This window comes from Pagrus pagrus (assembly GCF_965226575.1).
Source record: "Pagrus pagrus genome assembly, chromosome: 18".
NCBI classification, from domain to species: Eukaryota; Metazoa; Chordata; class Actinopteri; order Spariformes; family Sparidae; genus Pagrus; species Pagrus pagrus.
In genome coordinates, this window is record NC_140202.1 from 2,005,990 (window position 1) to 2,128,336 (window position 122,347).

The following is a 122,347-nucleotide window of genomic DNA, read 5'->3' on the forward strand; positions in this document are numbered from 1 at the left end:
TGATCAGGCAGAAGCTTTCATCCCTTGGTGTGGTTAACGCCATTACACTTAAGAAAACTGTCACAATATTCTCTTTGACTCCTCCAACCATGCTAACCATCTTTTTAACTTCCCCTTTTCTTTTATTAGACCTTAAAACAGCACCAACCCAGGCTATTTGTGCCCTTAACACTTAAATGAATGTATGGGTATATACAATAGTATGCACCATAGCTGGTTGTGGTACTGATTGCTTCCTCATGGGAGTGTTGTTTTAATTCTTTATTATTATTATTATTATTATTATTATTATTACTATTATTATTATTTATTTATTTATTTTTATTATTATTATTACTTATTTACTTACTTACTTACTTATTATTACTACTAGGGGTTTTGATTTGGGTGGGGTCCTTGTTGTAAACTGTTAAAAAATCTCTGAAGGAGTTATATAACATTGCTTTTAAATCAGCTGACTCAGATGTGTACTGGTGTCGGAGGCAGATGTGGAGATGTCTTTGGAGTAAGGTCAGAGATCAGAGATAAACCGTAAGACAAATCAGCATCATAAACAACAGCACAGATTCCTACATAACAGTCATTTCTCGGAGGCAACCAAATGGAAAACTTGACCTTCCTGAATATAGGGCAAATTCAAAACATGTCAGTCTCAACAAAAAGAAAACAAATGACATCCTCATCTATTCTGTAACTTTAAAACGTCATTATTTGGGTTCATAATGTATTATTCTACTTTTTAAACAGTACATCAGAAACAACAGGTACAATCCATTAGCATCAATTATATCAGAAATGGGAAGTATATTTCCCTGAAAGAGGAGCAAAAATGACATTGAAGCCTTTTCCCAATGGAAAAGATGTTTTTGACTGACTTTCGTAAGACTTTGAATTACCAACTGTCTCCGCTGGTGGTATGGCTCTCCTCCTGTTGATCTGATTTGTTGAAGTCAGCCGGGACAGATGATGATCACGGATGGGTCATCCAATCACCTTCCGAGTTTCTGTGCCTTCCCAAAAGGCTTTGTGTGACAAACCATCTTGCACATCAGGTTATAGAAAAGATGGAAATAACCAAAATTCCAGGTAAAATCTGAACATCTGAGAGGGCATATAGTATGGCAGTTATTCAATAGTCCTTAAAGTTTAACTCCACGAAAACAAGAATCTTTCACAATGCAGGGAACAGGTCACAGGCAGTAAAATCAGTGACTCCAGTAGGGACATTTGATGTATGAGCCATGTATTATTTTCACCTTGAAAACTGATCAATTCTTTCACCTATCATATGGTGAAGATGGTTTGCTGAGTGGAATAACTGTTGCAATTGTATGCATAACTGCAGCATTTCTGGGGCAGCAAGATGTCAAGTTTGTTTAACAGACTCAATCATGTTACTCACGTTAAAATGACAGTAGCTGGGGCTGCTGTCTGACCCTACAGGTTGCAAAATATCTCATTATTATTATGACAATGAATAATTGATCCTATAGCTTCTTTTTTTTTACTTAAAAAGAAGCCCCTGATTACATTGATAAGACCCAGCCACTGAGTTGTCTCAATCACTGAAATGTATAAGTGTTTATCGTATGCGCTTCCTGTTTGTTAAATAATATTGTATGCCATCTCTTTGTAAAGGACTATTTTTAGCGCGCGTAGGTGTGTACAGTGATTTGACCATGTGAAATGAGCGAAGAGCCGCTTCCTTGTCCCATTGTTTTATGTTTGTGTTATGTTTTTTTTTCAGAGCTTTAGCGGGAAGGAAACGTGCACAGAGGGCTTTGTTTTTGTAAACCTGTTTTCTGGTATGACACCTAAAACAAAAACATAATCAGCATGAAAATGCTAGGTGGTGGCACAAGAGAAGAGGCAGGAACTTAAGGCCCATAGATATTCATGAACTCCTTGTTCTCCATGGATAAATGTGGTTTAACAGATCTTAAAGGAGCAATCCACCTTTTTACACATCACAATACATTAAAAATGGGGAGCACTAATAAGTTTCTGAAAACGCTGACGATGTCATCAGGGTCATCCTAGTTTGGGCTTGTAGATAGCAAATCTTTAGCTATCCTTAGCCCTGGACTAAGAGTTGATCCTAGGATAACCTAGCCCCTTTTCACACACACATTGTTAACCAAGGATTAACCTAAACCCAGGGACATTGATTCACACCCCACTTTAACTGGCTCTGTGTTAAATGTTTGTTGGAACTCTTTAAAGCCCCGTGTTTAGTCGACTTTCAGAGGATAACTCTCAAAATTTGGGGCTAATCCTGCTCTGGATCTGGGCCAGCAGGCCCTAGGCTAAAATCTGGATAAGCCCGCTTTGGAATGTGCCGGAATTGTGCCAGTGTGAACTCCCTCTTAGCCTGGGGTTAACAACTCCCTTAACCTGAAGAAGGTTCTAAGAATGATTTGAGGCTTGGGCTAAGTGCAGTGTGAAAAGCCCTTTTATGTAGCAAACACTGCTGTGTCCATTGTAAGATATGATGCTGGTTTTTAGGAGGTACTTGGTTTTTAAGCTATAGTGAGGAGTAATTTGGGAATTTTGACACTTATGAATAATCAGAATTTTACTTAATCACTGATAAGTGAAGTGTTGCACTTTAATTTTTGCGTCCATCTAATATTGCACACTGCATTGTAGAATTGTAAGCTTATTGATATGGACACTAGACACTTGTGTTACATTTTGGGAATCTTTGACAGTATCTTACAGTGAATAAGAATTTTGATACTGGTAAATGTACTACGTAGCAAACAGGAACTGGTTTCAGACATGGTGATTTTGAGTTGAACCACGAATACAAATCCTTGGATTAATGGCTTATGAAGTCAAATACAGAAGATGTCTGAGTGTTGAAGTTGATGTTAAATGGCAAGGATTAGGTCTAACTAAGACTGAATTTTGGTAGTAAATCACATGTAATTGTCCCATGGCTCCAAATTCACACTTATACATATGATATAACTCTGGTCAGTTGAAGGAAGGACAAGTGGTGTGATTACATAAATGAAACACAAAAGGTCAGCTGTCATTAGTGTATGAAGTACCAATAGATTTGCCAGAATACGAGGCTGTGCCACTTCCATTAACAAAATGCAATGGAAAAATCATGCCATTTCCCAATTGTGCTGTCTTGGAAAATTGGATAAGGATAAGGTGCTGAGTATGCTTTTCAAACACTGACCCATTTAAAAATGTTCTTGATTGACACACGGTCTCCGTCTTGTCAAGTTTTGCTACTCTTAAACTGTGTTAATGGATTCATTGCCATTTACTCCAAAAGGCTGCTAGGGAGAATGAAACAGAGTTAACGCCACAGGTGCTTTACATTGCTGCTGTCTTCTCATGTACAGGCCTGTCTGAGCTGCAGAGAGGGTAAAAGTCAGAGAAATGCTGTGAGATGAACAAGGACATGAGATTGGTTGGTGGTACAATCTCTAACTTAGTGGTACATTGACTTTTACAGAACAACTGTTCCCGAAACAAAGATAAGTGTTTTCAGTGTATGAGAAGCACAGAAGTCAAGAAACAAGTTCACAAAATCACAACACGTCACATCATATCAGAGCTCAAAGTTTACCTCCATTATCGGGAACTTTATCACTGGGTTACATCACGTATATTGTTTAGGAAGATTACATAACTAATTTCTCAGATATAAACATAACCTTGTCAACAGAACCCAGACTCTACTTTTAATTGAATTTCTTTGAATTAAAGGATAATATTCCTCTGTGTTGCTCAAGTTACAATTCTGACATCTTGAAATTATGAATGCTCTCATAACCTCATTGGCTAAAAATATATTTTCCATGTATTAAAGGATAACTACCGTTTTTTACAACCTGGACCTTATTTCTAGCAAAATCTATGATCATTTACTCACCCAGATAACTTTGGTGTCATTTGGCGTCGTTCGGACGAAATTAGATTCAGTGGAGCGCCGTGTATATCCATATAATGCGAGTGACGGGGCACCGAAGCGCAGCCTCTATGAGCATTATCTGCCACGAAACTAGTTCATTTCACCAATATTTTGTTATGATATGCTAGTGCTATTCCCCTCTGAGTCCGGGCTCGTCTATTGTCAACATCCGGGGTCTGTAGGTTGACCTACTATCTCTGACCTAGAAGATGTCATCTCTGAGCTGCGCGCGCACCCGCGACAGCCCGGCTTGTTTACCTGTAGCTGCTACTGCTAGTTTGACCCCGGATGTTGATAACGGACGAGCCCGGACTCAGAGGGGAATAGCACTAGCGTATCATGACAAAATATTGGTGAAATGAACTAGTTTCGTGGCAGATAATGCGTTATATAGAGGCTGTGTTTCAGTGCCCCGTCACTCGCATTATATGGATATACCGGCGCTACACTGGATCTAATTTCGTCTGAACGACTTCAAATGACACCAAAGTTATCTGGGTGAGTACATGATAATATATTTTGCTAGAAATAAGGTCCAGGTTGTAAAAAACGGTAGTTATCCTTTAAGAAGTGTCTTTTCTTTTTCAAGAAAAGCTGAAACAAAGCTTCCAGTTATAACCCCAACAAGCGTTTTACTTCAGACTCATGAAACCAGTCACAAGTTAACAAGCTCAGGAACAGTTACTGTAATTCATCATATAGAAATCTTTAAAAATCTTTGCCCTTTACTCTGTCGTAGGCAAAGTACTGTAAGCCAGCACCATGAGGAAAATGCCCTTTTAGCATATAATGTATCTTTTACTTATATCTGGTAAGCACATTTGTTACATAAGCCTTCATCCTTTGATGGGCAGACTTGTTTTTTTGATGTTATATAAGGACATACGTATCTAGGGCATGGAAGGGTTGTGTGAGATTATTTCAGAGAGGCTAGGAGAAAGAAATGATGGAAATTTGAGCGTTTTTCAATCTTAGAGTAAGTATTGTACAAAATGTTTTATGTATCTTCTGTAAACTATTAGCTGCTCTCTTGTTGATCCAGTTGCTTTAACATTTACCAGGAGCTCCAATAAAACAGTTTGCAAGTGTTACAACAATAAACTCTCACTAATAAAACCTTTTAATTATCAATCATATGGGGGTTTGATTGTTTCTGGTAACCAGGGTGGGGGTGGAACTTCAATTTTCCTTGTGTTTACGACATCGTTTGACAATTACATAAAGATTTGTCAGCTGGTGTGAAGTGACTTTATGGTGCATACTACAACACGCCTGTATGTGGAGTTCATACTTTGACAAGGTCAAGCTGTCCTGATCTTGTTTTGCCCTTCAAATGTATTCTCTTGCAGGAATGCCAGTGGACCAGTCAGCCTGTACAACACCATGTGTTTTGCACACTGGTGACTAAGTTGTAATTATAGCAGTTTTGAAGTTAGCTCAGTATGACACAGGGTTGATGTACAAAGCTTGAGACCTTTTGCTGCTTTTAGAATTACCAACAGCTTTCTCTTGAAATATCGAATGTATCTTTCAGTTTCAGTTTTGTTTTGTTTTTTTAATCAAAATCCGAATCTTGATGTTTAACAGTAAAGAGAAGGTAAACAGAACAGCTTAGGTAGCTAGAACAACATGTTTAGACTTTGCAGCTGTGTGGACTGTCAACAAGAATACACCCACTTGTGTGCACTCAGGGCTGGTTATTAACAGGTCATGGCAGTGTATTTAAAGGTTACATTACAGTAAATGTATCCAATCCAATGTAGTATGTTTATTTAAAGGGGCTCTATGTAACAATGTTGCACATTGCATGTATTAATGACTTTTTTTTGCCATATGTGAAGAGATTGTAAAATTACATCAAAAATTAGACCTTCCCCAGGACTGTGCATTTCTTTGTAAAGGTCTCGTCTTGGATTTCCCTCGACAGTCCAAAGATCTAGACTTTATGCATGTTTCACGTCTCATTGCCTCTCTCCGCTCTGCTAACAGAGAGCATCAGTAGCCAGTGTTGGGGAGACTTAAACTACATGTAGTTGAACTACATAGCTTAACTACAATTTGCTGTAACTTGCTGGTAGTTAAACTACATTCATATTGTGTGCTGCGTCAAGTATTTCAACTGCTTTTTGGGTAATTTTTTGTAGTTTAAAGCTGGAGTTTGTAGAATATGTGAAAAACGCATGAGACTGGGATGGAAACAACTGCGCTCCCCCCTCCCCTCCCTGTTTCGACTCCGTAGCTCCACACTTTCACTTTCCACTCTCGTGGACGTGCGCGACTGTAGCGCTAGGAATATTCACGTTGGAACTTTTCTGTCATACACTAGCCATGGCTGAATTACAGGTAAGAAAGTACTTTACCTTTCTCTCCTGATAGAGGCCGACAACAATTATTTCTTGCTAACGTCTCAGCATGACATAGCCTACATGTCTGGCACTAATAACGCTACGATATTTGTCATACTGACGTGATACTTATAAAGCATAATCTAATGACAAGAGCAACACTGCTAAGAATAATAAAACAACATATAACGCTAAAGTAAACAATTACCCCCACATGCACAGACTATCGGAGACAACCACTTTATTCAGACACTTCTTTCTTTTTCGTCGCAACCTGACAATAAATAATAACTGTCACATCTATATTTACACGGCACACGTCCTCTGTATGTTGTGTATATATAATGCTACTGACAATACATTTGACGTTGACTTTGGCTCTGACTTGCTTGTAGCTGTCGTGAGCCTTTGGCTACGGTTAGCATAAAGCTAATCAACTCACAACATTACTCATCAATTGTGACCACAAACCGCCTGCTTTATTAGATTCACGGTCATTTCAACTACACAGCCAATTACTACCACACATTTAGATTATCAGCTATGTAAAACTTACATTGGAGGCTCACCTGTCCAGGAGAAGAACAGCAAGCTCAGTATCCAACTTCAGCCCGATGCTATCGCTAAGCTCTCTCCACCTCGGATATGCTTGTCTGTGTGCTTGTCTGTGTTTACACGCGATTTATTCCGTCTATTGTCACTCTCCCTCTTAGACTGTTGTTTCTCTACATCGGTCTTCCTTTTTTTGGCTTGCTTAGCCGTGTACGCTTTTGTTGGTAATGCCGGGATAGCGGCTTTTCCTGCCTGGACGTCCGCCGTTGCATCTTCACCACCGATGGAAGGTGAACGCGCATCAACTTTGGTCGAGCAACCAATAGGAACGCCCAAAACAGCTTGCTCTGTAAAATGAACTGGGATTGGCTGAACACTGCCGTCACGGCACTGATTTTTTAAAGCCTGAATACAGAGCCAAGAGGAGACACAGAAGTGCAGTGTTCTGTCATAACACTATGAATTACAATATGCTGAAAGGTTATTATTGATTTTTGACCAAATGAAGCCAGAAATAACTTACACCCTCCAGCTTTAACTACTCAATTTACAAACTACAATTTTGGCCAATAACATGAAATATTTTTTTTATAAAAAAAAGACCTATATAATATAAATCTTATTTTATTTTCTTTGAAAAAAGGCATGAAACATGTCATGACATGCTAAGCCAACGCTGCCTCTGATTGGCTTGCCCTGGCAGCACTCAAATGCTTCACAGAGTGGGTGGGTCTTTATGCCAAGGAAGGCAGTGCTCATATGGCACAAGCACGTCATGGACAACCCTCCCGCTACCCCCGATGCGCCCCCGAACGCGCCAGCCCAACCATGGCCATATTTGAGCTTGTACATGTTGGATATAGATGGCTTTTTAGTGTTGGTAAAGATGTTTTTAGTGCCAAACGGAACTGGCTGTCTGATAAAAACTTTGACAGACTGCTCATGTGTTGTGTCAACAAGCGATTCTGCCCTGGTATATAGTTGTAGTGCCTCTGAAGTTCCTGTGATGTTGACCAAATGTCAGCTTTTGTTCATTAAAAAATAAAACTTGAGTTGAGCAGTTTCTGCTGGCATGTGAATTTTTTTTAGGCTATTATATTTTGTTTCATATACACCATATGTTGATTTATTTAACGCTGAGTTAAATGAGTATAATGAGTATAAGTAGTTGCTAAAGCTACTTTTTTTAGCAGTAGTTTTACAACTACATTTCTCCAGGGGTAGAAATGTAGTTTGCTCAAACTACTGCCAGGCTGAACTACATGTAGTTTTACAAGCTACGCTTGCAAAGTAGCTTCCCCAACACTGTCAGTAGCTAACATTAGCTTAGAAATAGAGTCTGCTAACAATAACTAATCAGACTGAAAATTGAATTAACTATTTATCAAATGCATAACCAGTAGAAAAAAAAAATTATTCTAGCTGAAGATCTATCAGATAATATATGTTTCTGTGTACTTGTATCTAATTGTGATTATACTATGGATCACACTTACAGGTTATCACTAACCTGTAATCTATTTTGCAGTCTACAGTGAGTCAAACACAGACACACAAACATGCACACAGTTTCAGACAAATTCAGACAGACACACTAAACATACAGGCTTAGACAAAATAATTTTATGCATCCCTGTGGCAAGGCCCCTTATGTGACACTAAATATTTGTAGTTGTCTGGGTTATCAGGAAGTGGGTAAACAGACCACTGTTTCAGCTCAGTTAACCCATACAACATTTTAAGATTTTTAAATGTTGTATGGTTGTTGCCCAACAGGTCAAGTCATGGTCAACTTTTATCTTGTATCTCTTTTATCTGTAATCAACAAATCACATTCTGTTTGGTGTCACAAACATGTTTCTGTTCTGTTAAACATGGCCCTTGAAAGTAGCCCTGGAACAACTTCCTCTGAAGTGATTGATCCTTAGTAAAAATAAATAAATAAATAAAAAAATAAAAAAATAACAATAAACATAAAAATAAAAATAAAATACAAATGAAATACAATGTAAGAATAAGACTTGCTCAGAAGCCCTGAACAACATAAACTGTGTTTTCATTGCAGGAACTATTCCTAGGGACTATGAACCTTTGGAGGAGCCCCAGGGCCTAAATAAGACATTATTTTACTCCCCAAAAGTCCCTGCTCAGGGGGGCAGTACTTTCTAGAATTACAGGAACCATGGGGGCGGGGCTTGCAGCACTAAACAATTTTGATTTGTGAGCGTTTTATTTCACCCACCATTTCTAAAAATCTGCAAATGCAAACCAGTTTGGTTTTTGTTTATTGTACTTTGACATATCAACATGGAGTTGAGCAGACAGACTGACACTAAAGTCCAGGCAAGACTTGCACGCAAAAATTATGTGTACTACAGCCGTTGTGGGTCTTAAGACTTCAGTAGTTCCAGGAAAAGTAGTTGCTGTGACTAAAACTTCTGGGTACTTTGCACCTACATTTTTTTTTTTTCTTGTTGTGCACATATTGTAGCTAGCTGCCATTAGCATAGTTAGCTCAGTTAGCCATGCAGCTAGTGGCACTATAAGCTGATGGGACTCTGGTTGGACTGCAACCTCAGGTCAACGGGGAGTCCCCGCTGACAACAGGGCTCAGCTCAACTGGGCTCATCTGCCTCCAGGTGAACACACCTTAATGACCGGGATACAGGAGGTGATTGTAATGATGATCTGACGGGGACAGAAGAGGCGTGCATTGGCAAAGGAGCGATAGAGTATCTGGCATCAGCAGCAGCAGCTGAAAAAGGTGTGTGGAGAAGGAATATTTTCACATGTTAATTGAATTTAGGATTTATTTCAACCCACCAGTGATTGTGGAAAGACCAACAAAGTCTGTTGTGATGAGTTTTATATTTATGAAAGGTCTGAACGAAGTAATGTGTTTAAACAAAGCAATAAAGTTTGGCTTAGTTTGAAACTTGAATTCAGAAAGTGTAGGATTGTGTTTCCTGTTAGATAAGAAAAACAAGTGTATGAATATTTCCTTTCCTGACATTTTGTGAGTTTATTTTGTCTACTTATCAGACTAAAAGTGATGAGAGTTTAGGAAATGTGGCAAACTCGCAACCTGCACACATCTCTCAGCTGAAACTAAGTAGCGGCTAGCTGTTTAGCATGCTTACTTTAGTAGATATCTCTGCAACACAATACATAGACGTCTTTGACATAATTTCAACGCTATTCTTCACATTTTGTTGATAACTTTAGTTCATTCTTTGAATGTTTTAAACTTAAATTAATGCACCTTTAAGGTTTCAGCTATAGTCTAATACTTTGGTATATACTAACATTCCCATCAGGCTCAGCCGTACTTTAGCGCTATTTACATAATTTTTAGCATACTAACATGCAGCACTGAACCAAAATGCTAACCGTGGTAAACATTGAACCTGCTAAATGTTACATTAGCATGTTGCTCAAAGCACTGCTATGCATAATACGGCCACACTGAGCTGCTAGCATGGATGCAGACTCTTCTTGTTGAGATTTATACATGCTCACACATTAAAGGCCTTAGAAGGTATGCTCTTCTGACCCAAAAGCCATAAAATATGTTGGCAATGTATGTTTCTGCAAACCAGGGATATGTTGACACTTTAATTTTCTTTATGTTGCAGATTTATTTATCCTATGTTCTATTTTCAGTTTTAATGTTGTGACTGATTTGGTTTAGGCTCAAAAAACATTTTATTGTTTACAGTTGTGACACATATTGTAGAAATGTTGATATGGTACATATGACAAATTTGAATATATCCATGGTTTGCAGAAACATTAAAAGTAAACATTTAGTTCAAGGCTGACTTTTCTCTACAGGTAGGTAGATGATTCATACATAATAAAGAAAATGGATATGGATCACAAATTATTTATTATGGTGAACATGGTTTGGTCAAATCAAATGAAGCCAGATTGCTGAGCGGTCAAATCATGATACACTGGGATGCCAAAAGGTTTCCTGTGGTGACGCTTGCATGTCAGCGACCCTCACCAGGCAAACACGTGCAGGTAGACACATGTGCATCTTTTTTAGTGACTCAGCAAACAAACTCACATTTTTTTCTGTATTTAGTCTGCCTCCTCACAAACTCTAGACATTCAATTATGTGTCACAATGTATCATAGCTGCAGGTGGTTTGACAGAGGATGGTGGAGAAGGCTGGAAATCATGTGGTGAAACAGTTTTGGATGATGCAAGTAAAACTTTAGACTTCAGATTTTATTTCTCCCTGTGTTCAGCCATCTGTTCTATTTTGCCACCAGCTTATCTGCCCTCATGCTATCCTCTCTGGCTGCACCTTTCCGTTCCAGTCTGTAGCAGCATTTGCTCACTGTTGTCAACTCAGCACTAGCACTATCTGTCCACTCACTTGATTACAGTAATTGTTGGGATTTGTGTGAAGCGAGCTGATGCCTCGTAATGGAAAACAAATCAAGTAAGTAATCAGTCAAGTTCAAAAATGCACACAAACACTGAGGTTAGGCAGTGAGTAAGAGATGGGGGAGGTTACGTAGGGCTAACTCAGAGCGTTAACTGTGTCACAGGAGAAATTAATGCACACAAGACTTTTAGAGGCAGGATGTGTATGTTGTCCTCCCATTGGCTCAGAACAGTTCGTTCAGGTCCAATGAGTGGGATGGAGAGGGACACGCATAAGGCAAACATATCAGTTGACTAGTACTGAAGCCAAATGCCAAAGACAAAAAATTACGAAAACCTGGAATAAAAAGAGAGCAGAGTGCAGTAAAGAACACAACACAACTATTTATTACATACAGTATAAGGCTGTTAAGAAGGTTATGATTAATGACTTTTGCCCTCAAGATATTTGGACCGCACTGTATCTGGACATGCCTTTAGTAATTACCCCACTAACATTTATCTGGGCCATGTCAATATTATTTTTATCCCTCACAACTTCAGTTATCAAAATTCCTTCACAGCAGTAATATCTTAAATTGCAGTGTCAGTTTAGCTCTATCTTCACAGTTATCTCAGTCTAACTGTTTCACTTTCACCAGTATGATCAGAGCAGATGTTTTGCTTGTCAATGATTAATGACCACAGAAATGTGATGTGATGAAAGTGAGTGCTGCTGACAAGGCGTTAATGTGGCTCAACTGAATATTTCAAATTCAACTGTCAACCAAAAGGCTGATAAAATTTCTCTCTGTTGTCATTCCTTCACAACCTCAAAGTCAGCAGTTACAGACTTTTTGAAACTTGACCGGCTAAAATGTGATGACCTTAAAGCAACATTATGAAACTTTTTTAGCTTAAAATAACAGCTTCAAAATCATTTTGATGGTGCAGCATCTTTTAATAGGGTGAATAGTGTCTCTGTCACAGCCACTCTGCCCCCACATCCATATTATGAAAAGGTCAGTTGAGATGCATTTCATGTGACTTGTCTGCCGCTCTGACGTGTGCAGATGCAGAACACACACAGACCTTTGTGTATGTTTTGTGTTGTTTGCTGTGTGCATGCATGCTGAACATGTTTGATGTTTAGATTAACAAAAGTCACTTGTTTGTGGGATGTATTCGATTGTGCGTCATCTTTATATCCATCTAAAACCTGACCATGAATTTTGTTCATATTATGGGTGAATTAGTGTGCCTGTATGTGTCAACATTAAACACATTTCGTACATTGAAAGGAAACAATATAACACACTCAGTTGCAGCCATACATTATGTAGCTGCACAGTCAGGCATGCACAAAGTCACGTGAAACCCACACAAGCAGACACACTTACAATACATGGTGTACACGGCCTGGGAAATATTCTTTGTAAAGAATCCTTGTTCTTAGGCTTACTTATGAAATAATAATAATTAAAAAAATCATAAATCACATTTAAACGTATTATTAGTTCAAATAGTTAAAAAGTTCTGCATGTATTGTAAATTGCTCTTTTGCAATGTTTTACCAGCTCCCACTGGTATTGATATTAGTCTCAAATGCTATTATGACTTTATTCAGACAAACCATATTCTGATTCTGACTCCTGGACAATTTCACCTAACTCTTTGTCTTTGTATCTCAACATCATTGCAAATCAGGGAAATTAAGGTATGAATTGAGGGGAAAAAATCCCAGCCATGTAACTGAATTCACACTGAGGATGTAGAACATCATCTATCATTCTGAAATGTCTTGCTCATTTGTACCCTATGAAAGGGCATGTTTTAGAAAGAAACTGATATAAAGCCTCAAGACCTGGATAAGATTGTGAGATTTCATCCTTGCCCTGGCAGCAAAGCAATTTGGATGTTTCACCATGAAACAGGAAGCTGTTGTTTAGGGGCTAGGGATGCCAAAAAATGGCAGAATAAGAGGTTTTCTTATCATCAACTAATACTATGGATAGACCAAAACCAACATTCCATTAATATGTCTCTATCTGCCTTATCTAGACTGTCTGTGGCATAGTACCACTATGTAACTATTGAACATTTTAATCAGCAAAAACTAAAACTAAAACATATACGTAGTTTTAATAGGCTTATTGTTGGTAGAATCAGATCACTATTGGTTATGATCATTTCAAGGAATTTGTTTCACTGAATCAAGTTGTCTCATCCTTTCAGCTCAGGCAGTTTTAACCATGTGGTCAGGGATGATGATCATGGATAAATAAGGAAAATGTCAATGCTTTCCATATGAGACAACATCTAAACCCAGGCTGCTGCTTATGCCCATTCACAACTTCATTTTCATTTCCAAAGCACAGAAGGTTCGCATCTCAATTTCAGTGCCCTATGTTACTGTGGGCAGTATGCAGGCTAAAAAAGTAGTCGATTGGACATAACAAGTGAGAGGCACCAGTCCTCTCACACATACTGAGTTCTCATTGAACCGTGGCCAAACAGGTATGTGGCGTTGTTTTGTCCAACAGTCACAGTCCTGCCACTCTCACTCCATTTCCTCTTCATATTCCTCACTACCCATACAGAGAAAAAAAGCAGAAATCTCCTCTGCCTGCCTTCTTCTTTTTCCTCTTCCCTTTGCTGTCTGGAATTTTGCACTTTCCCTCAAATATCTCCTTTTTTTCACCAACCTCATTTTTCTCGTCTTACTCTCCATCTCTCCAGAACTTTCTCTTTTTCCTTTCTCTCGCCCCTGCTGCTCGACGTCTGTCTTTGTCGTTCACTCCTCCACAGTGTTGCTTGACAAAGTCTGTGATATATGAGCCTCAAGAGGCATTTGTGCCTTTGAAGGCTGTTATGTCCTATGTTGCTCTATCCAGAGTTGGAAGAAGTACCCAGATTTTTTACTTAAGCTAGTTAAGCGACTGAAGCTCAAGCTAATGTTATTTGGTGTGATCTTAATGTTTTCGTTTTGTTGGGTTTTTTTGTGAAGTGTCTGAGTATTATGAAAAGCACTATATAAGTTAAATGTATTATTATTTTTATTATCAATGCATTGTATCATAATTGACTCATTATTGTATAAATATTGTATTATTGTATCATATATTTATTATACATTTTGTGCAATAAAATATTTTATTTTTTATTATTAATTTGAATCTACAAAGTAACTATTAACCAAAGTTACACGAATAACCAAAGTTAGTCATCTAGATAAATTAGTGGAGTAAAAAGTACAGTATTTGCCTCTGAAATGTACAGTAGTGGAGTAGAAGTCTAGAAGTAGCATAAAAAGGTAAAGTACAAGCACCTTAAAAATATACTTAAGCACAGTACATGAGTAAATGTACTTACTTTCCACCACTGGTTCTATCTTAGCATGCGCTATGCAGCAAAAACACAAACTTGTAATGAAATCATGGACTGTACACATTTATTTTATGATGCAAAAAGGTGAAGAAATGACATTTGATGGAAAATGCTTTAGAGTGTGTTTGGGTTTTATTCTTTTTGACTGACACGTGAGATTCTACCCTGAAGTGTAGGAATACATTGACTGTGAGGATGTGATCAATATGGTTAGTTTATACGATTACAACACTAACAGAACAATATACTGTACAGTATGTACTGCCTGCTTGCCTCTGGTCAGTGTTGGTATAGGGGCACCACCTAGTGGACACAAAGCTATTTTCAACAGACACAAGTGCCTACTACGCTCTACTAAAAAAAAAGAGACAATTCATAATTAAACAAAAAAGTAGTATAAATTAACAATATTACTATAAATATACTGGAGACATTCAAGACTGTAGTGTTTTAATATTCAATATAACAATGTTAATTACATAAAAATAAAAGCAAACAGGGAAATATGTTCTGTGATCTAATCACATGGATTGCTTTGTTTTCTTTTACTCCACTTTTGTTTAAATGTTTTTTTCCCCCATTTCAGTCACAAGTAAAAGCTTCCACTATACGGTGGATTTAGATATTGTTAACATTTTTAATAGTATGTTAAAAGTGCGGTCAGCAACTGGTGCTAGAACATACTTCAGACAATTACATAGTACTTTAAAATGGAATGAAATAAAATCAAATGTGCAATATTCATTATTTTAGCTCATTTGGCTTGTATTACAGTCCTTAAAAAACTTGAAAGACAGGGGTGGGCATCACAAATTAGCTAAGGCTATAAATGCCTCTGTGTGGTATCAGTTTATGCTACATACTTGTCCTTATACAAATAATTATCAAATAAATAAATAAACCCCCCTCATATACGTTGATAAGTAAACACGCCTGCTTACATTGATAAGTAAATCTGATTCTTTTGTTTCTGAACGTACATTTTCAGTAAGTCATGGTAAACCAAAGGAGATGTTTTTATGCCTTAGATGATGGCAGTAAAACATGTAATTTAAACACACAGTATGTCATTTTTGCGCTTTGTTGTCTTCATGTTAAACAACCACCATTGCTGATGGAAATCTATCTACTTGACTCAGGTTGTTATACATTATATAAAAAATACCATTATTTACATGTACGTATTTTTAATTGATTTACTGTATATGTCATTCACCTTGTGCCTGGGGCCATTCTGTCGCTCAGTCAGTTGCATAATGCCACTGAGTTGGCAAATTACTTAGTTTGTGGTCAGTGGGGTGAGCAACACATTGAGAGGCCAAAGAGCAACCAACAGACTGACAGTAGTTTTCCACTGACCACTAACCATCAGACAGGTATGTGGGGCAAAGTAAGTGTCGACCCAGTATACTAGACTTTAATCTCTGAGGACTTTATTTACCCAGGTAGTTGAATAGGCATGTCTGTGAGGAGTCACTTGTTTACAGTTTGGGACTCAATGTGCTAACATCCCAAACAGTATGAGGGTGTTGTCTGCTGTCAAACAAACAAACCTGACTCAGCAAAAGTCAGAGTCAATATAGAGTGTAGCAGGAATGAATCATAAAACCAGAAATAAGATAGTATTTTTGCATTTCCGTCTCTCTCGTCTCAAAGTCAGTGGATTTTAAATGAAATAAGGTCTGTGGCTTACATGAGCATATATTACATACTATCACCTTTTGTTTCACGACATAAAAAACCTCAATAAATACCCCGCGTTTGAATTAAAAAAAGTGTTTAAAAGATCAGAAAGGTGGTTGCTAACAAGCGGCTAAATGAGACTACAGTGGTCGTCAAGGACATTAAACGTCATTACACAGAACACTGAGCCTCATCTGCTCACTACTCTGTCTTTACATGCAGACCTAAGTTGTAAACTATTCTAACTCTAACTTAACAAGTATGTATAGTATAGTGTAGTTTGAAGTCTGGTGGTGGTGAAGTCAGTCATGCGACAACGGTGAAGTTCATTTATAGCCTAACGTCAGCTTTTTACTTCTGGCACTTCAAAAATCCTAAAAGTGGTGTTTATCTGTAGATTATAATGAAGATTATCTTGCTGAACAAAATATGTTTCATAAACTTGTGTTTGCCACAGAGCTTATTTTCTGGAATAATCTCAGAAAATCACATAGACTAAAAGAATGTGAAAAGAAAATAATGTCCCATGTGAACAGGACATTTTGTTGAGGGAATCAGGGCAATTCTAACTTCCAGGTTAGCTTATAAAAACGTGTCTTCCCTGCTGCACTCTATTTTAGCGGCAGTTGGGGAAAAAGGAATCAAAATCAACAAATGATTGCTCGATCACATATTCAATCATCACACACTCAACATCGACACACATCCTGCCATGGCTCAGCCAAATACATGATTTATACCTGTGGTCCACATTCTGATCTACAGACAGATGATTGTACAGCTAGGTCAACTCACTGAAACCTTCACCTTATTTTGTACATTACTGAGTTACTGGAGGCTTCTTGAGCTCATCTTCCTCCTCCACCTGTGTGTCTGGGTTGTCACCCTCTGCACTGTCAGGTTTGTCCTGCGCCTGTCCGCCCCACCGATGTTTGAAGTGGGTGTTGAGCCGCTCCAGGATGTCAATGGAGTGATTGATAAGTAGGGCCAGCCAGGCCAGGCCAAAGAAGATCCATGAGGCCATGAGGACGCTGTACCACTCTGGGTATACTTTGTCTGGATTACTATCTGTGAAGGCAATTAATTAACAAAGCAAAGTACAGTGTGTTAGTAACATAACAAAAAAATGCAGCAGAGAAAATGTTGATGAAGGTTCTCAGTCATCCAGGTCATCATATTTCTAAGTGCTGTATCGTAGTCAACTGGATGTGTTTCAGTTTCTTAAAGATGTTTCACCTCTCATCTAAGAGGCTTCTTCAGTTCTAACTAACTGGAGGACAGTTGCAGGCTTTTAAACTCTGTGTGGGAGTGTCCTTACAGAGTCATTAAGGGCATGTGTGAGCTCTGAGTTGCAGAGTCGTTAGGGCCACTTGTGGGTCGTTGACCCAACTGGCCTTCATGCGGGTTGCTAGGGCTAGGTGAGCCCAGGTGTGAATGGGTTTTAAGCTGTCTGGGGAGGGAAGTCAGTACTGCATTGTAGGTGGGTGATAAGTAATGTTGTCCTCTGTTCAAAGACGGTCGTTCCAGTTTGACATAGATGGATTCTTTTACTCCTCTTTCAAACCATCTGTCTTCTCTGAAGATGTTTACATTGTTGTCCTCAAATGAATGATTTTTCTCCTTCAGATGTAAGTGGACAGCAGAGTCTTGACCTGAGGAGCTTGCTCTCCTGTGTTGTGCCATTTGTTTATAGAGAGGTTGTTTTGTCTCCCCAATGTACAAATCTGTGCAGTCCTGGCTGCACTGAACAGCATAAACTACATTACTCTAAGACCCTGCCCAGGAAAGCAGCTTAGAACAAGTTCATAGTGACTCAGGATCACAGCATGGTAACTTTCTGTAAACAATCTGCCCTGCAGTGTGATTTATGTTGGAGGTGATCACTGCCCTGTACCTGCCACAAAGTCTCCAAAGCCAATGGTGCTGAGGGTGATGAAGCAGTAGTAGATGGCCTGGGAGTAGGTCCAGCCCTCATGCATTTGGAACACAAGCATGGGCACAACAAAGAAGAGAACTGCTCCTGACAGGTAAGACACCAGGTGGACAAAAAAGCGGGTACACGTCTGCAGTGAGGGAGAAGTGAGTCACGTTGACATTCCCACTTTGTTTTATTCTGGAGTGATGATAAATATACTCACCTTTCGCCTGGTCTTCTCCTCCAGAAAGTCAGAGATATTCCTCTCGATAACGAGCATGTATTTGCCCACCCTGTTGAGTACCACCATGTTGAGCGGGATACCAAATAGTGCGAAGAACACACAGAAGATCTGGCCAGCGGTAGAGCTGGGACTCATGTTCCCATAACCTGCAAAACTGTAAACTGTTAGTATCTCACATTTCTGTGGTGGGAGGAAAGGAATAACTTATATTGATTCAATTGTACACTAAGTGGTTGAATTAATACTTCTAATATTTGAATGCTTAATATTATGGCAACCACAAAATACATGAAGTGAACTGCCTCATTTTAAAGAGTTGTAAATCTACCTTAAATAACTGACTCAATGAGAGAGTAGATTAAATGCCATAAAACAAAAATGTATATGTATTCATTTGCATTGCAAATATCTCTTACGCAAATGTCACATGTGAAATCAGCCTTTTCACAGGTGAAAATCACAGTTTCACCTGTGAATAGATTAATTGTGCATGTTATAGTCTAATTTCACATGTGAACTAAAAATGTGAAAAGAAGATAATGTCTCATGTGAACTAGACATTTTTACAAGGGGCTGGCTTTTTTTTTTTTTTTTTTTTACATATGAATGAAAATGTCCACATTGTGAAATTTACATTTACGCATGAATATTTGCATACTTTCATATGGAATTTTTTTTTCCTTTTTTTTTTTTTTTTTACATGTGGATTAGAATTACCACATGTGGAAACATATGAGTGCCTATGTGTCATCAATGAATTAATTCAACATTGAATCAATCAGCTATTTTTACCTACAGGCCTCTCAGATAACTTCTGCTCCCACAAGAAATGTTTTCAATTCCGCAGAGCTTCACTAACCAAATTGTTTTAGATTATTTGGGTAGATATTCAAAATGAGCGTCAAGGTTTGTGCAAATATACTGAAGGCTCTAGTACTTATTGATAATTGGTCAATGAATCCTCATTTAGGCTTAATAATTGTCCTAATAAATCCTGTCGCCTAAAGTTGATTACATTTGGTGTGCATTTTGAAATAAATACACGCTGAAATAAATTGAAGAGGAGAATTTAATGGTTAATGTGTATGATATATCAATTTTCTCATATAAAAAATAAGGGAAAATGGTAATTTCCCATATTGGTAAAATATTAGAGGCTTATTCATACTGACAGGAATATAATTTTTGATGTAATTTGTGAGCCATAGGATTGGTGGCTCTGTTGACTGTTTAAACAAAATGTAAAATTCTTTCTGAGGTAATCCAACACACAATTAAAGTTCCTTCCATACGGGTCGCTGACCAGCCTGATATCATTATTGTGTTGGCTAGAATTCTTATGGCACATGTTTAAAAATCTCTTGGGTTTTATCCCATAATGTCTAACCTATAGTTGTGACCACAGTGGCAGCAAACACAGCCGAGCTGGTGAATTTCCAGAAGCCGTCTGTGGTGAAGTTGCCTTTCAAACTCAGGCCCACCTTGGATGCATCTTGAACAACCTGAAACAGTGACAAAAATGCTCAAACTCAATGCTGTATTCTATGGACTTGGGTCAGACTCTATGACTCACAGTTATGTAAGATGAGATGGTGAGATCGTCACCAGTGTGGGAAATTGCTCCAAAAGAAATCCATAACAGTCTGAGACCTGTGGCCTTGTCATCTAAGTGTAGCAGTTATGATGCAATACTTCCTAATCCCAAATAGACTGATTACTGTAAGCGTTGCCTTATTTTAAAAATGGGAAGGAAGTGACCCCTAAACTGACACTAATTAGACCACTGACCTCCATTTGATAAGATTTTGTCCCATTCTGATAAGAATTTTGTTTTTAGATGTTATATTAGAGAAAGTGTAAGAAACCCATGACCAAAAGGGCCGTATATTATGTCATTGTGATACTTCTTCATGGAATTACAGTGAAAAATAAATTATTCCTCTTTGCGCTGGGGACCCCCTGGAATTCCCCCAAACACCCCTTGGGGTCGCTGGACCCCAATTTGAGGACCACTGCCTTAATGTATTTCAGTGTTAATATAATGCAAATCTAAAGGGCTTCTCTCAAACAATTTTTTACTGCCTGGCAGAATTATCAACAATCTGTTGTTTTCCTGGAAATAGCATGGAACATAGCACACCCTTCTCTAGAATTTCAAGGTATAAAAAAAAAGGAAGAGATAGCACAAGTCTGCTGCTGTGTAAATCAAGTCAGGGCAAGACGCATAAGCAATGTAGAGGGTGCAGTCCTGGGAGGCTGGAAAAGCTGGTATTTGCATGAACAAAGTTGGCTCTTTGCCACACAAACACCATCATAAAGATTTGAAATAGCACTCTGTTTTCAGACCATCATCATACTGAATTTTTTGTTTGTCATCATTTACCTAGAAGTGATTGCAAATGGCCTTCTGTTGCTTGAAACTGTTATTGGTGGAAGAATCAGTTGGTCTTTTTTAAAGACCTAAATCTGTATTGTATAATGATTAAATTTTACTGTTGTTGATTACAGTACTTGAATGATTTATTGGAACTAGATTAAAACATAGCAAGCATGTAACTGCTTAAAATGAGTCTTACATGTATTTCAACTCAGTAAAAGTGGTCAACATGTAAATTCAGTGGTCACTAAAATCCACAGGTTCACTGATTCACACAATTATGCAGATAAGGGCTCTAGCAGTTATTACCTCTGATTTGCCTTTCAGAAAATGTCTCGACCTCGCCTAGGAAGAAGGGTTAAGGATTCTATTTAATGCTGCTTCTAATGTTTCAATGCCTTACCTGAGCCACTGCCTCCAGGCCCTCTTGGTTCAGACAGGTATACGTCGTGAGCAGCCTCTTTTTGTTCAACAGTAAAAGACTGATGTCCTTCTTTCCGAGATCTCCCTCCAGCTTCCAGAAAACCACCCCGCCGATCAGCACATAGGCCACATAAACCACTCCGAGCATAAGGATGGAGGGCACCCGTGCCAAGTTGAAAATTTCCTTTATCTCCATCTCAACTCCCCGGGAGAACTTTGGGATCCAGGTATGATCTGTGTCTTCAACCACTGCAGGAGTGAAGGTTTACCTTTGTGGCTTCTCGTGTTTCCAAGCATTGCAGGCAAATGAGCCTCCACCTGCACTACTGTTTCGTTTACTCCAATGGCCATGCAAATCTAAAAGAGGGAGAGACACCAGCAGAAGTTGGGCTGTGATAATGACTCTGGGTAAGGTCAGATATTGGGAGTTTGTGGGGACTGTCTATGTGGTCATGGAGCTTTCCTTGTAATGGCAAGCTCAATTCAAGATCACCTATACAGTAGTTTAGATGTGGTTTCTAGAGGCACTGCTCTCCACTAGTGCACAAAACAAAGATATTAGGCATACATCAGTTTCAATCATGTTTGCATAGTATAAGACAGAAAGTGACAGCTGTTGCTCTGCTAACAGTTCTGGCCTTTGTGAATTTGATAAAATAAAAAAAAACATGACAAGCAGAAGCTGTTGTCCATCTGTCTGTCTGAGATCAGCCCTGGGTGCTCTCAGGTCACTTCACATCCCGTCTTGATTAATGGGTTTGTTTAAGATAGCCATCCATGCTCAGTGCACCAGAGTTTACCATCAGTACACAAACACAGGTGTGGAAGCACATTATCACACACACACACACACAAAACATACATGCACACTGGCACAGTTTTAGTGATTTTTAATGAAAATTGGGTATGGCGCACAAACAAGGGTACAAAAAACACCAGTTCATAATTAAGCGGTTGGAAAACATAAGGTTTCTACTTGAGGCGATACATGATAAAACATATTTTCACACTGAGACTGTTACCCTGGGCCTATATTTATCCAAGTGCTATGAGTAAAATTCAGGATTTACATGAAAGATAAAAGTAAATATCCCTCATGTTTACACCTACTTGCGGAAATAAAAGCCAGAGAAGAATAATACCAATTTATCAAATCTTTAATGAGTGAAAGAAGTTCTTAATTTAAGAGGGCTCCAGAGGTCTCTTAAAGGAACAGTTCCCCCTAAAATGAAAATTCTGTCGTTATGATGATTGAAAGTCTGGAATCCCTAATCCATATTGATTTGAACAGATGTTATTTACACCCATTTTTATGCCAAAATCTTCACTGTAGCTGCTTAGCTAAAAGCTTTAGCACATGCCCTGTCTGCAGCGAGGGCCTTAAGCTTGACTGTGAGTTGAGGGTGTAAATAACGTTTTTTCAAATCAGTTATAGATTTTGAGGCTTCCAGTGACTTGGACTAGGCTGAAATGCTGCGTTGCTTTAAACCTCCAGAAATGTTTAGTGGACTATGAATCTTCCCCCAACTTTACACTGGCATAGATGTAAGTAGATAATGAGTTATTTTTGGGTGAACTGTTCCTTTAAGTGGATTCAGAGAAAATCCTTAAAGGCCATGGTACAGAGAAAGAGATGAGAACACATTGTGTTTATGTTAACCGGTTAGGGTAGCCACACTGCCACATTTTTACCACGACACATGCTCTGTTCTCTCCAAAAATAGACCTGGAAACGACCCGTAGACTGTCATATTGATATCATACCAGTGTTTACTCCAGTTTTATATGTCTGTATCTGTAGAATATGTCAAAGACATGAAGAGAATACACACAACAGATGAAGGGCAGTTTATTTTCCTGTGCACTCTCTTTTTCTTTCTCTCATTCCCTTTCTTTCTCTCTCCGGCTTTCTCGCTCTTTCAACGGTGGTAAAGATCATGTCATTATATTTATTGATAATTATCAAAGGCAAACTCCATGCAAAAAATAGGGGAGGCAGGGGCCACACTGCAGCAGTAAGGCTGCCCATGTGGACACACAGGCGAGTGAGCTGCAGCAGCTCCGCAATGCAACCTTCACACACTACACTGCAGCAGGCAGTGTGGACCACGGGTAATAATTAATGTAATGGAAACGTGTGTTACAAACACAATTTGTTTTATTGATTTGTGGTGAGTGCAAACAGGAATAAATCTGGCAATGAATTTGTTTACAATCATGATCCATGCATCTTCACTTGTCATTGTGGTACCATTCTCCTTATTATGAATGTTTTTGCAGAATAACATTGCTCACTAAAATCCAAAGTATGTTTAAAAAATGAATAATCAGGCAGATGTATGTTACATCCTTGTCTCTAATTTGCTAATCCAATTCAAAACTGTGATTTATCACATCATCACTCATTCCAAGGGTTACTCCTATACTACATGGTCTGTAGGTAAGTCACTATTTAAATGAGTCTCATTGCCCTCGCTCAGAGGGGAAAATAGCTCTTTAAAGAATAAGATTATAACATGGGCCCTGGTCTACTGTACTAACTCTTTGACTTGAATTGAGGTAGAATCATCAAATGAAACCGTAAAAGTTTCTCCAGCCTATTGTATGATATATTAAACCACTTCTCGATAAGATGAAACATAATCATAAATTTAAGCTTCTAACAAAGGAACAAATACACTTGGGCAAATATCTTACAAAATCGTTTTTTAGCTAACAGATTAATAACTGCTACATTTATTTTCTTTCTGTCACATGTATCATACACTGCCTGACCAAAAAAAAAGTCACCACCTATATTTAACTAAGCAAATAGGTAATAGGGGTCCATTGGACAATTACGGCAGTGATTAATATGGTTCAGCTGGCAACAACTTATTTAGCCCTAACTGATTCAGTGAGTAGCTTCTAATTTATTTAAACAACCATGTTGTGGAAAAGATGTTACTCTGTTTCAGAAGGGTCAAATTATTGGCCTGCATCAAGCAAAGAAAACAACTAAGGAAATTGCTGAAACCACTTAAATTGGGTTAAGAACTGTCCAACGCATTATTAAAACCTGAACCATCATCTGGTCGAAAAAAAATCTTGAATGATTGTTATCGGAGCTCAGTTAAACGTTTGGAGAAATCAAATCATAAAAAATCAACAGTAGAACTCACCCCTATGTTTAATAGTGAAAGTAAGAGCATTTCCACACACACAATGTAAAGAGAACTCAAGGGATTAGGACTAAACAGCTGTGTAGCCTTAAGAAAAACACTTATTAGTGAGGCTAGGCTTCAAATTGCTAGAGAGCATAAAGATCTGACTCTGGAGCAATGGAAAAAGGTCTTGTGGTCTGATGAGTCCAGATTTCCTCTGTTCCAGACTGATGGGTGCATCAGGGTAAGAAGAGAGGCGGATGACACTAGGCCTAGTGCCTACTGTACAGTGTTATGATCTGGGGTTGCTTCAGTTGGTCAGGTCTAGGTTCAGCAATGTTATGTGCCCAAAGCTTACTATCTGAATAACTGAATGACCAGGTTTTTCCATCAATGGATTTATTCTTCCCTGATGGCACGGGCATATACCAAGATGACAATGCCACGATTCATCAGGCTCAAATTGTGAAAGAGTGGTTTAGGGAGCATGACACAGGCCACAACAGACCTTAACCCCTTTGAGAATCTTTGGGATGTGCTTGAGAGGACTTTACGCAGTGGCCCGACTCTCCAGTTATCAATACAAGATCTTGGCAAAAAATGTATGCAACTCTGGATGGAAATAAATGTTGTGACATTGCATAAGCTTATCAAAACGATGCCATGGCAAATGTAATCAAATTAAAGGCGGTCCAACGAAATATTGGAGTGTATGACTTTTCTTTTTTTTGGCCGGGTAGTGTATTATGTACAGAAATCAATAACACTTCTACATGAACATTACATGTTGATAGTCCCAACTACAGTCCATTGTCAGATCTTTGAGGTGTCCTCGAGTTTACTGGATGACACGTCCTCTTCCACCTCTTGTTTCTTGAAACCTGGATGAGTCAGGCCAATCAAATGCTCCATTATTCTGCCTGCCATGTTGAGGATGAGAGCGAGCCACGCCAAGGCGAAGATGATCCATATACCTGCAAGACTGCGATACAGAGAGATGTACTCCTTGCCTGGGTCGGTCCCTAGAATAATCGATGTTACCTTGTTAGTACATCTGAGACAGAAACATTGAGTCAATATGTAAAAGTGAAACACAAATGCTGACTCTTATTTCGTTGCTTTATATATTAGATATTTAAAATTATAACATAATAATTGTATTAAATGATTAAAAGGTCTTTCCACCATATTAGTGCCTGTTTGCTCACTCTACTCACCCACCACGTAATCTCCAAAACCAATGGTGCTGAGGGTAATGAAGGCGAAATAGAAGCCCTCACCAAACGTCCAGCCTTCAACGTAGCTGAAGAGCAGAGGAGGGATGACCAGAAACAACAAGCTGCCTGTGATGAAGAACAAGCTCACTGCCAGAGCCTCAATGATTTGCTAGGAAACAAGAGAAAAACTAGATTGAGGTAACATCCATAGGCTTGGCAAAGTTGTTTTTTTGTTGTGTATCTTGTATGTTTGATCACTACAGTAAAGTAACCATAAACATATCTAGAAACAATATAGCAGATGTTTTTGTCGCAAACAGTAACCACAAACCATCAATTCTGTGGCTAAATTCATCAGTACCTTTTTGGGAAAAACTGAGACCATTCCCTTCTCCAGTCGACCAAGGTGGATGGTGAGACACTTCCCCAGCTGTTTGAGGAAGGCCAGGTTCAGTGGTATCCCACACAGTGCATAAAACACACAAAACACCTGACCGGACACAGTGCTGGGGGAGAGGTTTCCATAGCCTGCGAACAAGAGTTAAAAATATGTAAAGATTCTCACCTATAGCTCCAACTGTGGAACACCCAAAGGTATAAAGTTAGCACACACACAAATCTTCAAGACAAAGTTGTCAAATCTCAATTTCTCCAATTTATTCTGGTCATGTAAACCAACATGCTAATGTTTCGGCCTAGTGGCCTTCATCAGAGAATGGAGGAAATTGGAGGTGATGGCTTAAAGGTGACCCTTTAAGCCATCACCTCCAATTTCCTCCATTACTTCCTAAAGTCCAATACAATGCACATCTTTTCTTGACAATATGACAATGGCTGAAAATAGGTGAAATATTCAAGTTCAAACAGAGGTTACTGGTTCTGTGATATACATTCTAGAGCTTACTGATAAGAAAAAATTCTGATAGCGATATAGATCAGCAGACATACACACATTTTTTGCAGTGACCCCTGAAATGTGATTATCAAACAATTGTGACAAAGATACAGTATTAATGGAGGCAAGCTATTTTGCAGTTTTTTGACAGTGCATTGTAACACTAAACGTCACTAGGAATTAAATAACTATTTATTATCCTGAGCATCTTTCACTGCATTATAATCTCTAAAAAATAAGTTTTCATAAATGCCAAAACTGACATATTTGTTAGAGGTCAAGATTGGCCAGCCAATAGATCAGTCAAGTTCTAATATTCTGTATTTCGATATTTTGAAGTTTCAAAATATCAAAATATGGAAACATAGAATGTATATTACAGAACATTTAAGCTCAGTTTGATCTGTGATATTGTATGGCATTTCAGTCACCTGCCAATGTAGTTGCAACATTTATTATTTGCATTTAACCACACATATTGTAGTAACCTTTCATTGCCTTGCACTGTATTTCACATATTTACCTATAATCTCAAGTTTTATTGCACCTCTTAGCACCTTTTAGCACTGTGAACTATGACCTGGCCTGAGTGTGAACTGGTTTCAACTTGAGCAGACCTTGCTGTTTGTCAGTAGCTGTTTGTGCTCAATAGCACTCTGTGCTCCCTGGATGCCTATTGGGGCTTGTGGGTACATCCAAGGCCGTCTGGCCATCCAGATATTGCTTTATCTTTATACCTTTCTCAAGGTATCTCTGAGTGTGCTATAAACTGTGACTTTGTGGGTCAGTCTCACCCAGAACACCCTGGTGTGGGGCTGGCCTTCCAGCTGAAATTGATTGACTCTGTTTACGCTTCACTTTTATTATACCACTTCATTAAAATTGCACGAAAGTCAACCTTCTGTTCACTTCTAAATAAGAATTTCCACCACAGCCAACACTTATATGTAAATGACATGATCAGTTTTCCTCCATGCTCGGATGAAGGCCACTTGGCCATAACTTTAGCATGTTGGTTAACGTGGTCAGAAAAAATTGGGGAAATTTAAATTAAGAGTCAATTATGACCTTAAGATTTGTGTGTGAAACCTTAACCGTATTCAGCAGTTGGAATACATGACTTTGGATTGGCACCACAAAACAAACACTAGGAAGGCGCATCCTTCAAAGATTAACTACTGCTCACCTATAGTTGTGACCACTGTGCCAGCAAAAAAGAAGGAGCTACAGAAATCCCAGTTACTGGGGTTTGTTGAGTTGCCGGAGGGATTCACTCCATTTTCCCAGGCATCCAAAATCACCTACAAACACACACACACACACATTGTTGAATACAATCTTTATATATCCACTCAACTGCTTTTAAAAATTACAAATTTAAAAAAGGAAATTGACCTATTCATCTCAATAATGCTCCACCAATCACTTCAGTTAATATTTAGTATTGAGACAGACTAATTACTAAGTACTTATTAGGTCAGGTTACTGTAACATCATTTATTACCTAACCTCATCATAAAATTGATCTTCCAATTTCTCTGTCACTCAGTATTTGAACTCAGCATTAACCCTTTTTAATCTGTTTTGTAAACACATATTTGTATATGTACACACTTGTATATAACAAAGGGCCATTGTCATTGACCACTACTTCGAAAAAAAAAAGACCATGAATGTTAACAATTCTACCTTTTTGCGTATGAAAATAAGATTTTGGCCTGATATGATAACATACAGATGAGTCTTACTACTGTTACCCTTCACTTTTGAAACATGGATTCCTCAAAGAACTGTGAAGAAAGTTAACATTAAACCTGAACAAACTTCTCCAAGGCTGCTCCATCCAGGCAGGTATAATTAGCCAAGAAATGCAGTTTCTCCAGTTGGAAGTGGTTTCGGTTATTGCTCTCAGCCTCTCGCTCCAGCATCTGGAAGATGGTGGCCCCGAACAGCAGGTATGTGAAGTGGGCCAGAGTCAAAAGTACTGTCCAGCTCACTTTGACCGGGACCAACTCGAACCTCGCCATCAACACCCTCCAGAAAAGACACAATTAACTAAAAACAGGTTGACTGCTTCAGAATGGACTAACAATCAATGTCTTGATGATGTACGCAGATCTCAAGGGTAGTTCCCCGAAGACAGTTTCCATTAGTGTAGACTGTGGCATTCTTCTCCAAAAGAGGGAACTGGAAATTATCAAAAGTGTGACAAAAATACATTTAACATCAAGAAAGACTGATGTTTAATAACGCTGTAACTAACGGTGAATGCTCTACCTGGATAACCATCCAAAAGGCAAAACATCTCAACCCAATGCTGTTATCCTGATTGGTCAGAGTACCACAGATGATGGGTGTTGACTTATGGGACGCTTTGGTAAGGATCAAACTCCTCCTGTCCATTAGCGTGACATCTGGACACACACACACACACACACACACTTTAAACTGTTTCCACTAATAAGGAAGTGCTGGCAGCATCTTGTCAGCAGGACAAAAGTTAATATTTTACCTGCTGTTGTACGTTTGAGTGCTGATGCCAGAACCTTTCAATAGGAGTCTGAATTGTGGGGACTAATTTAACAAGAAACAAACCACTAATTTTTGGATTCCTGAATTGACGTATTTGGTGGAAATTACTCATTTATAATAAATTAATTAAATAATAATATTGACTGGTGCCACAACTTGAGTCATGTCAAGAGATATAAATTGACTATAAGTATGGACACTGTCTGGTAAAAAAAAAAAAATCAGGAATTTTCCCTACATTCAAGAGCTAGGCCTGTTTATGGTCACATGGAAGGGAAGGAGATTGTGGGGGCCGTAAACCAAAGAAAAACCTAATGGAGCTCTATGACTTTGGTGTTTATAAAGCTGACATGTTACAAATGCCTGAAAGGATGTAAGGAAAGCATGGACTTTATAGAAGATGTCAACAATTACAGCTATAAATATCTGAGAAATATTCAGTCCTGCTCTTGTGTCCCAATGTCACTGCCTGAAAACTTTCCAATCTCACATTTGGGGTGAAGCAAGAGTGCAGCAAGAACAGCAAACAGTGGTATTTCTGTGATGCGTCATATCAAACAACATAATGTTATATGTTATATATGTTGCCAATATTGCAGTAATTATTAATAATATAATATAAGTAGCAGCCGCATTGTTTTCTCAGCCTAAACCTAACCCTACCATTGGGTCACCTGAGCCCCTCTGAGAGTTTGGTTTGGGAATCAAAGTGTGAGCAAGCCTTTTGAATGAACTTTGCAGTATCAAAGCACTGGAGCTGGTGCTGTACTGCTACAGGAAGATTCCTCATTGGTCGATCAGTATGTTACTTTTCCATGTTCTCTGCAACCCAAAGTTAATGGAGAAAAAAAAGCCATAGCCCTGCTCTAGGCCCTTAACATTTCTAGGCTTACCTTGGCACGCCTCCGCAGGCGGCGACAGTTTGTACTGTCACAACCCTTGTCTACCAAAATTGTATATGTAACGGTAATCAATGGTTTGTGTGTTGGGAGTTTATGGCCCAGAACTTCAATGTAAAAATCCATCACAAAAAGGGGCATGACAATGTTGTGGCCAATGCCCTCTCACATGTACCTTAGGATGCCACCAGCATGGCTGTCATCTTACGGAAGAGGGTGTTACGTGTCATTCTGTGTGCTGTTATTGTTTGCTTGTGTGTGTACTCCGCCCAAACTCTCTCAACTCCCTGACACAAGACCCTGCTTTTGTTTAATCTGTTTTGGTCTTTTTGTAAATAAATGCTATATTCCTTGACATCTAAACTGGCATCGTGTCCCAACTTATGTCTCCGCTCTTGAGCCAGTTGTAACAGGTGCCTAGGTCAAAACTAAATGAGAAGGCAGACAGACTTAAAAGAACCATAATCAACATGGACTCCAGAGGGTTAAATGCATTTGAATTTAACAACAGTCTGATATACTGTACTGTATATGCCGGATTGTGGAATTGCTGTAAAACATCTACAGCTAATCTTCAGTGTCAGGTAAGCTACTTTGAAAGCAAAGCCTTGCAAGCTACCCATTACTTAATTCTGGAACAAGTTGAAATACACAAAATTTACCCAAGGAGAAATCTGGTTTGGTGAACAAAAGCTACTTAGAAAATGTAGTTCAAACTTCTTTAAAAACTGCTTAAACTGACAATGTGCATGGAGATAAATTATAACAAGAGTATAGAGTTCATTTCAAAAAGTACCCACTTAATAAAGGGTCACTTATAAACGAAAAAATAAAATACCCCACTGTTCATGAGAAAGTGCAAGGAATGTCGGTTGGGGGACTACATCAAGCAGGAGTTACCTGAGTCACCCAGGTAACTCCTAAAATAGTATGTTACAACTTTTCTGAACATTTGTTAATATGTCAATAGTGATGACAAGTGACACCTAATATATTTAAGTTTTCCTTTAATGGCCCCAAATTGTTTGTAGTATCAGTAGTTAAATACACAGTGGTCATTTAATTACTTAAATCAGTAACCACATATGAATGTAGTTGAACTACCAGTAAGCTATAGCAAAATGAAGTTAAACTACTGGTTTAATGACATGTAGTTCACCATTCCCCAACATTGCTAAGCTTTTTGATATTTATTGGTCAAAAATGTAGTTGTAGTAGTAGTAATTTAGCAGTTAACTGCTGTTGAGTTAAAAATGCGATCTCTATATAATTTGTGCCAATTTCTTTATCAGTACTGTCAATTAAAATAAGTTTTAAATAGAGTCACAGCATTAAGAAAGCCACTGATAACAGATAACATGACTTGACCAAAGAAGACTCTTTCTACAAGGCAACTCTAGCCTGAATGCAAATTGTGCAGCTGGTTGTCATATGCCAAACAAATCAACGCAAAGCCATGCAAACAGGTCGTTCCAGTCTTTACAGGTTGTTTTCTGTCTGTTTAGGTGTGTAGTGAAGGCTCCAGCCGTCATAATGTCAGTTAATGTCAGGAACACTGGGGCAGTCAGATAAAACAGATCGACTGTCTGAACATTACACGTACATTTCCACATTTCAGAGTTGTTGTTGCCCATTCAAAAACTGCATTGTGAGTTGGCCAATTAAATGCTTATATTCAATTTAATTTTACTGAGCTGGAGTGTTATTATCTTCACTGAACTATCACATTAAAATGTGACCATAATTGACTGTAAGCACCCATAAATTCAGACTTCAAATTCAGCTTAATGACCAATAATCAATACTGCATCTTGAAGAAGCCCTGCACAGACTGGAGGCTTATCTAGACTCTAGGGTGTTTCCATGAATTCTGTGCAGTGCATGCTGGAACAAGGTCCACCTCCCTGTGTCCTGGAAAAGCAGTGTGCATGGATAGACAGTTTAAGGACCAGATAATCCATTAGTAAATTAGTTGCACAATAATTGATTTTGCTTATAATATCTCATATACTGTACAATGCTTGCAAATACGGTTTCATATTTCAAGGAGAGCTTAGAGCCCCAGTCAACTTCTCAATACAGGCTTGACACAGCCAAAAGTCTAGGTCATACTTTCAACCTTCATGGCTGAAGTTTGTACAGAATCAGATAGGCAAGTCCATTTTAGTGTTAGAAGTATTGAAATCCTTTACTTCAGTAAAATTACAAATATCATACTGCAAATACTCGACTACAAGTAAAAGTCCTGCATTCAAAACCTTGCTTAAGTAAAAGTATTATCACCAAAATGTACTTTTCTACTAAAGTTTCAAAAGTAAAAGTGCTCATAGTACGGTAAAATGTAAATTAGTGTTTTACTATCGTATCCAATGTTTTTGGATTAATACTAATGCTGCATTAATGTATATGTTGCATTTCACTGATAGTACTGATAGAAGTTGTATAAAATGTAGTTAATGTTAAATACTTCATATAGTTTTGGGTAATTTAACCTACAGCAACACATCATATTCAAGATCGTCATATGGTTGTTGCTGTCCTGTGAGAACCACAAAATCAACTTTTCATGGTGTCAGAAAAACAGCCTGTTTTCAGCATTGTTGTGATGCATTTTCTAGCTAATCCAAGAGGGTTTTTAAATACTTTGGTGAGCTGAAGAGGTAGGAGAATTTTGAGTAGCTGTGGCTCAGGAGGTCGAGTGGTCGTCCACTAACCAGAAGTATTCTTAAGCAAGAAACTGCACCCCAAATTGCTCCAGGTAGCTATTACATTGGCATGTGAGTGTGTAAGAATAGTTATTGCTTCTAATGAGCAGGTGACGCCTTGCATGGTAGTCTCTGCCACCAGTGTATGAATGTGTGTTAATGTGTGTTAAATGCTGACTTGTGTTGAAAAGTGCTTTGAGTGATCAGAGTACAAAACAGCTATGCAGTCCATTTAAAGGGAGACTTCATCCTTAAGTTCATCCGAAACATTCAAAAGTCACACGAACCATGGTTTTCACTGGACATGTGGGGAATGAAAATTGTAACCTGAAAAGTAACTAGTACCTCAAGCTGTCAGAAAAGTGTAGTGGAGTAAAACGTGCAATATTTGAATCTGAGATGAAGTGGAGTAGCAGTAAAAAGAAAAATGAAAAAAATGGGAATACTCAAATAAAATACAAATAACTCAAATTTGTACTTTACTCAGGTACTTGAGTACCTGAGTAAATGTACTAAGATAATTCCGTCACTGATAATTACCATTAGCAAGGGACTAACTGTAAAGGATGAAAACAACAACAGCATTTCTTTTACATGTCAGAAATAATTAGGTAAACTAGTGTACATATTTTTATTTACAACATTTTACACAAAATGTGTTACACATAAAATAAAACCAGACAGAAATATGACATGCATCATTGTGCATATCGACACTTCCTGTAACCATTTAAAAAGTCATGACACAGTCAAGTCAAACACACTGGAGCCGACTTGTTTCCTATTGTCTGCTCCTTCCTCTGATATCTTGAGACAACATTTGTTCAGATCAAATAGCCGGAGGGGGAGGTGATTTTACAGCTGCCCAATATATATCACTGGCATCATCCCCAAAAGGTCAACAGATATGTATGCATTTAAATTCAGACAGATGTGTGGCTTGTGTTTGACAAAGGTGTCTTTTCATGACAAATCTAGTATATTTTGGATCCAGTTGAGATAATTGTCTTCACACATCTTTATTGTCCATCTATATTCAATAATGCCTCATAGATGTTTGAGGATCATTCAATCACCTGACAGGTGTGGGACTGTATAAGCAGTGAGATGACAATATCTTCAGAGCCTGGATGCTTCATCGGAACTTTGTGCTGTCACTGAGGTTGGTGTGACATACCTAAAAAAACACAAGGCAGATTAGATATCCAGTTTAAAGTATTTGATAAATAAGCAAGAAAATGCCCAAAAGCCATGAAGAAATATGACAAGACAATGCACTTTTCTTGGTCTTACAAACTCAGAGTAACAATTCTTGAAATTAAATTGCAGTGAAACACCCCCTAAACTATGACTTTAACTACAACAATAGCCTCCACTCAACTGTGCTGTCTGTTGCTTTTTGCCAGGTTCCCTACACTTCCTAGCATGCACTAGTGGCTTAAAAGCTGTTTTGATAGGAGGAATAGCACCATGCAGGGGTTACCAAACAACCAAGGAGAGGGGCTTTCCTGTCAAAACACAGTTGCTATCCAGCTTAGTAGTGCCTAAGGACGGATGGAAGGAAGGAAAGAAGGAAATAAGGAAGGAAGGAAAGAAGGAAGGGAGAAAGAAAGAAAGAAAGAAAGAAAGAAAGAAAGAAAGAAATTTGGATTTTGGGGGGCAAACAATTCTGCCATCGTTCTCTCTGTTCACATGACCTCAGCTGTTCTGGATATCTTGTGGCACACCGCAAGACAGCTAAGTCCACTTGTTTGCCAAAGTAAGCAGCTACACAAGGGTAAAAGGAGAGGAGAGTGTGTGCATGTGTGTGAGTAAGAGAGAGAATAACCATGTCAAAGCAAAACATGATTAGTTGTAGAGCTATAAAGAAAAAGTGTCTATCTATGGGGTCTTGCCCAAAAAAAGAAATCCTCTACTAAAAGAATGGGGAAAGGTGAATCTGAATTTTTTTTTTACCTTATCATTGTTATTTACCTCCATTATGTTTTCACCCATGTCTGTCTATTTGTTTTCTTGATAGTTTGTCAGCAGGATTACACAAAAACCACTGAACAAACTTCTCCAAAACTTGGATAGAGGATGAGTCTTGGACTAGACTAGACTACATAAAACTTCTGGTGTAAATCCAGATTAAGGCATGGATTTTTTTTTTTCACTTTCTTAAACATTGCACATTTTTCAACATTTTCATTAATTTCTCTGGGAATAATGTATCTTGAAGACAAAACTCAGGTATATTTTGGAGGCTGGTATCTATGAGTGTGCACCAAAAGGACTGTTGGGCCTTAGTGGAGGTATGCACTGTATTGAGTGCCATTCTAGTTATCAAGTGTTATATCTTACATAACATACAACATACTCTACAAAGGTCTAAACAAAACATTTATGACCATATATTGTAAGCTTTGCTGTAAGGTAAAGTGTAGTAAGGCATCACACCACCAGAGAGCAGTGTTGGATGCATATTGTGTGAAATCTTAGTGCACACGTGAGTGTGTGTGTGTGTGTGTGCATGTGTTTGTTCTACCTATCCTGCTGAGGAGGCTTTGCCTGGCTCTGACAAAGGCCAGAATGTCGGCGTCAGCCTGTTGGTCTCCAGTTAAGGGGATAGAGGAGGATGAGAGCTTGGTAGTTGACAGGGCCCTGAAATGTACACCAAAAGCTTGAAGGTAGCAAGCTAAAAACCTTAACAGTTAACAGTTCCTCGCATCATGAAGCCTCTGTATGAAACAATCTCTGTACTACAAGTGGTTGCTGGAGACGGCCAAAACCATATGTATATTATGCATTCAGTTTTTTATTGTGGTTGTAAAACGGTAGTTTCAGCAGCAGCATTCATGCGAGACTCCAGCTCTTTGATTTGTTAATAGAGTTTGGAGACATTACTTCACAAAAGAAATAAAAATGTATGTCCATGTTCTTAGGAGGAGAGAAAACACCTCACAGCTGTAAAATCTACAAGTCCACAATGTATGTACTGTATAGACTTAAAGAGCTTCTGCAAACATGTGGAATATTATGCTACTGTATTGTTTGCATTTGTTAATTCACTAGAACATGTACTGTATATCATGGCAGTCTTGAGTTCCAATGATTTCTACAACTCTCATTATTCTGTGATGGAATGCGTGTAACACATACTCCTTTGTCCCAAAAAACATTCATGAAGTTTGGTTCAATAATGAATTTATCATAGGGCTTCTGAAAAAGTGAACAAATCTGCTGGGTCAAAAATATACATACAGTAACCTGAACGATCAATTAAGGTGATTATAAAAAGTCTTAGGAGCTCAGCATTGATCTGAAAGAGCACATTATTGATTTGAAAAGGTTGATTTGGAAAGTCACTTGAATCTATTTCAAAGCAGTTAGAGGTTCCAAGATCAACAGTGCAAATAATTGTTTGTAAGTAGAAAGTGCATGGTACAGTTGTGTCATGGCAACGATCAGGAAGACAATGCAAACTATCACCTGCTGCAAAGAAAATTAGTCAGGATGGTCAAGAGTCCACCAAAAACCACAAAAAGGCAAGCCTGCGATGAATTAGAAGCTGACAGGTGTCAGTGTCCACAGTCAAGCATGTTTTGCATCCCCATGGGCTGAGAGGCTGACGTACAAGAAAGAAGCCATTGCACCTTAAATCTCAACCCAAGTTTTTTGCTGATCACATGGACAAAGAAAAAACTTTCTGGAGGAAAAAACTCTGTGATCTGATGAAACAAAAATGTAGTTGTTTGGCCACAATGACCAGCAATATGTTTGGAGGCGGATCCCCAAGACAACCATACCTACTGTCAAGCATTGTGGGGGGTGTATTATGGTATGGGGCTGTTTTGCTGTATCTGGTTCTCTTGAGAAAGTAAGTGGAATACTGAAGAATGAGGATTATCTCCAAATCCTTCAGGAAAACCTTAAATCATCAGCCAGACGATTGGGTCTTGGTTGCATTTGGGTGTTCCAACAGGACAATGAACCCTAACCCACATCAAAAATTGTAAAGGAATGGCTAAATCAGGATGGAATTGAGGTTTTGAAATTTTGACGCAGCAGATTTGGTCACATTTTCAGAAGACATATAATAAATTGATTGAACTAAATTGAAGCAAACTTCATGAATGTTTTTTGGGACAAAGGAGTATGTGTCTCATTCCATCACAGAAAAATGAGAGTTGTAGAAATCATTGGATCTCAAGACTGCCATGATATACAGTACATTTTCTTTACAAGTGTATGTTAAACTTTTGACCACAACTGTATGTATACATGATTCTGAAACTAAATTGGATACCAAAATTCATAGTATCAATCAAATTCAGCTGTTTTCAAAGCCATCCATTTATTGCCAAAATTCCCAGTGTCAGTGTACCTCCACTCAGAGGAAGGAGTGAAGTCAGTCGCTCTTCCACCCAGGGACTCATCATGCCATGCTGGGACAGCTGTCAAGGGAGGTACGCTTTTGGTGATCAAACTTCTGAAATTCACAGATAAGTATTAATTACAATTTTATGATGATGATGTTGAGGACAAAGTGTGACGTGCAGTATAATCCAGTAGTACCACAAAGGAAACAAATTAAGAGATGAAGTAAGGCTAAGCTGACCTGAGATCGTGAACACAAGCAGTGGAACAATTTGGATTTGGATCTGGGCTGACTGGAGAGTTTCTCACAGAACGGTTCACTCCAGGTGCACTGTAGAACAAGTCAGGAGAGCATTTCATAACAACTGTTACACCATAATCAAACAGATTATCTGCAGTTTCACCATACTGTAGCCACTCACTGTCTCTCATTCGGTAGGTGTCTTTTCAGTATCACCACCATTATTGTCTTAACCACAAGAGGGAGCAACAATGCAGGGTGTCAATGTCTGCAGGGTTCATCAGGTCACATTTAAGACATTTTTAATACAATTTAATACTTGCTTAATGATCATACCTGCCAAAGGATTATTTTTTAAGCACTTCCCAGCAGTGTAACCAATAGATCCTGATGATATAATTTAAAGAATTAAGAAAACCAGGACCCAGAGTGTGGATAGATGATTTTAAAATGAGACAGTGAGCTTCCTAACTACTGTAGCTAGTAGCAGTGACAGTTTTTGCTACATTGCTGCTACTTTTAAAAATTAGATTATCAAAATAATTCCTTCGATCGAACAATCGATAAATTGACTATTTGTTGCAGCTTAATTTACAACTTTTTAATACCTTCTGAGTTCATTTTCTGTGCAGACTGATTTCTTTTCTTTTTAAGACTTTTCAAGACTTGCAGCTGACCCAATGCAGTCTGAGTAGTGAAGCACCAATTTGTAAACCCAGCCAACAATATTTGTCATGGCAGACTAGTGGCAGACATGAGATGTCAGATACCACCTGTATAATTTCTAAATGGCCAGTTATAGTGTGATAAACTTCCCCGACTAATCTCACCATGAATGAACAAACACAGTGACGTTATCTTTAAACATTTGTTCAGTATTTGTTTCATGGAAACGAGCAATGAGGAGCTGCAGGTTGTTGGCCATTAATCAAGTGCTATTCAAGCACAAATGGAGAGAGGGTAAAAACAACATTAATGAATTGAATGGAAATGAGTCCATGAGGGGAAGTTGTTCCTCCTTGCTGCTATGTTACCAATTGGTTCAGTAGATATTCAAAATGCTTTACTATGTGTATATTTACATCTGCTGGAGGGATTGGTGGATGGATACAAAAGCAGTAAGTCATCACTCAAAGGAAATGTGTCTCACCAAAATCCTGGATTGTCAGGTGGAGATGGCTGCATGGTTCCTCTTGGCAACCCTGTGTGACATCTGGCTGCGACCTTTAACTTAGATTCCTACAGTCACATTTAATGAGAAGTTATTAAAACATTTCTGGAACACTGAGCAAAAACACCATGCTAATGATGCTGATGATAGTGAAACACAATGTGGCCATATGTAACTAGAGAGAACAGTGGACCTCAGGTACTGTGTGTCCTCTAGGTCCATCAAACCTCTCACTCAGAGTTTTATCAGCTACATGTGTACTGTTTTCCAAAACAGAGCAATAGATGGTCGAACAAAGCTGTTGGGTATGAGTATATTGGCAAGAAAAATGACCGCTTCCTGCTTGGAAAGCCAAAGCTCCACATGTAAGGCCTGTCTGTCAGACTTCCTCTTCTTTCCATTTGTCATTAAGTGATAAATTTTCAAACCTCGCTCAGATGTGAGTGAGATATCGTTCTCCATTCATAAGATCAAACCCAGAGAGTAGGAGCCAGTGGTGTCTGCTGGTCAGATGTTCTGCTTAACCCTTTTCTCTGTGGTTGGGTTATGAAATGTGTACAACAGCCATCGAGTCTGAGACTTAGTTCTCTGTAAGTTCTTTGTAATTTGGGAATTTTCAGCTCACCGTTCTCTCAAAGCTTTCACAAACAATGTCTTGCTCTATACTGTACAAGGTGTAACATGGAAGAAATGGCCAGAATGGTAGCTCCAAAACTGTGAGGGGCAACATAACTGTTAACTGCTGCTCACTATACTCTTTGCTGTAGCTATCTTTGGCTATAGAGACTAGCTGCCATCAGCATGTTAACGCAGTTAGCAATGGAGCTAGTGCCCCTGTTAGCTGACTGGAGTTTGCCTTGGACAACCTTAGATCACATGGGGAGTCACAGTGGACAACAAGGCTCAGCTCGATTGGGTTCAGCAGACTCCCAGTGAACATGGCTGGATACTTGACTGAGATTGAACACACCGACAGAGGTCAGTTTGAATACAGGGCACATAGTATAAAGGTAATTTACAGTGGCTCTGACCAGGACTGGGGGACAAGAAGACATGGCAGATTGAAACAGGAGAGGCACTAAGTGGCAGAGGAGAGAGAGAGAGTCAGGCATCAGTAGAAGGAGAAAATGGGACAGGCAGGTTAGCACACTGACTTCAGTAGACATCTCTGTAACACACAGTACATAGATGTCTTTGACATAACAACAACACTGTTTGTTCTTCACATTGTGTTGATAATGGTTAATTTTTTTAATGTTTTAAACTAAAATTCAGTCTATATCTTACATATTGCCCCTTAAAGCATTCACGCTCACACGCAATATTATTATTTAGGACTGAAATAAACACTGACTCATTTCTTCTCCCCCACTGTGTTGCTGAAAAACTTAATGAACATGCTGTCCTTGTTACGACTCTGAGACTGTCTTTGATGCTGTTGCTGTCTTGCCTCTAAGCTGCTCTCCAGGCCCTTGTTTGGGTCACATGGAATACTTTACAAATGTGTTTCCATGTATTTGCCTCCCACCAGGGCCCATTCAGCATGATGCAGAACAGAGGCTCTAAGGGTCACACTGGTGCCGTAAAAGCCTCCGAAGTCAGAGACACATGTGAATCAGCTTGCACACACACTTACGTGTCCATAGAGGCCAATATTAGGAAAACACAAAAAAGCAAACATCCATATATATGGAGACAAAACTGAAGCCTTCCTGCCTAATGTCACTAACATATCTTTGACGCACTAGCACTGTCATTATTTCATACTTCCTGAAACTTTATGTGGTGTTGTCACATACAGTAAATAGGTGGATAAACTATGGTCAGTCACCTGCATACTGGAAGCCTCCTGGCTCCACCACTTCTGGAAGTCCTTTTGGAGCTTGACTTTTGCCCTCTCCAGCAACAGCTGCAGGTGCTCAATCTCTGTCCTCAGCGCTTTCAGACGGCCAATGGTGGTCTTGTAACTGACATGACATATTATCAGCACCAAATTCATTTTTTGTCCACATTACACAGCGTCTGCTGTGTCTAATCAATCTGAGCAGGGTCTTTGGAGAAACTATGAAAATATTGAGTATAATAATTCATTAAAAAGCACTTTTACTACACTCACGCCTTTTTTTCTTGCTCTATGTGTTTGCACAGGTTTTCTTCCACTGGGTCGACCTCCTCCTGAGCTTCCTTGTGATTCTCCAACACACCTGTATAGTTGGTACAATGTTTAAAATCAAGCAAGCAAACAAAACTTAATTTATAAAGCACATGTCATTCCATGGAAGTTGCAGCCATAACAACTGTATGTATAGTTTAAAGTAAAACATTAGACACAAGTGGACACAATTAAAATAAACACATAAATAATACATGTTTACAAGTTAAAAACCATTAAAAATACATAAAAACTGATGACAACTGACCAGTAACATTAATAAGACATGGGGATTAAAACCATTAAAAGGTAAGAATAAATATGATAAATAGAATCAATAAAATATTAAGATATGTGTGTTAAAAGCAAATCAAGAAATAATTATAGAAAATAATTAAATCATAAAATAATAGTTAGGACTGGCAGTCAGACTAGGCACAGCTAAAAAGGAATGTTTTCAGTTTAGTCTTAGATGAAAGTTGTACTGTAGATAAAATCACAAATACATTTTTTTTTTCAGGCTAGCAAGCGTGTGTTGTGTACATGAGAATGCGTATCTTTCAAAGACAATGTTTTAAATACCGACTCTGGCTAACAGAAGCCAGGCTGCTGTGAAGTGTTCTCTGATGTTGCATTCAAAATAATGAGAAAAGCCTTGAGCGCCTCAACCAGAGGGAGATGTTTGTGTGCATTACAACCAGATTTCCTCATCAAAGCATTTGTGTCGCTGATCAAAACATTCAGTAAATGAAGGAGTCTCAGAGCTATGACGCCCAGTCTTTGGTCACTAAGCTTTCAGTCAGCGAGGCCTACTGCAGAGGCTTTGAAGTGGGCACTGCTGCACATACGGTGCAAGAGCACCCACAATGTGTCCACAATGTTTATCACCTCATTCTGAATGGAGTTCAATATCAAAAAGATGGTAAACAGAGTTTGCATTTGTGATAGCTTTGTTCATCCTTTCAGTTGACACTTTGAGTTTGAATAAGAACCTGGATTCTCAGTCATTCTAATCTCACAAAAAGGCAAGCATGCAATATACAGAGATGCTGCATATGATGCATGTAATTGTTTGTGTACATGCATTGTTTAGCTGTTGTGTGGGTAGGTGGAGATGGATGTTATGCTTCTCTTCAACAAACGCAAGGTTAAAGTTCTGCTGTGGGAGTATCCATTGTCAGTTTGATCTTACCATGAGCTGCCCTCTGCTTCCTCTGCATCGCTAACTGCTTCTTCAACTCATCTGAGAAAGAAAAAGGGAGAAACTGAGGGTTACATAAGTAAAATCAAATCTTTTTAAGTTTATTATCCTGTTATTCATTATATTATCACTTGTCTGTCCTAGGATGACATTTAAAGACATTTTTTAAAACACAATTTACAACTACTCCTAAGCACCTCTTTGCAAAAATTCTTCTAAACACCTTAAGTTTTCTAGCATCGTATTACTCTGAAGAGAGACATATATCAAGGCATAAAGGATGATTTACTGCAAGAATAGACTGTTCTTGAGGGTACTGTACAATGAAACCAACCACAGTTCAAGATTCAAGTGCTGTGTAGGAATACAATGAAACCCTGGAAGGGCAGCCTGACCCCATACAGTTTCATATCACTAGATAGTTAATATGCAAAATGCACAGTGTAATAGATGGCATTGCCAAGTGTGATAGTAAGAGACAATGATAGAAGGGGTTGGGGTGCTGGAGGGAAAACATAAAGTGCAAAAGTGTAACCACAAATCATTAGAGACAGCACAGAAGTGTGAAGCAGGTAGGATGAATACCTAACCAGCAACATTGGCATTTTGAGTAAGAATCACAGTGAAAATATGTAATGACAATGCGGTAAATGTGATTGGCAAATTTCACACACAGTGGGAAAAGTGTATGTCTTCAGTGCTAATAAAAGCATTTTTCTTTGTTAGAGGGGGTTTACAAAAAAGCCCTCCACACTGGTTTAATGTCATGACTTTAGCCATGGCAAAGAGAGTTGAACCAAAGATCAAGCATTCAAATTTGTTCCTTTTCATCAACATTTTATGAGGTAACACTTTGTAATAACGATCATTAGTAAGTCCTTTATAATACATTAGTTAATAATGAACAAATCATGAACAAAACATTAATAAACCTTTGTAAATGATTAGTTAATACTAAATTAACATATCACAACTATGTTGTAAGTCATCTACAACTGATTAGTTAATTATGAAACATTTGTGAAATAATCATTAGTAAATGTGTACCTAATGATATGTTATGTAATGAAAGAGGTCTGTTCTTCATCTTTTATAACTCATGTGTAAACTGAATCATCTATAAGTCATTTACAAGTGCTTTTGCATCCCCCTAATCTAAAGTGTAAACACCCCTCGCCACATCTGAAACTTTCTCACACAGAGGCAGATGCATTGGTGCAGGATCCCCGCATGCAAACTGCTGTGTGAAGGGGGCTAGTCCGGCGGCCGGGATGCGAACCAGCGTCCCGTGGTTTGAAATGCAATGGATGGCAGCGTACTTAACCACTCGACTATCGTATCATACTTATGTTGGCATGAGTATACTATATAACATATATCCGCTAATGTTAAATTTAAAAGAATCTAACAAGTCATTTGCAGATGACTTAAAACATAGTTGTGATATGTTAATTTAGTATTAACTAATCATTTACAAAGGTTTATTAATGTTTTGTTCATGATTTGTTCATCATTAACTAATGTATTATAAAGGACTTACTAATGATCGTTATTATAAAGTGTTACCGTCTTAGTCTTTCTTCTTATTTTCCTGAATGTATTTACTTTAAAATTACAACGCAGCAGGACTGTCCAACTTCGTCAAATATCTATTTGTCCAATTCATCCAATCCAGTTGTTCATAAAAGATTTTACATAGTATGTCTCACCCAATAGAGTGCATCCCCAAAAGAGTTTACCAATAGTATTTATTTTAAACAACAACACATAAAATTAACAATTTTGATATGACTCCCTCAGAGATGCACTTTTGGCCAAAGCACAGTTGTTTGCACCAATCAGCCTACCCTGAGGAACTACTTGCAGCTAGGGGCGTGGTTTAGATGTGATGACCAGCAAGAGAAGTGACTGTTCATTTCAAAACAGCAATGGCGGCTCCTCAGGAGGTTATTGTTGCTGATAAAGCATCAGTTATATTAGAAGTGGAGCGTATTCTTCAATGAAGGAAAAGAGAGGAATGGCACTGAAGACTTTTCTTCATGGAAAAGATGTTTTCACTCTTCTCTTGAATGGTTTCAACAAGAGTTTGATTTTCCAACTGGCCTCACTGGTGGTAGTGCTCTCCAGTTGATTTGATCTAAATGTAGCCCTTGATGGATGGTGATAGACAGTTGGTTCATCCAAATCTCCAACCAAATATTTTTTTGAAAGTGCCTGCCCTTTTCCAAACAGTTTCCAAGGACTACTTCCCAGTTTGTTCTGTGTAACAAACCATCTGGCAAGTCTTGTTAACCATCTCCACTTGTATATAAGAACTATTGTGAGAAGCAACAACAGTCTTAATCATCTTGGTATGAGTTAGCAGCACATGTTTTGACATGACATGTTTTTCAGTGTTGTTGAGTCAAGATATGTGTCTACTCTAAACTAAAGTAGTACTTTAAGGCTGATAAAAGACAAATAAAAAAAGGAATAGTCTAAATCTACACAAGAGGAGTCAAGGTATTCTTACTTTTAGTCTCTAGTATAGTTCAAGCTTCCAACACTCTGGATCCTAAAATTATTATAACAATGCAACTCAATGGTGTCTTTCATTAGACCAAGAAGAAGATTGACTTAAGACAGGACACACTGCTGAGTTACACACTTTCATAGTTCTCAGAATTAACTCTTGGAACTACAGTGACCCTGGAAGCAACATGAGGGAGGGTTTGTGAGTCACTGCCTCTCTTGTGGCAGTAATCCTGTTGACATATGGATAAGTAATTTGTGTCTTTTCTCCTGTTTCCACTGTCTTTCTTCCTCTAATTGAAGTAATTCATTGCCCTATTGAAGATACATAATTTGTGATGCAATGCTTTAGGGGTGAAGTGCAACTGTAAAATAAATGGACTAAAATATTGTATAGGCTATGGTTAAGGCAATTTCTATCTGAACTAAATGGCCACACTAGTGTGTATAGGACAATTCAGGGGTACATTTACTACAAAACAACAAAAGGTGATAATTTCACGGCAAGATCAAAGATGGTAGCAGTGAGTTGAGTGAATGACCAGAATAGTTACAAGGCAGACTAAAAAATAAAAGAGATTGTGGTGAGTTTCCATTACAGTCCCTCAGGTCTTATATACATGTAGATGGTGCTGTGCTGCAGCCCTTTCTGTAATATGATCCTGTCGCCAATCTAAAGGCCGTCCAAGCTCCAAAAACGAGAAATCCAGATGAAGTATCATTTTGAAAGGAAATAGGGTGTGGGAAGCTACCTTTACACAACACCACTTATGGTGCCATAAAACAGTTGGATTAGAGCTGTCGTCTATGAGAAGATGAAGACACTGAAAGCATTTAAGACAAACATCTGTCCTGCTAACAGTAAAGCTGAGTCTCTTATCAAGTTCATAGAATATTAAAGTATAACATTCTTATGGAAGACTTCAGGTTGAGTTTTACATCAGCTCTCCGTGTTCCACTGAAAAAAAGCTTTCAAACTGTTTGCTCATGCTTTACACAGACCAGCTCATCTTTCAAAACTCTTCACAAACACTTTTTTTTAAATGTAGACCACTATTGGGGGTTTCAGTAGACAGTGGAGACATGAATGGATGATGTGAAATGTTACAAATGGCACACAGGGACATATTGTGGCCATGATGACACAGTTTTTCCTAATGCCTGAAGAGTAAGAACTATGATTTGGGAACCCCTCATAAAGCCATGTGTTCGCATACAATGTCTGTAGCTAGGCTAGCTGAGAATGTAAATGCATGGAGGCACTCTGTGGCTTTAAACTGTGGGCAGGCCAAGTTTTCTAACAGACGCAACTTTCTCGAACGTGACCCTCAACTAATAGATCTATAGTCTCCTTCTTGTACGTATAAATGCATTAGGAAATATTTATGCCATCAGTTTGCCATGTTGATAGGGTAGAAAAACTGCAGGGACCACAAAACAGCATCATAAAGTGCACATGGGGCCAACACTACGCGTGTGGTTTACATCAATCACAGCACGTACTGAAGCTTTGTCAAAAACTCAAGGCCAAGAGCTTACACATGATGACTATCTGTATTTGTCAGGGCCATGGTACAACAGGATATGCTTTATGACTAAATTACTCCAAATACTAGATTACAGTGCTGATACACATTTGCAATACGTGCAATACTGTGCAATATTATGCGCAATATTCTGCTTAAGCAATCCTAAAATCAACCTGGATTCCAAAAAAATTGGGATGCTTTGTAAAACGTAAATAGAACCATAATCATTTAAAAATTAATTGTGTTTACAGTAGACATGGGGCGCTATGAAAATGTCATGTCATGACATGTAATCACAGATTGGACTCACATCTGCTTTTAGTGAATATCAATTTTCATGAAAAACAAACAAACAGTTCAACAAACAGAGCTGAATCGTGGTTACAGAGATGGGAGTGCAAATTAGAGGTGTTTACTCACAAGGAACATACCTTCCTCTGGTAGGTTCTGCTGGTGGGCATCTCATCTCCCTGTTGTTCTATAGTTTGGAATCCATATTATTTCCACACATCAAATTTAACCCTTTCTGAGGGGGACGCAATTGGCAAGCTGAGCCTTCAGCCATGGTGATGGGCTTAGGATTTTGTTGTGGCAATTAAAAATAACTCAAAAAATTAATGCAGGCCTTAAAATTACCAAGCTAGACAGCCTTTTAAAGCGTCATTTGTGAGGATATTCAAGATTATCCTGATACTGGAAATTCCCCACCATCAACTTTACTCTATTGCAAACAACTTTTTGATAAAGTGTTTCTCAGCACATGTAGAACTGTCCTTTATACAGTCATGTGTTTCATAAGTGGTGAACCTTGACCCATCCTTTCTTGTGAATGGCTTAGCCCTTCGAGGATACCCCTTCATGATATTATATTGTTTACCTATGGAAGGTGTTTTTGGAGCATTCCACAACTTTCCCGGTCTTTTGTTGCCCTTGTCACAGATTTGTTTGAATCAAGTTGCCGGCATCAAACTCAGAATAAGCATTTATTCACAAAAATCAAAGACGTTGATGAGGTAAAACATTATATATATTGTCCTTGTACTGTTTGAAACTAAATATATGTCAAAAAATGATTAGCTAATTCTCACATTCGGTTTTATTTGTGTTTTACACAGTATCCCAACTTTTTTGGAATTGGGTTGTATGGCGTGAGTCATGTGACTCAGTAGTATACTGCTGGCCATACTTCTAAAAATATACATGTCTCAGTGATGACTGAAGAGTCGGACTTTACAGACAACTTGGTCAGGACATCCTGTTGAAAAGCTTGCAATTTCAACATTATTTCTGACCTTCAATAACAAGAAAAATTCCATAAAAGATGAATTTGCATACGTGCCAAGCAACAGCAGTGAACACTGCTATATTACACTTGAGTGCTCCTATACCCCTTCCAGGACAATGCTGTGGGCTCAACACCACAACCTCTTCCAAACCATGCAGGGTTTCCCCCCCACATCGTAAGGAGACATGCCGTGGTCTTAGAAGACTGGTTTCAAGCTACAAGCCTCAATAAATATTTGGTGATTTTTGTGGCCTGGATGTTAAATGTGATATTCTGCACAAATGCCATAGTGAACTCAAAATTCATGGATCATACACAATATCCAGGCTCTCAATATCAGCCTGGATGTCCATTCAAGTGTATGTGAAGAATAAATGCATCATTCAGTCACTGCATCGAGCAATATGACAATTTTGAAAAAAGTGCACAATTAGAATGGCACTCAGTAGAGTGCATACCTCCGCTTAGGCCTAACAGTCCCCTTTTGAACTCACTCATAGATACCAGCTACCTAAGGACTGTCAACAAAAAAACGCCCTGTCTCATGATGTTAAAGAAAGTGAGAACAAATTCTTGGATCCGTTCCTTTCTGTAATCCTGCTGACCAACCAATAAACAAACTGACGTGGGTGGAAACATAACCTCCTTGTTATGTTACATATAAAAAAGGACACATATGAAAAATTGTTACCTGAGAGTTGGATGTAGAAGTCTGTGTTTTTATTGGACAACTGTCCATGACATTGTTGTCTGAGCTAAAGCTAGACCAGAAGCTTTACATAAATCAGTCTAATGGGCAGTTGATAACATTCACACTGCAAGTAAATCAAAGCAACAGCCATGTGGTCCTTACATTTTTCTTTTGATATTACCTTGCAAGTGCTTCGGAACTATCTTCTTGACAATTATACACATTTTAGAATCCAACAGACTTTCCTTTAATTCTATCCCAAAATCCTCTAGTCTGTGGGTCATTTCAGCAAAAGTGAGCAGAGGATTAAAGTGGGCTACCAAAGTGGTTACCAGATGATCCATCACATGTGGCAAAGAAATCAAGAGATGCTGCTCATTTCCAGCTCTCCTACATCTCTCATGCTGTTGAGGATGTGTGTCGCTGAATAAATATACATACTGTAGATCCTTGCACTTTTTCGACCTAAGGGCTTGGAACGTATGCTCCTCTGGTGGGATTGGATTCCAGAGCCATATGCTGTGGCCAAGAACAATACTGTAAACCAGGGAAATGTTTAGACACCAATGTCTCCACGGGCTACTGCCTCTGCTTTCCTCCCCTACTACTGACCCTCACGCTGGGTACATCCATCAGGAGAAGCAGCACAAAGCTTTTGTCTATATTATGCTAAATGTTTCCATGTTCTACATTAACCATGAGACACAGGTACTGTAAAATTTCCAAGCAGGGCTTCCAAGATGGCAAGGAAACACACAGCTAAATATTATGGTACTACTTTCCATCCAGGAGAGGTGACCACGAGCCACTAAAAACACTGTCTCTCATCTAGGAAAAATGCAGCTCCATGTGTCTTACAATGTAAGAATATCTGACAGCATCAAGATGGGTTTTGGGAGTAATTCCAAATTTGAATCAGTTTAAGAATCCAAATGTTAAAAAACTACAATAATTTATTAAATCCAGTTTCTCCATATGACACCCACAATGATGATGTCTGCAGAACACATTCGCAAAGATAATATTCTACATGATGTCAGAGCTGATTTCTGTGTAATGTATTACATATTTGACAAAAAATCAAATCCCAAGATTGATAAGTGTGCGTTGGCATGTATGTGGGTACCACCAAGCATGATCTAAGGCAGCATTGATGCCAGGCACTGGTGTGAGGCAAGCATATCCATTTCAATGGTATGTGAAATGAGCCACAAACACACACAGTCCAGGGAAATTCATAAATCTAGTTTACAAAAGTAAATGCAAACCAGATAATAACACATTTTGACTGCTTTAACTTTAATGGAAAAAATCAACCAAAGTGCAGTGAGATTATTAATGCAAACAGTGACAGGATTTGTCTTTAAAGTGTTTTTTATCATATACTGTATGTGTTGCTCCATATCTTACTTTTTCACCAGTATCAGGCCCAACAATAGCAATAAAGACGTTTTGAGGGAATTTTAAGAGTTTGTAACTTCCTGGAAAATCATTACAAATGTTGATGGCTCATCCTGCACTCAAGGGCGTATATTTGTAGGATTATTGATGACATGCAAATTTGGATTTGACTGGGAACCTCCCTGCCAACTCAGTGTCTTCAGGACACCCCCCAGAGAGTCATGAGGGGGTGGTGTGGTTTCTGAATGTGGTTTCTGTACATTTTACAGTTCAGTTTCTGTACATTTTACAGTTCGGTCACTAAATAGATTTCGACTTTGCTAATGATTTACTTAAATTACAATTAATATTTCCCCTGAATGAATATATGTGTTAATAGACTCACTTTTGCCTGAGGTTCCACTGTGTTACTGTAGTGACTGTGAGGTCATATTGCTGGTCGAGAGTTAACAGTAGTCTGTATAATAACTTTTATTAACACCATATTAATGCTGATATTTGGAGCTATAATTATAATCTTACACATTCATTTTTCATCAAGTAAATGCTTTCTTTATTTCATGACGCTGCTATGGATGTATAAAAAGTGCGTCACCAGGGGATTGTGTTGCTAGGGACTGGACCTCCAGATTACCTTATAAAAACACAACTTTATAACTTTATTCAGTGATTTGGGTGTAACTGGGTCATGTTTTAAGGAGAAAATATTTTCTTGTTTTCCCTCTGCTGCCATTGGGCTGCTCTGCTTTGAGAAACTCTGGAAAGATAGCTTTATTTGTTACTAAAGCAACTGCTAACAAACTGATAACCAGCAGCTTCTCAATGAACAGATCCGGACTGGGGCTGTAGTTAGAGTACTGAAGTGATTAATACAGTTTCAGGTAGACAGACTCTGAAAGGACAGAGTTTAAAAGCCTGCAACTCCCCTCCAGTTTGTTAGAACTGAAGAAGCCTCTTGGATGAGATGTGACACGTCTTCAAGAAACTGAAACATGTCCAGTTGCCTATGATACAGCACTTATTACCATTACCTTCATTGACTTGGTAGCTTTGTTGATAAATAATACTGCTGCTAAATGTACTTAGTTGCCGTTAGCTCGGTTAAGCGGTCCTTGCTGACTCAGCCCCAGGTGGCCAGGCAAGAAAACCACCTCAGTACTGTATTTATTACAGTCAAATGAAAAAGTGTCTGTGAGAGATACACTATATTGCCAAAAGTATTCACTCACCCATCCAAACAATTGAAATCAGGTGTTCCAAGCACTTCCATGGCCACAGGTGTATAAAATCAAGCACCAAGGCTTGCAGACTGTTTCTACAAACATTTGTGAAAGAATGGGTCGCTCTCAGGAGCTCAGTGAATTCCAACGTGATACTATGATAGGATGCCACCTGTGCAACAAGTCCAGTCGTGAAATTTCCTCGCTCCTAAATATTCCACAGTCAACTGTCAGTAGTATTATAACAAAGTGGAAGCGATTGGGACCGACAGCAACTCAGCCACGAAGTGGAAGGCCACATAAAATGAGCGGGGTCAGCGGATGCTGAGGTGCATAGTGCGCAGAGGTTGTCAACTTTCTGCAGAGTCAATCGCTACAGACCTCCAAACTTCATGTGGCCTTCAAATTAGCTCAAGAACAGTGCGTAGAGAGCTTCATGGAATGGGTTTTCATGGCAGAGCAGCTGCATCCAAGCCATACATCACCAAGTGCAATGCAAAGCGTTGGACGCAGTGGTGTAAAGCATGCCACCACTGAACTCTAGAGCAGTGGAGATGCGTTCTCTGGAGTGACGAATCGCATTTCACCATCTGGCGGTCTGATGGACTGGGTTTGGCGGTTGCCAGGAGAACGGTACTTGTCTGACTGCATTGTGCCAAGTGTAAAGTTTGGTGGAGGGGGGGATTATGGTGTGGGGTTGTTTTTCAGGAGCTGGGCTTGGCCCCTTAGTTCCAGTGAAAGGAACTCTGAATGCTTCAGCATACCAAGAGATTTTGGACAATTCCATGCTCCCAACTTTGTGGGAACAGTTTGGGGGTGGCCCCTTCCTGTTCCAACATGACTGTGCACCAGTGCACAAAGCAAAGTCCATAAAGACATGGATGAGAGAGTTTGGTGTGGATGAACTTGACTGGCCTGCACAGAGTCCTGACCTTAAACCCAATAGAACACCCTTGGGATTAATTAGAGCGGAGACTGAGAGCCAGGCCTTCTCGTCCAACATCAGTGTGTGACCTCACAAATGCCCCTTGGAAGAATGGTCAAAAATTCCCATGAACACACTCCTAAACCTTGTGGAAGCCTTCCCAGAAGAGTTGAAGCTGTTATAGCTGCAAAGGGTGGACCGACATCATATTAAACCCTATGGATTAAGAATGGGATGTCACTTAAGTTCATATGCGAGTCAAGGCAGGTGAGCCAATACTTTTGTCAATGTAGTGTATGTAGTGGACCAAAAACAGGAATATACAAAGAAACTACATTTTTCATAAACATTTTTGATAACTTAATCAAAAGGCTCTTTGTGCCTGTGTTGGAGTGCACAGAGACACCCACAGATCCAATGACATCTGACCTTGAGGGGAAGGGTGTCGGGAAAGACAAGGAACTGAGAAAACATGCCTTATTCCACCAAGCACAGACTTTGCATCCTAATCCTTATGTACTAAACCTATCAAGAGTCATTAACATACCGCATTCATCAAGAAGTTGGTTCTTCTCTCTTTCATCTCCCCCTTTTACCCTAAGCGACTGGTCAGATCTATCTACTTGAATGTGTAAATATATATATCTTGTGTTTCAGAACTTGTAATCATTTTGATGATGTCAAAATCTGCTAATTTACAGGATTCCACTCTGCTATCTGATGAGTTTTGATAACTTTTAACACAATGATATAAGGAAATGCCAGTATGCAGCCAACAAATATTATGGGTGGCCTGTGTTTTTTAGCTTTTTAGTGAGAGCTGAAGAAAGCTCCAGAATGAACTCTGAACCGCGAGTAAAGACTGCAAAGATTACGAAAAGCCACAAGCAAAGAACTTCCCCTTGTGGGATTAAAATGAATCATTCATTTTGAAATCCTCCTTTTTTATGTATGTAACTTTTTTACTTTTGAAGAGTTTTCAGCTTCATGCATTTCAACTCTGCAGCCTGCCTCTGAACACAAGATCAGAGAACACATGGTGTGTCTCTTTTGTGGCCTCCGATAGGCCTTGTCTGAGCCTGGACTCATCATCCTGAAGAAGTGAGACTAGCGGGTTCACTGAACCTTCTTTACAGAGGTAATCATCGGGCTGCACCATGGCTCCTGATGATCATCGTGTGTGCTCGCCATGCTTGACGCTTTCGGGGAAATTTGCCTCATCATCAGCCCATCCATCACTGCAGAAAAGTAAGAAATAACCATCTTCATGCGTTCTGTCTGAACGCACAAAGCCTGATAAACAAAGGACAGTGCAGTGTCCAGTAGGTGGCGCCTTGTTGCCACAGTCCCCCCAGGTTTGAAAACATCCTTCTTCCATTGTCTGAGAGCGCACCTGAACTAGCGCTGCACGATTCTGTAAAAAATGTGAATCGCGATTTTTTTTGCTTAGAATTGATATCACGATTCTCTGGCACGATTTTTTTCACAAAATGTTTCTTGCACTGATGAACTTTAACAAAACAAAAAAAACATTGCTTTGGCAGAGGCATAGTAGTAGTTCTATCATTGGAAGAGAAATTATCATCATATGCACATCAAACAGTCTGATTTCCTTAGAACTTAGAGCATATGGCCCTGAACATAGCACTTCAGAACTGAACGCTCAACTCTTGAATCTTTAATTGTATTCTCTACAAGGAAATTAAAAAAAAAATGGACTTAATACCTCATCAACTTATTAGCCTTTTTAAAATTATTATTAATATTATTATTATTACCATAATTTTTGTTGTGGTGATACAAATACAATACAGTTCATTATTGTTCTTGTTGTTGTGACTTTATAAAGGAGTGAAATCAGGCGCTATAAAATGAACCGTCAGGCTCAAATACGGCTCCTTGATCCGACTGGACCATAAATCAGACTTTTATTTATTTTTAAATTATCGATTTCCCGCAATTCTGCCTCGACCACTGCCCACTGCTTACTGTACATGTCAGGGAGCGCAACGTTTGAAAAGTAGTTGTGGGAGGGCATCGAGTACCGTTGGTCGAGAGTGTTTATCATCTTCCGAAATCCCTCACGTTGTACAGTGTTTATTGGGGCCATATCTTTGGCTAGGTGATATGCGATAGCTGCTGTGATCTCCTTATGTCTACTGGAGTTTGGTGGGTATGGCGTTGCATTGTACAAGGTTCCGGTTATTGACATCTGTGTTTGTTTCTTGCCTTGTACGGCTTCATCATGCTGTACTTTGTGGTGACGTTTAAGGTGATTGTAGAGAATTGTGGTGTTGCCGTGCGGTGCTGCAACGATGGCAAAACACTTTACAATGCACCTCACACTGTTTGTCATCGTCTGGCTTAAATCCAAAATACTTCCACACCACCGAATGCGAACCTTTTTTGGGAACGAGGTCGGTTCGGGTGGGTGGGTGACTCTCGCCACTACCACTTGGGTTTTCGTCGCCATCCATTCAACCCTCCTTACCGCAGACTTTCCTCCGCTTTAACTCTCACTCACTCTTTCCAAACACTCAACTGCAGCCGGGCTTCCTCCACTGAATCACGTGTTTTAAAGACGCTTTACCATAGGCTGAGGGAGGAGGCAGCGGCAGTGCTGCGTTTGGGGGCACTTGAAAAAATCCGGGAGGAAAATAGGAGCATTTGTTTATGATGCAGCTCGACATATAAAATGCTTCAGAATCGCCGTGTGTAGAAATGACATCGCGTGTATGTGTGAATCGAGATCGCGATTTTTTAACGATTAATCGTGCAGCCCTAACCTGAACCCATCGTCAGTTCCGCGCAACAGCCGGAATCACTGAGGACCATAAAAAGAGCTGCATTCCCCAACTCAAGCAGTCCCATTGTAAGGCTTCCAGCAACATCAGCTTTCGTCTGTGCAGCTGTTACACAAAGGGAACAACCAAACGTTTGGGTCTTACCTTTGCCTATGCCACAGTCTTTTATCTCGCTGGATGAGCCAAAACTGCCCTGTGTTTACCAAACCTGTTCCAGATCCAGAGAAGACACTGCACAACCCAGCCTCTCTTACCCCTGCAGAAATGAGGATTTCCCTCAGCTAGAAAGCTTTGACCTGTTTTCTTCGCCCCGTTGACTCCATTAGAGCCCGCTAGGAGGACGCTGTAGCCAGCCAACACTGTTTATCAACAAGGGAGCTGGATTAAGGAGACGGACACAGGCTAACCACACGCTAAGCGGTCACAAGTGAGGCTTATTTAGTGTCTGGGCAGATACTAGAAATTAGCCTGTATTGGATGCTTGTGAGCTACATTGTTTGTCAGTGTTTGTGGACCGCCAAGTCCTTTTTGCTGCTAGTTTTACCCTGTAAAACACTGTGCTTGTTGCTTGCTTTTCTTTGTGCTCATCACGAGCTGATTTGAGCCTTTTGAGTGTTAGCTTTGCTGCCTTGTGAGTGTACAATAGGCCATATTCCAATCGAGGATCAGCCGACGGTGATTCGAGCCTGAGTTCGTTCACTGGCTGCTGAGTGATAGAAAGGTGTGTACTGTGTCTCCAAGGCTGTTTCTCCCTCCTTGCTGCACTCCCAGCATTAGCCCTCTTTCTTTCTCTCTCCACTAACCCACACATACACACACACACGCATGAATTCGGGTAAAAGCACACACATAGTCTCATGAGCAGCTTGTTGAAAAGTAATTTCCTCCACTGTTCCTTTAACATTAAATATCTTACAAATATTTACATTTAAAGTGAACACTGTTTTCCGGTCTGGTTATTGGTCCCTGATTCCAGGTTGGTGCCCTGTTTTATTGATTTAATTAATAATTTTATCATTAATATTAATAATTACTATTCTTAATTATTAATTGCTAGTAAGTACACCTGCCCTACCTTTTTTTCCTAAACACCAGAATTTACAAATTTCAGATATATATATGTGATTGGCCACCTCAGCGTTACGTCTCTCTAAAAGTTGATTCTGTTTCAACTTTTGCAGCAGTGTTTTTTCAGCAACCCCTGCGGTTCCCAAGGTTGCAGCCTACATGCGAGTGACGACGAGATCGAAAAGTGGCCAAAGGTATGTCGATTGCTGCTCAGCGGCTTATGCCGATGCCTAGAGCCTTATGCCGTTCCTCAGAGAGATGGCCAAAGTTATGTCGATTGCTGCTCAGCGGCTTATACCGCTCCTTAGACTCTTATACCGTTCCTCGGATTGGTGTGCCGCTGTTATGCCGCTGATATTCCACCGACACATGATGGTGTGTTTCGCTACAGACTGTTATGCTTCTGAGAGACTGTTGGATGGGTACCGCCCCCTGATGGATATGCAAATATAATGCCACTGGGCTGGTTAGGAACGGCATAAGGCTCTAGGCATCGGTATAAGCCGCTGATCAGCAATCGACATACAGTACAGACCAAAAGTTTGGACACACCTTCTCATTCAAAGAGTTTTCTTTCTTTTCATGACTATGAAAATTGTAGATTCACACTGAAGGCATCAAAACTATGAATTAACACATGTGGAATTATATACTTAACAAAAAAGTGTGAAACAACTGAAAATATGTCTTATATTCTAGGTTCTTCAAAGTAGCCACCTTTTGCTTTGATTACTGCTTCGCACACTCTTGGCATTCTCTTGATGAGCTTCAAGAGGTAGTCACCTGAAATGGTCTTCCAACAGTCTTGAAGGAGTTCCCAGAGATGCTTAGCACTTGTTGGCCCTTTTGCCTTCACTCTGCGGTCCAGCTCACCCCAAACCATCTCGATTGGGTTCAGGTCCGGTGACTGTGGAGGCCAGGTCATCTGGCGCAGCACCCCATCACTCTCCTTCTTGGTCAGATAGCCCTTACACAGCCTGGAGGTGTGTTTGGGGTCATCGTCCTGTTGAAAAATAAATGATGGTCCAACTAAACGCAAACCGGATGGAATAGCATGCCGCTGCAAGATGCTGTGGTAGCCATGCTGGTTCAGTATGCCTTCAATTTTGAATAAATCCCCAACAGTGTCACCAGCAAAGCACCCCCACACCATCACACCTCCTCCTCCATGCTTCACGGTGGGAACCAGGCATGTAGAGTCCATCTGTTCACCTTTTCTGCGTTGCACAAAGACACGGTGGTTGGAACCAAAGATCTCAAATTTGGACTCATCAGACCAAAGCCCAGATTTCCACTGGTCTAATGTCCATTCCTTGTGTTCTTTAGCCCAAACAAGTCTCTTCTGCTTGTTGCCTGTCCTTAGCAGTGGTTTCCTAGCAGCTATTCTACCATGAAGGCCTGATTCACACAGTCTCCTCTTAACAGTTGTTCTAGAGATGTGTCTGCTGCTAGAACTCTGTGTGGCATTGACCTGGTCTCTAATCTGAGCTGCTGTTAACCTGCGATTTCTGATGCTGGTGACTCGGATGAACTTATCCTCCGCAGCAGAGGTGACTCTTGGTCTTCCTTTCCTGGGGCGGTCCTCATGTGAGCCAGTTTCTTTGTAGCGCTTGATGGTTTTTGCGACTGCACTTGGGGACACTTTCAAAGTTTTCCCAATTTTTCGGACTGACTGACCTTCATTTCTTAAAGTAATGATGGCCACTCGTTTTTCTTTACTTAGCTGCTTTTTTCTTGCCATAATACAAATTCTAACAGTCTATTCAGTAGGACTATCAGCTGTGTATCCACCTGACTTCTGCACAACACAACTGATGGTCCCAACCCCATTTATAAGGCAAGAAATCCCACTTATTAAACCTGACAGGGCACACCTGTGAAGTGAAAACCATTTCAGGTGACTACCTCTTGAAGCTCATCAAGAGAATGCAGAGTGTGTGCAAAGCAGTCATCAGAGCAAAAGGTGGCTACTTTGAAGAAACTAGAATATAAGGCGTATTTTCAGTTGTTTTACACTTTTTTGTTAAGTACATATTTCCACATGTGTTAATTCATAGTTTTGATGCCTTCAGTGTGAATCTACAATGTCAATAGTCATGAAAAGAAAGGAAACTCATTGAATGAGAAGGTGTGTCCAAACTTTTGGTCTGTACTGTAACTTTGGCCACCTCTCCGAGGAACGGCATAAGGCTCTAGGCATCGGCATAAGCCGCTGAGCAGCAATCGACATACCTTTGGCCACTTTTCGATCTCGGCGCTACTGCTACATGCAGTACCCACACTCAAAATTGATGGGAGGAATGGTGGTGATTTGGTCTGAATGAGGTCTTAATAAGGTGGAATGACCATTTTTTTGTTTTTGTTCATCCCCGTTGTCACTGCAAAGAGCTTAATTAACTCCAAATGCTCAAAATCTATTTGAGGAACACTATACATACTATGCACTCGGAAAGAATGAGCAAAGAAATTTTAGCTAGTATAGATTTTGGAGGAGTTCGCACTGCACATGCTCACAGAATGCTGTTCAAACAGGTCAGTACAACAACAAACTCATTGACGGTAACTCTATCCCCAGAGGAGAACGTCAATAACAACTGTGTTGTGTGTGCAAAGACTAGGCTGCAGCCACTGTAATATTGTTGTGCTCTCTGTGCTCGGTTCACTTGTGTTACTGTAAGTCCTATCAAACAATATTATCATCATGTAACACTTTTTCTTTACCCCATGTACCCCTTACAAATGTGAAAATGTATAAACATCCTGTATGTAGGAACATTTACATTTCAACTGACCTAGTCATTTATTTTTACTTGAGTAAAATTTCATTAAAATAACAGTACTTCTAATCAGAGGTGTCAAAAGTATTCACATTCATTCCTCAGGTAGAAGTATAGATACTAGAAAGTGTAAAAGTACTGGTTTCGAAACTACTTTAAGTATAAAAGTAAAAGTAATGTAAGGGAAAAAAATGCCATTAAGGACAAAAGCTTAGGCCGTGCCACAAGGGCCCCACCTTCCGAAAAAAATATTTTTCTAAAGGCCATATTGACTATAATGTTATATTAAAATGCTACCTGTTTCAGCCTCATATATGCCCATTGTACATGAACGCATTTTAGTACAATGGAAATACATTAAAGAACCATATATGTGTACTACTGAGCATTAACATCTGTGACGTTTTGCTCGAGTTCTCTTGAGTCTCTGCCACGGACATCTTCGTACTAGGCTACATACATAAAGTCTGCTATGTCCCTGCTGGAGTGTGACGTGATGACTAGTTACTACATTACTGTTGTTTGGTGACATTGACATTTCTCTATATTTTGTTGAGTGATCTGTACAGTTATCAGACAGTGAACACCAGATCGACACGCCCTCGCTCCCGACGCCGGCTTATCCGTTCACACTGGTTCGGTTCGCCAATACTGTGCCTCTCCGGAGGCGCATCAGAGGCGCAGCGAAATTTCACGAGTAACAAGGCTATTTTTAAAATGTAAGGAGTAGAAAGTACAGATAATTGCGTGAAAATGTAAGGAGTAGAAGTAAAAAGTCGGCTGAAAAATAATTACTCCAGTAAAGTATACCCAAAATTTCTGCTTAAGTAAGGTAACAAAGTATTTGTACTTTGTTACCTGACACTTCCGCTTCTACTTCACTACTCTTTCTATCAATGCTGTACTATCTACAGTGTCAAAGCCCTGACACACACATGTATGTAGTATGTACAGAGAAACTCTGGACAGAAGCCCAGTGGATTTCTTGGAGGTAAACTTCATCACACAGTGTTGACTGAGGCTATGGTTTATACCAGGCCTCATTTTGGCATAGTCAGGCTACTTGTCTGGGACATTGCCCAGAAGAACACATGGGTGTGCTTACAGAGTCATCATAAAACAGCCTGGACCAGGACAGTAAAAAGCACAGGTTGGAAGACTAGGTGGGAGGAAATCAGAACGCCTCTTGGTCCTGGAAATGTTTAGGAATGTGCTGAACGACATTTCTGCACTCCAGGGAGGCAGATCCCTGACAGTGATGTGTTCATAAATGATTTCCAGGCAGGTAGGCTGGTGTCTTTTGGGACCCAGTGAACATTAATGGGAAATATCAGTGTTCTTTGGGGCTTGCACCACAGCTTTGTTTTGCCATTAGGATAATGAGGATGATGAAAATTGAAGGTGGAACAGATCGTTTTCACAGATTTCTGGAGGGCAACTCACATGTTGAGACAACTTACTGATTCTCTTTCTGGCTTCATTTAGTTGTTCCCCAAGCCTTCTGGCCTCAGTTGCCCTGTTCAAAAGAATGCAGGTGTTCACAGGCAATGCAGCAACAAGAAAGATATTTGATAAACTGAATGAGGTAAACATAAAGGTAAAGGTGAACGATTTTGCAAGATTTCAAAATTAAGTGTTCTACAAGACATCTATTACATACCATATTTTGTTGGCATGAAACTGAAAAACTTAAACAACTGCTTGCTAGATAAATATTTTAGTCAAAAGCAAGTTTTTGTGATTCAAAACATTTTTAAACCTAGCAGCCTCTGCAGGTGCTAAAAGTCTTAGTGAAAATGAAACATGGCCTACTGTAAGTTCTAATTAGTGTGACTAAATTGGAGCATTTTTTAAAAATTGCCCACAGAAATGGCGAGATATGTTTTATTTGACTTTGTGGTATCTGTCAGGCATCTGGACAGAAAAAAAATTCAGTACAAAAATGCATTTGATAGTAGTTTTTATGAGGTACAATGGTGTTAGTGGCCAACAAATATGGAAGTTGTGTTGTTGCAGGCACAGTATGAGCATGTGTAGCATATGTTTGTTGTTTTGTCTGTAAGGAATTTTAAAAATACTACAGCCCAACCAATACATGGGTTGGCCAATAATATTGGCCAATATCTATCACATATATATCGGTATCAGCATAATTATTACATTCCCAGTGAAGCTTACTGTTTTAGTGTTAAGTTTATAGTTAAACTATAAAATATCCTGCCTCCATTACATACATTTTACACAAGTGTTTGATAACCATATTTGAGTGATCAATGCCAAAAATGTTTGTATACGTATATATTCTGTCTATAAGAGTATCGACCGATAAATAAATAATGGAATTTTTTTCACGCCCTAATACCGGTATGGGCATCAGCTTAAAATGAATACCACATATGACACAGCTTGTACTGCTTATATTGCAGAGGAAGACTTTTGAGCAATATCAGGATGTGAATTTATCAAAACTGTCTAACAATTTGCCCTACATCACTAACCTCTGTTTAAGTAGCTTCTTGTTGTCTTTAATGGTCAGATGGTCCTCGTGGTCCCTCATAAAGGTCTCAAAGGCCTCTTGCTTCCCTATAGACAACTGTGGACCTGAGAGAGAAAAAGATCCAGTGTTACGGTGTATGCTTTAATAATCAGAAGCTACTGTTTATATTATCAGATCCACGCTGAAAACACTTCTTAAATCAAATGTACCATACAAATTACCATCCTATTGTATTTGTAGTTGTATTTGATCCTGCTGTGCAGATTTGAACAGTGAGACAAGAGCTGTGCATGTTCCCACATTCACAAGTACTCGGCTCCAATCTGGCAGCCAGATGCCAGCCAGAGCCCCACTGGTATAGTTGACCTCCCACCTATTACTAATTACAAAACTGAAGGATAATTAGCCTCTCATTCATTGTTCAAAGAAAACATAAACACAAATATAAACAGCAATTCATAACATGTCATAGCTGATGCCCCCTGCCTGACTTTGGCAACTTGCCACATATAAGAAAACAACATAACTTGAACACAACATCCTGCATTTTTTCTAAAGAAATATAGATCTGCTGGTTAAATGCAGAAATCAAATTTCACTATACATTGTAGTATTTTGATTGACACGTGATCACCAGTGATCATCTGATTTAATTGAATATGATAATATGGCAGCGTCTTAAAAATTTAGATTTTATTGGATCTAAAATTCATAACATTCACTGAATCATCAACTTTTTTACTGTATTCATGTTAGTAACAAACTCTAAAATACCATTTAAAATAACTACAAAATGACTTTTTTTCCCTTTGTTGGGCCTAATACTGGTGTATAGGTGAAATATAGAGTGAGACAACAGTGATAAGAAAATACTTAAAATATTGATTTTGACTTCATGGGAAATTTAATAATAATGTTGTGTTTCCTTCAAGTGCCCTATTTCAGTGAGTCAGTGCCTTACAAATGGCTTACCTACTGTAAATGGAGGGTGGTCATGCATTTTTATTCTATGTCTAATATCTTGGCAGGTAATTATTCAGAACTGTTGCATGTAGCACAATCAGTCTGTTGTTGTTCTCACTTTTGTCATACTCAAAAGCATGTTTGCCTTGTGAGTGTTTGGTTGTGCATTTTAGCAACCGCAGATACATCTGCCAATCTGTCAAGTCTCTGTCTCAACTTGACAAATCAAATTTACGGTAAAATAAGTTCTGTGTCTCCAGCAAACCAACATGTTTTTTTTTCCTTTATGCAAGACTGCACCGGATTGTGATGACATAATCTTATTATAGAATAGTAACCACCAATGCTGTGCAAGATGTCCCTGGAAAACCCCAACGCTTCACAATGATTTCCAATAAATTCCAGCCTTGTTAAAATGGGTAGACTTTTGTGACCAAGCTGTTCTAACCAAATACATACACAGGACAGTAACTCATGTGAGATTAATTGTAGGACAGTTAGGAATTTTGTTATTTTATTTTTGGAAAGTCTTGATTGAAACCAGCACGCATCTCATGGACATATGTTGCAAGAGCCAACCTCAACAAATCAGTGAGAGGTTTCTTGAGGGAATGCACTCCATTCGACTCTTCTCAACATTCCAGGAATATCTCAGAGTGATATGACATCACATTATGTTGTACTAACATCATCTGTGGGGTAATGAGATCACATGCACCTTAGGCCAACTTTCCTAATTCTTCCTTTCTATGCTTCAAGTGTTGACAAACCACAGAGTTCTAAAGTGGAGGAATGTGCTGTGACAATTGTTGCTGTTTCAACAAATTTAAGAAATGAAATACCAGCAAAGTGAAGTATGACCATACTTTTCCATCAATTTCTAAGAGGAACTGTCAGACTGTCACACACAATGTTAACTGTTTGCTGGAAAGTTTAGAACTTGTCTGCTTGACACAGAACAGTATTTCTGCTATAATGTGTGTTCTTAACACAGCCTCCTGTATGGGACAGTAGTATTTGACTTACTGAGGAGTCCCTATTGTCTTAGTCTTCTGTGAAGATCACAGAAACATCTGGAGAACCCAGTAGAATTCTCAGTGCTTCATTACATGCAACCAGAATTAACATTAACATCTAATTCTCCCTGTAATTTTCAAGTCTGTTTTGATCCTGCAAGGTTATCTGCAGGTCATCATGCAAGTTATGCAAGTACTGTAATTCAGACTGAAATACAACAGGAACACCTTGTTCATCTTTTACCCACCTTTTTACACTTCAAAAACTATGTTAAGAGCACAAAAAGAATACACTGTACATATGTACCTGTGAAAAAGGACAATAAATTAAGCATCTCACAATTCAACCCAATTGCCAGAATAAACATTTGGTAATGTTATGTTAAGTTTCTCCAACCACAGATACATTGAAGCTTTAATCTTATTAAAAATATCCAATGGTTTCATGCTTACAAATGTTAAAACACTGCCTTGAACAGTGGTCTCTGGCCTGGCAGCTATCTTGCATAGTAGTCACACCACTACCGCACTCTACCCACTACCCACTACATAATCCAAACATGATATGACACGTATTGTAGAAATGTTGATATAATATTTGGTTTGCTGAAATGTACAATGGCAAGATTGTAATTGGGCTTCTAGGCTGCACAAGTAGTCCAGTTTGCAATTTACAGAGCGTATAGTAGAAATCCAATTCTATGAAGAACGAGTGTGTGTGCAGACTGCCTCTGCAGAGACAGTGGTTGCCCAAAATAGAAAGAAAAAGTTCTCAAATGTTCACGTTTTATTTTGTGCTGGCAAAGCTAAGAGACCAGTACATAACTATGTATTATGGAAAGAGTAGAGTTGATTATGCGCTATTCAATCAGCATAAACAGTTTCCATGGAAAGGTCATCATCATACATTTACAGTTGATATTCAGGGGACAACAATTACCCTCCTTGTAACCATAGAGGCTGTTGGCTACAGCACCAGAGCCCTCAGATTAAACCTTAATTAAAACATACATAAACATTCAGTGACCCATCAAACATGAGGAAAGGATAAGTGCAGTGCATTTGTTTTGAATTAGGACAATGATCTAATGCACATATAGTTTTGTTATGAGTTTCCAAGTGGATCATGGAAAACAGGCACTCCAGATGTGACTCATATGATATATAACATATACACTGTATAAAATAGCTGTGTCAATTATTTCTTTCTAGTACTTTCCTCCTGGCTTGACTGGAACTGCTCGATGTGTTCTTATAGGCTTTCCCTTCTCAAAGAGCAGTGCCTTTCTAGATAACCTCAAGTGTTCCCTGCTGGTTAACAGCTGATGGGGTTGGAAGTGTGTTATGTACAGAGCGTTGCTTGCAAACAGAGCAGAAAGAGAGACATTTCTCATGAAGTGTGTGAAAAGTGGACTAACATTCCAGAGTGAACATGTAACTGCTAATAAGGGACTGCAGGATCTGGGAATATGTGAAGGGGTAGCAACTTTTTGTAACAGAATGGACAACAATAGTTTCTATATTTGTTTCAGGCATTGCCCGTTTTCATACCGCAATCTTTTTTCAAGGCATTAAATCAAATGATTTCAACCTTTATATGGAATAATAAATCAGCTCGCATAAGAAAAGAATTTATGGAAAGACCAAAGGGTGTAGGTGGGCTTTCACTTCCCAATTTGCGCACATATTATTGGGCCGCAAATTTTAATGCCATTTCTCTGTGGTTAAAAGATTGGAATGATAGGATCCCTGCATGGCTTCAGATTGAAAAGGTTACAAGCAGCCCACACTCACTCCCTGCCTTACTTTGTGCACCCCTACCATCGCTAGTGAATAATATTAAGGATAATATAATTGTAACTCAATCACTACGCATTGTAAATCAGTTCAAAAGATGTCTGGATATAGTATTTCTCTTCACTCATCGATAATACATAATCATCTTCTTCAACCATCTTTATTGGACAATGGCTTCAAAATTTGGTATGACAAGGGCATTCATAGTATTGAGGACCTTTATGTCAATGATACTTTTGCTAGCTTTGAACAACTATTCAAAAAATTTGGTCTGACCACTAATCATTTTTTGCGATACTTGCAAATTAGAGATTTTACTCGCAAAAAGTTTGCTTATTTTCCTACGCTTCCCTCTCCTTCCTGTTTGGATTACCTATTAAGGGTCAATACGCTGAATAAGAGTAGAATATCATTTATTTATTCCCATATCATGGATAGCTGTAACCTCTCTATTTCACATATTCGAGAACAGTGGGAAAATGACGTAGGGGCCCAGCTGTCCGATGAGGAATGGGATATGGCCCTTACTAGAGTCCACTCTTCTTCCATATGTTCCAGACATGCTTTAATACAGTTTAAAGTGTTACTGTACATAGGTTACACTTCTCAAAAGCTAAATTAGCAAAAATATTTCCGAACGTAGACCCACTATGCGACAGATGCAAACAGACCCCAGCTACCTCCTATCATATGTTTTGGTCTTGTCCGAAACTTGTTCCTTTCTGGTCATCCTTTTTTGAAGTCATCTCTAATGCTTATGCCTATAACATCTCACCTTCTCCCTTGGTTGCTGTTTTTAGTTTGTTTTCTGATCCAACAGGATCTGTTCCCCCTGTTCATTTACATTTCATTTTCCTCCTTATTAGCTAGACGCTTGATTTTATTTAAATGGCAGGCTGTTACTCCTCCATCACACCATCACTGGATCAGGGACGTTATGCAGAACGTTAAGCTGGAAAAGATCAGATGTACCCTCAACGGTTCCATCAACAGATTCTACAAAACCTGGAACTCTCTAATAACTTATGTGAAAAATTTACCTGGTGTGGAACTGGAATTCTGAACATTTACACCTGCCCTTGGACAATCCTGCGATAAAGAATGCTAGGTGCACTTGTTTTTTTTTGTGTGTTTGTTTGTTTTGTTTTTGTTTTGTTTGTTTGTCTGTTTTTTGGGTTTGTCCGTTGTCCGTTGTCCGTGACGAGTTTGTCAGTCTTTTTTTGGGTTTGGTTTGTCTTTGCTTTTTTGTTGGGATTGTTTTTCTATGGTTATTTGTAAAACAGAGAATATGACTGTTTTATATGATATTTGGAAAATTACAAATAAAGAGTTTTAAAAAAAAAAGAACGGACAACAATATACGGTACCAATACTGTTGGCAAAAGTTTCATCATGTAATTGTGTAATTTCACCATTATATAGTCTGTTTATTGTGATTAAATCAGCTAATACCATCTCAGTTCATCATTCCACTCCAATCTTGAATTCAATGAGGCTGACTGTCTTGCATTTTTCTTCAGAACTGTTACCTTGAATGACCAACAAAATCCAGTCTGGTCATGACTACCAAGTGTATGCTTTAAAGTCTTTGTCTGCAGTAAAAAAGAAGAGATACACCTAAACAATTAAAGCAACCACATGAAATTCACCATGATACAGTCACTTGAGTAGGTCAACATGTGTAAAACTGGTATATTGCCACCCTTTCAAGCATTACAGTGAAGTAGGTCTAAAAGGTCAAGTGTGTAGGATTTGAGGGTATCTATTGGCAGAAATGAAATATGGGTTCATTTGGTTGAAATATGCCTCATCACTCCTTGGTTAAATACCTTGGTCAACTCTGCATTCGTTGACAGATTGTTTCAGACACCACACCATGGTAGTTACTTTCAAGACAAAATCTAAGTGTTATTTCTTAGTGCTACTTTGTCGTTTTACTTGAGCTAATCCTGTTCTTCTCCTTGTCCTCCACCAGTGTTGGCTTCTCCACACTTTTCAGCCTCTCCACCAACCAGCCTCTCGCCTGCGCACCTTTGCCACCTGCCACACTCCACTTGAGGCTCCCCGAGCTAAGACGCCCCCAGAAACCAGCCAGCCACTACGCTTCTCTGCACGCTCTGGAGCTTCGTGACCTCATGGAGCCCTCTTCACTTGCTTCAACGAGCTACCCCTGAACTGCACTTATTGTTGCTGATTGTTGAATAAATCACCTTATAACCTTCACCTGTCTGATTGTCCGCTTTTGGGTCCATCTACAAACCTTCAAACGGTCACATAGATTCTTTTGACTGAATGTTATTTATAAATCACAATCAATTTCAGCTTGATACTGTTGCATTCTTAAATTATGAGCTGTTTTCTAAATGGCCATAATATCCTGGCTTGATACATTCTTTGATATCAATTCCACTAAACAAGGAATATTTTACTTAATTAGGATCATTAGATACTCCTACTCATATACTACCTCATATTAGAACCCGACCAATATGCAGGTTGTGGGGCTGAGGCCGGTACCAATTAAAGGAGTAAAAAATTCCGATATTGATAAATTGGCCAATATACACACATTTTATGCTGCGATCCCTCAAATGTGGTTATCAAACACTTGTGACAAAAATATATCAGTTGACAGTAATGAAAGTTTAGCAATAAACTTTATTGTCTATAATGACATTAGTGTACCATAACAGTAAACCTCACTCGAAATTTAATAATTATAAATTACCCCAAGCATTGTTTTCTGCACTGTAATCTTCAAAACCAAAAAGTTTTTATATGCAGCAGTAACAATATACAGTTGGAAGAAAAAGTATGTGAACCCTTTGGAATTACCTGAATTTCTGCATAAATTGGTCATAAAATGTGTTCTGATCTTCATCTAAGTCACAACAATAGACAAACACAGTCTGCTTAAACTAATACCACACAAACAATTATATGTTTTCATGTTTTTATTGAACACAACATGTAAACATTCACAGTGCAGGGTGAAAAAAGTAATAACTGGTTGACCCTCCTTTGGCAGCAATAACCTCAACCAAACATTTCCTGTATGTGCAGATCAGACCTGCACAATGGTCAGGAGGAATTTAGGACCATTCCTCTTTACAAAATTGTTTCAGTTCAGCCATATTCTTGGGATGTCTGGTGTGAATCGCTCTCCTGAGGTCCTGCCACAGCATCACAATTGGGTTGAGGTCAGGACTCTGACTGGGCCACTCCAGAAGGCGTATTTTCTTCTGTTGAAGCCATTCTGTTGTTGATTTACTTCTGTGCTTTGGGTCGTTGTCCTGTTGCATCACCCATCTTCTGTTGAGCTTCAATTGGTGGACAGATGGCCTTAAGTTTCCCTGCAAAATGTCTTGATAAACTTGGGAATTCATTTTTCCATCGATGATAGCAATCTGTCCAGGCCCTGTGGCAGCAAAGCAGCCCCAAACCTTGATGCCCCCTCCACCATACTTCACAGCTGGGATGAGGTTTTGATGTTGGTGTGCTGTGCCTTTTTTCTCCACACATAGTGTTGTGTGTTCCATCCAAACAACTCAACTTTGGTTTCATCTGTCCACAGGATGTTTTGCCAGTAGTGCTGTGGAACATCCAGGTGCTCTTCTAAAAACTTCAAATGTGGAGCAATGTTTTTTTGGACAGCAGTGGCTTCCTCCGTGGTGTCCTCCCATGAACTCCATTCTTGTTTAGTGTTTTACATCTCAACAGAGATGTTAGCATGTGCCAGAGTTTTGTGCAAGTCTTTAGCTGACACTCTAGGATTCTTCTTCACCTCACTGAGCATTCTGCGCTGTGCTCTTGCGGTCATCTTTACAGGACGGCCACTTCTAGGGAGAGTAGCAACAGTGCTGAACTTTCTCCATTTATAGATAATTTGTCTTACCGTGGACTGATGAACATCAAGGATTTTAGAGATACTTTTGCAACCCTTTCCAACTTTATGTAAGTCAACAATCCTTAATTGTAGGTCTTCTGAGAACTCTTTTGTGCCAGGCATAGTTCACATCAGGCAATGCTTCTTGAGAATAGCAAACTCAAAACTGGTGTGTGTTTTTATAGGGCAGAGCAGATTTAACCAACACCTCCAATCTCGTCTCATTGATTGTACTCCAGGTTGGCTGACTCCTGACTCCAATTAGCTCTTGGAGAAGTCATTAGCCTAGGGGTTCACATGCTTTTTCCACCCTGCATCGTGAATGTTTACATGTTGTGTTCAATAAAAACATGAAAACATATAATTGTTTGTGTGGTATTAGTTTAAGCAGACTGTGTTTGTCTATTGTTGCGACTTAGATGAAGATCAGAACACATTTTATGACCAATTTATGCAGAAATCCAGGTAATTCCAAAGGGTTCACATACTTTTTCTTGCAACTGTATCTGTGTTAGGCCAGTATTGGCCGAAAATATCAGACATCCGATATATCAGTTGGGCTCTACATCATTTAACATTTTACTCTGTCCAAAAAGGGTCAAATATTTCAGTGCCCCAACCCTACTCACATTTCCTTGTGACAAAGTTGGACCAAGTCTCAGTTATCACACATAAAATATGATTTGGGCCTGACTTGTGATCATTGCAAACTAGCACCTTCTACATTAATCCGTTTTCTGTGAGACTGACCCAAACTTCAAGTGTACTGACCTTCAGTACTGACAGGCAAGTAACAATGACTTAATAAACAAGTTTTCTTCTGTATACTCCTCATGTACCCCATTATGTCCAGTAAGTTTAGCCTCATGAGTTGGACAGTTTGGATGGCCACTGTCCTTCCTGCTCCTCAGGAGGTGCTGCTGTCAAGACAGCTGGTTCTTAGGAAAAAAGTGGCCCAAGGGAGATCGGTGTGGACTAAATGGACTGGATGCTTCAGTAATGTAAACACAGTTCACATGTTGCTTCTGAAATAAACCTCATTTAATATCATTTGAAGGCAGTAATGCTGACTTTTTGGTGTCCTTGCCATAAGTAACTTTGCACAATGTTTATTCAGGAAATTAAGTATTATGGTCAGAGCCAGAAATATTCTTCATAATGACTTGCGTTTGTGATTCTGACAGAAATTACCTGTGATCTCTTTCATTTGATGATGCAACAGTGGGATTATTTACATGTACAGTTATAGTTCACTGTTCCAATTAAGTATGACTCTTAGACTTTGTGAAACACATTCAGACCAACTCAAAAACTGCACATCATCTATAAACTCATGTTTCTGGTCATAAGGGGCAACAAATTCTCATTGTAAAAACATGTACAATATGTACAGTAAACATAAAGCCTTTTCTTTCAAGATCATATCTACACTGCAATATTGCCTAAGTCTATGTCTAAGTGTGTGGTGTGTACTGTAGTTTTAACGCAGTAGATGCCACATAGCCAGAGGTCAACCAAATTGAAGAGGAATCCATTGAGGTCATCACATCCCATAAAATCGGGGAGAGAAAAACAGAGGACTTGCAGGGCCAGGTGAAAACATGATGATAGGACAAGATGACCCAGATGATCATGCTTGCTCTACATTAGATCGCATACCACTCTGAAAGACTAATCCATATAGCACATCATTTATCAGTGGCTTTATACACCACAGCTTTATAGCCATCCATCACTGTGCTCCTCATTGTCCATTTGTTGAATGACTGATTCACTTACTAATTCTGACTGGACAGAGTTCAAACATGTGTTTGTGTTTTAATAGGCTCTTTTTTCAGAGACCCTGTTTGCAATTACCCCTTTGCTGGCGTAATTACTGCACTGGGCACCATTACCAAAAATGTCGAAGAGGATGAGGGAGCTGTGGTTAGCACAGACGGGAGAACAGCCTCAGTTTGATGAGTAGCTGGCTCACACCCCTGTGCCTGATGGCTATAACCAAGCTTGTTGTAAGTGCTCAGGTTTATCTTCGCACTTAAGGCTCCACTTGACCAAAATTAAACAGAAAAAGGGAAATAAATACTGCCGCTGGCTGGAAGGCAAAAAAGCTTGATTGGCTTGGCATTTGATCTACGACTGACAAGAGAAGCTGCAGTCTGAGAGCTCTGGTACCTATTCCGCCATCTCTATGTCTTCATTATACCTTCTATTAAATGACATTATGGTCAGAACCTTCTGAAGGTACGGTAAGTGCCATGGCCAAACTATATGCAGATAACCCAGATAACAGGAGAAAACACTGCGGTGACACTCAATACCCAACCTAGAATCACAGCAGAGCAAATTGTCAAGCTGTCATAAAATATAGTCAACATGACTGGTATTAGGATAATGGGACTGTCACACCACAATCCAGGGTTCACAACCCAGTAAGGTTTAGGCATTTAAAGCACTTTGGAAAAAATATATTTTCAGTTTTTGAAACAATCACGTAATTTAGTCTATAGGATTCATTTTGGTTGCTTAGGAAAAGATTGTAATTTCGGTAATACACGGCCTGTAGCTGACGCTCACCATAGCGGCTATGTGTTACCATGGCAACACCGGAAGTTGGGGTGATATCGCCACATTTGACTTCTGATCGTTTTTTTTATTATGTTTACAAATTTATGATGAAACTTAAATGCAGTTTAATTCATGGTTCTGCTGTCAGACCTTATTGAAATGTTTAAGTTAAAATTGTTGTGAGAGGTCACTTCCTGTCTGAGTAACGTGAGACGTGAGCCGGAAGTTGTGAGTGAGAATTGAGGAAGAGAGGAAAAGAGACAAGAGAGAACTGTCTACTACTGGCTAATCAGGCGTACACAGTAATTATTCTGAATATTGAAACTTGTGTACCTTTGTATGAGAAAATAATCTCTGAAAGTGATGTAGGCTATGTGAAATGTGTTTTGTTGCAGTTTTCACGGTGTTCCGTAACTTTCGAGAGAGAATTAAAGTGGTTGTGGACATCAGTAAGAGGCGTGATTCTTTTAACCAGAGTAGATACACTGCCATTCAAACATTTGGGAATTTAGGAATTTATATCTGTCACATCTTATGTCTCCTTAATAGTCAAAATGATTATTAGAAAACCCTTGTGCAATTATGTTAGCACAGTGGAAAACGGTTGTGCCTTCCTTAGGCTAGTGATCAGCTTTGGATTCGATTATAGTTTCAAAGTGGTCTTTCTTTTGAAAGTAGTACGTCTATTCTTGTCCTGAGAAATGAAGGCTATTCCATACAAGGAATTGCCAAGAAACCAAGATCTAATACAACGGTGTATGCTACTCCCTTCAAAGAACAGCACAAACTGGCTCTAACCAGAATAGGAAGAGAAGTGGGAGGCCCCGGTACACAACTGAGCAAAAGGACAAGTACATCAGTTCGTACGTCTTTAGTTCGAGACACTTCACAAGTCCTGGCAGCTTCATTACATGGTAATGTAACACCAATAGTGAAAAGGCGACTCAAGGATGCTGGTCTTCTAGCCAATCTAACTTGTGGGAGGTGCTTCAGGAAGCAATGACTGAATTTATTCAGATTAGATCAACTCAATTTACATTTAGAATGCCAAAGGTCTGCAAGGCTATAGTTGCTGCAAATGGAGGATTCTATGACGAAGGTACGGTTTTGATGGACAGAATTATATTTCACGTGAGAATCATTATTTCTGACATTGTCAATGTCTTGACTAGATTTTCTATTCATTTAGCAACTCATTTGAGGAATTTAAAGTGCGTTTTTCATGGAAAACATGAACATTTTTGGTGACCCCAAACTTTTGAGTGGTAGTGTACGTAACAAAAATCTTTGTGAAATACTGAAGAAGTTTAATCTTTGGCATAAGTGTGCATGGACATGAATTTTCCATTTAAAAGTCTCGCAGGGTGTCACAAAAAAGTGGAGAAGCTGTGCACATGAATCATATTGATTGAATTTCATCAGTATTTGACAAACTGCCTTGATAGTGGGTTTCCATGTATATATTCGCTCAAAGGAAACATTATAAACATCCTCTGGTATGTTTACTTATATGAGATATACTCTTGTATTAGAATAAAATGCTAGAAAAAAAGTGGTATTTAGCATTTGCTTTTCATTTGTGGGGCACGCTGCCTCTAAATGGACTGTCTGAACAGTGTCTCTTGTGTTTATATTGCAGCATTCTTGGCCAGTGGTCTCTGATTCATCTTCCAGTATAAGTATTATAGGTTTTAAACTCATCAGCGTTTCATCAGCAACAAATTACAGGTTTAACATGTACTGTACTATACTGTACTCTCTAATGTTTCTTTGCTGACACAATTACATTGGACGACTTGAGGGACCTCTACAAGGAAATTCCTAAATACATGTAATCTCGCTGGTGGCACTGTTATAAGACAACGCAAGGAGCTCTGGGATGTCAGATTTTTCGCTATGCATCAACATCCAGAAATCAAGGATTTGTCATGCCGCACAGGCAACCTCAACAGGTACACTGAAAATCATTGTGCTGATTTTCAAAGAGCTGCCCACATTCCAATCGTGACAGATCACCTGTCTGTACTCTCAGTGCCCAATTCATCACAAAGTCATTGCTTCTTCCAGGTCAGAAAGACTGAATGTCACGGTAAATGGAGTCAACATCTGTGAAAATGTTTAATTTATACAATACTTCATTAGTCCCCATGGGATCCTTTTAACCCATTACTACTATTTAGTAGCAGTGATCAGCCACAATGCAGTGCCAAGGACTCAACAACTGCATTACTGAGATTTATTACCTTATCCCTAAAAAACACGTTTAAGATGGAAGGAAACCCATATAAACACACAGAGGACATGCTAACTCCCAATAGAAAGGTCATAGTTGGACCTGGTAGGGTTCAAACCTGGAACATTCTTGCTATAAGAAGACAATGAAAACATAAACGATGACCTAATTATAAACAAGAACAACAAAATAAAATGAAACACAGTATCTAACCCTGCAGATTGATTTAGTTTTAAGTACCAAGGTGTTGAGATATCCATTTCTGAGAATTTTGCCATGACCCAAAAACAATAACAGATGGTGCAATGTTGTTTGTGGAAAAGGAAAAAAGACATCTAAACCATCTTTTCCCAGAGATATTGTCTGTGTTACTCAGGAGTGTCCAACTTGCTGTGGACAGCATTCATTAGAACTACTTTCTACTGAAAAAAAAAAAAACATACTCCCAATTGTTTTATTGTGGAGACAAAGTCTGACATCTCAAACCCAATGGAAATAAAAACAAGACTATCTACATGGCTAGGTACCACTGGCTATAGGTTTAGGGCCTTTTTGTATCAGCCCTTTAATGTGGTGCTTACTTAAATTATTCTAAATGTTTTCAACAATGCACAGACCCAGAGAAATCCAAATTTTATTTATAAGGTAGCAGTAGCATTTGGATTGTTGCTACAACTTCTGGGTAACCAGATGATATGTCAGAGAGCAAGGAAGGAAGTCCATGAATAAACGTAACATAAAACTTGAATACATTACCTCGTCTGTGATTTCTGCCTTACTCAAGTCAGATACACTGTCTGGAAATGTCTTGAGCAAATAGCTGCACCACGTATCTAAATTACAGTATTTCACAGTTCAATTTGGACCCCATTTTGTATTGCTTAGAATACTACACCTTATCCAGAACACATCTGGGGCTTTAAAAATCATTTGGAATCTTTAAAATTCAAAAGACATTTCTTTGTGAAGCCTAAAACTTCTTTAAGTACCTCTTTTCATGTATTGTATAGCTTGTCCTCCAGAGTCTGCAGAGAAGGTGTCTGTGCTCCCATCCCTTGATGGCGGTGTGGACAACCTCAAGGCACCCGGGGAGGCTGGGCTCTGGCTACTGGTGATGTTAGCGAGATGAGCAGCAGCATCCTGGGACCTTTTTTTCTCATTCTTTAACATCTTAATCAGGATACCTGCAGGTACTGAGAGTTAAGGACTCTACTTGTCTTCACTTTGGAGAAAGTACTGGATGGAAAATAAATCTTAATTACACATGCATATTAAGGGACCTATTTCAGCAGATGTTGACTGCTTATAATTTGATATACAAATAAAGAACCTAAATACCACTGAAGACAGCTAGACAGTTCTTCCAAATATTCAAAGTAGAGTTCATTTTGGACTGAACTGTCATGAAAGTTATCCTCATAGTGACAGTATACTGTAAAAGGGTGGTATCCATAATGGTTTCCAACAGGCAGCTATCTTGATTCTAGACTTTTAATGATGGTTGCTGACATGTGCTCTGCATCTGAACTTACAGACTCAGGAAGATGTCATGGTCTGGGCTGAATCAGTGAAGAGTAAAGGAGCCAGGGAGGCTGCAGAGACTGAGACAATATTCCAGAAAAAATCATCTCCCACTGATGAGGTTGTGTGTTATGTGTTTGTCTACTGTACAGTTCAACTTGTTTTTACAACAAAAACAATCCCTTTATCTCTCTATGTGATTATGTTTTATATTAACTGTAATTAGATATTATAAGCAGAAATTGGGAAGACTTTGAGTTATTGCAGCAGAAACAAAGCTTAATGTTAAATTTCATTATATTCTACATTTTAGATTTTTTAGCATTTCTTATTTGTGTTTATGTTAAAGCTGGAGTTTGTAGAATATGTGAAAACCGCATGAGACTGGGATGGAATCAACTGCGCTCCCCCCTCCCCTCCCTGTTTCGACTCCGTAGCTCCACACTTTCACTTTCCACTCTCGTGGACGTGCGCGACTGTAGCGCTAGGAATATTCATGTTGGAACTTTTCTGTCATACACTAGCCATGGCCGAATTACAGGTAAGAAAGTACTTTACCTTTCTCTCGTGAACAAATTGAACGTAAGAACAAACAAACATTACTTTTGCATTGTTTAGAAGACCGATAGAGACCGACAACAATTATTTCTTGCTAACGTCTCAGCATGACATAGCCTACATGTATGGCACTAATAACGCTACGATATTTGTCATACTGACGTGATACTTATAAAGCATAATGTAATGACAAGAGCAACATTGCTAAGAATAATAAAACTACATATAACGCTAAAGTAAACAATTACCCCCACATGCACAGACTATCGGAGACAACCACTTTATTCAGACACTTCTTTCTTTTCGTCGCAACCTGAAAATAAATAATAACTGTCACATCTATATTTACACGGCACACGTCCTCTGTATGTCGAGTATATATAACGGTACTGACAATACATTTGACGTTGACTTTGGCTCTGACTTGCTTGTAGCTGTCGTGAGCCTTTGGCTACGGTTAGCATAAAGCTAATCAACTCACAACATTACTCATCAATTGTGACCACAAACCGCCTGCTTTATTAGATTCACGGTCATTTCAACTACACAGCCAATTACTACCACACATTTAGATTATCAGCTATGTTAAACTTGCATTGGAGGCTCACCTGTCCAGGAGAAGAACAGCAAGCTCAGTATCCAACTTCAGCCCGATGCTATCGCTAAGCTCTCTCCACCTCGGATATGCTTGTCTGTGTTTACACGCGATTTATTCCGTCTATTGTCACTCTCCCTCTTAGACTGTTGTTTCTCTACATCGGTCTTCCTTTTATTGGCTTGCTTAGCCGTGTACGCTTTTGTTGGTAATGCCGGGATAGCGGCTTTTCCTGCCTGGACGTCCGCCGTTGCATCTTCACCACCGATGGAAGGTGAACGCGCATCAACTTTGGTCGAGCAACCAATAGGAACGCCCAAAACAGCTTGCTCTGTAAAATGAACTGTGATTGGCTGAACACTGCCGTCACAGCACTGATTTTTTAAAGCCTGAATACAGAGCCAAGTGGAGACACAGAAGTCCAGTGTTCTGACATAACACTATGAATTACAATATGCTGAAAGGTTATTATTGATTTTTGACCAAATGAAGCCAGAAATAACTTACACACTCCAGCTTTAAATATTAATGTATTCACTTAAGATTTTTTGAAAATATTCTATTCAGTAGGTCTACCTATTCTCAGATGGACAACTACTCCAGACCTTTCTCGACCTACAGTATGTTTGAACTGTTTGGTGCCGTAGTCCAGTAAGCATGCACATTCACGGGGTACGTGCATGAGCACCAGTGCGTGTTTTGGGGTGGATGGTACGCAGAGTGGTTTGAGGAAATAGTACAGTACATATACTTTAAGGGGATTGAAGGATGACCGGGCCAAGTCATATATGCCAGGGCCGGACTTTTGTCCCAGGCCAGCTCTGAATGTGTCGATAAGTCTAAGTGTGCTTGTGACAGAGTGAATTGAGCGTCTACAAGAGGAGGCGGAAGGCAAGAACTGCCGCTTAGATACTGTTTACAATTTTATTGCCATGACACGTCTCACTTCTCCATATGCTATGTCTCTATGCATGAGGACAATTTCTATAATCGTTTCCCCTGTACTTCGCTTCCAAATCTGTAATGCTATTCTGTATTTGATCAACTCCCTCTTGCTCAAACTGCTTTCAGCTGGCCTCACATTCTTAAAAAATAATGAACACAGCAGAGCACAGATTTGTTCAGCACGTTCAAATTTTACTAGCAAATCGACGCCTGGTTGCCATGCTTCATAACTTTACTTTTACTGTATAATGGGAGCACACTCCTGTTTCCACTACTGGGGACGGTGCTAGAATAGAGAATTTTTAACAAACAGAACTGCTGACAGAGGGAAAGTTGTAATTGTGTGAACTAGAGTTCGTTATAAAACTGTATAAAGAAAAACATGACAAGACATTTTACAGGAAGTTGCCAAGATTGCTTTTAAGATGTCAACAGTCAAAGCTTGTCAAGGGGTTAAGAGGTAAAGGGGAAAAGGCTCAGCTTAAGTTATTCTTTAAGAACAACTAAGCCTGTCTAACCTTTAGTTTTGATCTCCATATACATCACCTACATGAATAAAACATTACAGTCTCATAAAATATTCATTCAGCTCCCAACCTATGTGCCTGTTTTTCCACTATAAATGGATGTGTGTTTGATGGTCTAATCACAACCCATAATTTAGAGGCAAAACATTACATCAGTCTGTTCTTCAGGCATGGTCCTATCATGAGCTTAGCAGACATCTACTGCAGTTGTGGCCAGACTGAAACTATGGTGGTCAGCAGATAATCTCGGATGTAAGAAAAACTGTCATTATTTTAGAAGATGAATGGACGTAGTTTTGAAGGAGCTGGAGACATTAATTTATATTCCTGTCAGCCGATACAAAGGGCATGTCAGTGGGAACAATAACAAGCAGTTTCCACTAAAACCAACCATGCAGTCTTCCCCAAACTGCCAAAATCTAAACCCAACACCATTCCAAATGACTGAAAGAGGCCAAGTTTTACAGAGAAATATGGCTTTTTCTCTGGGTCCTGTGTCATTGTTTCATACAAGTCATTACTTCAAACTGTTGTTCGCCAGGTTTTTCCATTATAGAGCTCTCCGGCATCTGATATCTTCATTTATGCTGCACACTACCATAGACTTCTAGATCATGATGAAAATTTCTCTTGGGGGTTACACATTAGATCTGTGGGCTGCTTCACATGCCATGCGCTCAAAATGTGGTCAAACACAGATCATGATGTACATTCAATCTCTCCTTCTCATCTTTCTTGTCACTCTCTATTATACTGTCCAAGAAAGCAGACATCACAGGAAATAAAGAAAATGCCTTTCAAATTACCACTGCTGGCAGAGGTGCAAAGCCAATCCTCATGGTGCCACAAATTGCTCCAATTTCATGTACCACACAATAAAAGTAATACAAATAAAAAAAAATGAAGGAAGGTATTTTTGCCTCCTCTTGGGCTGAAGATATACTTTCTTTAAACAATGTGTTCAGATATGCATGAAGGCTGGCTGTGTTGGTTGAGAATGTCCTCAGAAAAAAATGCTACGCGCCAGCAAGATGCAATGTGTAAATAAATGGTAGTAGCAGTGTAGGGCCAGTATAGAGAGCTGAAGTCTGGCCCCTTCCGGTGGGACCTTATTTTGGAAAAACTTTGTATGGTAGTGAACGGAGAAGGACAAATAGTTTTTTGATCCTGTTTGAATTATGTCATGTATCACACATATGCCAGTTTGTCATAAAACTTATGAACTATAAGACGGTGAAAATACCTAATTATAAAGACTACACAGCCAAAAGTCACATTAGTGACGTCTCGCTGACGGGCATCAAAACCGTAACTTAAACATGCTGGTCCTGTATATTAGCTTGTTCACAAAACTTACGAACTACCCTTTCACATAACTGCAGCTGTCAACCTGGCCAGATTTACTGTGATTTCCATCTTTTTTAGTACCTTTTCTGTGCCGAGTTGGCGGCCATGTGACCATGGACCTATTACTACTGGACACAGCCCTCACAGCGAAGCCCCATTCATTCCTATGAAAGCTGCTCAGTGGTGCATGAAGCCAAAAATGCTCGATTTCCGGCCGGGGCTCTTCCGCATAGCTTTCACACTGTGCGGCCCATAGAGCATGCGCACTTGAGACTTCTAGCGACCGAGCAGGATAACTTCCAGTTTAGCACCTGGTTAACTTCAATGGGGATAAAATAATTTAATTGCGTCACTCTTCTAGACTTTACAAATTTTATTGGTTCAAATGACTCAAATTATGACAGTGAAATGAGTAATTTCTTGGGCTTGTGACGGTCAAAAATATTTATCCACCGTTTTACAGACCCTTCTTTCACAATGTTAGCCTATGGGAAAAAGTATTTTTGGGCCGCGGTGCATCACATGACAATGTAATTACACAGTTTGGCCACTACGAAAACTGGCTTCAGATCCTGGCGTTCCTCCTCGGGGGTTGAGTGCATGGATGTATTATTAGATCCATGGTTGAGTGTGACAAGGTCATGAGTTAGTGCACACGTCAGCGGCAGCAGGGACAACAATGGGACAACAAGCTAACGTGTGCTATCTAGTGGGATCCTCCAGTAACACATGCACTGTTCAGGCAAGTATGTGAACAAATGTGTTCATGATGCAGCTGGTTGCCTACACAAAGGTATGTTTCACCACCAAGTATATCTACAGTCTTGGTAGATGCTAGATTGAAACTACAATTTTAAAAGAAGGTTGGAGAGCTATGGATATCTAAATGACAATTGCTATTGCGTCAAAGCCACAAATGGCAAATCGACAAGCTATGAAGTTAGTTCTTCCAGTAAGAACGTGGAATCCAATCAGCACTCATTTGCATATATTCAAAGTAGTCTGCAGCTGGCAGCTTACCTAAACTCTCAGCTGTATCTACTGTTTATTTGACAACTTGATATTCTGTGCACTGCATTTTGGGTAAAGAGTTCTTACAAAGTTTGATGTGGATGAGCTACAAAGCTGATTCACAAAGTCACAATCGAGTGACAAAAAGCAGCAAACGATAAAACTTTCCCAATTCTGCATTGATTGTCCCACTGGATGATATATTTGCATATTCATGAACACAATAATAGGATTGATAATGATGACAACATATCCAGATTGTTAAGTCTAATTAGAACTAGAGGTATACAGAGTATAGACTGTGAAGGGAATACACATTTCATACTGTGAGTTTCAAAGGGGTTAAAGGCCTTAATGTGGTGAAATTTAGATTATATAAACTTAAGCAACATCCAAAGTAATGTTCCAGTTTCTGCTATCACTATTTCCTCCAGAGCCTTTTTTGACCAATGAAGCAGAAAATGTCAACCTGCTGGTGGCACTGAATGAAAAGTTGGGATCACCCAAGTCATTACAATGCACAATGTCTGGGGGGACAAATGTCTGTGCCAAATTTTGTGGCAATTCATCAGGCGCATGGTTCACTGGCTAAGCAAAATTGCTATCCCTCCAGCAATGCCACTAGTGTGGCTAAACATATACATGAAGCTCTATAGCCCAGTACATAAACTACAAAAGCTAAAAGACCCTGTGGCACATTTCAGTGGATGAGGCTGCAGAGTCTTTAGGCAGTACATTTTAAGGCATTAAATTGATTGATTGGCATTTTGAACACTAATCTTGATGTAAGAAATCATACTGAGCAATGGCTAGAGTTGTTAATGGAATCCAGGTAACCCTTGCCAATGCAGGAAACACACTGTGAGGTAACCTCTGTGCCTCATCACTGTTGCAGCTATGACTTATTATTAGCCTAATCTGACTTGGATACATTCGACTGTACAAGTGAGCCAAAATAAAATAAAATGGAATAATCTACTGGCTGTAAATACTACTACCATTCATCTTTTCTACCTGGAAATTTTGCAACTTAATGTCCCTGGATCACTGCCATTATACAATATTTACACCTATGTTACACTCCAGTTATTAAATTAAATAAATGGACAGTTTCCTACTGTCATGCCTCTTTATGGTCAGTTTACAAAGCTAAGTTTAATTTAAAAAATAACACATGGATGTGTAGTAGGATACTGAAATATACTGTACCATTGAAATTGAACATTTTAAATCTAGAATACTGTTTACTTTAAAAGCAAAGCCTGTTGAACTAATCTGAACTGAAAGTATACACTATTTCGACATCTCCACAAGTTTATTGTCTAAAGGTCCTGACACGCAGGTGGCCCTAGCTTTTACGATGTTGGCACAGGTTGGCCCTTGTTGTTTTTGAATCAGCTGTGGGGCCAGTCAGTCAGGCACAGAAATCACTCTGATTGGCTGTTCAGCTAAGCAAATCAGTGCACGAATAGCAATACGAAAAAAATAAAGAGAAAGCCCCTTAAGCCTCTCGCTTTAGTATCCATGATTCCACCCATTTAGGGCTGCTTCATTTTTTGCCTCCACCTCTTCCTTTTTGCTTCCACAACCAATAGACCAAGGATTGACAATGCCAGTGCCATTTGCAACTTTTTATCAAACACATTCATGATCAGAAGTGGCTATATTAGCGAGAGTGTTGGGAAATTGATGAAAACGCTGCTTTATCATAAGAACAGTTTGTACCCTCATCACTGCAGTCCCGAGTCTTCTGGCTTCCCTTTTTGAAAGAATACAGACTACTGCCACCTGGTGGTATGGAGAGTTATTTTCTCTAACAGAGGCGCTGAACGTATGAGCTAGTTAACCCTTAAGATGTAGCCTTTGCAGGTTAGCCTTCGTCATAGCTAGGTCTTTGATGTTGGTTTGGTGCGTCTGGGCCCCAAGGTACCCAAAGCTAAGTGTATACAATAAGTAGCATTGTTGCTTCCTGGTTGATTAAATTATTAATTTTGGCTTTATGTTAAGTACAATGATATCACTATTTATCTAAATCTCCCAGAAATCATGTAGCATAAATATAGTAATGTTGGTAAAAGGGTTTAGGGTCATGGCAAGAAGATCTAAGACCAAGAATTTGCTACTAAATAACATCCTGTTTAATGAAAGCAACTACCTAATTAATGTTATTATTTCGAGTTTATGTGAGTGGTAGATACAATATTCATTGTAGTGAATTGCCTTTTTCAAGTCTTAACTAAGGTTATATCATACTGGCATGACTACCCAGAAGATAGGGTTCGAAATCAGGAGATATGGTATACTCAGAAATTGGAATGTAATGAGAGTGATTTGTAGTATCCGCAATAAAGAGCAGAAATTCTTTTGAGCAAATGTGGTATGGCTAGTATGAATATATGGGGTCTCATTTAGAGGGTAGGGGACGCATTCTTCCATTGCAGCACAGTTTCAAGACACACCTCAGGCTTGACTGTACAACAACATATTACCAAAGTGACAACATTTTGGACATTCTAAGTGCAACCAGGAATTTTTACGTGGCATTGCAAATACATGTGCAATGTCACTCTTCAAAGTCAGCAGTGTTTGTAAGATCTCTTTGTTGCTCTATCATCATGTTATTGGTGAATGTGTCATTACTTTAGTAGAGTCTACTAAGCATTACCAGGTGTCCTACTTCTATGCATGGGAACACACAGGGGCAGTGGGTAGAGGTTCACCCTTTTGTTTTACAGGGAACTCTTATAATTAACCCTGTGAGGACTCAGTGTCAGTCTGGGAACAGAGGAACCAGTGGCTCCCAGTAATGGTTCTAGCAGAGTAGGGGGTAGGACAGTTATACGGACATGGAGAGCATGGTGATTAGCTAGCGGATGCAAGCTTAAGTTGTAGAAATGGTCTGAATCTAGATAGTTATTAGGACTCTGACTGGAGATGATGTCAACCCCGCAGTGCTGGTCAACCCACACTATAGTGTTACATGCTGCAGACAGACCACCCTGAATGAGGGATTGACAGTTTAGGCTACTGAAACTTTATATACAAACTTGTATGAAAGAACATAGAGGCAATATGGTCAGTAGAGCATTTGCTCTACTGTACGAAATATGTGCTTTCAGACACGCATTTGCATCATGTGAGGACCAATGTATCACATTTTGAGAAGGAAATCTCTTTCACATTACACATACTTGGTCCAAGAAATACTACTGCGAAATATCTGCATGATAATATTCTATTTATTTTGGAAAGCTGAGATTTTTGTGGCTAAATAATCAAGCAGACATTAAAATTTTCCGACTAATGTGCTGTGATCTAATAACAAGCCACAGCGAGAGGGGCTGAGGGAAGAGTAATCCCATAAAGCCACTAGAAATATCAGATTCAAACGCAAATACCATAATTATGATTAATAGTAATTATGATTTACTGCAGTCATTAGATGGAAATCTTTCTGAACATAGACATTAAAAAACATTTCATGTGTTTTGGGGCACTGGTGATGAGTGCAGGACTACTTACATTTCATAATTTATGTGGTTGTAGGAGCACTGTAATCTAAGCATGCAATAACAAAGCGGATCTTACGATAAAAACATTTCTGATAATGAAGATATCAGAAGTAAGCATAATTAAACAGTGAGGTTGGAGGCAGACACATTTAAAGTTGAGTTAAAACATCCCCTACTCAATTTATTTCGATCGTGGAATCTCTGTCTGAAAAGGGCTAAAGTCTGCAGTGCATGTAGGGAATTTGAATTACAAATTGATCTGAAAGAATCTGATAGAGCCACAATGAAGGATCACCTCTACACCGCCTTTGTTTGTTCACACTGAACCAAGCGACGCAACTAAAAGAGGCATGACGGTACACATCACAATGTTGACGCTGTTATATTGTGTTGTGATTCAGATCCTGATGCACTGTGGAAAGCAACAAAGACAAGTATTTTGCTCTAAACTACATCCCATAATTGCTATCAAATCATGGTCAGGCTCTCACTCGCAGAGAGGAATGGTGAAGACTTGGTAGGGAGCGGTGACTTTTCCACATCAAATTTGGTGATTTTTTACTACAACAACACAATAGTGGAAGGCAATAAAGAGATAATCACAGACAGAAAACAGCTTGAGCTGCCAGCCTGTCCCTGCAAGGAACAGACACTGTTATCGGGGCAGAAGTGTGACAAAGAGTGAGTAGGACAGATGGGATGACAGCGACTTTTCCACATATAAATTCTAAATTTTTTCCTCATATAAGTCGCCAAAGACTACCTGCTACCACATTACTGTTGTTTTGTCATGTAACATTGCTTAAGTGGGTTCAAGTTTGGGACATTTCTGTTTTAATTTGAGTGATATCAGCTGAAGGATCTGTTTAACTGTCAGACTGTGAACGTCATCAAAACGTAACACACCTGTCCTGCGCTGCCTGCTGACCCTTACACACAGAGGCCGATTTGCCTCTGTTACGGTGCTGTTAGTACCTCCGCTGGCAGATCAGAGGCAGAATGAAACTGTGCCCCCTTTCCGCCTCTGTAACTTTCATACAGACACCGAGGCAGATCAACGGCGCAATATTCCAGCCTTGAAAAGGCAGTGTGAAAGGGGCTTTTGTCTCTGCTAACTCTCTTGCCTTACATGGTGTTTCCAGCTGCCTCTTTTAACCTTTACATTTTAGCTTTCATACTATCCCCCATCACTTCCACCCTGCTATGTGCCAGCACCCAGACCAATCAGTCAGATTCACAGGTGAGGTGATAGAGGACCAGGAGCTTCCCCATCTTAATTCTGCAAAAACAGGCCCAAGGTGCTGCTACAGGGAATTTAACCAAGGATATTTACTCTTCTTTACTCACTGTTGTGCACTGCAGTAGCAACAAGGGAAATTTTAAACCACCCCAAACAGAGGGGTGTAATATGAATCGAATAATTGGTTAGCGGGGTATGTTGAGCCTAAAGCAACAGTTTCAGGGTTATGAAAGTGTCTCTCTTAACCTGGCAAGATCAATGTGGTATTTTATGCTGTAGACCTAACCTGGTTTGGACCTGGTTATGTTCAGAGTTTCTGCTTTAATCAGCCAAAAAGAACCGTTCACCAAACAGCAGTATTGTTACTGAGGCCACCTTAACTGAGACCAAGTTATGACCAAGCCCAGACTGTATTGAGACGGAAAAAGGACCAAGACATTGAGGGGAAATCAAGTCAGGATCAAGACTAAGGCAGGGCAAGACTGTATTGAGACCAAGATCAGTGCAAGTCCCACAATGCATGACACAAAATAAAATATGGAACCTGTAAACCATGGGCTCTGCTAAAATTGATCTGAAAGATCGACATTTGCATGAAAATACCCACAGAAGATAAATGAAAATTCATCTTTATTTAGCTCTTTTATTGCCATATATATTAGAGCCCGACCAATATATTGGTTGGACAATATTATCAGCTGATATTGGCATATTCCAGATATATATCGGTATCAGTGTAAATGCTTTCTGATAGTGGTGAATATGATACTTTTTGGTTTTACAGAACATGATGCAGAAAAAGATGCTTGGGGCAATTCAAAATTCTTAAATTTCCAGTGAGATTTACTGTTTCGGTGCACTAATGTAATAAACAATAAAGTTATTGTTAAACTGTAAAATAGCCTGCTCTGTTACATATCTTTGTCACAAGTTTTTGATAACCATATGACATATTGAGTGATCACTGCAAAAAAAATGTGTGAATATTGGCCAATATACCAATATCGGAATTCTTTACTCCCTAGTATTGGCCCCAAAAATTGCGTCTCAGTTGGGTTCTAGTATATACAGTTGCAATCAAAATTATTCAACCCCCACTACAAATTAGGTTTATTGGCAAAATACACAAACTAGCAGCTGTTTGCAATAAATAAATCAAACAAGAACAATTTAAATAGCTCAACACAACTAATATTACACGTGGTTTCTCCAAATTCAACACAAAATGCCACTTTTAATGACGACTGCAGTCTCAAAATTATTCAACCCCTTCATGACAAGCATCTTTAGTACTTAGTAGAGCACCCTTATGCTGTTATGACCTGCTGCAAACGTTAAGTGTTATGCTGCCACCAAGTCTTGCTGCAGGTCTTTTGCAGTCAGTCGAGGGGTTTTGACCACCTGCCTCCTCAGGACTCTGGTGGCAGCCATTGATAGCTTCCTCTCTCTGCCACGTCCAGGTAGGGTAGCCACTGTTCCTTTAACTTTACATTTGCAAACTATGCTTCCAACTGTATCTCTAGAAACATTCAGTGCCTTTGCTATCTTTTTGTATCCTTTTCCTTGTTTGTGCAAGGCAATGATCTCTTCTCTTAACGTTTTGGACAATTCTCTTGACTCAGCCATATTTCTAACATGCAATGAAACGTCACCATCAACAGTCCAGGTATTTGAGGTGTTCTATCTCAAGCACTCCTGAGGCAACTAATGAAGCCCTTGATTGGTTGCCTCAGGTGTGCTTGAGACCACACCTGATTTGCAAATGTGTGCTCTTATGAGGAATTCTATTCAGGGGGTTGAATATTTTTGAGACTGCAGTAGTCATTGAAAGTAGGATTTAGTGTTGAATTTGGATAAAATCCTTGTAATATAAATTTTATTTAACTGTTTAAACTGTTCTTGTGTAATTTGTTTATTGCAAACACCTGAAAAATTTTACATTTTGCCAATAAACCTAAAATGCAATGGGGGTTGAATAATTTTGATTGTAACTGTACGTGTGTACATGAGTGTACCTTTAGACATATCGGTCTAATTCTATGTGTGTCGGAATTTTACTTCTTGTGTTGTATGAGCAACAAATACAAACAAACCCTGAGGAGCTGAAATTAACTTAACCATTTTTATTCAGCACTCCTTTACCATATTTTACCTTCCAACTAACACAATATTTTGTATTTTTTTGCAAGCATTAGGGTTTTCTAGGCGACTTTCCTCATAAACACCATCATTAAATACAGAAAGTATCAAACAATTATATAATACAGTGATATCCCTGCAGTCATGGTCTTGAGTGGTCATGAAATAAAAGTCCTTTTTGTCCGAGACTGAGACAAGACCTACAGTAGTAAATACGTGGTTGAGTCTGAGACAAAACCTCCAAAAAGTGGTCTTGAGACCAAGACCAATCTTGCGTACTACAACACTTCTAATCAGCTCCTTTGAAAGTAGCATCACTTTATAATCAATAGCCATGAGCCAAACATATTCTCAGCTGAGGGAATTACTCACATATAATGTATATGCAAACTTGTTGAGCAACATTGTTGCAATGGAGACTACTGTATGTATGGCGTTGTGTTTTATTTTTCAACCCGGGAAACTAAGATACAAAAAATGTATATAGTCTATTGGTATTCATCACAGATAATACTTAATCAATAAAAATAAATTACCCTTGATTCGGTCAAAAAGTGATTACAACATATCCGTCAACATGTGACAGTGTCAGGCCTAAATACAATTGTTGAGTATAATGTTTGAATATGCTGTATCAAGTTTACAGTTAAGAGCTTGATTGCAGCTGTCACATTAGAAATAAACGTGGTTTCCATTATCTCTGGGGTTTTACGTTATGTCAAGCCAGCTAATGCAAAAAAAGCCTGGCTATGTCAAACTTGCTTTGTAGTATAGGGCAAATCAATGCTTTAATGAGAGCAGTTGAAGCTGCTCTGAAAACAACGAGGTGTCACTCTGCATCCTCAGTCTTAGTGGGTGTAGCAGGATGAAACACTTTATTTTGAATGACTGACCCATAACCTACTGTAATCAAAGATACAATGACACTATTGTCACTTAAATCCTATCTATGTTTATATTTCTCAGCTGGCCCATATTTATAATCCATCTAGCATTTTAGCAACATCTTAGACCTTCAAAGAAAGTTCTCTTTCTGCAAGACAAAAAAAAAAAGCGAATTTAGCTTTAAAGTTTTAGCTTGATGATTAAGAAAAAGACTTACTCTTTTTGTTCAGGAAGTTATGAATCTACAAACCATAGGAAAACACCTTATTTGATTTAAAAAAAGAAAAATTTGAATAATGTGAATCACCTACAATTATGTAACTAAAGAAAAAAGACACAGTGCAGTAAAGTGAGCTGGTTGTAATATGTCAAAGGATACTGATCTCATTATTGCGTTGCATCAACATCTCCTTTAATTTGTTCACTTCTGCTGTACTGTGGTGGCTGTCTTGAATTACTTCTTCACTCACTGTTGCTGCTGGTGACTCCTGTCCATCACCGCGTCTATTTCCTCTTTGTCCTTGCTTGCCAATGATCATCATCTGAACAAAAAACATAAAGAAACATTGTTGACTTTTCATTGCAGTTAGAAAAAAAGAATTGCTTCTGTTTTCTTTTCTTTTTTTTTTTTCCTTTTTTAGGGGGGATAAGGATATGTCAAAGAATTCTACATAATTACATAATATGGTGCGGTAAAGATAAAACTGCAGATAGGAACATCACCCTAAAACAAGAACAGACAGAGAGTTGAGTGTGAAAGAGCTTGCCAGCATTGAGAAAAAAGAAGAAAAAACTCAAATTAGAACCAGATCCACATTCCTACAGAATCACTGGAGTGTAACTGGGGTGATGCTTGGAGGAATGTCAACTGAACAGCAGATAGAGTGTGCGGATCATAACAAACTGAAGAAGAGACATTCAAGTGGGATCTGGAAATGCTTCTGGTGGTGGAGCACCAACTCTAACCAAACCAGAGTGCAGGAGCAGTGTGAGCACCGCAGTGTTTTCCCTACCCTCATTTAGCAACAGAGGGCCTGGCTGCTGTTTAACAAACATGGTGTAAAATCTATAACAAATCTGACTTTCTCCAAAAAATTTTAAGAAATAGTGTTTACCGCCAACATTAGGCAAACTACAACAACTACATTCCATTATAAACTTTTTCCACGGCTGTCTGCATATTAATGGATTGTGCATACTGCCGTAACCAAAATTATGTCCGGACTCCACTACACAGGAAGTATAAATATGACATTCAACCACCTCTTTTAGGTAGTTACTTCAGAGTATCATTTGCCGAACTACTTTAATGACAAATTAAAACAAATGCCATACATGTAACACATACAGTATTTACTATTTTGTATGAAACCTATGTGTTTTGCAATGATGAGTATATTGAAATATGTTTACTGACCCATTCATAATCAAATAATCAACTCGTGTATCAAACAAGCCCTATTAAAGTGGTCCCAGAAAAGTCACCAGCTGTCATCAATCAGCATGACTCAGAAGAAGTTAAGAGGCCATGCTACAAAGCAAATTTGATTCACACAACTTTCTACATAACCAAAATTCACTTTGCTGTATGTATATTTTTGACGCAGCAGATTTGGTCAAATTTTCCTAAGACCTATAATAAATTCATTATTGAACCAAACTTCATGAATGTTTTTTGTGGCAAAGTAGTATGTGTTCCACTCATCCCATCACAGTAAAACAAAATAAAATGAAAATAAAATGAGGGCTGTAGAAATCATTGGAACTGATGACTGCCATGATATAGATTTTCTTTACAAATGTTTGTAAACTTTTGACCACGACTGTAGGTTTGTCTACGTTTTGGAGCTGTTGTGCAAATTCTTAAGAAGATCTGGTTTGAACACACGCATCAACGATTGCATGTCACATTACACCTCGCCTCTAATTAGATGGCAAACAATTGCACAAAGGGTCTAGACTAAAGCCAGGCTGTGGGAAAATCCGCAGCACTGGACATAAGTGGATCTTTCTAGTCATAGCCTCTAGAATTTAGCATACAATATCCAGTTTCATTATAGTTAGGCCAGAGGATAAAATTATGTAAATCATCAGCTTTTCTGTGAAAATAAAGTGATACAATTCTACTTTATTTTATGAGACAGTCACCATCCACAGAAACGTTAACCACATTAAACTGGAAAAGAAAATGTAGTTAATTCAAATGTAAAGCACGTCCAACCATAGGACAGTAGAGGGAGTGATTTAGAGGAGGTGATTGTTGATCTGGTTGGTGCTGAGCTGACAGATAAAGGTTTAATGTGTAGTGACATTTGTATTGATCAGTTCTGATACTGATCAAATTCGCTCATTCCTTCCAGTCTTCCAGTTCACTGTTACAGTGAAAATAAAACTCAATCACTTACTTACAATTTGAGCTCAAACAGGGTGTCTACAGGTATCAGACAAATAAATGTAATGTTTCTTAAGACCTGTTCAGATCACTGTTAACCAAATTTCAGAAGTCGCGTTTTTCTTAATCAAGCACTGCACCTAAGTATGAAGGTGAGCAGGCAAGTTTTATGTGTGAATATGGTTATTCAAGGGAGTCAGGTTGTTCTACATTTTGCCAACACGTAAGAAAAAAGATGGTTCCGTATAAAATGTTTTTGTTACTTCAAGAATGTGGACTTTCATGCAGAAGAAAAAAGAAATTAAAAGATGGATAAATGTAATTTCAAAAAATGTTTGTCGCAAATTTAAGACAATGTAATGACTTTCAAGGTCTAATATTTATAAAGTTGAAGTTTAGACATTTCAAGGACCTGCAGACACCCTGTTTAATATCAGTGACCTACAAAAGCCACCTGAACTGAAAATATCTTCGGCTGCCACACTACCTCAGTGAGGCACGTGGATGTTGTCATAGAAAGGAGAGGCAAAACAAACCACAGGAAATGATGGCATGACAGAGAGAATAAACACAGATAAACACAGAGGGTTATACAAGGAGACATGAATGTTGATACACGGAGAAACTGATACTGTAAATACGTTACCTTCAGCAGGGAGAAACAGTGCTGGATTTTTCTCATGTCTGGTCCCAATGATAGTGTCACATCTGGATTAGGCTCATCCAGAAAGGCTTTGACGAACTCTTCCAACCTAAACAAACAGACACAAACAAGCAGAGACTTCCTAATAACCTACCAAAGCTTAGATCAGTGGCACATTCCATGTTTCAATCCTTCTCCATCACACTTAACACACGCTCAACAGGCACTCAAACAGTTAAGATCTACCTTCAAGGAGTGATTCTAATGTTTAAAATGTGGGTCCGGTCAAAGAAAACTATTTACTTAAATGTGTGTTCCAGCTCCAGGTCTGTTGATAAACTATCACTGGATGTTAGTCCAAACATTGGTTCTTCAGGCCACCGGCCACTGGAAAGGACCAGGAGGCAGCCATCCAGACAGATCCAAGGCATGTCAATGTCTGTTGTAGCATGTGCAGCATGGAAACCCGCTGGGATTACATGACAAAGGGCTTAAAACAAATATAGCGGTCTTGTTTCAGGGCCCTGCGAGTCATCAGTGGCTTTGTGATACAAAGTTTGATTGTGGAGAAAGCCCTTCAGTGATATGTACAATATTTTGTAAGAGAAGACACATCATCTTTGAAATGCCAGAAATATATATATATATATGTATATGTATATGTGTGTATATATATATATATATATATATATACAGTACAGACCAAAAGTTGGACACACCTTCTCATTCAAAGAGTTTTCTTTATTTTCATGACTATGAAAATTGTAGATTCACACTGAAGGCATCAAAACTATGAATTAACACATGTGGAATTATATACTTAACAAAAAAGTGTGAAACAACAGAAAATATGTCTTATATTCTAGGTTCTTCAAAGTAGCCACCTTTTGCTTTGATTACTGCTTCGCACACTCTTGCCATTCTCTTGATGAGCTTCAAGAGGTAGTCACCTGAAATGGTCTTCCAACAGTCTTGAAGGAGTTCCCAGAGATGCTTAGCACTTGTTGGCCCTTTTGCCTTCACTCTGCGGTCCAGCTCACCCCAAACCATCTCGATTGGGTTCAGGTCCGGTGACTGTGGAGGCCAGGTCATCTGGCGCAGCACCCCATCACTCTCCTTCTTGGTCAAATAGCCCTTACACAGCCTGGAGGTGTGTTTGGGGTCATTGTCCTGTTGAAAAATAAATGATGGTCCAACTAAACGCAAACCGGATGGAATAGCATGCCGCTGCAAGATGCTGTGGTAGCCATGCTGGTTCAGTATGCCTTCAATTTTGAATAAATCCCCAACAGTGTCACCAGCAAAGCACCCCCACACCATCACACCTCCTCCTCCATGCTTCACGGTGGGAACCAGGCATGTAGAGTCCATCCGTTCACCTTTTCTGCGTCGCACAAAGACACGGTGGTTGGAACCAAAGATCTCAAATTTGGACTCATCAGACCAAAGCACAGATTTCCACTGGTCTAATGTCCATTCCTTGTGTTCTTTAGCCCAAACAAGTCTCTTCTGCTTGTTGCCTGTCCTTAGCAGTGGTTTCCTAGCAGCTATTCTACCATGAAGGCCTGATTCACACAGTCTCCTCTTAACAGTTGTTCTAGAGATGTGTCTGCTGCTAGAACTCTGTGTGGCATTGACCTGGTCTCTAATCTGAGCTGCTGTTAACCTGCGATTTCTGAGGCTGGTGACTCGGATGAACTTATCCTCCGCAGCAGAGGTGACTCTTGGTCTTCCTTTCCTGGGGCGGTCCTCATGTGAGCCAGTTTCTTTGTAGCGCTTGATGGTTTTTGCGACTGCACTTGGGGACACTTTCAAAGTTTTCCCAATTTTTCGGACTGACTGACCTTCATTTCTTAAAGTAATGATGGCCACTCGTTTTTCTTTACTTAGCTGCTTTTTTCTTGCCATAATACAAATTCTAACAGTCTATTCAGTAGGACTATCAGCTGTGTATCCACCTGACTTCTGCACAACACAACTGATGGTCCCAACCCCATTTATAAGGCAAGAAATCCCACTTATTAAACCTGACAGGGCACACCTGTGAAATGAAAACCATTTCAGGTGACTACCTCTTGAAGCTCATCAAGAGAATGCAGAGTGTGTGCAAAGCAGTAATCAGAGCAAAAGGTGGCTACTTTGAAGAAACTAGAATATAAGGCGTATTTTCAGTTGTTTTACACTTTTTTGTTAAGTATATATATGTATATATATATATATATATATATATATATATATATATATATATATATATATATATATATATATATATATATATATGTGTGTATATATACAGTATATATATATATATATATATACATATACATATGTAAATTCAAAGATTTTTTGTTTCATGCTTCACGATGCCTGGCATCAATGACTAGCTAATGTAGCAACATGCTTGTGTGTGGCATGTGACATCTGCCTGGGTGCCAGATAGCTGTGAACATTTTGTTAATTTAACGTTAATTTTATAAACTTGGGCATTCTCTCAATTCTCTTAAAGAAGCTTACAGAAAGCTGAATAGATTTGATAAAGAAGCATACACACAGCAATCTGAGAAGAGCACAGAGTGGATAGGTGCATTTTCAACATGGTAAAAGCTGGGGGGTCGAAACTAATAATTTTAAAAGTGATATGAAACTAATATTCTATTCAGAAAAACAATAATTCAATTGGCTTCACCTTTTGTGAATGGATTAATACTGAATCTTACAAAGCACTGAAGGCAGTAGATTAGTCCTCTGGTTAGGCAAAAATGTGTATGTATGAGGAAGTATGTGCGTTTGGAAATGTGACAACAAGTAAGCCAGAATATGTGCGATCATTCAGCACTGGGGATCAGTCAAGCATAAACCAGAGAGGAAACAGCAACAAATAATTCAGCATGTCCACTGAATGTGGTCACAACAGACATCATTAAACCTGCTCTGTGAGAGTTTGACCACAAACGGGGAAATTAAAGATAATCACCCGGGTAGAGAGAAAATAATAAAAAGGGGAACTTAGGGAGCCAGAGGGGGACTGAGTGTAAAAACATCAGCACTGGACGGGTGCTTGATGGAACCTCCGTCCTGAATGCTGGCTCTGACAGACAGGGTCCCTCTGCCATTTGAGTATGTGAGCAGAAATAAAGCAGTTCTGGCTGAAACACAGTCCTGGGAAACTCCATTAGATCCTTTTTAGCCTCAGTGAACAAGGTTTCAACTTCACTGCTCATGAATCACAAATACTGATAAGGGTCCAAAAAAAAGACTGTTAGAGACACACTTTGAGCATCCTAGAAGGCTGACGGGGCCAATCCTGGAAAATACACGTCTGGACTGTCCCAAGGTCACATCACTATAGACGTACAGTACACACATATACATTGTACAACCTGTGATATCGCCTCTAGAACACTCCATTTCATTTCGAGTGACTTTGTTGTCTCCCCTCATCAGTAATCTCTAAATCTCAAGATAGCATAACATGCTTAAATCTCTAGGCTACTGTATGATGAGAAACTGAGTGGATTGAGGATATGAGGAGGTGACATACTTCTGGATCTCCTCCACAGTGAGCTGGTCATCTTTTTGTTTTCCTGTCACCATGGCCAGCTCTTCCTTAAGAGACTGGATCTCGCTCTTCAAACGTGCAATTACCTGAAATACACAAACAAAAAGCAGATACACACATTGTCAAAAAGCACTTAAACAAATTTGCAACTACAGTAAAAAACAGACACATACACACACACACACACACACACACACACACACACACACACACACACACACACACAGGCAGAGGGTTCTTTGCTGCTGCCAATGGATGAGACAGTCCTTCTGAAAATGATCTTGTAGCTTATCTTACTGAAGCATTTCGAGGACATACTTTAAGTGATTCCAGGCAATGAGGCAGTGAGAAAATGCAGGAAGCACAACATAGATTAGCATTAAACAGCTATGGTGGCAAAAAAAAAAAAAAGAAAACCCTCAGCTGCTGTCTGTCTGCACGTGTTTGGTTATGGCCATGCACACTGAGCCAACAGGCTGGTTGCTGTTAGTAACCACTGCCCGGGTCTGGTTACTGTATACATATAAAAGCTAAATATAAATCCAGACATAGCTTCTTCAATAAGTTCTTAGATTGTAATCTAAGAAATGGTTAGAAGACATAGGATGTGAGAGCACCAATAAACATAACTCCACTGATTAGTACTGGGGATCACTGGAGGCAATTTATCAGATTACATACAGCTTCTTTTGGAGCCACAAACGCCTCTATACTAGCCTCTTTTTTCACAAAGTAGTAGTACTCCTGCAGACCTGTAAACACACTTTAATGTGTAAAATCAGTGGAGTTACCCTTTAAATTAGTGTATTAGCTTAGTATGTGTTTACTGACAATGAGATGTGTGCAATTTAAAACAGGAGCTGCAAGGTTATAAAGGCAAATGTTATTTGTTTCAAAGGTAATGCTGATGAAGTAAAAAGGTATTACTTGCTAATGTTAACAATGTCATTATTTGTATGAAGCACCTCCGAGTGCATTTCACTTAGACCTCTCATTAATAGTGCTTTTCATATTTAAAGCAACATTATGTAACTTTTTTACCTTAAAACAACAGCTTCAAAATCATTTTGATGGTACAGTGTCTTGTAATAGGGTAAATGGTATCTCCTTATCACTTGATGAATGGGTGAATGGTGTCCCCTTTTCACTTGTTTCTGCACTATGTTACTTCAGTGAGAGGGTAGGATCAGGCATTACAGACATGTTTATTTCAAGATACAAGTTCGCAAGACATTACATTGTCACGAAGTAATGAGTTTTGTTTATATTTAGCACCTGCATTACTTCTGACAACGACAGTGGTGCACTCTGAAACTGTGGGGAGTGCCAAATCTCACAAAAAGCCAATTTCTACATAATGTTGCTTAATTATTTTTAATTCATCCAACAGACCCGTTCAATTGCATAAATCCTCAATCCCCTGGTCCACAGCAAGAGGAGCAAGTGCAGGAGGTTAGAGGTGAGCCCACTTGACACATGCTCTTGTTTTGAAGCTGAAAAGTTGCGTGCAGTGTGCCATAAATTGAACTTAAAGTGCTATGATTAAAGGGGCCACACACATGAAAAACAACTCAAGACACATATGTATATACTGTATGTACTGTATTTATTTATCCTCAATGTGTATTTCACTGTATATTCTCCTCAGTAATCATAATCCTTGCACTGTTTTACCTTACTTTCAATCACCTTGCACTGTTGGACTGACAGTTACTGTGTATGTTGTTGAAAATGCTGTATCATGCACAGTCTGCTTTTGTATTTATCAATACATTTACCTTCAGTTTGCATTATGTCTTCCAGAGTAATAGTTATTCTTGCAGTGTTTTTTACTTTTTGATCACTTTACTTTTGCAATACCTGCACTGTTATTCACCTTACAGTCAAACTACCTCCATTTGCCCATACTCTATTATGATGACACACTTCTCTCTTCAGTACAAATCCCACTTCACAATCACCACTGAATTTTGACTGCGTTACAAAATACTAAAGCAGACTGAATTGGTGGAACTGTCTCAGAAGAGACAAATACAAGAGAAAGTGGCAACTGTGTGCCAGAGTCACACAGTGACACTCCTGACACCAAGCTGCTAGGAGCTAAAGTTCAGTGAAAACTAAATCAAGGTCAAAGGTCAGATTGAGTCATCAAAGAAAAGAACTGCCTATTATGGCAAACCTTCTTCTAACTGGAAAGCCAAAAGCAGTCATACAGTCAAACATCGTCAACTCAAGGTGCTCTTGAGAAGAAACAGACCTGCAGTGTGGTTTGGGGTAGGTGCCACCAAACTAAAAGAAAATGTCATCCCTAATCCACCTCATATCATATTTTTTAACATTGAACATCATAGCTGATCATCCCTCAGCAGAGCCACTCCCTGTATCTCTTTTTTGGGACCCATGGTCTGATGTAATTCTCCCAGCTGCATCCTGACCGCCAGCTGTTGGTCAGCGGAATTCTGCAGTCTATTTCAGAGTGCCCGAGCCCACACTGGTACCACAGTACGGCGGCAGGCTTCCATACACTCTGAATAAAAAACTGATTCATGTGACTGATGATGCCAGCATGTCCTATGGAAACCCATGTCAGTAAAACAGTGCTAAATGAATATTGTAAAAGGAACAGTTAATCCAAAAATGAATATGCAGTCATTATCTACTCAGCCGTATGCCAATGGGTGATGTTTCGTAGTCGACAAAACATTTCTGAGGCGCTTCAGCGAACTAGTATTCCAGTATTCTCCTAAACAACTGAAGTAGACGGAGTTTTGTTCTGAAATGTAAAAAAAAAACTGAAGAAACTACACAGCTCGATACAGCTCATTCGGTGAAATCCAAGTCTCTTGACAGCCCAGAGATCCCAAATTGACTTGAAAAGTCGTTATTTATACCCATGACGAGCTCATGCACCCACTCCAGATGGGATGCACATTAATGCTTTCAGCTTAGCAGCTTTAGTAAAGACCTAGGCCTAAAAAAAAAGGTGTAAAGACTACTTTTCAAAACAGTTTGGGATCTCAGGGCTTCCGCAGACTGGATTATGCTAGATAAGCTGTATGGAGCCATTTTATATTGTTTTTTGCAACAAGTCCCCATCTACTTCAGTTGTTTAGCTGCAACTCTGTTTAGCTGTGAAGCTCCAGAAAGTTTTTGTCGACTGTAAAACTTGGCCCAAATGTCCATGAGTGAGTAGATAATGACTGCATTTTCATTTTTGGTTAAACGGTTCCTTTAAGGTGATGCTGAAAAAGCACTACCAAACATGACACTGACTTGTACAAACAGACATAACTTTAAATTACACATTTTCTTCTTGAATACATACTGTACTATCCACCCTGTGCAGAAAACCACCCACAGTAAACTGTAAGCACTGCAGTCTAACCACAGGTTACACCTCAAATGCATATGTATTATGTAGTATGCCACTCACAAACATGCTGCTATTATGGGGCCTCCTTTAATGAGGGAAGAGGAGTCATAGTTTCCCACTACACCTAAACATGGGCAGTCTTTTATCCCCAAAACAAAAACACAGGCATTTTCGACCTAACTACACCACTACACATACAAACTCCCTCCTGTCCTAATGAACGCGACTTGGATGAGACAGACGAGGGACCCAGGGAAAGCAACCATCCACAGGAATTTTCACACCTGCTTACCAAACATGTCTCGCTGGTGGGTTATAAGCAGGTCTCTGTTTGACTCACAAATATGCACTAATCAAAACTGTCTTCTCAAGTGAGATGGTGTGTGTATCTTTACGTGAAGGGAGAGTCCATGTTTTGGAGGGTCACCCAGCCTCCTATTACCCTGTGCTTAGCTGCATAGCTAGGCACATTTAGATCAACTTTTTTGACCCTTTAGGAATTACAGAATAATAACTTGATGGCATTTTCAGCTTTTCCCTTGAGTACACACTTAAAATAACTGCAACACTGAGATGGGGGAGGCATTTTAGAAGATCTAATAACTGTTGAAAATTGCCTCTGACTGCAGACCAGGATCAGCCTGGTCTAAATGGAGGATTAAGACTGACCTAAGTGCTCTTAGATGAATCAGCACAGCCAACCTTATATGGTATGGTCACTGTGGCTGACTTCATTATGATCACAGGTCATTTTCAACACCTCATTCTTTCCCCATCCATGAGACTTGTTAAATGCCTCGTCCGGTCTGGCTGGTTTCCTGCTGTTCAGGCTATCAGGAAGTGCATTTAGCAGTGATGTTGATACTGTAGGTTTTCGATATAGTGAGTCCCTGAGCCCACAGGTTGTCATATGAGTGGGTCCCAGGGAAAGCCAGTGGGCCCCCAATAAAAATGTGTGATTTATGACAAATTGTAGTATTAAACTCGTGTTTGATGTTATATGAGCATAATCATGGTTATATTCTTGAATGCTGAAACTGCATCTAAAAATTTAACAAATAAAAGAAACACTGGCATATCAAGGGCTGCCCCCTGAAAGTTGATGAGCCAGTCAGTCGTAGACCGACTTTGTGAGTACTTTTAAAAAACAGGATAAAACATAAAAGCTCACAAAAATGCACAGGGATGATGTGTGACTGAGCTTGTGCACCCAACCAGACAAGCTATACGGAGCCATTTTATGTTGGTTTTTTTTGTTGTTTTTTCCATGTTCTCAAACAAGTCCCCATCTAATTCCGTTGTTTAGGAGAATGCTGCAACTAGCTGCGAAGCTCCAGAAAGTTTTTGTCGACAGCAAAACTTGACCCGAATTTCCATCCACAGGAGGGTTAGTAGATAATGACCGAATTTTAATTTTTGGTTTATTTGTTAATTTAAGGTGATGGTGAAAAAGCAGCACTAAATGTATTGTATGTACTGTATGTGTTACTTTCTCTGTACTGACAAACACAATTAAGTTTGAAACATTACACTGAGAAGAAGAAAACCACCCAGTTTTACAGTGAACTGTAAGCACTGCAGTCTAACCACAGGATCCACCTCGAATGCATATATAAATATATATATATATATATATTATGTAGTATGCCACTCACAAACATCTCAATGAGGGATTATATATAAAGGGAACCAGAAATTTGCTTTTATATGAGCTGCCACATTAGTCAAAAAAAATCCAACATGTGATGGTGGATAGCTGATGAGAGAAGCTGTAATTTTAGGGGCACCAAATCCTAATCTGGCCTAGGGCAACAAAATGAGAGATTACAGGATCGATCACGACTAATTATTCCTGACAGTGGCCCAGTTAGTTTATACACCAATACCAAGTTTGTATCTAGATTTTTTAAATCTGTGTGTCAAAGATTGGTCTTGTTGCAGGAGAAAGTATCATGTCACGATGAATGAGATAGGTACACAATGAGTAGATGGTCAGAAACAGTGACCAGTGGATTTTTTTGTGTCTTGATAGCAAGTTTTTCAATAAGAATTTGTTGTTCAAAGTGTAACATTACAATAAAATACAGTGCATCCCCTCGACGCATGGATAGTGAGTTCACTGTGTCCCTTCAGATTTTTAATGCGTTTGAGACACAGGATGCATACCTATGAACATCACTGATTTAGTAGCCTATAGGCTACAGTACAGGACCATTAAAGGATAACTACCGTTTTTTACAACCTGGACCTTATTTCTAGCATAAAATATTATCATTTACTCACCCAGATAACTTTGGTGTCATTTGAAGTCGTTCGGACGAAATTAGATCCAGTGTAGCGCCGGTATATCCATATAATGCGAGTGACGGGGCACTGAAACACAGCCTCTATATAACGCATTATCTGCCACGAAACTAGTTCATTTCACCAATATGTTGTCATGATACACTAGTGCTATTCCCCTCTGAGTCCGGGCTCGTCTGTTATCAACATCCGGGGTCAAACTAGCAGTAGCAGCTACAGGTAAACAAGCCGGCTGTCGCGGGTGCGCGCGCAGCTCAGAGATGACATCTTCCAGGTCAGAGGTAGTAGGTCAACCTACAGACCCTGGATGTTGACAACAGACGAGCCCGGACTCAGAGGGGAATAGCACTAGCATATCGTAACAAAATATTGGTGAAATGAACTAGTTTCGCAGCAGATAATGCTCATAGAGGCTGCGCTTCAGTGCCCGGATCAATCGCACTATATGGATATATCGGCGCTCCACTGGATCTAATTTCGTCCGAACGACTTCAAATGACACCAAAGTTATCTGGGTGAGTAAATGATTGTATTTTATGCTAGAAATAAGGTCCAGGTTGTAAAAAACGGTAGTTATCCTTTAAGGCAGTGTGTGGTCTGAACAATGTACCAAACACTGACTGCAAGATTGTGAAAGTCAAACTGCAGGTTTCAAATCAATTACCACAGCTGGCATGTCCAATAGACAATGTGCCTTTAGACTGGGGCAGGCCAAGAATTGGAGTCTGAGTGTCACCCCAAACCACAGAAAATGACATCATTCTAATCTGCAAGCTGCACTGCTGACTTTACTGTTTTTTCTCAGTAAAGCAAGAATGGAGATAGAGGGAGAGACAGAGACAGAGAGACGGGAGCAATAAACAAAATGAAAACAACACACTAGAAAGTCATAAATGGAGACAAGAAGTTTGCCCACGAAGTTTGGGTTTGCCTGGAGCTGTAACTGTGCCGGACCCGGTTGGGAGCAGCCAGACACTGTCACAATTACTGAGCCGGCCGCAGACTCTCTTAAAAATACCTCTGTAGGGTTTGCAAGTGGCCAGCCAAGTCTCAGCGGCAGTAATACAGTAGCAGTTGATCCTCAGGCAGGTCATGGTGGGAGGGGAGGAAGCGGATATCGCTATGATGACTTACTACTGTAAATCCCCACAGGGGCCTTTACACTAGTTACCAGGTCTGTTTCCTGGCACACTACAATAGGGGAAGGTGTGACAAGTACTGTAAGAGGCAGAAAAAAAGGAGGGAAACCCTCATCAAGGGCTAACCTTGCTAAACTGCCCTGGCAGTCTCTCATGTTATTGAGTCATTATTTGTCATTATATAATGTATAGTAATATGTAGCAAAAGGCAGATACTGAGGAATGTGTAAGGTCTAATTGTTGGGTGGCCTCTGTAACCACATACTGTAGCAACAATCCAAGAGTATTCTTGCCAAAACTTTCTCTGCTGCACATCTCCTACTTTGGCCTCGTCTCTAACTTACCATTAAAATAATGTATTCATAGTGTATAGACACTAAATATAACAAGAGTAAGCAGACTGCACACTCTCATTTTAAAAAAAGTTACACTTCATCCTAAAATCTGAACAGGGCAGGAATTGCTCTGTGGCTCCATGCATGCAACGTGTGCTTAGAATAGAAAAAATACTTGAAAGCAGAAATCTAGCACACTTTCTAACTTCAAAGATACATTTATTTGCGATGTTTCGGTACTAGACCTTCATCAAACTGTTTGCCTGATGAAGGACTAGTACTGAAACGGCACAAATAAATGTATCTTTGCAAGTTAGACAGTGTGCAAGATTTTGCTTTCAAATTAGGATTATTTATGCCATAACAGAAGTGGAGGCATGTAAACAAGACAGAGAGAGAATGCAAACAGGACCTGTGAGCAGTCTAAATAACACAAGACAGACAGGAGTCCATGTGCTGAAAGTGGAAAACGGCTTTTTTCAGAATGACTGACACTGGAAAAACTAGTTTGGTACTGGAAACCTAAAGGTGACATTTAAACACATGGCGAGTTACACTTAGTTACATTTAGAAGTTGGATTCTCACTAATACTTGTTCCTTGATCAATTTAAGATCTGGAAGCTGTGAAGAGGGTCTATAATGAAACAGCACATTAAGTCATGTCCCAGTGGTGTGATTGTGGCAAATGTAGTGACTAGAGGAGTGCTGTGAGTGCCAGGCTGTCTCACCAGGGCAGGATCCAGTTCTTCATTCAGTATGGCCTCATTCTTTATGAGAGCCACTCGCTGAGCAAAGCGGCATGTAGAGATGGACTCCTGAAGAGAACAGATTTAAAAAAATGTTTTAATATTTGTTTTTCTGCCTGAGGGGAAGACTTGTACTCCTAATGACTCTCTATGAAGCAGAATACACATATTTTTCCTCTACCCTGTAGTGGTATTTATCCTTCTAGACTGCTTGGTAACACTTTATAATAACCATCATTAATAAATGGTTATAGTTACTAAGTATAGTTTTGTTCACTTATAAACCAATGAGATGCGTTATCAAGCAGCTGTTTATTGTGAAGTTGCAACGTTGCAAAGTGTTACCAATTGTTTTAGTGTTGCCGAGTTTTGGGGATATCGGCCATAGAGATGTCTGCCTCCTCCCGAATATAATGTAACTAGATGGCATTCGGCTTGCGAGGCTGAACATGCCAAAAAATACATTTAAAAAACTCAACAGCATTGTCTCTTTCCAGAAATCATGACACTGTTCTCCAGATAATCCACAACACCTGCCAACTGTATTACTATGCAGAAGGAAATGTGCATATACTCATGGAGAAGAGGCATGGGATGTAAACATGAAATGACGTCCTCAGTACCTCATTGTGAATGTTTACTGCTTTTTGCTGTCATTTACCGTCACACTCATTTCTCTCCTTCTCTGTCTGTTTACCCCAGGCATACAGCTGCAATCTGTGGAGGTATAGGTCTTATGTGAGACTACCTTGCACAGGGCTCCTCATACAGAGCAGAGCGGACTGAAGCATGACAGTTACTACGTTATGTTTCATTACGTCTGTTTCTGTTTTGTTCTGTTTAAGTTGCAACATGAATTTGGAGGCAGTAAAGACGTTGACTATGCTTAAGCACTTTAATGCAATTTAAAATATGGCTTCAAACAGATGTCTGTTTTTCCATAGATGGATATAGGCTATGATTTTTGCCAAGTTAACTACTGTTTTGGCCACATTACTAGCAGTGGACTCAACAATGATTTCACATGAATAAGCAGTGTGTTAATAAATTGTTATCAAATGTGGAACCTCCTCTTACATTTTTTCACATCATCAATACTCTGATTTATTATCAGATTCTATGCTAACGTCTAGCTGCAAAAAAGTATGTTTGTGTGTGACTGTCAGGGCAAAGGGGGAAAGACGAAGAATGAGAGAAAGAACAGAGAGAGAGAGCAAGAGTAGAAAAAGCCTGATGAGAAAGTACACAGATAGTGAAAATTGTTATGGTGGCAAAACAGTGACTGGTAAGCAGAGGGGAAAAAGACATTTCATTAATAGAATGTGGGAGCTGAATATCACTACAGGTAAGAGGAAAAAACTGGAACTGTCCCTTTAAAAATGTAAAAAAATATATGTATTTTTTTGTTTGGTTTGGATATGCAGAGAATCCAAATGAGGTTTCATGAGAGAAAATGTACATATTCAGTGCTGACAGAGCAAGCTAGAAAGGCTAAAGGGCTTGGAACATGATTTTACTCCAAAAATCTTGTTTCCTCTCACTTTGTTGGTAATCTAACAAAATATTCTGTCTGAACATGGCCTAAGGTAGACCGTCCTTACATCAAGGTTCCTCTTTTCGACTGCCAAAGTGGCAATCATTGTAGTCATGCAGTTGCCCCCAAGGCTGTCCCTCAGCACAGAGGTCAACATGGAGTTCCTGTACGGAATATGGGAACGGTTCTTCTCTGACAGAGCAATGATCACCTGAAGGAAGAAAGCAGTGAAAAGGGTAAATGATATGTAACTAAAGACAGAGATGGAGGATGGAAATTAAATGCCAGATCCTAACATAATGTCTGAAAGGAAAGGCAATTAGTCTTTCCAACAGTGTGGGTCATTACTGTCCATGCAGTAGCTTCAAGATGGCCATTAATCAAAGGCAAATGTCTGGCACAAAATGAATTATGATGAACTTAGAAATGGAGGAACAGGAAATTAACTATTCTTTTCTCATGGTCAAAAATTGCTGTGCCATATCATACACAGTAAATGAAATAAATAAAAAATATTGTATACCACAATATGTTTCATTATTAACAACATTTATATTTTAAATATTAAATTGTTTGTACAATTTATTATTTTAAATAAAGAAATATGTCTAAGAAGTAGCTACCTGCTCCAGGTAGTGGAGGGAGAGGTTGATGTACTTGGCCTCAGTAAGCAGTTGCCCATTCAGGCCGGTCTTGCTAACTCTATCAGATCCAGCCAGGTCCACCAGGTGGAGCTTGGAGCGCCGCAGGGTGGCCGAGCCCTGCTCACGTCTGCATAAGTGCACAGTGAAAATACAGTGGGAGCGTGTGGATGCCTGGTTCATTGGAGTCTAGAGAAGAGAGAAGAAAGGAGAGTCGAGTGGTGAGAGAACACTGAAAAGGCTGCAATATTCTTTGTTCTGTGTGAGAGTAATTTGAATCTTCTAAATTTAGTACACATGCTGGACAGAAAAAAAACAGAAGAAGGGAATTTTATTCTCCATTTGCGGTACTTTCCATATTCAAAACAACAAAAAACATGTTTCCTTTGATTCTTATTTTTTCAAGCTCCTGCTGGTTTGAAAATCAAAGCCGCACCATGTGTAACCGATGAGCAGTAAACACATGGTGGCGGCTTTAGAAAAGTTGAGGTTGCTTTTCAGATGGTCACTGGAACAGCAGAAGTCAGGTTGAAACCAGGGGGAGACAGAAATAGAACATGAGTCACTCTGCACAAACAAACCTTATTAACTAGAGGAGATACTCATGGCACCCTCAAAGAGAGAGTCAACAGAGGAAATGGACATTCCCTGACAGTGCTGATCATTGACCTCTTTCTGTTGGACACATGATTTTGGTTTTAAATAACAGATTTTAAACGGAGGCTATATCTTGATACTACAACTTAATTTTAATTACGGTAGTTTCTGATAAGGCTTAGGGGTTCAGATTTGGTTCTATCTGTGGTCATTGATCTAAGACATTGACATGACTTACTTTAAACCTCTGATTGAAAACACGATCATCAACATTCCAGGCCATTTCCATGACTTGTGCCAACACCTTCTTGTTAAGGTCAAGACAGTTCATGACAGATCTTTCACTATCTTAACCCACCACTATCATCTCTTTCCTCAGTCCAAATTCCCTTTGTGTTTGCTCCTCAGGGTATCCCTGAAAGTAATATGAAGCATCCCTTAGATGTTGACTAGGGCTCACATACTTAATAGAATTGAATACAGGGTCAAAGGTAAGGGTCCATGTTCGAGACATCAGTCACCCCACTGACAGCTATTTTCCACACCAACCAACTGCAACCAGGTCCAACCTTGAAAAGTGGCCCATACTGTTAGTTTGGCAATTTCCAAACAGCCAGCAGTGTAATACAACCGCCCCACGATGAATACTGTCCTTATGGAGGTTATAATGGTCAGCTTTTATGTAACTGATTTAATAAGGCATTGATTCAACTTTATTAGGGACCAAGCACCGATCAGTGTGAGTACCCCCTTAAAATGCAAGAAATTCTTCCTTCCTTCCTGCTTTCCTCCTTACCAGCATTTTCCAGGAGCTAAAGGTGCTCGAAAAACTCATGAAACTTCAATGGAAGTGTGACGCGTCACACGTGGTGAAAATGTATATAGAGATTTCTATGGAAGTCCTGGAAAGTGCATCAAGTACAGCATGTCCTGTACATTTAAATGGTTACAGACATTGTGTTAATACCCACAGAGGGAATAGTGTCCACACAGGAGCATTGAAATATGTCTTAGTTGTGAAAACACATCAGGGCAATGCAACCTCACTTCCTTTATTCTCCTGAGTTCTCACTTGACCACATGTTGATCTTACATGCACCACATGCTGACCACACACAGTACTGCATTGGGTCAGCATAAACGGACCCTCTTACAACCCCCAAACACTTACAATACTATATATTAATATTATACGCATCCTACTCACCCCCACAAGTTCAAGAGGGAGTTAGGATGTAGAAATGGGGAAAGATCCAGATCCTACATGTACATCCTCATATGTGACGAGAAGTGAAAAAGGGATTCAGAAAAAAAAGACCATATGGGTGAAATGTTTCCTGAAGAGGTTGAAGGAAGGGTGAGGAGTTGAGAAGGTGTATTTTATTTCTGTCCAATAAAAGTGAAGAGGGGATTGCCAAGTCTCAAAGCGGGTGAGCTCACTGTCCGCTGAGTGTAGAGTGAATGTGTCATCTTTTATCCACATGGCTGGGGGCAAAAGGAGAAAGAAAGCATTACTGTTTATTTTATTGGGAGTCTATGTGGAGCAGGGACTACTGAGAGGTTTCTGGCAGCGGTAAATTCACTATGTTGATGGTGCTTTGTTTGCTTGGAACTCAAGAGAAGTTTTCTTGTGAAGAAGTTCCAGAGAGAACAAGTTCACAATAGTCTTTGTGTGGGTTGACTGTCCCAGAAGCACCCTGCTGAACTGTGCAACACCTCATCAACAGAATAATATAACATCCATGAATGTGTTTCCATTGAAATATACACCCAGGTGTAACAGAAGTGGTCCTCAAGGTAGATGAAAAACAAATGCAAATTGTTTTGGCAATGGGCTAATTCAGTGGACCATAGGGTTGGAAATCGCAGAGTAACTTACGATACAATAATGTCATGGTCCATTGCCCATGATAATAATGACAAAACAATTGTCTAGGATATGTCACAACGTCGCTCTAACTGAAAAAGAAAAAGGCAAAACGCAAAAGGCAAAAGGTAAGGCAAAAAGCTAAACTGTCAGAAAGCTGAACAGTTCAGGCCTCAGAATGTTTAAAGTGAATCCCAGCGACATCAAAACCCGACTTTGAAAGACTGGTTAAAAATGAAAAGCAAGTCTCTGATTGAAATCTAATTACCCTGTTCACTTTTACTCCCGGTTATTTACTTACAAACTTGCGACACGAGTAAATAAGATGAGACCAGTCATTTGCTTCAAACCTCAGGTTGCCAAGCAAAAGCTGACCCACCACAGTTCTCATCAGCATGGAGAGTCTGGGTGTCCCAGCATAGAAAAGAACCACCACAACATAAACAAAGAATTACGAAGAGAATGCTTGATTTTACTGGGGAAAAAACATGGTCAAAGAGACCACAGGGGACCAAAATAATATTTTAGAAGGGTCTTGAGGTAACCTTAGAGTGTATAATGCATGTGTTGATAAAAAATATCCTTTATGCCACTTCCCACGGGAGTGGTCATGTATTTGTGCATTCTGGATACAATTATTACTTAGAACACTACATGTAGTGTATGTGGATTACAAGTGGAAGTCATAAATTTCTGTTAGTGGAATATTGTTCAATTGAGCCTGACTGCTGCATTTATGAACTGATGCGTCGAGAGATAGAGAGAGAGAATTAAAAATACTCCTGGGAGAAGGAGACTGGGCATATTTTGCTGCCCAATATGTGTCAACATGCCACAACCTGAGGGACAGTGAGTGACCGACGCACACGCACACACACACACACACGCAGGCACACGCAAATGAGGAGGCACTTTATATACTGTACACATAATTAATGTAAATCAATCTTGGTGTTGTGTTTGTGTTTTTATTTGTTATGTTCTGTCTGAATGTTTGGACAAGTTGTGTTTTGATGCTTTGGCAACATTGTTGTAAAACTTTCAATTGAATTGAGAGAGAGAGAGAGAGAGAGAGGCAGAGAGAGAGAGAGAGAGAGAAAGAGAGAAAGAGAGAGAGACATATAGAGAGAAAGGGAAACATACTGCCCTTCACCTGTTGTGTATATTTTGTTTCATGTCTGTGACACATATTCTACAGATATAGACATTGAAACTGTAGTGAAACGCTGGAATGATGTCAATACGACTACACTGAGAGGTTGTCAGAGGTATTTTGGCTGAGGATCACACATGTAAAAAAATAGGGAAGACTTCCAATTTCTAGATGATAGAAGCATGTTTCCTTCTTTCTTACTTCTGCAATCATACGGTTAGTGTCACCCAGGAAGAGCAGATTCAGAGCCTCCTCCTCATTTGCTGAGTGCTGCAGTGACAGGTTCTTGAGATGAATGTTCTGATCTGGATCCTCCATGATCATTACTTTTCTGGAGGGGAAAAAAACAGATTAAAGGTCAAAATCTAAATAATCCAACACTGATGCAATTATGAAAAACAAATTATCTCAGTTATGTCATCCATTTCCCTCATGTTGCCTTGGCCTTGCTCAGATTTAAATCCAAACAAACCACATCTGCAAGTCACTGTGGGCTGCGACCCAGTTTGTCACATGCGCTTTATCTATCTGGGGGTTCATAACTTGAAAGCAGACGGGGCTTGCATTTAAAAACTAACAGTTGATTGGTTCTAGCACACACCAAGCACTCTGAAACACAGCATGAATGACTCCTGTGATCCTATCATATAATTTCAATCACGCCACCAGGGTTGTGAAAGTATGGCTACTGGATAGAGATGTCAAAGAGTGTAACGTGACTGAAGAACACAAGTGGATAATTATGTTAATGTGTGGGTAACTGAGATAGTTTGGTAAAAAAAAAAAAAAAAGGTTAAATGTCTGTAACCTGGCAGGATTATTTTCCTAAACAGCCCCACCAATCCAAAACAGGGTTTTATTAATGGATTTTTACACTCAAAGATAGATGATAGATGTGAATAAATTTACAAGATATTGTAAGAGACTTTTGAGTCTTTACAGGATGGAATTCTGGATGCATGATGGATATAATGCACAGATGGAGACAAGTAAAACAAGAAAAAGGGAGGGCAAGAATGTCAGAGGGTTAGGTAGTGAAAGACAGAAGTAGACAGCAGTTAAAGAGAGACATTTGTCAGTGCCACAGCTTCTCCTTGAATCAGCAAGTGTGGCCACAGCACGGTTAACAACGGGCACTGTCTATTTCCAGAAGACTGTGATTTGTGGGTATCAAAACCTTGAGCTGGATCCTCTGCGAAAGGAGAGAAGAAACTGAAATGGGACAAGTACAAGAAAGTACAAGACAAACACCAAAATGATGTACCAAAACGATATCGCGCTTGGAAGTCCAAAGTCTGCTTTGAGATGAAAAAGTATTGAGTATGACAAATTTAGGCAAAAAAAGGGAAAATAACATTAGCCACAGACAAACCTCCAGACAGATGGAATTTATAATTACAAAGAAAGATGAGCAGAAAAAAGACAGGATTTAGCAGGATGAAACAGGATGAGCAGTGAGATAGAGGCAGTCTCCAAGACAGGGCAAGGTAGGAAGGGAGGCAGAGGAGGACAACTGAGTGAGAAAATGAAGTAGATGGATACAAAAAAAAAAATTCCCCCCAGACCAGCTGCAGCAGCAACTAGCTATGAAAAGCTATTTCTCCACATGACCACTCCAGTGGCAGAGTCTGCCACCAGGTTGACCACATCCATTGCTGTCCCACAGTCTCATTATGTTAGCTGGCAGTTTGTAGTGAGGTGGTAAATACTGGAGTCTCCATATTTCACCACATGCTGACTCTGGGCCAGGCCGACAAATAGCTGTTCAGGAATTAGGCTCAGCTAAACCCACAAGTGTCTGGGAGTATAATCAGCCAGAGATGATTGGTCTTTTCAACTTTGAAATAAGTGTTTCTATCACTTATAAGTGCATGTTTTCAAGGTGAAATATACACTATATAAATCTAATTGTTTCTGTTTTGTGTTTGTAATGGGATGTCTGTTGCAACTGTTTGGCAAATTTTCCAATAAAAGAACACTGACGGTAGGTCTTCCAGTCGAGATGCTTCATGACAGGAATCCAGAAGGTCATATCCTATCTCGTTGTAGATCTCCAGGTAGGAGACGTGTGAGGTGTAAACCATACTGCTGTCCTGTGGAGCAAAAATAAAGTAGGTAACATTGGACTGGGTGCATGAAGACAGAAAAAGCTAAAGTTTAAATTTACTGTAGATACTAATTAATTAATGATGATAGAGAGTCATTAGGATATTATGTGATGTTTTCTTCGATATATCGATGTATGTGGCCTGTATGTACCAGTGAAACTGAAACCTTAAATTAATCGAAAAACAAGCTAACTGTGCTGACCTCGCTGATGCGTTCATACAGGTACGAAAGGGTGCGGGGAATAATGCCACGATCACTGTAGCGCTCTGCACCTCCTGTGATGGTAAAGGTCTTCCCACTGCCCGTTTGGCCATAGGCAAATATGGTGCCATTATAGCCATCCAATACACTGCACAGACAAATAAGCACAGACAAACAACCACAGAGACACACACACACACACACACACACACACACACAATTAACAACCATAACTACCAGTCAAGGTCCTGGACACCAAGAGCATGAAGCTTATGGTAATGGAAATGAAACCAATAATAGACACTGCTTATCTGCTTCTTATTGAATATGAAAACTAGATATTATACAGACTTACAATTTTAAGAAAAAGACAAATATTCTTCCACATCCAATTTGTTGTTTTCCAATTTGTTCAGGCCAATTGACTATAATTGGCAAAATAAGTAGGGCTGCAAAAACAATTATTTTCATTTTCATTCATACAGTTCATTGTCATCTGTAAATTATTTTCTTGATTAGTCGATTAGTTGTTTGATCTATAAAATGTTGATCAGTGTTTTCCTTAGCCAAAGATGATGTCTTAAAACGTCTTGTTTTCTCCACAACCCAAAGATATTCAGTTTACTGTTATAGAGGAGGAAATAAACCAGAAATATTCACATTTATGAAGCTGCAATGACAGAATTCTGACTTTTTTCGTTAGAAAACAACTCAAATCAATTAATCAATTATCAAAATAGTTGCAGTAGTTGACAACAGATGAATAGATTAATTGTAAATTGCAACTGTAAAAACAGCCGTGTTTTACAAGTAGGCATAGTAAACATTCTTGGAATAGCATTGGTTTACAGATGATGACACAAGTCCATGAGAACATAAGAACAGATGAGAACAAACATGATAAACAGTTTATGATCACTGCTGTGCTCTTTTTAAAGACGGTGAAATACATGCAACCAAAGAAAACAATGGGCCAACAGATAATTGTTTTCCTTTAAAAATTCATCCTCAGTGACATACAGTAGAATGCTTCTCTTTGTCTGCAAATGTAACCTTATTATTGCTGTTTTGCATGGTGTACCTCCTATGACATCACCACCCTAATTTGCAAGAGTGCAATGGACTGTCAAGTATATCCCTAAGTAAGCAGACACCAAAAGTCTGAGTAAATTGAAGGTGACACTTTAAATCCATAGGAAAAGATGGCAGTGAGTGGAGAAGAGGTATGGCAACAGACATCTGCCGGTAAGGGAGGAATGTCTCGGAGTATGAGTGAAGGAAAAGGCCCAAACCCACTCAACTAGGCACAGCCCGGTGAATTTGGGTTTGGCACTGAAGTGCCATTCTGCACGTGCTCAGGGCCATGGAAACCAAAGGTATCTAGTTCTGTTTGAATTAAATGAACATCCAATATGATGATATTCATATGAGGTAGGATAAGTTGGCATAAAGAACTGTAGTCTTGGAAATAAACCAGGATAAAATAGTAAAATGACAGAGGGGCCTCTGACACACAAGCCTGGATCAAAGGTGAGGGTAAAAAAAATGCTTTTTAACTTGCCAATTGCAGGGAAAAAGATATCTTGACACTATACTTTTCAAGATGAATTATAAATAAACGTATGCCTCGCTCTTATTCTAATAGAATTGCCAACCCAGTATTTGAGCAATGTGTGGGTTTCCCTCCCTGTGTGCTGTACAATTCCACACCCTGCATGAGAAGCGTAAGGGAAAAAACTACAGTCAGTTTATATAAAACACTACGTTCACTCATGAGAATGGTGGTTGGATGGGCAGACTTGGACAGCCATTGGGCATCCATTTGATCTAGTGTGAGTCATGGCAGTGATTGGCAGCTGGGAGAAAAGACACAGGCCCAGTGTTTAGTTTAATGTCAATGTTAATGATGCGGCCTGGGCCTTGCCACTGAGGCTTGGGCGTTTCCCAATGCTTGTTCCTGTTTACACCTCAGCTTTCCTGGATACTGGCAACTCATCGTCCGAAAGATCCTTTTTCTTCCTGTTGTTTTTATGAGAAGCAGTATGTCCAATCTTTTGATGTTATAGGGTTAAGGGTAAAACTGACCACACCCCTATTCTTCTTTGAACTTGGGCTGCAGCTTTCACAGCCATCTGAAATGGGATTACCGATTGCAGAAAGAGGGTTTGCCCTGCCAGCCCAAATTCATTACATTGGCTCTTCTTCTTCTGGAGCTGTTAATACTAGTTTGTTTTTAGACTACTGTATTGGGGTTGAAATGACTGGTTTCGATTACACCACAGCAGAGACAGAGACTAGTGTGCAAGTAAACAAGTTAGACCAAGTATGAGTGCAAACCAAAACAACAACCTGAAAGTTATTGCTAGTTGAGAGGATAGGCGCCTACATGCATGAAACTGAGTTTAAGTGCGGTGACAGCAAAACTGCTGTGATTCAAAGTGACTCCTGACAAACCCTGAATGAATGTTTTGAATGAAAAACATTCTGTCAGTCTAAATCTGTTTGTGATTTCTGTGGACATAAGTGCTTCTGTAACTTGTACCACCTCAGCATCAACATAAGCGTCATGGTTATCAAGCGGGTTTTACAGAGCTTAGTTGATGTCAGTTCCAACTAAAGTTCTGTTCAAATCTTCTTTCAATACCTTTTGTAGTCTAGGTCTAGTCTAGGTCTATAACTGTGTTCGATGGCAACATATTTCAATAGGAAATGTGGACTGACAAGGCAGCCATTTAGCCACTGCGGAACTGGATTTAAAATGTTATAACTTAGTGTGTAAACAGCCCTCTTGCAGAGTAGGCAAATAACTGACAGTGGACTAAAAACTGTCTGATTGGGGTGACAGATTGGTCATGGGTAGACAGGATGAGTAGTGTCTGCTTGACTGCAGACATTATAGTTATATCATAGACTAAAAGACACCAAGCTCAAATTGATATGGCGAGACATAGCCTGGATGTGACCTGATAACCTGATGTTTACCATCTGCCACACAAAGGGAGAACTGATAAATGCTTGGCTTGAGAAGGTAAACTAATACCCAAGTCAGTGAACCAGTGAGTCAGGTCAAACACACCCAAGCCAATCCAGACATCTCACAATGTTTTTCATAAGTCTTCAAAGAGCAAAGATAATGCAAAGCAGTTGTGGGGATCCACAAATAGCTCCTATTGTGACTAAGAAGGCTGGGTGGAATGTCTAGTTGATGGTGGGGCTAGATTGAGCCAAGAGGGCAGAGTTTGGCAAGGATGAGAGGAAGAACCTTGTTCACATACCAACAACACAACCAACATTTGATCACAGGAAATTCCAAATAAATTCTCTCTCCTCTTGGCTAGTTTCTCTTTTGGAAGTCAGACCTCATTTAGACTTAGTCTGGGCAAGGAGTGAAGCTCTGACAGACTCTGTTTCCCTTTGTAGAAATGGAGTTAAAATTGTGTATAGAGGTATCTCAAAGGTAAAGGAAGAAATTGTATTTTGGCATTATGACAAAATAATTTTTGATCAAAACCAAATTAGATTTATTTATTTAAAAACATCTGGTAGGGATGCATGACATTAAAATTTCTGCTGATATCCAATTGTAAAGCTTACACTTATCTACTTTCCACCTCAACAAAAACATCAACACAAGACAAGGCATCCACCTCACAACATGATTAGTGCACAGGTGTGCCCTGGGCTGGTCACAATAAAAGACCACTCTCAAATGGGCAGTTTTATCACACAACACAATGCCACAGATGTAGTGAGATTTGAGGGAGCATGCCATTGGCATGTTGATTGCAGGAATGTCCACCAGGTGGACATTTTGTATGTCTGCGATGCTCTGGATCAATGTGCATGACTGCCTGTTCCACTTCCTGCCAACATCCAGCAACTTCACTGAGCAACTGAAGATTAGTGAATCAACACTCCAGAGACCACAATCAACAACCTGATCAACTTTATGCAGATGGAGATGCACCAAAATAATATATATCCATACCTCTACTCATAAACTGAATACATAGACTTACATTTTTTACTCCAACTTGTGAAAAATGGGAGCATAAGTGTTGAGTTTATATTTTTGTTGAGCATATTACAACAACACCTGGGCAACCATCTTAGTTCTTGCAGTTTTTTTCCAAAGCAGTTGGAGCCTTGAAAACTTAAATGTAAACTCCTGATAGAGATACTGTTGAAAACATCAGGAGGGTAGTCAGCCTCCTTGGCCATTAAGGACCTGATGACAAACAACCATCTCCGGCTGAACTCGGATAAGACTGTAGTCCTCATCATTACCTCAGATGGCAGAGCTTCTAAGATGGCTCAGTGTATTGGTTCCATGTCCTCTACTGTACAGACCAGTCTTAGAAACTTCAGTGTTATATTTGACCAGTCAATGCATTTTGAAAATCACGTCAAATTATTAACCTGCACGTTTTTTTTTACATCTAAGAGACATTGCTGAACTCAGATCCATTGTATTACAGTATGAGTTCGAAATGATAATCCATGCTTTAATTTCATTGCGGTTAGACTACCGTAATTCTCTCTTTTCCTGCCTCAACAACTCATCTCTAGACCGTCTTCAGTTAGTCCAGAACGCTGCTGCAAGGCTGTTGACCAGGTCTGGCAGGATGACACACATCATGCCAGTTTTACACTCTTTATATTGGCTTTCTGTTAATTTCATTTTCTGATCTGCTCCATCCCAATCTCCCTAATAGGTCACTTAGGTCCTCTAAACAGGGGTTACTGGTTCTGCCCAACTCTCGTCTAAAAACTAAAGGTGACCATGCCTTTGAAGAAGTGGCCCCAACTCTGTGGAATGCTCTTCCAATAGACAATAGTCTCTATTGAGGCTTTTAAAAGGCAACTGAAGACTTATTTTTTTAAATATTTATTTATAGAATATTTATAGAAATATTTATTTAATAGACTTATTTATTCTGCTATCTTGCGTTGTGATCTGTATGCTTCTACTTATTTTCATTTTTTGTTTTTCCCTGCCTTTTGCTTTTTTTTTACGTTTTGGTTGTTGTCGTACTTGTTAGCACCTTGAGGCTGTGCTCTGTGAAAAGTGCGATATTAAATAAACTTACTTTAAATGTACTTACTTACTTATGTCCAAAGCAACTTACAGTAATTCATACATACATACACTGATGGTGGTGGCTGCCGACCAGCACATCACTTTTGGGGTTCAGTATCTTGCCAAAAGACACTTTGTCATGTAGACCAGGGGATTCGAACCAGCAGCCTTCCAACAACAAGACACTGGCTTTACCCCTGAGCCACAGCCACCCTCATCCTGTTTCTTCTCCTCTGCATCTCCTGTGATTCCCCTGTGTTTCACCCAAGCCAGTTCCAGTGTTTTCCAGTGTCCTCCAGTGTCTCTCCATGGTATGGGGAGACACAGAGGGCCTCTGCCTTCACCGCCGGCCTCCTGCTACGCACCCTGACCTCCCGGTCATCCCCCAGACTTCATTCATAGTATTTTCTGTAATAAGCAACCAACCAGGGTATACCATCTAGATCCTGTTTACAACAGCATGCGCATGCCCAGTGTAAATGAATGGGCATGGGATATGCGTTTTCAGGTGTGTTGGATTAGATTATTAAAAGATAAGATTATTTCTGAAATAGTGCAAAAAAAATGCTTGTCTGGATAGAGATTAAAAAAAAATACCTGTGTACATGTGGACTAGGCCTTAATCAATTCAAAAGACATAAGTTGTGTTGGATCACAGGAGTTGCTGTCTTCTTTGTTAAACAACCTCCATTGCTAATGTAAATCTATCCATGCAACTCAGGCAGAAATGTTCATGTTCAGGTCTGTAACAGGGTAGACCTGTATCACTAATAGATTTTGTGTATTTTGTTTGGCACTAGTGGTGGATTTTGTGGTGCATGTGTGGGTGTGGCTTCACAGAGTGAGTGCAGTGATCTCATGGTGATGGGCTAACCTGAAACAGGTGTGCTGGGCATGATGAAACAGCCAGCTTAACTACCCCCACACACATTCTCCTCCAGTCTCCCTCTGCTCCTCTTTGTGACAGGTACCTGTGTGCATGTGTTCTGAGGCCTCTCTCTACCTAGGAAGCAGTAAGTTGAATGTCTTATCTTGTGTTGAGTCTCCCTCTGCTCTTCTTTGTGACAGTGTGTGGTGTGTGACGTGGGCTGGAGTAATCTTAGGACGGTGGGTCAGACTGGAAGCAACTGCAACGGCTGAGCAGCAGCAGCGCCTTGCAGCCACACAGAGCTGAGTGCAGCAGTCATCAGCAGCACAGCATGCGGCGTCAGCAGCTGTAGTACAGCCACACCGAGCCAGTGCATCAGTCGACCAGCCGGATCCAGCCTGCCAGCCTGGTGACAGTGAAGCCCGGCCACTCAACAGGTCACACAGAACCCACACCTTCAGCCATCCCTCTCTAGTATTTTTTTTAATGAATTTTCCCTGGACTCAATTAACTTTTTAGATATTTAAGAATAATAAAGGACTCATTTAAATTCTATCTGTCTTGTTGTTGTCTTGCCCACTATCCACTGGCTGGTCAAGTGCTTGAACTGCAAGAACATTTTACAGGTCTCTCACTGAAGTGAAAGCAGTAGGCATCTAAATGAAATGCACTGTTAGCTTTTGATGAAACTACAGGATAATGTAAGTACAAAACTCAACAAAAGATACTGTATAACAAAAGTTGTTTTTAGACACTTAAATGAAGAAAGTTCCATGTTATATATTTAACCAATAAAACTGATTTGATATATTGGTATATTAGTATTCAAACAAAATATATTTAAAATATTTTACATTTTACATTTACAACAGGCCCAGGTGAATTCCCTATTTCCATTAAATTAAATGGTATTGACAAATTACTTGTATTGTTGATCTTGAGGGCTAAACATTTTCAGCAGGCAAATCTAATGAATGTGGTACTGTGGATGACAAATTAAACAACAGCTCAGTGAGCAGCTACAGTACATGGTATAGCTCTGTTGTGGCTTGAAAATGTTCTCACTCATGATAGCACAGTGTGCCATCTCGCCTGCCAACTCAGTCCACTTAGCAGTTTAAGTATGTAAAGCATGCCAAAAATCACAGGTACCCTCCATTTCCATCTTAAAGAAAGCTAAGACTTACTGACTTCCTGTCAACAAGGCTGGCTAAAGCCTGTGTGGCCTGACCACAACGTGGAGGTGATTAATGATTTATGTGATTTGTGAATGGGCTATAAAAAGTTTGATGTTTTAAGGGTTTTAAAGTTATTATAGAAACTTTCATAATTACCTGGTAATAATACATTTCTTTTTTACATGTTTCTGTACAGTGATAGTAAGATTTTACCTGTCTGCAACTGGTTTGGCAATGTTTTCAAATATTTCTTCTTGTTTGACTGCTTGATCAAAAACCTTTTGGAACCTGGACAAAGGTGAGACAAAGTGAGAGGAGATGAGTTGCATAAAGACACCACCGCCATGACACATTTAACATAACAAAATAAATCAGAATGTACTACTATAATATACTTAAAAGAAATTAGAAATTAACATTGCTGGTTTATCTCAAACACAAAGGCTCAACACAGTTACCCACAGCAGTACTACATAAGCACAATAGTCGATTTAATTGGCCAAGTGGCCAAGGAGGAGTTTAGTCATTCTGTTTTCTAAAACAGTCTCAACCCATCATGTTTTAACCCACAAGAGATGAGAGCGATGTGAGAGGAATCCGCCCAGGAAAACTGTTAAATGTGGAAATTTTATTTCAATAAGGGCAAAAGGGAACCTCCACAGGCTATTTTAAGACTGAGTGGTTTTCAAAAGCTCCCAGTGTCCACTGCTGTCTGACTCTCTAACTGTGAATTTAGGGCTTGGAAGCGTGGCATGGGCCCTGCCCAGAGGGTATATAAGGCTGCAGCCCTCACCACCAGCGTTAAACAGATGTTCTGGCTCTGTACTAACAGAGCTGGTGGATGCAATGCTCATAGGAAAAGTTCTTATGCAACATTTAGAGCAATGGTGGGCAACACGCCTTCCTCTATTTTGTGTTATCTTTATTTATTCGAAACGCTACAGTTACACCTCTCTTGCAGACTCTAAACCTAAACCATAATCTACACAAGGCTACAAGTAAGACTGAAGCTAATTATACCGATATTATGAAGACGCTTCAAGTAGGCTGTTTGCAGTTATACTTATTATTAATCTTATTTCTATAAACAACCAATTGTTACTTTAACAAATATAGAAGATAAAAACAGATTGGATTGGTCTGTTGAAAGAGATGCTATGGCAAATACAAAAAAAGTCCAATCACTACTCTACAGTGTCAGAGCAGATAGACATATAGCCATACAGTATGTAGATGTAAAAATGATTTAAATTATTACTTCAAAGACCATACCAGTTTAATTTAAAATTTATTTTAGGACAAATTATTTGGCTGACTTAGGAAAGAAAGCCAATGGAAGGTTTCAAATACAGCTATCTGACATCCTACCTGAACTTGTAGCACTCCCTCTTGTTGTTTACAAAGCCATCAGCCAGGTCCCTGGGCACCACAAACTCCAGAAATGCACCTGTCTGCTCCTCATTGTCCACAGAGTACACCTGAGGGAGCCAGAGACAACAGTAGAGCCAGTCATATGGTTTATGATTTGTATACTGTTATGGTACAGTATGTGGTACCAAACATGCAACCCAACTTAAACACAAAGACAGTACATCATGTTAGGTTTAAAATATAACTTTGACCACTTGTGGTTTGAGTATTCCTGACCCCAAAATGAACAGATGGAGTTTATGACGCGTATATCCTGTGGAAAGCAATAGCTCTGATCAGTGTATAGTGTACAGGCAAGCTCTAAAATTCACCTCCGTTCACCAAAGCCTCAGGGGAAACAAGAAAAACTGTAGGACATTAAACCAATATAGACTGAGCTCTAGCAGTGGAGGACATTTAGAGTGAGGCTGGCTGGGTCAATCTGAACAACCCATACCCTGTTTCTGAGCTTCAGCATATGTTCTGGCATATGTTTCCAATGGACACTGATGCAATAAGTCCCCAGGGTTTCAGGAATAAAAGATACGTTCTAAATGATTGGACTGTTTTTCACTGTCACCCTGCCTGCAGTATCGCCTCCTGACCACCTCTGTTCTGTTGCCTTCACATGGACATGTGCTTATTTCATTTTGTTGGATATTGTCAGATCAAGCTAAAGTGCCAGGGAAACCCTCAACGTAATTTGATTATTTCATCCATCAGCTGCTGTGCTCAGACAATAAATTCAGCTTTAGAGAGAAGAAAGTGCTGCCAGGGGGGTTTCTCATGGAAATGGACTTTTGTTTTGTTTCTTATACATGTGTACAAAGATGGTCTTTATCTGATAGTAAAAGACTTTTACTGTTTTTCTTGTCCATTAATCATTGCAACTGTAGACATCGGCCCTAAATTAAAAATCTGAATTTGGCGTATTTCAACTTGATGGCTGACTTGATGTTTACAGAATAGGCTTCATATTTATTGTATGGCTTTTGATTGGTTGTCAATGGGCTGCCCTTTACTTGAACTGATTCTAATACAGCAGCTTTAATATCCAAAGAAGTTTGAGTTTTAAGCACGAAAGTGACTAAATGTAAACATACTGAACACCAGTCCAAAACGCAAGCTGTTAGCATCTTCAACTCAAAGCTTTCAAAACTCATATCAGCCAAACACATTAGACGATAAATAAAGTATAGTCACTTTACTGTGTTCTAAAGAGCAAGTGATAACAAAGACTATAAAGTAGATAGTTTGACATGTCTTAGCAAGAAAAGCAAAGGTGTAGTTGAAAACACTAATTACCAATGATTGCATTCCAGAAGTGCCAGTTCCAGGCCCTGGCACTGTACTGTGAATTCTTGATGACTTGAATAATTTACTGATACATTTAATGGAAATGAGCCATTTTTACTGATGTTATGCGTTACACCTGTGCTTTTTCTTCGATGACAAGCCAAAATGTCTTGAGTATACTTGAGTAGTATTATGCCTTCTACATGCCGACATGTGTATTTTTAGCAGTTCAAGCCATTTTATGTTTGTTTTTGTGATAAAATAACGTTTTAAACTGGTAGAAATAACGTAATTGCAGTATAAACCAGCATGCTTCTTATATAGAAAGGCCTCGTAAATATAATGCCAACATCAGCTAATGTTATGCTAGCTTCAGTAAACATCCTTAGCATTTATTTCAATATCCACTGAGTTGTGCTTTGTTAAATATTGAGCTTTAGGCGTAAACTTACCGACGCAGTTTTCTTAGTGGGTTTAATGCGACCAAATATCCGTATCGTCTGCTTCACCATTTTCTATAAAACAAAAGTGTTCGGTCCTCTTGTTTTCCTTTTGCACATAGTAAGATTCACTGGTTAGCTTGCGAGCGGTACTGTGCTCTTTGAAGTTTGTTGTGGCTGGTTGCGAGGTGACGGCGGTCGCCTCCACTGACAAAGATCGTCTATACTTGTCAAGATGACTCATTAGTGTAAAAGCAACCTTTCCATCGATCCTGCCCTCTCTCTCTCTCTCTCTCTCTCTCTCTCATTTTAAATACGTTGTCAGAAGTAAAAAATAAAACAGGGATGTTGTATTTTCCTATCATGTTTATTCTCCTATACTAAACAGGTGTCCTGTATATTCAAGACAAAAGGACACTGCAGGTTCAGTGACTCATGCAGTGGGCATATTGACAGAAGTGTATTCAGCACCATAGGCACTCCCCACACATAAGGCCAATCAATGGCACATGGTGCAGTCCTGCAACAAAAACTGCTACATTTGACAGCTGGTGTGTGTGCTAATCAAAATGCTGCTTCCTCTATAGGAATGCTACTGTAGATGTTGTAGATGAAAAACCTTTAACAAAAATGAGATAAAAAGTAGAAGCATTATAGCATTTCACCAACTTTGTTGTGTTCAACCACAAGCCAAAATTCTGCATCTTGGGACTGAAAGAATAGAGAGGCCAAGATGTGTTAAATGTGAAATGGGAAACAACAAAATGCAGTGTTTTGTGTTGATTGTGTGTGTGTGTGTGTGTGTGTGTGTGTGTGTGTGTGTGTGTGTGTGTGTTTCTGTGTGTGTTTCTGTGTGTATGCTTGCGGATGCTGTGGGACTAAGAGTGAGGCAAATATGTACAGAGTGGAATGCAACAGTCATTTATGGTACTAGCCAGTTTGCATTCAGGCACAAGCTCACACACACACACATACACAAAAATCATACGGGGGGGTGGGTGACTTTGACCCTGTCTCTAATTTCAGTGTATATGCGTCATGCTGTTTTTGGTATTTTACCTGAACCCTGTATGTTCTCCCAAATACAGCCTACCAGGAGAGTGGTTAGAACAACCCTTGAGCAGTAAGGACACTTCAAAGAAGCAACTTCTTTTACAGGGCTTTCAGGTGGTGTAGCACACATCCTTGCAGCCATGTTGGAGGTCTACAACTCAGGAGCAACACAGTGTTAAAGGTCCACTTTCTAAGGAAGACATTTTTGAGTCTCTATCCCAACTCGTGAAATACTGACACTTTGGGATGGCGGCTGACTAGACCTACAATCCCAAACCCTCAGTATTTGATGAGTTGGGAAGGAGACTCAAAAATGTCCATAAATTAGTAATAATTAGTAATTAGTAATAATAATAAAGAGACAGTTCATGCCCAAATCAAAAATACACATTTTACTGACAACCCTCTGCTGACAATATCACATGTTCTTTTTCTCACGTGGCTCCTGAATACCGATTGTGACCTTTGCTTAATCAAATATTTTTCATTGAGTATGACACATGACAAACAGTAATTGTTTGCAGAAATCCTGCTTGCTTAATCGCTATTTCCCCATTTCTTAGCAATGGAAACGAAGAGGAAACTGTTTTCCCATTAAGGCCATGGCAACAAATATCAGCAGAAATTTTAAACAAATATGTAGATTATATCACATGATATCAAGATAGAGCCTTTGCATACAAAATGCAGCCTTTTCAAAAAGTGCCATGAGTTCCGAGAAGGAAGCAGCCACGTCCACTTTCTACAAAACAATTATACAGTGCAGTTAAATCTGTTTCCTTGACAGAAAAGTGCATGCAGTAAACACCAACCAAGGGCTGGACTGGGCTTGTTAGGGAGCTGTGAACTCTTTTTTTTTAATATCCTGTTTTGGTCCGTGAGTTGTCTTTAGCTTTAGCTGACATAGCTGTGGTTTCACCCCAGAAGAGGCGACCAACTGTACTGCATGAGTCCGACACAGGGAAACAGACTTCAAATCTTCTTGCAACACATTCTTTCACACAAATAAGTCACAAAAACACTCTGTATTTAATCTTCAAAAGCTTTGCCTGCATGCATGCAAACCAACAGAATTCTCTCCTTTGGCAAATTGATGTCATTTACTGTTATTTCCCAGCTTTCAATGAGTTCCCATAATCATTTCCGCTGTTTCATTTTCCCTCCTGTGTTGGGTTCACAGGGAAATCAGGTGACAATTAAAAGTATGTAAGTGTCACAATGAAATTG

At 39.3% G+C, this 122,347-nt stretch overlaps 3 protein-coding genes across 3 annotated transcripts; all 3 read right to left on the reverse strand.

The window, feature by feature from the left end:
- Positions 1-17,099: 17,099 nt before the first annotated feature.
- On the reverse strand, positions 17,100-21,434 carry LOC311273551 (potassium channel subfamily K member 17-like; the record flags this gene model as incomplete). The annotated part of the gene is made up of 5 exons (XM_084380655.1): positions 17,100-17,347; positions 18,174-18,342; positions 18,418-18,584; positions 19,826-19,940; positions 21,219-21,434. 5 exons carry the CDS (start codon positions 21,432-21,434, stop codon positions 17,100-17,102), a joined length of 915 nt encoding a protein of 304 aa, XP_084236781.1.
- Positions 21,435-23,421: 1,987 nt separating this feature from the next.
- LOC311274192 (potassium channel subfamily K member 16-like) lies at positions 23,422-28,877 on the reverse strand. Its single transcript, XM_084381668.1, has 6 exons — positions 28,771-28,877; positions 28,308-28,680; positions 27,680-27,794; positions 25,960-26,126; positions 25,599-25,767; positions 23,422-25,403 (listed from the first exon to the last, which is right to left on the reverse strand). Exons 2-6 carry the CDS (start codon positions 28,518-28,520, stop codon positions 25,195-25,197), a joined length of 873 nt encoding a protein of 290 aa, XP_084237794.1. The 5' UTR covers positions 28,521-28,680; positions 28,771-28,877; the 3' UTR covers positions 23,422-25,194.
- Positions 28,878-33,249: 4,372 nt separating this feature from the next.
- kif6 (kinesin family member 6) lies at positions 33,250-120,253 on the reverse strand. The gene is made up of 23 exons (XM_084381667.1): positions 120,080-120,253; positions 118,290-118,399; positions 117,135-117,209; positions 109,796-109,943; positions 109,469-109,578; positions 107,687-107,816; positions 103,851-104,057; positions 103,295-103,438; positions 101,676-101,762; positions 93,778-93,881; positions 90,240-90,345; positions 87,581-87,743; positions 73,911-74,105; positions 60,463-60,565; positions 59,425-59,480; positions 41,745-41,795; positions 40,517-40,604; positions 40,232-40,367; positions 38,380-38,468; positions 37,230-37,319; positions 36,996-37,100; positions 35,157-35,272; positions 33,250-33,806 (listed from the first exon to the last, which is right to left on the reverse strand). Exons 1-23 carry the CDS (start codon positions 120,137-120,139, stop codon positions 33,784-33,786), a joined length of 2,496 nt encoding a protein of 831 aa, XP_084237793.1. The 5' UTR covers positions 120,140-120,253; the 3' UTR covers positions 33,250-33,783.
- Between the last annotated feature and the right edge of the window lie 2,094 nt (positions 120,254-122,347).

Bases quoted from the DNA above. Each gene is read 5' to 3' on its own strand.
- LOC311274192 (XM_084381668.1), bottom strand. From the start codon at position 28,520: ATGGCGAGGTTCGAGTTGGTCCCGGTCAAAGTGAGCTGGACAGTACTT. The intron at 27,795-28,307 runs GTTTAATGTTAA...GTGTGTTTGTAG, and splicing joins CCTTGGAGAAGTTTGTTCAG to GTGATTTTGGATGCCTGGGA. The intron at 25,404-25,598 runs GTGAGTAGAGTG...CGATTATTCTAG, and splicing joins TTTTGGAGATTACGTGGTGG to GGACCGACCCAGGCAAGGAG.
- kif6 (XM_084381667.1), bottom strand. From the start codon at position 120,139: ATGGTGAAGCAGACGATACGGATATTTGGTCGCATTAAACCCACTAAG. The intron at 40,605-41,744 runs GTAAGATCAAAC...CCAACTATACAG, and splicing joins GAAGCAGAGGGCAGCTCATG to GTGTGTTGGAGAATCACAAG. The intron at 37,101-37,229 runs GTCAGCTTAGCC...TGTGAATTTCAG, and splicing joins GCTTGTGTTCACGATCTCAG to AAGTTTGATCACCAAAAGCG.